Source organism: Hippopotamus amphibius, chromosome 15 (assembly GCF_030028045.1).
Source record: "Hippopotamus amphibius kiboko isolate mHipAmp2 chromosome 15, mHipAmp2.hap2, whole genome shotgun sequence".
In the NCBI taxonomy this organism is placed as follows: Eukaryota; Metazoa; Chordata; class Mammalia; order Artiodactyla; family Hippopotamidae; genus Hippopotamus; species Hippopotamus amphibius.
Genome location: NC_080200.1, coordinates 1,185,737 through 1,307,886, shown reverse-complemented (window position 1 = coordinate 1,307,886; position 122,150 = coordinate 1,185,737). Strand labels below are relative to the sequence as shown.

The 122,150-nt window shown below is 60.9% G+C and overlaps 5 protein-coding genes across 10 annotated transcripts; 2 read left to right on the top strand and 3 right to left on the bottom strand.

Annotated features, from left to right (window-relative positions):
• The first annotated feature begins 4,457 nt into the window (after positions 1–4,457).
• On the top strand, positions 4,458–25,032 carry BTBD2 (BTB domain containing 2). Of its 3 annotated transcripts, none has more exons than XM_057709300.1 (9): positions 4,458–4,891; positions 15,781–15,900; positions 19,060–19,216; positions 19,920–20,025; positions 20,137–20,334; positions 22,744–22,936; positions 23,093–23,180; positions 23,544–23,690; positions 23,947–25,026. In XM_057709300.1, the coding sequence occupies exons 1-9, from the start codon at positions 4,467–4,469 to the stop codon at positions 24,106–24,108; spliced, it is 1,596 nt and encodes a 531-aa protein (XP_057565283.1). In that variant the 5' UTR covers positions 4,458–4,466; the 3' UTR covers positions 24,109–25,026. The 3 variants fall into 3 exon arrangements, with proteins under 3 accessions (XP_057565283.1, XP_057565281.1, XP_057565282.1); XM_057709298.1 differs by having other exon boundaries at positions 4,467–4,891; positions 23,575–23,690; positions 23,947–25,032; XM_057709299.1 differs by lacking the exon at positions 4,458–4,891 and adding an exon at positions 6,765–7,149 and having other exon boundaries at positions 23,947–25,023.
• Positions 25,033–35,756: 10,724 nt separating this feature from the next.
• CSNK1G2 (casein kinase 1 gamma 2) lies at positions 35,757–60,833 on the bottom strand. Of its 3 annotated transcripts, XM_057708916.1 has the most exons (12): positions 60,569–60,828; positions 44,111–44,542; positions 38,544–38,584; positions 38,357–38,426; positions 38,124–38,272; positions 37,739–37,973; positions 37,590–37,675; positions 37,431–37,515; positions 37,183–37,331; positions 36,993–37,076; positions 36,791–36,897; positions 35,757–36,680 (listed from the first exon to the last, which is right to left on the bottom strand). In XM_057708916.1, exons 2-12 carry the CDS (start codon positions 44,292–44,294, stop codon positions 36,626–36,628), a joined length of 1,245 nt encoding a protein of 414 aa, XP_057564899.1. In that variant the 5' UTR covers positions 44,295–44,542; positions 60,569–60,828; the 3' UTR covers positions 35,757–36,625. The 3 variants fall into 3 exon arrangements, with proteins under 3 accessions (XP_057564899.1, XP_057564897.1, XP_057564898.1); XM_057708914.1 differs by having other exon boundaries at positions 38,124–38,426; positions 60,569–60,833; XM_057708915.1 differs by having other exon boundaries at positions 36,335–36,680; positions 37,590–37,973; positions 60,569–60,830.
• A 7,364-nt stretch (positions 60,834–68,197) lies between these two features.
• On the bottom strand, positions 68,198–88,992 carry SCAMP4 (secretory carrier membrane protein 4). The gene is made up of 9 exons (XM_057709990.1): positions 88,921–88,992; positions 88,662–88,823; positions 85,495–85,647; positions 78,947–78,995; positions 77,528–77,656; positions 77,147–77,303; positions 75,945–76,046; positions 71,461–71,578; positions 68,198–69,760 (listed from the first exon to the last, which is right to left on the bottom strand). Exons 1-9 carry the CDS (start codon positions 88,990–88,992, stop codon positions 69,581–69,583), a joined length of 1,122 nt encoding a protein of 373 aa, XP_057565973.1. The 3' UTR covers positions 68,198–69,580.
• On the bottom strand, positions 80,459–85,569 carry ADAT3 (adenosine deaminase tRNA specific 3). The gene is made up of 2 exons (XM_057710165.1): positions 85,495–85,569; positions 80,459–81,757 (listed from the first exon to the last, which is right to left on the bottom strand). The coding sequence occupies exon 2, from the start codon at positions 81,738–81,740 to the stop codon at positions 80,676–80,678; it is 1,065 nt and encodes a 354-aa protein (XP_057566148.1). The 5' UTR covers positions 81,741–81,757; positions 85,495–85,569; the 3' UTR covers positions 80,459–80,675.
• A 17,065-nt stretch (positions 88,993–106,057) lies between the features above and the next one.
• Positions 106,058–114,181, top strand: ABHD17A (abhydrolase domain containing 17A, depalmitoylase). Of its 2 annotated transcripts, XM_057708522.1 has the most exons (5): positions 106,058–106,209; positions 109,497–110,033; positions 111,117–111,311; positions 113,452–113,631; positions 113,726–114,181. In XM_057708522.1, the coding sequence occupies exons 2-5, from the start codon at positions 109,702–109,704 to the stop codon at positions 113,949–113,951; spliced, it is 933 nt and encodes a 310-aa protein (XP_057564505.1). In that variant the 5' UTR covers positions 106,058–106,209; positions 109,497–109,701; the 3' UTR covers positions 113,952–114,181. The 2 variants fall into 2 exon arrangements, with proteins under 2 accessions (XP_057564505.1, XP_057564506.1); XM_057708523.1 differs by lacking the exon at positions 106,058–106,209 and having other exon boundaries at positions 109,551–110,006.
• The last annotated feature ends 7,969 nt before the right edge of the window (positions 114,182–122,150 follow it).

Below are 122,150 nucleotides of genomic sequence, written 5' to 3'. Positions count from 1 at the left end.
AGGTTGTATGCAAATACTGTGCTATTTTACATAAGGGACTTAAGCGTCCTTGGATTTTAGTATGTGCAGGGGTCCTGGAACGACCCCCCCCCCCGCCCAGGATACTGTGGGACGCCTGTAAATAGCCCCACAGTGTCAGGGATTATTATAACAGATGCAAGAACAAAGTCACTTCCCTGCCGGTCATTAGTGGGAAGTGTTCCGAGGTGGCCACCAGGGCCAGTTGCACCAGTTACACGCCCGTAGCCACGACTCTCAGAGAACACGACTCTGCTTGCTTAACTCCACGAAGACATGTATTAGTTTGCAGCACAAAGAGCCTCCAACTACGGCAGCTTCCAGGCTGGGGATGCTCGGGACATCCCCGCCCCTGCCGGCTGTTCCTCTCATCTCATTGGCCAGGACTGGTCACATGCCCGGTCCCTGAACCAATCAGTGAGCGAGTCAATCAGTCATCCTGATAGCTTCTGTGATCTTAGATCTTAATTTCCAACCAGCAGTTATTTTAGATACTGTTGACTTTACTATCATGCCCTGGGTTTATATTTTATATTGACAGATAAAGCAAACAAGAAATTACACAAGTTATAATAGGATCCGCGGAGACTTGCATGGTTCACCAAACGATAAAAGAGTGAAATCAGGTTTTGGGTGAGGCATTTATAGAGCAGGAATCTGCAAATGTTTCCTGTAAAGGGCCAGAGAGTAAATATTTTTGGCCTTGCTGGCCACATCTCTGTGGCAACTACTCAAATCTGCCCCGGAAGCCGGGAAGCACCTGTACACAACATGTAAATAAGTGGGCGTGGCTGTGTACCCATAAAGCTTTATTTACAACCACAGGTGGTGGGCGGGGTCTGGGCTGCACGCAGGCCGAAGTCGCTGAGGACAGGTGTTAAGCGGTTTTGTTAGAACTAAACTAGAAAGAGCAACACAAACCCCCAATCTCTGCAATTTATTATTTCTATCTGACCACTGAAGTAGCCTTTAATCACTTTTCCACCACAAATTTGTGTGCAGTAATTAGAGAGGGGTCCCAACGTTTCCCCACCCCAAGGATTAAGGGCTCTTTGGAGAATAGCTGGGTTTATGTTTCAGGGCAGGGACGGTGCGATACGGGCCTAGTATATCCTGTTGCCGGGAAGAAGGGGTGCTTCTCCAAGTTCAAACTACTCGAGTCTGAATGCCATGAATTTATAATGACCCTCAAAAAACAAGAACCAGGATTTTTGTTCTGTATCAACCCCTAGTTCTGTATCCACAGCCTGATTTTATGTGGGTGAACCATTTTTTAGCATCCCTGCATGAGAAAGCTGACATCTCCTTACAGCTATTCAGGGTGATCCCAACTATGTGAAAAGATTCGACTCTTTGTAAAAAACAAACAAGGAAACAAGATCATAAATACAGTATTAACATTGGTTACTTTTGGATGGTAATACGATAGATCACATTCATGTTCTTTTCCTGAATTTTTTTCTGGCATTTCCAAGTTCCCACCTTTATTTTTTATATATTACTATTAGAGTGAAAAAAAGATCTTCGAAAAAAATGACCTCCGGGGACTTCCTGGGCAGTCCAGTGGTTAAGACTCTGCTTCCACTGCAGGGGACACAGGTTCCATTCCTGGTCTGGGAACTAAGATCCCTCGTGCCACGTGGCACAGCCAAAATAAAAAGGAAAGGGAGAAATTGTAAAAAAAAATTTTTTAAGTATTTTCTTGAAAAGAGAAGCAAATATTAAAAGCAAAACAAACAAAACCAAAAACCCCAAAAACCCACTTCTGGTTCAGGATGTCTTTTTCCATGGTTATAACGTTGTATGGTTTGGCCTTTGGGAAATTTCTCACCCCAAAGAGCAGAGGGTGGCAAGTGGGATTTTATAAAATCCGAAGCCCAAGGCTGAGGATCGGTGTACATCTTATGAGGTGGGGCTGGAAGGCGTTGAGCTAGGAGGGCAGGGCTGGTAAAATCTGCACAGCTGGGTCCTCTGCTCCTGGGGGCATGGCTGTCCCCATGTGAGGGGGTTCGGCTTTCAGTTGAGGGAAGTACCTGGGGGGCTTTAAGCACTGGCTCCCAGAGACCTGGCTTAAGTTGGGAGGAGCCTAGATTCTAGAAAGAGTAAGGGAGGTTAGGTGGTTGGGGCTGGGGGTTGTCAGGGGGGAGGGCTGGGCAGCCTCTGACAGCAGTGGAGGAGACTGGGGCCTGGACCGCCGTGCAAAATGAAAACATGCAGCCCCTCGTCGAAAAATTATTATGAATTTCAAGATGGTGCCAGCAGAGCACTGCATCAAGCTCTGGGGCTGTGTGCCCCTGAAGCCAGCCCTGCGGGGACCCAGGAAAGGGAGTCGACTCAAGGGAGTCAAACTGGCCAGGATTCGGCAGAGACTGGGAGCTGAGGCAGAATGTCTTGCCTGTGGCTCTCCTGGGTGTCCATGGGCCACAGTCCACACGCAGAAATCCCTTCTCCATGGGATGGACCAGGCCCGAGACCCCTGGGGGGGTCTCCTAAATGCTATTTATTTTTTATTTTTTTAATTAATTAGTTGCTTATTGGCTGCATTGGGTCTTTGTTGCGGTGAGCGGGGGCTACTCTTCATCGCGGTGCGAGGGCTTCTCATTGCGATGGCTTCTCTTGTTGCGGAGCACAGGCTCTAGGCACGCGGGCTTCAGTAGTTGTGGCACACAGGCTTAGTTGCTCTGCGGCATGTGGGATCTTCCCGGACCGGGGATCGAACCCATGTCCCCTGAATTGGCAGGCAGATTCTAAACCACTGTGCTACCAGAGAAGTCCCTCCCAGCCAGTTTAGATGCTAAATTATCACAGGTATTACTGAAATCCAGTGCTCAGGTGGGGGCCGGTGGAGGGTCCCCTCACTGCTCCTTCTCCACCCAGCCCCTGACTTTTTGGACTTTAAAGAGGCTACCCCTGTCACCACCTCCCCCATTCATCCTCCTGCCTCCAAGTCACTGGTCAGCATCCCTTCCTCCAGGAAGCCCTCCAGGCTGCCCCCTGCCCCCCAGAAGTTGTAGCCCCATTACACCCCCAAGGCTCCATCTCCAGGTTGCTCAGGGGACCTTGTTTTATGCCCTCCTAGCTCCCTGGGGCTCATCTTGGAGGCATTCAGACACTCTCACTCTGGGGGTGCAGTTAGCCATGCAGGGGGTTCCAGCTCTGCTGGCACTGGGCAGCCGGGACCTGGCCCAGAGGAGGGCCCCGCACATCTGTTGAGTCTGGGAGGTACAGAGTATCACCCCTGCATTCAGCAGCAGCCTCCCAGGGCCTCAGCGTGCCCACCCCCTCACAGTGGGGTCCTTGCCACTGGGCAGGCAGACAGCTGGGGCTGGGGGCTGGGATCCCAGGTCTGGAGTTTGGACCCTGGAGTCAGGTCTGGCTTTGGGATTGGGGGTCTTGGGTCAGAGACTGGGACCTGGATTTCAGGGACTGGAGCTGGGGTGTGATATTTGGGGTCTGGGGCCTGGGATCTGAATTCTGGTGTCCCAGGGCTGGAATCTGAGGTCTGGAGTTTGGGAACCAGAGTCCGGGGTCTGAGGTCTGGGTTGTGGGGACTGGGGTCTGAGGTCTGGGGCTGCTGGGACTGAGGATCTAGGATCTGGGGCTGGCAGACCTAACTCCCAGGTCAGGGTTTTGAGGTCTGAGGTCTGGGGTCACAGTTCCTGGGTCTGGGGCTTAGCGTCTGAAGTAGGCGGGTCTGGGCTCTAGTACATGGGTTCCGGGGTAAGGAGTCCAGAGTCTGAGGTAAGGGTCAGGGGTCCTGGATCCGAGGTTGGTGTCTGAGGTAATGGGTGTATAATCTGGGGTGCAGAGTCCGAGGTAAAGGATCTAGAATCCGAGGGTCAGCATCTGAGGTCCAGGATCTAGAATCTGGGGGTCTGAGGTAAAGGATTTAGAATGGGGGGGTCTGGGGTCTGAGGTCCAGGTTCTGGGGACCGGGACCTGGGGGTCAGGGTCTGAAGTGAAGGATCTAGAGTCCGGGGTCAGGTCCGGGGCCTGAAGTACGGGACCTAGCACGTGGGGTCCCCTGTCCGAGGTCTGGGGTTCGGGCCCAGGGTCTGAGGAACGAGATCGCCGTCAGCCCCGCCCCCTCCCTCCTCCTCCCTCTGCTCCCCTCGGCCCGCCCCTCCATCACCCCTCCTCGCCCCTCCCTCTTTTCCCTCCCCCTCTCCCTCCCCTCCCCCCTTTCTGCCTCCCCCTCCCCGCCATCATCCGTCCCCTCTCCCCTCCCCCGCGCCTCCCCCTCCCTTTCCCCTCCCCCTCCCCCTTTCCCCTCCCCTCCCCCTCCCCCTCTCCTCCCCCTCCCCCCTCTCCTCCCCCTCCCCTCTCCCCTCTCTCCTCCCCCTCCCCTCTCCCCGCTCCTCCCCTCCCCCCTCCCCTCCCCTCCCCTCCCCTCCCCCTCCGCGCCCCGCCCCGCCCCGCCCCGCCCCGCCGGGCGCCGCACCGACAAGATGGCGGCGGGTGGGAGCGGCGGGCGCGCGTCGTGCCCGCCGGGGGTCGGCCCGGGAGCGGGGGGCGGCCCGGGGCCCAGCGCCAACGCCGCCCCGGCCCCCGGCAACGCGGCCGCCGCCGCCGCCGCCGCCGCCGCCGCCGCCGCCGCCGCCGCCGCCCCGGCCCCCGCCGCCCCCGGGCCGCCCGCGCCGGGACCGGGGCCGGTGGCGGGGTCGGGGCCGGGCGCGCAGGCCGCGGCGGGCGGGGAGCGGGCGGCCGAGGAGCCGGGGGCGGCGGCGCTGCTGCGCGAGCCCGTCTACAACTGGCAGGCCACCAAGCCCACGGTGAAGGAGCGCTTCGCCTTCCTCTTCAACAACGAGGTGCTCTGCGACGTGCACTTCCTGGTGGGCAAGGGGCTCGGCGCGCAGCGCATCCCGGCGCACAGGTGGGCCGCCGCCCCGGGGCCCCGCCGCCCCTCCCCCCTCCGGACCCCCGCCGCCCCCGGGGCCCCGCTCCACACCGGGATCCCCGGCGTCCCCGGACCCGCCGTTCTGGGAACCCCTGCCCCCCCCCCCCCGCCCCCGGGACCCCGCCGTCCCAAGACGGGACCTCTTGTTCTTGGAACCCCTGCTGTTCTGGGGACCTGCCCTCCCGCTGGGACATCCGCTGTCCCCAGGACCCACCATCCCCCGGCCGCACCACGCCTGGGCCCTGTGACCCTGCCAGGCCCCATCCACCCTGGGCTTCCAGATGCTGGCCACGTCCCGGTCCTGCCACCCCTGCCCCTCCACCCTCATCAGCGTCTCCTGGCTCTGTGACCCCTGACCCTGCCCCCTTGGCCAGGATCTCCCAGGCCCAGGGACCTCTGCTACCCCCAGCATCCCTGCGATCCCTCAGCCCCTGCTGGGCTCCCCACACCCTGCAACTCCCAGCCTGGCCAGCCCGAGGACCCCCAAACACTGCCCTCTCCCTCCACGTCCTCTCTCCTCCCCCGAGTGCCCCATCCTCTGGGGCTGAGACCCCCAGAGCCCCACCAGACTCCCACCTCATGAACCCTGGACCCCCAGTGACCCCCCAGCTCTGTGATCTGCCAGCTCCCTGACGTCCTATCCCCCGGGCCTCCTCTCCAGTGGCTGGGGTGTTCTTGGTCCAGGCCCCATTCCCTCTGCCAGTCTCCAGGGCGCAGCCCGCAGACTCCTCTGTGGGACGGGGCTGATGTCCGACACCCCGCTGCCCACTGCTGGTTCCTCTGCCCCTGCTTGCTGGGGGGTGCTGGGGAGGGTTGCGTCAGGGGAGGAGGGCTGGGGGGTTCTTGGAGTGTCCTCCAACCCGCTGTGAGGGTCCTCCCCGCTTTTCTGTGGCCTTTATTTAACCCTTCAGGATTCTTCTTTCTGGGTTTGCTTGGTTATTTATGTACCACTGGGTCTGGGTTCCCGTCCGAGGAAGGTTCCAGGCCCGTGATGGGGTCCCCAGGGCCTTCCTGCCCTCTGTGTGTCGCAGCCCTCCCCCCCACAAGCTCGGAGTAGGGGGCCCGTTGGTGTGTCTCCTGTGAGCCCCCAGGCTGCACCATGCCTTTCTTGTCCCACGTTCCTGCTGTAGGGACCTCCCCGGTCGAAGGTTCTAGTTCTTTTCCTTCTCAGCCTTTGGGTTGTTATTTCATACGCATTGGTGACGTTTTACCTGCGCGATCAGGTAGATGACAGCTCCATGAGTGGCCCTGGGCTCTGCTGAGCCTCCGTTTCCCCATCACTGACCACTCAGACACCTCCTTCCCAGGGCCGCGGGGGCGGGGGAGGGGATGGGGATCCTGTGACCCAACCATCTCCTTATTGCCGTGGCTTGGGCTTGTCCTCCATACTGGCTGGCCTAAAATACAGGCACGTAAAAGAAACACCCCGCAGCCTCGCAGATGGAACAGACAGGAGTGGGGAGAATTCCTAATTCCACGCGCCGCGCTCCCGGGCTGGACCTGACTCCTGCCTCTGTCCCGGGTGGGCTGGGTTTGGGGACTTGCTTGTAAAGAGTAGATTGGAACCTGGCAGATGCCACCACAGCCAGGTGGTCAAGGTCGACCTCAGGGCGATGTCCTGGGGGTGTCAGCCCCCCCGCAGCAGGAATCAACCAGGAGGGCACCTCCCCTTGCTGTACTCCACCCCAGACTCTTAACCCCAGTGTAATGGGTTGAACGGTGGTGGCCCCCAACAAGGTGTGTCCGAGTCCCAACTCCCAGGACCTTGTTTGGAAAAAGGGTCTTTGCAGATGTGATTAAGAAGTTCGAGAAGAGATCACCCTGGATTATCTGAACCCTGAAAGAGCCTGAAATCCAACAACGAGGTCCTCGTGAGAGACGCGCAGAGGAGAGACTGAGGCAGAGACTGGAGGGGTGCCGCCAAGAGCCCAGGGAGGCCTGGGCCCCCAGAAGCTGGAAGAGGCAGGAAGGACCCTCCCCTGGAGCCTCCGGGGGCAGCATGGCCCCAGGACACACTGATCTTGGATATGCGGCCTCCAGAACATGAGAGAATAAATTCCTGTTCTTCCAAGTCACCCAATTTGCAGCAATTTGTTAGAGCAGCCTCCGTGAACCAGCACAGCCGGTCCTATCGGAGCAAACACCAGATAAACCCAGCTTGGGGACATGCTGCAGGACGCCAGCCCGGCCTGGGAGGAGCCGGAGGACACCAGTATTGCCACCTGGGGACCTGGGTGAGGGCCTGGGACGGAGAGGGTGTTAGCGTGGAGCTGGGGGCTGGGGAGCAGAGCCTCAGGGGACTTTGCAAAGCAGAGTTGGGGAGGGGCTCGTGGGACCCGGCCTCTGCATCTCCCAGGACCCAGGCTTGGGGTGGTCTCGGGCTGGGGCCCAGAGTGGCCGTGAACTCTGGGTGCAGGGTGACCAGGGGTGTGGGACACAGGAGGGCCTGGCATATGCGATGGCAGAAGGGGCCAGCTCAGGCCTCATTCAGCGTCGCCCCCCCCGACCCCCTGCTTAGCTTTGCGGCCCCCCCCCCGCGCTTGTTCACAGCTCCTTGTCCTCACCTTCTCTGTGGCTGCTGTCACTGGCTTGCTGTGAGCAGGGTTGGTTTTTGGTTTTTGAGGTTTTTTTTTTTTTTGGCCGAGTCACAGCTTGTGGGGTTTTAGTTCCCTCACCAGGGATCAAACCTGGGTAACCAGCAGTGGAAGCGGAGTCCTAACCACTGGACCGCCAGGGGACTCCTGCTGTGAGCTGGGTTTTGCTTCTTTCCCTCCCACCAGGCCCAGGAAAATGCCTGGCACGGTCAGTGATCAGGAAATCCGTGAGTCTGATGTCTGCACTCACAGGGCTCCCTCTGAGGAGATACCAAGTATCTGCAGGGTAGCACCATGCACAAGTCAGACGGCCCCACGTGAACATCTAAAATACCTTTATTCACCTATCCCAGAAAACTTAGCAGCGCAGAGAAGTCCTAGAAGTGGAGCGGTCTTTGTCCAGGGTCCCTTCTCTTTCATGGATCTGTGTGCACTTAGCCCAATAACATGTTTCTGTGGCTTTATGGTGGGTTTGGAGAACTGCTGTGGCTGTTCTTCCCAGTTTTACTGCTTGTCAAGACTTTTTTTCAGCTGGTCTCACACACTTCACTCTTCCAGAATCAATCACCCATCCATCCGTCCCTCCCTCCATCCAGCAGTCGTGGAAACCATGCCGACAGAAGACACCTCTTTCCCTGCGGAACTTGTGTTCTAGCGCAGCACCAGCAAAGTTTTGTAAAGAGCCAGATGGTACATAGTCTCAGCAGGCTGCAGGGTCTTGTCTCAACGGTTTAATCCTGCTGTGTTAGCAGAAACACCGTAAGACAGAAATGAACGGGCGTGGCTGTGTGCCAATAAAACTTTATTTACAAAAACAAGTGGTGGGCCGGATTGGGTCCCAGGGCGGTAGCTGACCAGCCCCTGGCTCCGTGGTTGATCTTTAGAATCAGTTTGTCAGATGCTGAAGGAATTGCCTGGAGGGATTGGTCTTTGCAAAGATACCTGGTGGGGAGAGCTGACAGCTTAGAATACAGAGTATACCTGGGAACATCTCTCCACTTATCCAGGGCATTTCTGTGTGTCCTTAGGGATCTTCAAATAGCTCTTGCACGTTCATTGCTAAGTTCTGATGAGTTTGTGTTTCCTCTGTTGTGAATCATTTCTCCATTGTAGTCTTTCTAGCTGGTCCTTGCTGGGAAGCTGTAGACGTTTTGCTTATTTATTTTTATCTGTTTGAACGGTTTCTTTCTGAACCCTCCTTAGTGTTAATAATTGTTCCGCTGATTCTGTGGTCTGGCGCTGACCAGTAGGCTTTTCTGTGATGATGAGAATGTTCTAGATCTATGCTCTCCAGTCCTAGCCACTAGTCACGTGGCGGCTGAGCACTTGAAATGCGGCTTTCACAACCGAGGAACTGAATCCACTCCGCGTGGCTTGTGGGATCTTAGTTCCCCAACCAGGGATTGAGCCCGAGCCCTCAGCAGTGAAAACACAGAGTCCTAACCACTGGACCAGCAGAGAATTCCCGAACTGAATCTTTTATTTACCTTCATCTTAATTTAGATTTAAATAAGCCCTGAATTTAGAGTTTTAAGTGAGAGAATCACGTTACGGGCGGTTGCTCTCTCATTCTCTTTCATATTTCTGCCTCACTTTTTTCCTGTTCTGATTGCATTTCTGACCACCAGGGCATCGTTCCATAACAGAGGTGTTTTTCACAGTGAAATGTGATCGTTGATACTGGTTTCTAACAAACCCTGTTTAATAAGGTAAGAAGTTTCTTTTTGTTGCTTGTTCACTAAGAGTTCCCACGAAGTGCGGGCATGGGATGTTGTCGAGCGCTTGTGATGGATTTTGGTTTGTTTGATCTGACAATCGGCCACGTAGGAAGCTCTGCGTTTTGGGGACAACCAGCAGAGCGCAGTTTGGGAGCACTTCTGTCACCCCCAAAAAGCCCCTCTCCCCCCTTACCCTCAGTCCCCGCTCCCACCCAGAGTCCCAGGCGATCACTGACCTGCCTTGTCTCTCTGGTTTCACTCTCTGTAGAAATTTCACAGAATGGTAGAATGTGTAGGCTCTGGTCTGGCTCCTTTCACTGAGTGTCCTGTTTTTGAGGTCCATCCACACCGTTGTCTCGGCAGTTCATTTCTTTCTTTCTTTCTTTTTTTTTTTTTTTAGGACCTTCATTGAGATGCAGTTAACATACAATAAACTGCATATATTTAGAGTGTACAATTTGGTATCCCAATCTCCCAACTCATTCCCCCCCAACCCTCCCCGCTTTCCCCACTTGGTGTCCACATGTTTGTTCTCTACATCTGCGGGCAGTTCATTTCTTTTTATTGCTGAAGTAGCTCATGGTACTGCTGAATTCCACTGCATGCGTGGGCCACGCTTTGTCCACTGACCAGTCGTCGATGGGCATACGGGTTATACGGGTCATTTCTAGCTTTTCACTGCGAGGAATGATACTGCCGTGAACATTCAGCATTTGTGTAGAAATACGCGTGTGGTCGTACTGCTCCTTTTCTCTTGGGTAAATACCTAGGGTCGCACGTTGGAATTACAGGGTAACACTCATATGTGACGTTTTAAGAAACTGCCAAGCTGCTTTCCAAAGTGGCCGCCCCATTCCCCACCCCGCAGTGGTGTCCAAGGGTCCCGGAGTGCATTCCTTCCTCCTCTCTTTCCTGGAAGAGTTTGCATAGGGTTGGTATTATTACTTCTGGGAATGGGCTTTTCTCTGTGGGAAGATTTTTAATGACTAGTTCTCTCACATGTGTGTTTGTGTAGATTTTCTTTTTTCTTCAAGAGTGAGTGTTGTCCATTTGTGTCTTTCCAGGAAGTTGTTCATTTCCTCTAAGTTGTCTTAATTTGTTAAGGTGAAGTTGTTTCAGAGTTCATTTACAACTTGTGGGGTCTGTAGTGATGCTCCCGCTTTCATTCCTGATTTTGGTAACTTGTGTTTTTTTCCCTTTTTTTCTTGGTCGGCCTAGCTAAAGTTCTAGCGATTGTTGATTGTTTTAGCCCCCAAAAGTGACCTTTTGGTTTCATTGATTTGTTTCTGTTTTCCCCTTCCCAGTTTCATTAGTTCCTGCTCTCACTTTCATTATTTTCTTCATTCTTTGGGCTTGGGCTTGATTTGCTCTTCATTCCCCAGATTCTTGAGATGCAGGCTTTCCTTGCTGGTTTTATATTTTTGTTTGTTTTATTTTTAAGTAATTATTTTTTGGTCACGCGGAGCACAGCTTGCGGGACCTTAGTTCCTTGACCAGGGATCGAACCTGGGCCCTGGCAGCGAAAGCGCCAAGTCCTAACCCCTGGACCGGCAGGGAATTACTGGAAGCCTACCATGCTGATTTTAGATCTTTATTTAATACATACATAACGTTTACCTCTAAGCACTGTTTTCACTGCATCCCTTACACTTTGATGTGCCGTGTTTGCATTTTTGTTCCAGTTAAGATCTTTTCTAATTTCCCTTATGTTCCTTCTCTGACCCATGGGTTACTTAGAAGTGTTGTGTCATTTCCAAATATTTGGGGGTTTCTCAGAGGTCTTTCTGTTGTTAGTATATAGTTTAATTCCTCTCTTTGGAGATCATGCTTTGACTGCTCTCAGCGCCTTTGAGTGTGTCTGTCTGGCCTGGCGTATGTCTGCCCTGGAGAACGTTCCATTGCGCCCAAGAGTGTGCATCCTGCCATCGCTGGGCAGTGGGCTCTGCAGCGGCCGTTGTTCTGTCTCCTGTGACCTTGCTGATTTTGTCTGGCTGTTCTGTCAGTTGTGGAGAGTGAGGTGTTGGAACTTTCAACAATAACTGTTGCATCATCTCTATCTCCTTTTTTTTTAGAATAAATTTATTTATTTATTTTTGGCTGCGTTGGGTCTTTGTTGCTGCGCAGGCTTTCTCTAGTTGCGGCGAGCAGAGGCTACTCTTCCTTGCAGTACGTGGGCTTCTCAGTGCAGTGGCTTCTCTTGTTGTGGAGCACGGGCTCTAGGCATGTGGGCTTCAGTAGTTGTGGCATGCAGACTCAGCAGTTGTGGCACACAGGCTCTAGAGCGCAGGCTCAATAGTTGTGGTGCACAGGCTTAGGTGCTCTGCAGCATGTGGGATCTCCCCTGGACCAGGGATTGAACCCATGTCCCCTGCACTGGCAGGCGGATTCTTAACCACTGCGCCACCAGGGAAGTCCCTCTTTCTCCTTTTAACACTCAGTTTCTGCCTTGTGTGGTTTGTGACTCGGTTGTGTATCCATTTGTACTGTTACCTATTCCCGGGTACTGACCCTCTGTTCACAGGAAACATCCATTTTCCAGTAGTATTGCTTGTCCTCACGTCTATCTCGTCTGATGTCACTGCAGTCACTTCAGCTCTCTGACGGTTTCTGTCTGCAGGGTGTCGTTCCCCATCTTTTTTCTTCTGTCCCCTTTATGTGTTTGAATGTAAAACTTCTGAGCCCGTGACGTCCATCTGTCCCATCTCTGGTGACGTGAGCCTTGGCCATGGGGTAGGTTTCTCCCCTGGAGTGTCACCACCGTCCCTTGTAAATCACCCTTCCTGAGGGATACTTTGGGACTGGACAGATATCCCTTTTCCCCTCCTGCTTTGCCTGCTGGTGTAGCATCTGAGGATGGTGGTTCTTTTTTTTTGTTTTTCTTTTTTTTTTTTTGATTTATTTGGTTGCACTGGGTCTTAGTTGGGATAGGCAGGCTCCTTAGTTGCGGCATGCGAACCCTCAGTTGCGGCGTGCATGTGGGATCAGGGTCCCTGACCAGGGATGGGACCCGGGCGCCTGCATCGGGAGTGCGGAGTCACAGCCACTGGACCCGCAGGCACGCCCCAGGATGGTGGTTCTTGCTGGGAAGAGCTGGTTACTCCGGCGCCCGCCATGTGATGTCCTGTTTCTGTAGCTCTCTGCGTCTGTTGGCTGGGGTTCTAAAAGGAAGCTCTGTCCCTTCCCCCTTCCTCACCCACCCCTTTGGCTACGTATTTACTTTGTTGTAGACTCGCGGGTGTTCATTTTGTCCTGTGGGTCATCACCCAGTGTGGGCACTGTTTTGTTGTTCACCTCATCCCACATTTGGCCATCGGGAGCCTCCTACCGTCGGCTCCTGTGTCCCTTCAGTGTTTCCCCGTCGCGTGGGGAGCGTGTCTTCACTTTCTGGCCCCACAAGGTACTCCAAGCTCATCTTGTCCTCCTCCTCCCCCAGCCCAGGAATCAGCCATTTCTCCAAGGAGCCCTGGTTCCTCGTAGTGGAAAATGGTATTTAGAGACCAAGATTTGGGTGCTGGGTGTGCTAACGGCTGCAGGGGTATTGTTGTTTAGCGGCCTTCCTAGCAGGCAGGGCGAGGAAATGAGCCAGCACACGCACCTCTGTTTCTGTGTGTCTCTCTCCATCCGTCCGTCCATCTGTCCATCCATCTGGCATCCATCTACCCATGTAAAAGCCACGAGTTCATCTTGACCCTGTGATTCTGGGTCAGCCCTGCAGAATTCACTCCAGCCTCCCCTCCTCTTATCTGTAGCTGTTTTCTCGCACGAGGAGAACCCTGGCTCCCATTCTGCACACGTCCACTTGGTGCTGTAAACCTAGCTGTACACTTGCAGAGCTGCCAGCCCTCTCCTGTGAACAGTTCTCTGACTGAGTAAAGCACAGTATCTGTATGCAGTTCTTTGGGCCTTTAGCCTGTTTCCCAAAGCTGCTTAGCTGGTCTTCTCTTCCCTGCCCCTTCAGTGTAGTATGTGATTCTGCCTTTTCTTAATTTAATTTTTAAATTGTGGTAAAATACAGATACCATAAAATTCAGCTTCTTCATCATTTCTAAGGGCACAGCCTGGTGGCGTGAAGCACATTCACGTTGTTTGCAGCCATCCCCACCCTGCGTCTCCAGAACCTTCTCATCTCCCCAAACGGAACCTCTGTCCCCATGAAACACGGACGCCCCACCCCCTCCCCCTGCCCCCGGCCCCACCGTCTACTCCCTGCCTCTGTGGATCTGACTCCTCTAGGGACCTCCTGGGAGTGGAACCAGACAGTGTCTGTCCTGTGTCTGCTTCTCTCGCGGAGCATCACGTCCTCAAGGCCCATCCCTGGCGTAGCAGGTGTCAGGACCTCCTTTTTAAGGCAGTGTCCTAGTCCACTGTGTGGGGGGACCACGCTGTACTCACCCATCATCTGTCCGTGGACATTGGGTTGTGTCTGCCCTTGGCTGTCTGTGCATCGTGTCGCTGTGAACACTCCTGCACGGGTTTTGTGTGGACGTGTGTGTTCATTTCTCTTGGGCACACACCTAGGAGTGGAAGTGCTGGGTCAGATGGTAACGGCCACGTTTGACCGCCGGGGGACCCGCCGGCCTGTCGTCCACTGCGGCCGCGTGCCTTACATTCCCACCCGCCGTGCACGAGGGCTGTGATTCCTCCACATCCTCGGCAACTCTTGTCACCGTCCAGATCTTTTACTGTAGCTGGCGGTTCCTGCTGGGGGTGAGGTGGTGTCTCATGGTGGTTTTGATTTGCCAAGTTCATTGTCCTGGTTTTGAGGACAGACAGAGAAGGGAGGGCAGAAGACTCCTGGTGGCAGGCCTTGAGGGCCTGGCAGGCGGGGCCGTGGGTGGAGGACCCCTGGAGATGATCAGACCCCCTTGGGCCCGGTGGCCTTGCCAGGCCTGAGGTTTGTCACCGCGCCCGCCGAGGGCGCCGAGGATACCTACGGCTCTGTGTCCGGGGCTCTGCACAGAGGCGCCAGGCCCAACTGGGCTGCCTCTCGCTTCCTGCCAGTGAATCGCTGCGGAAGCTTTTCCCCGCAGGTCAAGATGCTTTGTTAAACCTGGAAAGAAAGGAGGAGCAGGGAGACACTGTATTAATGGAGCGTGTGCGGGACTGCGCCAGGGGCCGGCGCCGGCTGCCGCTGTGAGTGAGCGGGGCTCAGAGGACACGCGGGTGCTGGCAGCCGAGCAGGTGTGAGCGACCCGGGGCGGCCGAAACGGAGCACCGTGGACGGCTGGGCAGAGCCACACACGTTTATCCTCACTCTGTTCCAGAATCCAGAAGCCCATGCCTCCCTCTGGGGGATCCAGGGGAGGTCACTCCTGTCTCCTCCAGCTTCTGGGGCTCCAGGTGTCCTGGGCTTGTGGCTGCCACCTCCTGGGCTCTGCCTCCGTCATCACGTGGCCTCTCCCTGTGTGTCTGTGTCCACATTTCCCTGCTACAAGCCACTGGATTAGGTGGTCTCGTCTTAACAAATGACATCTGCAAAGACCCTATCTCCCAGCGGGGTCCCGTCCTGACGTTCCAGGTGGACGTGACTTTGGGGGACACGATTCACCCACCACACTCAGTTGCCTACGTGGCCCCCGTCTCTGGTCTGGCCCTGGGGGTGCCGTCGAGCCCCAGGCAGGATTGGGGACCGGACGAGGCCCTGGCAGGGCTGGGAGCACACGTCCACGATGCGGGAGGCGGGGGATCGGGGTTCTTCTCGTGGAGAGTGGGGGCGCCCAGGTGGGGTTCACTGGGAGCGGTGGGAAGGCCCCCCAGGCACTGGGCAGAGGCCGGGAAGTGGGCTGTGGCTGCTGGCTCTGCAGGTTTTGTGTGGGATGACTGCTCAGAGCCCTGCGTGTGTCACCGTGGGGACCCCGGGAGGGGTGTGGTGGGGGGGGGGCGCCTTGCAGACCCAGAGGACGGGGGCTCTGCAGGGGGCAGGTCTTGAGCTTGGCTCCCAGACCATCTCTGCCTCCCTGGGGAGGCTGTCGTGGGGCCGGCCGTGGGGACCGTGGGTTCACAGCACAGAGTGGGCTCATCTCGCTGGGCAGAACCCCCAGGCTGCCACGGCCGCTCACATCCCGATGCTCCCTTGGCCTCAACGCCCTTCCCTGCTGACTCGGCCCGACTGAGATGTCCCCGGCAGGCCTTCCCCGACCCTGCTCCCTCCTGGCCCTGCGTTCTCCTTCCTGCCCCGCTGTCAGGCTGTTTTTCTGTGCACTGGACCCAAGGCTGCCTTCCTCCAGCAAGGCCAGGGTCTCAGCGCCCCCAGCCCGGGCACCGGGGTTGTGTGCGTAGAGCAAGGGAGTGAGGGAATGAGTGAAGGAGTCAGTGAGTGAGTGGGGTGGAGCCTGCAGAGAGCGGGGAGCCCTTCAGCCCCTGGGGAGATGATTTTGCGTGTCTGGCCTCTGTCGCTGTCGATACCCAGGCGCGGCCTTCGCGGTCCTCGGCCTTCGGCCGGGAAGCGTCCAGGGCGGGATGCTCTGGAGTGCTAACCCGACAGCCGCCGGGCTCGGGTGGTGGGGACCGGTGGGCCTCGCGGAGGGTAACCGGGTCTTCTCTGACATGCCAGGTTCGTGCTGGCCGTGGGCAGCGCCGTCTTTGACGCCATGTTCAACGGGGGAATGGCCACCACGTCCACCGAGATCGAGCTGCCCGACGTGGAGCCCGCCGCCTTCCTGGCGCTGCTCAAGTAAGGCTTCCAGGTCCTTCACACCTCGGGGTGGGACAGACACGCCTGATGTTTCAGAACAAGAGAGCCCTGGTGATACTGCCTCAGAGCAGCCCCAGCTCCCTGGAGATTCCCAGAACTCACCTCCTCAGTGAGGGGTGGGCTCTGGATGTCCCCCCCGTTTTCATTTTTGTATTTTTAATATCAACATGTAATTTACCTACCGTACAGCTCACCCACTTAAAGGGTACAATTCAGTGGCATTTAGTATGTTTACAGAGTGTGCAGCCATCACCTCTATCTAGTTCCAGAACATTCTCTCACCCCCCCCAAAGGAACCCCATCCCCTCCTCCAGCCCCTGACAACCAGGAACCCACTCTCTGTGCCTGTGGAGCTGCCTCTTCTGGACATTTCCCATCCGTGGAGTCACATCCTGTGTGTCCTCCTGTGTCTGCGTCTCTCCCTGAGCATCACGGTTCTGGGTCCACCCGCGTTGCAGTGTGTGGGAGTCCCTAAGTTTTCATCCTTTGTAGTCAAGAGGTTTTGACTACAAAATAGCCTAATGTAAGAATTTTAAATTTCACCTATATTTTTTCTCCCTGAGTTTCAAAAAATTTTCTCAAGGACTTTAAAACAAGTACAGTGACTGTCGGCGGTGGGGGTGCTGCCCACAGATCGCGGCTCCACCGAGACGGAGGCGCCCACGCTCTGTGGCCTCCTTCCACCTCCCTGCCCCGCTGAGCACGGTCCTCCCCCGCCCGGAAACCCGGCGTGTAAATGGCCTGGGTCGCTTGAAAGCTTATCCCGACAGTCAAGACAGCTTTTCAAATGTGGAGCTTATTTTTTTTTCCCCTTCTGATTATAAAAATGGCATTGGCTCACAAAAAGAAAGAAAGAAAGAGAAGAAAAGAGAAGAGAAAAGAAAGCATGAGGAAGAAGATGGCGTGAGCATGTCTCCTGTCGCAGCAGCACGGGTGAGGCCTTGACTGGTCGCTCCCATTCACGTCTGGTTCCATTCATATCCTGTGCTCACCGCCCCCCACCAGCGCTGTCATCATCTCCTCTTCTCCTCGGGTGTCTGCAGTTCACCCTCGGGTGTAAATCAGTTCCCGTCCACACCATCTAATTGTGTTGAGTCCTGCGGGCAGATCACAAACAGCGCTGTGTGAAATAACCTCACGCCTCTGTCTTTAGGCAGCTTTTCAGGTGGTCCCTCGGACCAGGGGCCGCAGGCTGCCCGCGGGGGAGGGTGGAGGCTCCCTGCTCCCTGCTGTCGCTGCACAAGCAGCCTGGAAGGATTTGTAAACTGTGGGCAGGGCTGCGTGCCAAGAAAACTTTATTTACAAAACAGGTGAGAAAACCACAGTGAGATATCGCTTCATACCCACCAGGATGGCTGTCATTAAAAAACAAGCAAACGAAACAAGTTGTCTCGAGGATGTGGAGAAATTGGGACCCTCGCGCACTGCTGGTGGGAATGTGAGATGAGGCAGCCATGTGGACCCAGGCTGGAGCATCCTCATACTCTAAACAGAGAAGCACCACGTGCTCAAGCAGTCCCGCTCCTGGGAACACCCGCCAGAGAAGGGAGAGCAGGGACTGAAGAGATGCTTGCACACCCACGTCCACAGCGGCGCGATTCACAACAGCCGAAAGGTGGGGGCACCCCAAGTGTCCAGCAGCGGATGAGGGAGGAACGCGGTGTGGTCCATCCACACGCTGGAAGATTACGCAGCCTTAAAAAGGGTTCTGAAGTTCAGGAACACATTCAGAGGACCATACACCGTGATCAAGTGGGATTTATTCCAGGGATGCGAGGAGTTTTCAGTATCTGCAAATCAAACAGTGTGAAACACCACACCCACAGATTGAAGAATAAAAACCGTACGATCATCTCAATAGATGCAGAGAAAGCTTTTGACGAAATTCAACACCCATTTATGATAAAAAGGGTTCTGACCCCTGCTCCATCGTGGATGGACCCTGAGGATGGGATGCTCAGTAAGAGAAGCCAGACACAGAAGGACAGACACTGACTCCACTCCCAGGAGGTCCCTAGAGGAGTCAGACCCACAGAGACAGGGAGTAGATGGTGGGGCCAGGGGCTGGGGGAGGGGGTGGGGAGTCCGTGTGTCATGGGGACAGAGTTTCTGTCTGGGAAGCTAAGAAAGTTCTGGAGACGGAGGGTGGGGATGGTTTCACAGCGATGTGAAGGTACCTAATGCTACTGACAAAAATGGTAAATGTTATGTGTATTTTAGCATAATTAAAACAAATTAAAAAATGTAAAAGTCATATCTATAAAAAAAATCAAGACCAAAAACCAGTGCCGGCTTGCAGCTAGGCAAACCCTGCCTTAGTCCAAGTTGGATGAGACGTGGGGTGGAGGGCTGTTGTCTCCGTCTCCCTCCCCGTCTCTGGGTCTCTCCCGGTCTGTCCGGCTCTCTCAGGGCGCCCCTCGTTTGCTCTGTGTCTGGGCTTTGGTAGCCACGCCTCCCCCCCGAGCGGGTGGACCCTCGTCTCCACTGGTGTGTGGCGCTCCCCCATCTCCTCGCGCGCGTGCCGGCCTGGCCTGTCGCGAGGGCCCCCCCGGCACTGCTGAGACGGGTGGTCCTCCTGTCCCTGCCCCCCCGGCCGCCGCTGTGCGCGCTTGCGGCGCGTTCCCAGGGGGCCGAGTCCCAGGAGAGGGGGCCCCTCGCAGGAGCTTGCGCTCCGGGCTTCTGCCCCCCCACCCGCCCGTGGACAGGCCCCGGCTGGTCTCGCGCGGGCCGCAGGGGTGAGCTGCGCGCCCGGGGCCGCCGGCCTTCCGGTTTCTCACCCCTGCCGTGGCTCCGTACCCGACCCCGACTTGGGATCCACGCGCGGAGGCGGGCGGACGGCGGGTGGTCACCACGGCCCTGCTGGTCTGCGACTCCGGCCGGCGCTTCTGGTCCCGCCGGTGGGAGCGTGGCAGCCGGCCGTGGCCGGGGCAGGGCGCGCAGAAGCCCCTCGGCGTCCCGGGGCGCATCCCGTGCTGCCCGCGGAGGAGCCGGGCGGAGGCCCGCCCGCCGGGAGACGCGGTCGCGGGGTGGGCCTGCGAGCGCGCGCCCCCTCCCCCGGAGCCGCCTCTGCGGGGTCGTGTCCGCAGGCCAGAGGGCAGCCCAGGCCCGGCCTGTGCTCACGGCCGCGTCCGCCCCCAGGTTTCTCTACTCGGACGAGGTTCAGATCGGGCCGGAGACGGTCATGACCACGCTGTACACCGCCAAGAAGTACGCGGTGCCGGCGCTGGAGGCCCACTGCGTGGAGTTCCTGAAGAAGAACCTGCGCGCGGACAACGCCTTCATGCTGCTCACGCAGGTGCGGGGCGCGCGGGGCGGAGCGTGGGCGGGACTAAAGGGGGGCGGGGCTGGAGGGAGGGGCGCGGGGCGGAGCATGGGCGGGCTGGGGCGGGGCGGGGCTGAAGGGAGAGGCGGGGCAGGGGACGGGGCGGGGCTGGAGGGAGGGGCGCGGGGCGGAGCGTGGGCTGGGGGCGGGGCTGGAGGGGGCGGGACTGAAAGGAGGGGCTGGAGGGGGCGGGGCTGGAGGGCGGGGCGGGGCGGGGCTGGAGGGCGGGGCGAGGGCCCTGGGCGCAGCGCGGAATGTCTGGGTGTCAGGAAGTCTCGGGCCGCGGGTCTCCCTCACCCGCCCCGCCCCCAGTGTGCCTCTGCGCAGCTGCCTTTCCGGGGCTCAGGTGTGGGGAGAAAGGGCGCCCCGTTACTGGGTTTCTTAGAGGGTCCGACCGGCTGCGGTGGGGCTGGACCGCTGCGGGGGCCGCAAGGCCGGTGGGGGCAGGCCTCTCCCCGGGGCTCCTGCCCGACCCGCGGGGGGACTGGGCCCGCCTCCAGCCTGACCCCCACCCCAGGCAGTGGTTCCTGTGCGTCCGTGAACCGCGAGGAAGACGATCCCGCTGGCCCCTCGGCTGATCCCCGGGCCGGTCCTCGGCCTCTGCGACTTGAAACCCGTGCCCAGTCTGGAGGCGGGTCCGTCCGGCTGGGCGTTGACTCGCTCTCCCCCACCCCAGGCGAGACTCTTCGACGAACCGCAGCTCGCCAGCCTGTGCCTCGAAAACATCGACAAGAACACGGCCGACGCCATCACGGCAGAGGGTTTCACGGACATCGACCTGGGTAAGGGCGCGAGGCCGGGGCGGGCTCGGGGGCGCGGGGGCCTGCAGACGCCCCGAGGCGGTCAGCCCTGGTCTGCGCGGCCGGCGCCCGCTGAAGGCCCCTGCCCCGCAGACACGCTGGTGGCAGTGCTGGAGCGCGACACCCTGGGCATCCGCGAGGTGCGCCTGTTCAGCGCCGTGGTCCGCTGGTCCGAGGCCGAGTGCCAGCGGCAGCAGCTGCAGGTGACGCCCGAGAACAAGCGGAAGGTTCTGGGCAAGGCGCTGGCGCTCATCCGCTTCCCGCTGATGACCATCGAGGAGTTCGCTGCAGGTACCATGGGGCGGGGGGCCGAGGGAACGCGCGCGAGGAGCGTGACCTGCGGGGACCCTGCCTGTGACTCAGTCCCGTGACCCTCGGCTGGGCCACAACGGGTCGGGTGCTGGCCCTGTCCACGCAGGAGCCTGGACCCGCTCGGGAATGTGTGGAGCTGGAAGGAGCCCCAGCCGCCAGCCTTCCCGCACGTCTCTGCGTCCACACACGCGTGTCTGCATGTACTGGGCCCTGAGATCCCGTCCTGGGCACGGGACTCTGGGGCCCGCGTCCTTGACGAGCTCCATGAAAGGGTGGGGAGTGTCTGGAGCCACAGGGGCTGCAGCTGCAGGGCCTGGGGCTCCGGCCCGGTGGGGGTGGCCCTGACCCTGCCCCCTGCCCCATGGGGACCCTCCCGGCTCAGGGCAGGGAGGCAGCGGCAGTGCCGGTGAACTTGGCACCCCTTCCCCTGGGGCCGGGCCTCCCCTTCACATCATTCTCGTGGCTGATGCCCCCCGTCCCGTGTCTCCCAGGTCCATGCTGCCCCTGCTCGCACCCTGGGTTAGGGTGGCCGGATTTAGAAACAATAGCCAACAACTGTTTTTTAGCACGTGTGCCGTGCCGCAGCTGGGAGGTGCTTATGCTACAGATCAGCCCTCTTTGCTGAAATTCAGACTTGACCAGGTGCCCCACGTTTTATCTGGCGGTCCATGGTGTGCTGTCAGTGCCGGGGTGCCGCTCAGGGGCTGCCTCTGCGCCCTGGGGGTCCCCATCCATCAGATGCTTAGCGCCTCCTGGGAACTAGGCCCCACAGCCCAGGGGTGACTGAGGCAGCCTGGGGCACTGCCGCCACGGGGCTGGTCCTCCTCTGTGGGAGGCGCTGTGGGAGGTGGAGCAGCCTCTCTGGCCCCACCCACTCGATGCCAGGAGCACCCCTAGTCTTTTTTTCTTTTTAACTTTATTTTGCCTGCGCCGGATCTTTAGTTGTGACATGCGGGCTTCTTCGTTGTGACACGTATGCGGGACCTAGTTCCCCGACCAGGGATTCAAGCCAGGGCCCCCTGCATTGGGAGCAAGGAGTCTGACTCGCTGCACTACCAGGGAAGTCCCACACCCCCCATCTTGATCACCACAGGTGTCCCCAGACAGGGCTCAGTGTCCCCTGGGGAGCCGGGGATGCCCCGGGTGAGAGCCCCAGGCTGCAGTGTTGAGCTGTCCCGACCTGAGACGCTATGTGAACCTTGCTGGGTTGCGGAGTGTCTCTCTTCCCAGCCCTGTCTGCACCCCTGAAACCGTTCTCCTCACGGTCCCCCAGCCCACCTGGCCGCCAGAGCCCCTGGGGTCTCAGGTCTCCTGGAAGCGCCATCCCCTCACCCTTGGCCCCCTCTCCGCTCCTCCCATGAGGGCGCCCCAGGCTGGAACTGCCCGCCAGCCCCAGCTGGCAAGCGCCTGGGCTGTGAGCTGGGCCTCCCGCCTTGCTCCTCTGCGTCGGGACCCATGGTGCTTCAGCTCCTGGTCACTCAGTGTGCTGTGGAAAACCCCATGCCTCTTCTTTCCACTTGAAAACACAAGAAAGTAGAGAGATGTCTGAAAAAACTCCCCTGAAGACTCCCCTGGCTCAGTACATCATGACTGAGGTCTAAAGTATTTTTCTTTCTGCATCTTCTATGCAGAGATTTTAAAAAATGGTTAACGTCGGGTCTGCCTTCAGTTGTGTATCCTGCTTGCTCACGTGACCCGTGGAGCTCTCTTTCCCTGTTGCTAAGAGCTGCGTGCAGGCGGGGCTGCTGGGGCTGGGAGTTGGGCTGTGGCTGACCTGCGCCAGAAATGAGCTCAAAGCTGGTGAATGGGTAATTCTTGTAGAGCGAGGGTGGTGCTGTCGAGGTCTGTGTCGGGCGCCCTGCCCTGGCTGCAGGTGGCAAACGGGCGCATGTAGTCCTCCCGCCCCCAGTGGCCAGGCAGCCCCCCAGCACCACCTGTCCTCCCCACGCGCGGCCTCGCCTGTCGCCGTCTCAGGCTACATCTAGCCTCCCATCTCTGGACCCCTTTCCAGCTCCAGGCCTGTCTCGGGGGGCCAGCATCCCCTGGTCTGTGTAGGTGGACGGGCAGGGCGGTGAGTGCTCCGTGGGCCATTGGTGGTCCCCTGGGATGGTCCCAGTGGAGGTCAGGAAACCTGGGGTTGGCGAGGGGGATTTTGCCCAGTTAGCCAGAGAATCAAAGCGTCGGCCCCATATCTGCATCGGACCCCTCCTCAAATGCGGGCAGAAGGGGCGTTCCCCCGTTGGGGGTGCTTGGACCCATGACGTTTTGCAGAAAATCCGATGTCAGGTCTGAGAGATGCTGGAGTCGAGAGACGGTCCCGTGCTTTCCGAGGTCCTCTGCGCGCTTGGGGTTCATGCCAGCCTTCCCTACCCGCCCCTGTGCCCGCAGGGCCCGCGCAGTCAGGCATCCTCGTGGACCGCGAGGTGGTCAGCCTCTTCCTGCACTTCACCGTCAACCCCAAGCCGCGCGTGGACTTCATCGACCGGCCCCGCTGCTGCCTCCGAGGGAAGGAGTGCAGCATCAACCGCTTCCAGCAGGTGGAGAGCCGCTGGGGCTACAGCGGCACGAGCGACCGCATCAGGTGGGCGCGGGTGGTAGAGACGCAGGCAGAGAGCGCAGCTGCGGGGGAGGGGGGGCGGGGTGGGGGCCGTGGTCCCGGGAGGGGGCCTCTCCGTGGGGAGCGGCAGGGACTGGTGGGTCGAGGTAGATGAGTATCTGCCTCCTCTGACCGATCCAGGTTCTCGGTCAACAAGCGCATCTTCGTGGTCGGCTTCGGGCTCTATGGCTCCATCCACGGGCCCACGGATTACCAAGTGAACATCCAGGTACCGCCAGGCCCTGGCCCCGCCCCCGCAGGCCCCGCCCCGCAGGCCCCACCCCTGCAGATGCCGCCTCCCCCATCCCGCGCCATCGCTTCCCTCCTTCATGTCCCTTCTCATCCCTCCCGCGCCCTCCCAGCCGAGGGTCTGCTCGTGTTCCGCCCAAGGTGGGACAAGGGTTCTGGAGTCCGTGGGACCCAAGACGATGCCTCCCCACCCCCACCTTTGGCCTGCCGCTTGCGGGTCCCTGGCTGGACCCCATGCTGTCGGGCCTGCGGGGGGGGCTCCGCCCTCGGGGCCAGGCTCCCGGGTCCTGCGGGTGGGCGGGGCCCGGGGCGCGGGGTGAGCTGTGCCCGGCTCCTGCCCCAGATCATCCACACGGACAGCAACACGGTCCTAGGCCAGAACGACACGGGCTTCAGCTGCGACGGCTCCGCCAGCACCTTCCGAGTCATGTTCAAGGAGCCGGTGGAGGTGTTGCCCAATGTCAACTACACGGCCTGCGCCACGCTCAAGGTGTGCCCGACCCCAACCCCGGCCGGGCCCTCGGCTCCCCACCCCGACCCCACCCAGGGCCCAGCCCCCGGCCCTGATCCCAGACCCCTGCCCGGGACCCCGCCTCGCAGTCCACTGCCCGTCTCCAGTGACGCGGGGCTGGGAGGCCGCGAGCCCGCGTGGTGGCCGTGGAGGGCCTGCGCCCGCGCCGGGTCGGGGTCCGGCGCCCGGTCCTCCCGCCGCACAGGCTCCCTGACCCGCTGGGCCCACCCCGCAGGGCCCGGACTCCCACTACGGCACCAAGGGGCTGCGCAAGGTGACGCACGAGTCGCCCACGACGGGGGCCAAGACGTGCTTCACCTTCTGCTACGCGGCCGGGAACAACAATGGCACGTCCGTGGAGGACGGCCAGATCCCCGAGGTCATCTTCTACACCTAGGCCGCCCGGCCCGCACGTCCGCGGGGGTGGGGGCGCCTGGCCTGCGCAGCCCCCCGGCGCAAGTGGGCCGCCCCGTCCCGCGCCGCGCCCGCCGCCCGCCCCGCCTCTTCCCGGGCGCCAGGAGGACCCCTCTCTCCGCGCGGAGCTGGCTGCCCGTTCTGAGGGGGCGGGGGGCGGGCGGGGCGCGGAGGGCATCCCTCAGGACGTGGGGGCGGGGCCGGCCTGACCGCCCTGCAGCGCCGGTCGCCTGCCCAGCGGCCGCCCCCAGGACTCCTGTGGGGCCGCCCCGTGTTTGTTTCAGCTGCGCGTGGCGATGCGTCTTGGAGCCCGTTTCTCTGGTAGGAGACCACGTGCGGGGCCCCTGGTAGGTATGGGTGGGGGCCTTGGGTTCCTCTGTTCTGTTCACTGGGGACGCTCAGGCCACCCTGACCTGCCCCTAGGACACGGGCTCGAGCCCCCCCCAGAAGTCTTGCAGGCCGGCTTCCTGCCAGGCCCAGGCCCAGCTTGTGGGCCCAGTGAAGGACCATCCTTGTCCAGTCCCTCTGGACGCCCCCCCACCCCCCAGCCCCTGCAGCTGTGGACACCGGTGGCAGACCCTGTGTGCCTGGGAGGGGCGATGCTGTGGTCCAGCCAGGGGCCACATCCCACCAGCCCACCTGCACATCCTGTAGCCCCATCCCCAGCCCCCAGCCAGCGCTCTGCCCAGAAGTGCTGGCTGGAGGGCGCAGCCCCTCCCCAGCCCCCAGGTACGGCTCCCTCCCCACCCTCATGTTTCCACCTGGAGCCTGTGTCCTCCCCGAAGCCATGGAAGGTGTGTCCTCACACCACATCCCAAAATGTCTTTTTTTAAATAAAGGAAAGAAACATACCAGCCCTGACCCCACGTGCTGCTTCCCGTCAGAGCCGGCGGGATGGGACCCTGGCCGCTGGAGACCTGGCCCTTCTCGCTGCACTGTCTCCCCCACCATTAGCGGGGCCTGCTGGGCTGGGGGGCCCACAGGAGGGGCTGCCTCCCGACACAGATTTCTCCCCTTCGGGGCATCCCGATCACATGGGCTCCAGGTGGGAGACCCTCCCCAGACCCTCTGTCCTCCTCTGCAGGAAACCTCTGGGGCTCCCAGCGTGCCCCTGCTGTGCGGCACGGGAGGGCTCCGGGGGGCGGGGCAGCATGGGCACAGCAGCAGATGAGGGCCACGCGGTGGGGCTGTGCCCTGGTGGGGCCCTGGGGCCCTCCTGGCACTTTCTGAGGGTGTCCGCAGGGCCCCTGCTGCAATGGACCACGCTGGGATCGTGTCGGCTCTGCCCCAGGGGGAGGGTCCCCTGTCTCACACCCCACCCCTGGCCCCTACTTCTGTGCAGCGAGGACCCTTGGATACAAGTAACAGTTTACACCAGAGGTGGTCCAAGGCAGGATATGGCGTTTTACTGTCACAAGGCAGGGACGATCGGGATCCAGGGCTGGGCTGGCCGCTGAGACTGTGCCCCGGCATTCTGGCCCTCAGGCTCTGTGTCACCTCCCGAGACCAGCCACATGGCAGGCAGACCCCTGGTGGGGGGGGGGGGGGGAGACCCACTGTTGCCCCCAGAGCAGGCCATCCTGGGGGCCACTGCAGCTCAGGGCTGCCTCCTCAGGACGGGATGGCAGCTGGTGTCAGATGAGGGCACTGCTGGGGCCCCCGTGGGGGGGCGGGCCTGAGCAGGAGCAAACGCCTGGAAACAAGGTGATGGGAACAAGAATAGCCCCAGAGACACCTGCGCCCCACCCCCAGGACGTGTGGCTGTGTAGGGTCACAGTGACCTGCTGTGACTGTCTTCCTACCAGAAGGAACATGTGACCCACCCTCTGGAGAAAGACAACAGCAGTACGAGCCTCTACCCGCTGTCATGACAATGTCCTACAGCAACTCAGCGATCGCAAAGGAAGAGAGAAAAAACGGAAACAGAGCCGCACGTACTTCAGAGACTGGAGTCATCACACACGTCAACGTAATAAAGGCCACAGTTGACAAACCCACAGCTAATGTCGTAGGCCACGGGGAGAAGCTGGAAGGATTCCAAGATGAGGAACAAGACAAGGGTGCCCACTGCTGCCCACTCTTACTTTTATTCAGCGTGGTTTTGGAAGTCTTAGCCACAGCAGTCAGAGAAGAAGAAATGAAAGGGACCCAAACTGGAAGTGAAGTAAAACTGTCACTATTTGCAGATAACATGATACTATACATAGGAAATCCTAAAGACACCACCAGAAGAATACTGGAGCGCACTAATGAATGCAGTAAAGTTGCAGGATACAAAATTAATGTATGGAAATCTGTTGCATTTCTATACACTAACAACAAAATATCAGAAAGAAATTCAGGAAATAATCCCATTTATCATTGCATCAAAAAGAGCAAAATACCTAGGAATAAACCTAAAGAGGCAAAAGACCTGTATGCCAAAAACTATGAGATGCTGATGAAAGAAACTGAAGACACAAACATATGCAAAGATACACCGTGTTCTTGGATACAAAGAATCAATATCGTTAAAATGACCACACCACCCAAGGCAAGCTACTGATTCAATACAACCTCTATCAAGTTACCAATGGCATTTTTCACAGAACTAGAACAAAAAGTTTTAAAATTTGTATGGAAACACAACCCACAATAGTCAAAACAATCTTGAGAAAGAAGAAAAGAGCTGAAGTCAGAATATGCTCCCTGACTTCAGACTATACTACAAAGCTGCAGTCATCAAAACAGTATGGTACTGGCACTAAGACATATAGACCAAAGGAACAGGAGAGAAAGCCCAGAAATAAGCCCATGCACTTACTGTCAATCTATGAGGCAAAAGGACTTCCCTGGTGGTCCAGTAGTTAAGACTCTGGGCTTCCACTGCAGGGGGTGTGGGTTCAGTCCCTGGTTGGGGAACTAAGGTCCTGCAAGCCACATGAGGCAAGGATATAAAATGGAGAAAAGAGCCTCTTCACTAAGTGGTGCTGGGAAGACTGGACAGCTACATGTAAAAGAATTAAATTAGAACACTCCCTAACACCATACACAAAAATAAACTCAAAATGCATTAAAGACCTAAATGTAAGACCGGATACTATAAAACCCCTAGAGGAAAACACAGAACACCCTTTGACATAAGTCACAGCAACATCTTTTTGGATCCACCTCCTAGAGTGATGGAAACAGAAGCAAAAATAAACAAATGGGAACTAATTAAACTTAAAAGCTTTAGCACAGCAAAAGACACCATAAACAAAACGAAAAGACAGCCTATGGAGTGGAAGAAAACATTTCCAAATGACGTGACCTAGAAGGGATTAATTTCCAAAATATACAAACAGCTCATACAGCTCAGTATCAAAAAACAAACAACCCAATCAAAAAATGGGCAGAAGACCTAAACAGACATTTCTCCAAAGATACACAGGTGACCAAAGGGCACATGAAAAGCTGCTCAACATCACTGATTGTCAGAGGAATGCAAATCAAACCGCAATGAGGTCTCACCTCACACCAGTCAGAAGAGGCACCACCAGAAAGTCTACACACAGTAAGTGCTGGAGAGGCTGTGGGGAAAAGGGAGCCCTCCTGCACTGAGGGTGGGAATGTAAGTTGCAGCCACTATGAAAACAGTATGGAGGTTCTTCAGAAAAGTAAAAATAGCTACCATATGATCCAGCAGTCCTACTCTTGGGGCTATATTGGGACAAAACCATCATTCAAAAAGGTACATGGCACCCCTACATTCACAGCAGCACTGCTGACAACAGCCAAGACAGGGAAACAACCTAAGTGTCCACTGACAGAGGAATGGATAAAGAAGATGTGGTACAGATATACAGTGGAATATTACTCAGCCATAAAAAAGGAAGAAATGATACCATTTGCAGCAACATGGACAGAACTAGAGATTATTATACTAAGTGAAGTAAGTCAAACAGAGAAAGACAAACACCATATAATATCACTTAGAACTGGAATCTAGGAAATAATACAAATGAACATATTTACAAAGCAGAAACAGACTCACAGACACAGAAAACAAACTTATAGTTACCAAAGGGGAAAGGTGGGCGCCAGGGATAAATTGGGAGTATGGGATTAACATATACACACTACTATATCTAAAATAAACAAGGATCTACTTATAACACAGGAAACTATATTTAATACCTTGTAATAACCTATAATGAAAAAGAATCTGAAAAAGAAAATATATATATAGGTGTATAACTGAATCACTTTGATGTACACCCGAAACACAACAGTGTAAGTCAGCTATACTTTAAAAAACAAAAACAAAAATCACCCCAACTGAAAAATGGACAGAAGATCTAAACAGACATTTCTGTAAAGAAGACATACACATGGCCAAAAAAGCACATGAAAAGATGCTTAACATCACTGATTATTAGAGAAATGCAAATCAAAACTACAATGAGGTATCACCTCGCACCAGTCAGAATGGCCATCATCAAAATGTCTATAAACACTGGAGAGGGTGTGGAGAAAAGGTAACCCTCCTACACACTGTGGGTGGGAATGTAAATTGATGCAGCCACTACGGAGAACAGTATGGAGGTTCCTTTAAAAACTAAAGAGAGAGCTACCATACGTCCCAGCGATCCCACTACTGGGTATGTATCTGGACAAAATGCTAATTCAAAAAGATAGACGCACCCCAGTGTTCACAGCAGCACTGCTGACAACAGCCAAAACATGGAAACAACCTAAGTGTCCACTGACAGAGGAACGGATAAAGAAGGTGTGGTGCAGATATACAATGGAATATTACTCAGCCATAAAAAAAGAATGGAATAATGCCATTTGCAGCAACGTGGATGGATCTAGAGATTGTCACACTAAGTGAAGCAAGTCAGAAAGAGTAAGACAGACACCACGTGATATCACTTATATGTGGAATCTAAAAAAATAATACAAATGAACTTATTTACAAAACAGAAAAAGACTGACAGACTTAGAAAACAAACTTATGGTTACCAAAGGGGAAAGGTGGGGGAGAGGGATAAATTAGCAGTTTGGGATTAACATATACACACTACTACATATATAATAATCAACAAGGACCTACTGTATAGCACAGGGAACTCTACTCAGTATTCTGTAATAACCTAAATTGGAAAAGAGCCTGAAAGAGAATAGATATATGTATAACTGAATCACTTTGTTGTACACCTGAAACCAACACAACACTGTAAATCAACTATACTTTAATGCAAAATAAAAATTCAAATAAAATGAAAAAATTCAACATATCTATATTTGACATTCTGGCACTAAGAAATACAGTATCTGTAATGAAAAACTGGGTGGCTAGGAGCAACAGCAGACTGGATACAACAGAAGAAAGGGCAATAAGAAATGTCCAAGGTGAAGCAAAATAAAAAGTAAGAAGAATGGGAAAATGAAACAGACCATAAGGGATGTGGGACACAGTCAAAGGGCCTGATGTGTGTCAGCAGAGTCCCAGAGGAGAGGGAGAGGGAGAATGAGAGATGGTAGCAAAAGATCTTCCAAAATAAGTAAAGACATCAATCCACATATTTAAAAATCTCAGTGATCCAAAGTAGAATTGAAAAAAAAAATCGCATATAGTCAAACTGCTGAAAATCAAAGGAAAAAAATCTGAACAGTAGCCAGGAAGGGACTTCCTTGATGGCTCAGTGGTTAAGAATCCATCTGCCGGGTTTCCTAGGTGGCACAGTGGTTAAGAATCTGCCTGCCAACGCAGGGGACACGGGTTCGAGCCCTGGGCCAGGAAGATCCCACATTCCGCAGAGCAACTAAGCCTGTGCGCCACAACTATTGAGCCTGCGCTTTACAGCCTGTGAGCCACAACTATTGAGCCCATGTGCCACAACTACTGAAGCCCATGTGCCTAGAGCCTGTGCTCTGCAACAAGAGAAGCCACCACAACGAGGAGCCCGCACACCACAACAAAGAGTAGGCCCCACTCTGTGCAACTAGAGAAAGCCCACATGCAGCAATGAAGACCCAACACAGCCAATAAAAAAATAAATTTATTAAAAAAAAAAAGAATCCATCTGCCAATGCCAGGGACATGAGTTCGAGCCCTGGTCTGGGAAGATCCCACATGAGCTGTGGAGCAATTAAGCCCATGCGCCACAACTACTGAGCATGCACTCTAGAGCCCGTGAGACACAACTACTGAGCCCATGTGCTGCAACTACTGAAGCCCACATGCCTCGAGCCTGTGCTCCACAACAAGAGAAGCCATCTCAATGAGGAGCCCGCACACCACAATAAAGAGTAGCCCCTGCTCGCCGGAACTAGAGAAAGCCTGTGTGCAGCATCGAAGACCCAACACAGCCAATAAATAAATTAATTTTTAAAAAATGAGAAGGGGACACCAGTACAGATCCTACAGACATTCAAGGGATAATAAAAGGGGTTCAATTTCTGGTTAGGATATAGACTGTTGTGGCAGACCGTAGCTTGAGCTGGTTAAAAATAAAACTAACAAAAGATGCGCTACAGAAACCATACATGGGTGCAGCCAGAATGGAAAACAGCACAGAGGTTCCTCAAAAGCTTTAAAATAGAATCACCACATGATCCAGCAGTCCTGCTTCCGGGTATACAGCCAAAGGAAATAAAATGTTACCTTGAAGAGAGATCCACAGCCCCGTGGTCACTGCAGCATTCCTGACCACAGCCCAGATATGGAAACAACCTACGTGTCCCTTGATGGGTGAACAAAGAAAATATTTTTCTCGGTATATTATAATCGCAGTATCATTCAGTTCAGAATTGTTCCTAATGTGCATATGGGAATATATACACACATATATGTATATATAGTATAGACTATTATTTAGTCTTAAAAAACAAGGGAGTCTTCTTGCCATCTGCAATAGGAATGGATGAACCTGGAGGACACTATGCTAAGTGAAATTTAAGTGAAATAAACCAGACACAGAAAGCTACTGTCTGCTCTGGCTTGCACATGGACCTTCACAGAGGCGAGAGTAGAATGGTGGTTGGGGGGTGGGGTGGGAAAGGGGGAGATGCTGGCCAAAGGATACAAGCTTTCAGTTACAAGATGAGTAAGTTCTAGAGATCTAATGTACAGCAGGGTAACTGTAGTTGATGATACTGTATTTTATACTTGAAATTGGCCAAGACAGTAACTCAAGTCTTCTCATCACGTGTGTTAATGACCTTGACTGTGGTAATCATTTGACAACGTATACATATATTAGATCATCGTATCATATGCCCTAAGTTAAATAATCGTATATAATTTAAAATATATCAGTGAGATGTGGATGCTAAGACACCCAGAGGGACTAGATTCCAGGGAGGAAGGAGCCCCTCCCAGGTGAGCGGAGGCTGGCGAGTGTCACCCCAGCAACCTCCAAGGAGCTGGGCGCTGCTGTGGGGGGCAGGGCATCCTCCGGGGAAGAAGAAGCCACAGCCGAGAGGCTGGGGGCCATGTTGGCTGGCGGAACAGACCAGACCCTGGAGGAGCTGGAAGAGGTGGGTAGGTTGTCTCCTGCGGGACTCAGTGCTGGGTGGTGAGCAGGTGGGGGTGGAGAGGCAGAGGGAAATCGGGTCTTCTGTGCTTAGAAATCAGACACCTGCTAGAATGCGGGCCTCGCAGGTCAAGACATAGGTGAACTTCAAGACATTCAGTGGAAACCCAGCCTCAACAGCCAGCGCGATGCCCCGTTACAGACCCCGCCCCAGGCTCCCCGATAAAGGGAGGTGGTGCCCTTTCTGCCGTAACCCGTCTGGCTCATCCTCCTCTCACACAGTGTTCAGAATGCAATCAAAATTAGGAGACACGAGAAGGAGGAAAATGTCACCTGTAATCAAGCAGCGGAAAAGCAGCCCACAGAAGCGGACCTACAGAGGAGCTGGGTGTTGACGTCAGTTGTCCATGGTGAAAAACAACCCCCTGTGATGAGTCTGTTCAAGATGCGGCAGAGGGGCCAAAAGATGGAGGGTTTCAACAGAGAAGCGGAAACTCTACAAAGAAAGAAACAAACGGAAGCTCTGGAACTAAAAGATATCTGCACAGAATTTACTGGATGTGGGCAGCTTCCGGGCTGAGACGACAGAAGAGGGGCGGGCAGCTCCAAAGACAGGTCAAAATTATCCAAACGGAAGCCCAGAGGGAAAAACAGGGAAAAACGGGACGGAGTGTGAGACACCTGCAGGGTCACATCACAGTCCTACATAGAGGTAACGGGAGTCCTGGGGGAAGAAAGAGAAACGGGCAAAACAAGTACCTGAAGAGATAATAGGAAAATTTCCAAAACTGATGAAAATATCAACCCACAGATCTAAAAATACAAAGAAGATCTGCTTATATAACTCAGTAAGAAAAAACCCAACAACCCAAACAATGGGCAGACGACCTAAACAGGCATTTCTCTAAAGAAGACATACAGATGGCCGACAAGCACATGAAAAGCTGCTCAACATCCCTGATGATTAGAGAAATGCAAATCAAAACTACAGTGAGGCACCACCTCACACCAGTCCGAACAGCCATCATCAAAAAGTCTGCAAATAGCAGATGCTGGAGAGGGTGTGGAGAGGAGGGAGCCTCCTACACTGTGGGTGGGAAGGTAAGTTGGTGCAGCCACTACGGAGAACAGTTCCTTAAAAAACTAACAACAGAACTACCACAGGACCCAGCAATCCCACTCCTGGACATACATCTGGACAAAATTCGAATTTGAAAGGATATGTGCACCCCAGTGTTCACAGCAGCACTGTTCACAGTAGCCAAGACATGGAAACAACCTAAATGTCCATTGACAGATGAACGGATAAAGAAGATGTGGTGCAGATATACAAGGGAATATTACTCAGGCATAAAAAATGATGAAATGATACTATTTGCAGCAGCATGGATGGACCTTGAGATTGTCATACCGAGTGAAGTAAGCCAGACAAACACCACATCACATCACTCATATGTGGAATCTAAAATATAACACGAATGAGTTTATTTACCTAACAGAAACAGACTCATAGACACAGGAAACAAACTGACCGTTACCAAACAGGATGGGGGGGGGGATGAATTACGAGTTTGGGATTAACATCTACACACGACTATACATAAAATAGATAAACAACAAGGACCTACTGTACAGCACTGGGAACTACATTCAATACCTTGTAATAAACTATAATAGAAAAGAATCTGAAAAAGAACATATACATATATACATATATATAAAACCGAATCACTCTGCTGTACGCCTGAAACTAACACAACACTGTAAATCAACTATACTTTAGTAAAGAAAACAAAACAAAAAACCACACACACACACACACACATCAGAGTCAAAGAACTTCAAAAGAAAGACAAAAAGCAGCCAGACAAAAAAGACGCATTCTTTGGAGGGCTAACAGTGCCTGCTCACCTCTCGTCGGGACAGTGGGACGTCTTCAAAGTGCTGAGACGAGCAAGTCAAACCCAGACCACCTGCCCACCGAGGACCCCATTCCCACCGAGCATACCTTTCGGCTAACGCCCGGGAAATAAAGATATTTTCAGGCCACCAAAAGGTGGGAGAATTTGCTGCTATGTTAATAGAGGAAGCTTTTCAGGCCAAAAGGAAAGGATTTCAGATGGAGCCTCTGGTCAGGTGACAGGAAGACAGGAAGAGGAGCGGGACACCGGACCATGCAGATGGACATACGAAACTCTTTAAAAAACGTATTCGAAAGAACTGACCGTCTAAAGCAAGTATAACAACAGGGAATCGCAGGCTCATAACATACGTCATACGTCAAACAAATGGTAAAAACAGCACACGTGGGGGTGCGCGAGGCTAGGCCAGCTTGCGTGTGCAGGCCAGCAGCACCGGGCACCCCTCTGTTCTGCGCTTCTTCCCTGTGTTTACACCTCGGGCTCCGTCACCGCAGGGCGGGCCCAGCCTCCTCTCTGCCTGCTCTCCCAGCCGCGCCACGTCCACCTCCCCACGACACAGAGGTGGCCTCTCTCGCCCCGCAACCTGGGCTGGGCGGCGCTGCCCTCCCGAGGCCTCGGCGCTGGAGGGACACCCTGGCGGCACGTGGAAGCCTGGACCTGGGCCCGTCTCACCAGCTTCCAAAAAGCCTGCGCCGCCGCGTTCTTGGGCCTCGGTGCACGAGTCTACCTGACTGCAGGCCTGATGACGGCCGTCGCCTGGAAAACCCAATCGTCTTGCAACGATGTGCCTTGTGGGTGACTGTCCTCTGATGCACGGCCGAGACTCCGGGCTCTACCTGGACAGCTCCTTCAGCAGCAGCTTTATTTTTCACTTTTTGGCCACGATGGAACCCAGACCCCGGCAGTGACAGCCCGGAGTCCTAACCAATGGACCACCAGGGACGTCCCGGCAGCAGCTTTAAATACCTGCTCTGACCTCCTTCTTCAGAGGCTCTGAGGCCGGCTTGCACTTGGCCGCCGCCTCCCACGCTGCGTCCCCCGTCCACGCGCTCGCTCTGCTTCCCAGGCCTTTTCTCAGATCCTCCCTGCGGCCTCGGGTGCGTCGTTTCTAAAATCACTCGTTCTTACGTTTCCTTCCCGAGCTGGATCAGCTGTCTCTGGGTCTGGCGTTCGTCCGTGTCCACCTGGCGTTTCCGGATTTCTGACCCAAGATGGTCTCACACTCTCCCCCTTCGGCCGTTGTTGGGACGGTCCTGCCTCCTCCAGCCTCACCTTGTCTCCCGGGGAGGCAGGGCACACGTCCAGGCTGTGCTCCTTCGCGTCTGCTCCCGCTCGGCCCCGCAGCGGGCAGGGAGGCCGGGCTCCCACGGCTGACGTGGGGATGCGACTTGCTTTGGAGGTGTGGGCAGGACGCAGCGCGCACCGGGCTCTGTGCCGTTCAGGACACACGGTGGGCGACCGTCCTCTTCAACGGCCCGGCCTCCCCGTGAAGCTGCCTCAGCCAGCAGGGGCTGCCGTGACACAGGAACCGCACAGGCTGAAAGCACAGGCGGAGTTTCTCCCCGTCCTGGAGGCTGGAGCCCGAGAGCTGTGCGGCCGGTCCCTGTGAGGCCCGCGGCCCGGCCCGCAGACGAGCGCTCGCCTTCCCCTCCTCACGGGGACCCTGGTCCCACCACGGAGGCCCCGGCTCCTGCCACCGCCCCTCGCCGCGGGCTTGGCGGCCGCATCTGAGTGTCAGGGACGTAGCGGTCTGTCCCTAGCCCCCGTCGTCCTCCCTCGGCCGCAGTGACCGTGAGGCCGTCACAGGGCTGCTCACCTCGCGCTGTCCGGTCCACTCGGGACCCAGCCACCCACAGACGGAGGGTACCTCTTGCTGCTGGAAGCGAAGCCATCTGAGTGAGGGTTCTGAATGGCCTCCTGCAGGCTCAGGCAAGGAACCCCCGTCCTCCCTGTGGCGGCTCCGTCACCACCACGATTTAATTTAACGGCCGTCTTTCCCGCTCGCCCCAAATGGACCAAACTTGGTTCTTACATTCACTTCAGTTCCGTTACCTCGTTTCCAGAGGTGCCCGTCTCCCGAGCAAGGGCGCTCCCTTCCCAGGCTGTCCCGGCCCCTAGCCTGTCCCTTCCCTGGGACTCTGCGCTCGGAGCTGCCGGCCACCTCAGCCCAGCCCCTCAGAAGGACAGGACGCCGCGCTCGGAATTGGTTTCATTTTCCTTTATTTTTTTAAAAAAGCCCCTAAGTTCTATGGCTTCCAGGAAGCATCAGAGAAACGGAAGTGCCATTTCTGTACACTTGGTAAAGCAAGACCTAGACGCACACGCCGCGGGGCCGCCCCCCGCTGCTCTGCCCGCAGCACGCGGGCCCCAGGGCACCGCAGCGACGGGCCGCCCGCTCCGCACGCACCTGCGGGGCTCAGCACGGGCTTTAAGGCGCTTGTCTCCACGGCTCGGCCGGCAGCGCGGAGCCACACGAGGGGCCCCAAGCGCGCGCCGCCCCCGGGCCACGCGGTGGCCGCCCCGAGGTCCGGGCCCGCGGCTCCGCCAGCAGGGGCGCACGACCCCCGCGGGCCGCCCCGCCGGCCCAGGCTTTGGTGCAGCATTTTGGTTGGGGGCCGCCCCCTGCCCGCCTTCCCCTCCGGTCCTGGGAGGCCCAGGGCGGGCGCCCCCCCCCCCCCCCCGCGGCAGCAGCGCCCGGCAGCGCCCCCTCGAGAAAACGGCCTTTGGATCGAGGGAGACACGCTGCACTTCATGACACTCAGGGCGGGCTGGACGGCGCGGCCGCACGGCGCGGCCGCACGACTCACTCAGCAGACGCGGGTGGGGACGCAGGGCGGGCGGCCGCGGTGGGTTTTTCTTTTCCTTGTTTTAAATAGTTAACGCTCTCGGAGGGGAGGACTAGACACAGGTGTACACATCTCGGCCCAAGTCACGGGAAGGAAGGGGCCCCACGCGGGGCGGGGAGCGCCGCAGCTCTGCCGGGCCTGCAGTCTGCGTCCGGCGGTGGCCACGCGGCCGTGGACACGCTGGCCCCGAGGGGCTGCTGCGGGAGGATGCGAGGGCGACCGCCCCGGGGTCACTTGTGTCGCTGCAGCGATTTTCTCTTTCTCCTCTTGAAGAAACAGCAGCACCTGGAAGGGGCGGGCGCAGGCTGGGAGGCGGTGCAGGCTGGGGCGGGGGTGAGGGTGGAGAAGGCGGGGCGGGCGCCAGGGCCCCACCCACCGCTGCCGCGGGGCCTTACTTGGTGTCGTCAGCCACCTCCACCTCGGCAGGGGCCGTGATGGGGGCGTTGGAGTGACCGGCTGTGGGGTCGTCGGCATTCAGCTCCCCGTTCGTGGAGTTCAGTGCCTGCGGGGTGGCGGGGGAAAGGGCGGCAGGGGAGTCAGACGGGCCCCGCTCTGCCCCTCTCCCACGGTGCTGGGGTCCTCAGCCCGGCCCCTCACCTGGTTTTTGCTGTAGAGCAGGGCTTTTTCCCGAACCTGAGGCTGCGAGGGCAGGTCGGAGTGGACCGTGCCGATGGGCGTGGGCTGCAAGGGGGCAGGAGGCGGCTGAGGCCCCGCTGGCCCTGCGCACAGGGGCTTCCAGGCCCTCGCCAGCCAGCCCCACGTGCCAGGGCCCCCGCCCCCCACGTACCAGGGGCTTCCCGGCCCAGTCGTACTCGTAGTCGAACACGAAGCCGCTGCGGTCAAAGAGGTCGGTGAAGAGCTTGCGCAGGTAGTCGTAGTCCGGCTTCTCGAAGAAGTCCAGGCGCCGCACGTAGCGCAGGTACGTGGCCATCTCCTCTGCGGACAGCGACAGGGCTGGGGGGCGTGGCGGCGCGGGGCGCTGGGCAGGGGGTCTGCAGGGAGAGGGGGCCCGGGGGCCAGGGGGCAGCCGCTCACCTGGGAAGCTCTCGCAGAGCACCTCGATGGGCGTGGCCCGCTTGGTGTCCCCGATCTTCTGGTAACGCTCCTTGAGCGTGTCGGCCTGCGGGGGGGAGGCACGGTCAGCACCTCCGCGCCGCCCGCAGCAGACCCCGGCCCTGGGCCCGGCCCACCCACCTTGAGCCCCTGCCAGGGCAGGCTGCCGCGCAGGAAGTACATGAACATGTGGCCCAGCGCCTCCAGGTCGTCACGGCGGCTCTGCTCTGCGGGGGACAACAGGTCAGCGAGGCCCGCGCGCCCCCCCGCCCGGCCCGCGCGCCGCTCACCCTTGCCCAGGTGCGTGTTGACGCTCATGTAGCGCGCCGTGCCCGTCAGGCTCTTGTGCTCGCGGTACGGGATGTGCTTCTTGGTCTCGGGGTCGATGTACTCCTTGGCCAGGCCGAAGTCGATGATGTGGATGGCGTGCTGCCGCTTGGTGCCCGGCCGCCCCACCAGGAAGTTCTCGGGCTTCACGTCGCGGTAGATGAGGCTCTTGGTGTGCACGTACTCCATGCGCGTGATCTGCGGGCGGGGGGCCTCAGCCGGCTGCCCCGCCCCGCCCTCCGCCCCTCGTCGCCCCGCCCTCCGCCCCTCGTCGCCCCGCCCCAACCCTGCCCTCCGCCCCTCCCCCGTCGCCCCGCCCCCCTTGCCCCCACCCCGCCCCGCCCGCACCAGCTGGATGGCGATCATGAGCACCGTCTTGAGCGTGAAGGTGCGGTCGCACAGGTCGAACAGGTCCTCCAGGCTGGGCCCGAGCAGCTCCAGCACCATGGCGTTGTACTTCCCGCACGGGCCGAAGTAGTAGACCTGCGGGACGCCCTCTGCGGGCGCAGCACACACGGGCTCGCGCGGCGCCCGGGCCCCGCGCCCCCCGCCCCCGCGCCCCGCGCCCGGCCCCGCGGTACCTGCGGCGCTGAGCTGCTTGTAGAAGCGGTACTCCAGGTGCAGCTGCGGCGCCCGCGACTTGATGGGCTCCTGCGAGGGGCGAGCGCACGCAGGACGTCACGCGGGGCGCGGCCTGCCCCTCCCACCGGGGACCCGGCCCGTGGGGACGGCCGCCTGGGCTGGGGCGGGGGCGGGGCCCGGACTCACCAATTTGATAGCTACGTATTCATTTGTATAAAGATTCTTTCCTGCGGGAGGAGAGGCGCGTCAGGTCGGCAGGACCCCCAGCACGCGGGAGACGCGCACGACCCACCCCTCCCTCCGCGGGGTTCCCCGCAGCGCCCCTTGAGCCGCTCCGTCCCTCCCGGGCCTGGGAAGGAAAAGGACGCCCGCGAGGGACTCCCGGCCGCTGCGGGCGCCCCCATCCGCCCCAGCGCTCTGCTCTCCTGCCCCACCCCCCACCCCCTCCTGCCCTCTCCTCCGGCCCTGCCCCCCAGGCCAACCCTGCCTCCGCCCACTTGGGGCTGTTCCCAAGTCCTCTGCGGGATCCTTCCCGCCAGCACGCCAACGCGCTCCAATTTCTCCCATCTAAAAAAGGGAAAACAGAACAGAGAGTCCTGGTGACCCCCAGGCCTTTCCTCGGCTGCAGCCGCAGGGCAGCTGGAGGAGAGCTGCACACCCGCCCGCACGCCTTCCCTCTGTCCCCACCCGCCGCGAGCCCCCACCCGCCACGCAGCTTGACCCGCGCGCACCGCTCCAGCTCTAGGGCCCCACGACGGAAGTGTCCGCCGGACAAGCCCCGCCCCTCACTGCGGAGCAGAGGCCCCGGCCAGCAGCCCCCCGCCGGCCAGCAGCCCCCCGCCTGCGGCTACCCGCGCAAAGCCCATCAGGCGGAAGGGTCACCTGCGTCCTCGACTTAGAAACTGACAGGAGGTCTCCCTCGGCCCATCGCTGGCCCACCTGGACCTCCAGGTACCCAAGCAGAACGAGCCCCCGCGTTCAACCTCATGAAACTGCAAAACAGGAGCTCCAGAAGCCGGCGGAAGTCAGCTTTTCACCTGCTACAGTTTCTACCCCTGGCTGAGCCCCAGACAGCGCGGCCACCGCCCCGGGTGGCCCTGCGTGCACAGCAGCTGCCAGGCTCACAGCTCCACCATCTCTGCCCCTCCGCGCCCTGCCTTTCCTGAGCCGCAGCACGACCCCGCCCCCAGGGCACGGCTCCTTCAGGTGACCTCACACCCCGCTCACCGGCCGCTGCATCTACCTTCTGAGAGGACCCCTCGTGGGAAGAGGCCCCAGCTTCCTCTCCATCCCTCTGGGTGGGACAGTCTGGGTGACCGCTGTGCTGGGCCGTCCCGCCCGACCCACGGGGTGGCCGAGACACCCGTGTGTACGACCCCACAGGCCGAGGTCAGGGGCCCGTGTGCCTGGCAGCCCGTCCCCCAAGTCCTGCCGCGTCCCGGTGTCTCATCACTGAGTGGCCCGGCCTGGGCTCCTCCGGGGCCTTGGTTTCCACCACAGTCCAGAGTCAGCGGGTCAGCGTCCCCAGAAACCCGCAGGGACGGGCCCGAGTCTGCAGGAGACCACCCCGCCCGCGTCTCGGGAATTAACTTCTCTCAGCGATGTTTTCAGACCTCAGCGTAGAGAGTGTCATCTCTTCTGGAAGCACCTGATGGGTTTTGGTGCTCTTACACGATGGGTACCATCCTTACATTTTTATTCTCCAATCGTTGCTCCAGTAGAGAAATGTGGTTGGTCTGTGTTGGTATAACCAGCGGCCTCACTAAACTCACTCCTTCTAATCGTTCACTGAGAGACGACTCTGGCCTCCGCACGTGGACAATCGAGCCGTCCGGGACGGGGCACAGCTGTCTTTCCTCCTCTCCCACCTTCCTACCTCTGCTTCAGGCACCGCCACAGTGCGGAAGGGCTGCCCGCGGGGGCCCCTCCTGCAGAGTCCACTCCCTCGGTCACGACGCGTGAAAGGCACCCGTCGGCAGGGAAAGAAAGCGCCCGTCTAGTGCTGGTTCTCAGGTCCTGATTAAAAAAACAGGCGTGCCTCTTCTGTTCACCCCCCAACATTTTATTATGAAAGTTCCACAGGCTGAGAAAACCGGGACGCGCTGCGTGCGGTGAGCCCGGCACCCCCGCCGCCGGTCCTGCCACCCGCCCTCTGCTGCTCCGCGGCACAGCGCACACTGCCTCCCGTCCACCGCCTCTGCAGCTGCATCTGGAAGTTGCAGACCTCAGCACCGTGCCCCCAAGTACCCCAGCCTGAGGACCAACTGCAATTTGTACTCAGTTCTTGCTTTTCCCTTGGAGGGAGACCTCCACCTGTGACACGCGCGGCACTTGACAAGCTTCGGCAAACATGTGCTCCCGTGCCTCCCCGACCCCGTCCCCCCACCTGCCCTCCTGAGAGGGAGGCACCCCACACGTTCTCTGCTCTCTGGGGCTCCCTCCACATGCACCACGAGGCTCGCTCTGGCTTCCTGCCCGGGGGTGTCCACCCCGGCACGGACACGCCTGGCCCGTCTCCGGTGTCCGGCAGGGAGCACCGCGCACGGAGCAGAAGTCTCGCCAGCGCCTACCACGCCTCCCTGCCGCTGCCCAGCAGCTTCTGGGAGGCGTCGTCCCGAGCTCTGGCCCCGTCTGCACCGCCGCGCCGGTCTTTCCATTACTGACCGAGCGGTCGCCTTTCCCTGCGTCCTGGGTGCCCGCGCTCTGTCCAACGGCGCTCGGCAGATAGCGCCTCCCCGTCTGTGGCTCGCCTGTTCCTGCTCTTCACGGCGCTTCTGGATATTTAAACTCTGGTAACGTCTCACTGCTCCTTCCCAGTAACTGATAACCTTCTTCTGTGTCTTGTGGAAGAACCTCGTGTTCTGACCGCCTGTGTAATTCCGGGGAAGCCGAAGTCCTGGAGTCCCGCTGAGTCTAAGGGGTGTGCGTGTGTGCGCGCGTGCACACGTGTGTGTGCGCAGGCCTGACGGAGAACAACTCCTGTGAGCAGGAGGGAGACACCAGGGGCTGTACAGGCAGGAAGATGCTGGCTCCTCCGCCACCCAGAGCACGGAGGCCCCCCGAGCTCCCCTGACGTTCGGCTGAGAACCCAGAGGCCCACACGCCAGGAGCGGGCGGCTCCAGCCCTTGAGTAGCGTCTGGTCTGCTCGCCCGCCCACCCTATCAAAACGGAAAACCAGTCCCTGACGCGGTCAAGATGAGTCTCCAGGATGAAGCACAACCCAGACCGCACGTGTGGCACCCACACTATAAAACATCCCTAGGCGTGAAAAAAGGAACAGGACTGCAAGAAGGAAAAACAGCGTCAAAGGCGCCGCAGACACTGGCATTTAAAACAGCCACTGCCACAGGGAGCCTCCTGCGCGGCTGGTGGGGATGTAAGCCAGTGCAGTCGCGGTGGAGAACAGCGGGGAGGGTCCTCAGAAAACGAAACGCAGAGCTACCCTGTGATCCAGCCATCCCGCGCCTGGGCATATATCTGGAGAAAACTAATTTGAAGAGAGACGCGCACGCCTCTGTTGGGGTAGCAGGACGGGTAAACAACAAGGGCCAACTGCACAGCACAGGGAACTGTGCTCGGTATCCTGTGATAAACCCCAGTGGGCACTCACATCTACGGAAGAACATATACAGCATAACACCATCGCTTTGCTGTGCAGCAGAAGTTACCACAACACTCTAAGTCAACTATACTTGAACTCAAAAAAGCTACTGCAAGTTTGAGGACTTAAAGGAAACGATGGGCAAAGTGAACCAGCAGGTGGGGAATCTCAACAGGAAAAGAGGGGCTCAAATGGGCGTGAGAAACAGCGCCTGGACGCGCGGGAGGAACGCCATCCAGGCTGAAGAAAGAAAAAAGGCTGAGAGAAAACTGAAAGGCGCCTGAGGGGCCTGTGGGACAGCACAGCACTCCGCAGTGTGTGACTGGACTGTGAGAATGAGAAGACACGAAACAGGGGCAGAAAAAACACCCGAGGGAATAATGGCAAAGTTTTTCTAAACTTAATTTAACATGTGTTAACTTACAGATCTTAGAAGCTCAATGAACTCCAAGCAGCATAAACAGAAAGAAAACCAGACCTAGGGCTTCCCTGGTGGCACAGTGGTTGAGAATCCGCCTGTCAATGCAGGGGGACACGGGTTTGAGCCCTGGTCCGGGAAGATCCCACATGCCACGGAGCAACTAAGCCCGTGCACCACAACTGCTGAGCCTGTGTGCCACAACTACGGAGCCCACGTGCCACAACTACAGAGCCCATGTGCCACAACTACTGAAGCCCACGGGCCTGGAACGGTGCTCCGCAACAAGAGAAGCCACCGCAATGAGGAGCCCACGCACCACAATGAAGAGTAGCCCCTGCTCTCTACAATGAGAGAAAGCCCACGTGCAGCAACTTAGACCCAATGCAACCAATCAGTAAATAAATACATTTATTAAAATAAAAATTGAAACCACAGATCAAAACAAAACCTTTGAAACACCCACAAAGCAAGACATACGGTGCGCAGGGGACCAGGAGTCATCAGGGAAATGCGAATACAGCCCGCTGAGGCACACTCACACCCACTAACGCGTGCGACGTGGAAAGGCCTGGCAGCCCCCAGTGCTGCTGGCTGTGGAGACCCGGAGCCCTCACACGCCACCCGCACATCTGAGTTTCAAGCGGTGCGACTGCTCTGCACGCCAGTCTGGCGGTTTCTCACAAGCACGCGTGACCCAGCACGTTGATGAAAACACTCACACACGGACCCGAAGACGGGTGCTCAGGGCCGTTTCACTCACAACACCCCAAACCTGGGTACAGCCAAGTGCGCCTGAGCGCGAGGAGGCAGGGACACATGGGGTGCGGCCACACGGACAGAGTAACAGAGCGCCTGAGCCCGCCCGGCGAGCCCGCGCGCGAAGCAGCGGAGGCCAGGCAGGGGAGAGGGCGCCCCTCGGCCTCGGGGGACGCGCCCAGCAGGCCCCGCGGACACCCGGGCCTGCAGCTGCCCCAGCGCCTGACCTAGGGCCGCGCGGCACAACCGCACAGCGGCCCCCGTCCCTGCGGGCCTCGTGTCCCGGAGATGGAGAGACCGCCGTACCGCGCCCCCCGCAGCCCCCAACGCGCGCCCCACCACCCGCTCACCCAGACCTGTGCTGCGGAGGCTGCGGCTCCGACGTCGGGGGCGGGACCCAGGCCAGCGCCTGGGATCCTGAAGCCACAAGGGGCGCCCCAGGCTGCAGCACAGGCCTGGCCGGGTGTGCGCGTGTGTGTGTACCCGCACACGCTAACGGGGCGGCAGGCCCGGCCGGGCGTGTGGGGCCCTGCGCTCCGCTCCGGGGAGCAGGCCTCCTCCCCGCGCCCACCCCTCCCACCAGCAGCCTGGGCCCCGCCCTCGACGATACACGGGCGCAGGACCCCGGAGCCGGAGCCGGAGCCGGAGCCGGAGCCGGAGCCAGAGCCGGAGCCGAGGCTCCGCAGCTGGGCCCAGCCCGGCACCTGCGGACGGGCCTCACCACGGGCCCGCGGGGCCTCCGGGCACGCCAGGCACCGGCTGACAGGCAGACGCCGACCGCGGCTCCCGATCGCGACGTGCTGCGCCAGAGGTGCTCCTGCCCACCCCCCCCCCCCCCCCCCCGGCCCCTGCACGCGCAGGCGAGGGGGGCCCAGCCTCCGGGGCGGGGGGCGCAGAAACCCACCCACACGTACCTCCGTCCCCGTGCCCGCGGCCCGCCCCGCGTCCCAGAGAGCGTGCCCGAGGGGGCTCACCTAGCCGGAGCTCCCCGAAGTTGCCGCAGCCTATCTTCTTCCCGACCCGGAAGTTGGGGCCCACCATCAGGACCCCCGAGCTGGTCCCCGAGCTCCGGACGCCGTGGCTGGGCCGGCCGCCGGCCTTGGACATTCTCCGGCCCTCTTCCGACTCCCCTTTCCCTCCTTTCTTGTCAAAATCCATAAGTTTGTGGTACCCTGGCCTCTCCACGGTGACTCTGCTGCCGTGCAGATCCCGGCTCCACGGAGGCCTGCGGCGGCGGCGGCTCCTCGGGGCTAGCAGCCCATGGCGCCCGCGGGCTCCGCCTACTGAGACGCGGGCGCGCGCGAGGGCCCGGCCGCGGCGCTCATCTCGGTGGCCTCGGGGCCGCGCACGGGGGGAGGACACATGCTGCTGACAGGTCCCGGGGGCTCAAATCGTGTGGCTCTCGGCTGCGGGAGAAGCAGAGGCAGCGGTCAGAAGGCCGCGAGGCACCCGCCACGCGCCACGGGGCCCAAGGGGGGGGCGTTCCGTGGTGGTGGGACCGCGTACCGGAACGATCTCTGAGGTGCAGGTGCGACCTGCGACCTTCTGGGGGCAGAGGGCAGTGAGGCTCAGGCCCCCAAGAAGTCCACGTGCCGCCCACCTGTCCACCCCAGGCTCGAGGGCAGCTGTGCTGCGAGAGCAGACGCCCGGCTGAGTGACCGGGACCCCAGCTCCACTCCCAGGAAGATGAGAGACGCAGAGCAGAGGCGCCCGCGGCTGCGAGACGGGCCCCGGCCCCCGACCTGGGGGGCCTCTGAGCTGCCTCTCCCCCATCCCCTCCCGCCCCACTATCCAGGTGACCTCGAGGTCCCCGGGCCTCATTCTGGGAGCCCGCGACCCTGCGCTCAGGTGGGTGCCCGGCTGCTGCGGGGGAGTGAGCTGCCCCGAGGGGAGGTGGAGGGGCTCCACGCCTGATGGGCTGGCTGGCCGTGTGCTCCCAGGGCGAGTCCGGCCGGGCCTCTCCAGTACAAAGCTGGGGCTCTGGAGGGAACCGCGGGCACGCCAACACCCCCCAGGCTGCAGGGAGGGCCTGGCCGCCCAGGCTGGGGGGGGCACCCACGGGGCGGGTACCCTGAGACGCCACCCCGGGTCTGTCTGCGCGGCTGGGCCCTCCCTCCTCCCACCTCCGTGCGGACCCGTCACCCCGCGCACGGCTCAGCCGGACGGGGGCTCCCCCCCGCCAGCTGGCCTGGCCTCTCAAGCCACCCCATCCCCCACAGCACAGTGCCCCTACAGGTCCTCGCCGCCTCCCATCCCCTCTGGCCAGTTCTCACGCCAAAGCCACAGGAACCGCTTTAGAGAGAAAACACTAACCTGCTCCTATAGCGCCTCCTCACCCCCCTGCCTGCCCAAGCCCCCTCCGGCCCGGAGCGGCCACTGCAGGGCTCACACCTGTGCGCCGTCTCCACCAGGCACTCGAGGGCTGACACCTGGTGGAGGCCACACCCCCTCGAACGTCTGCGGGGGTGCGGGGAGGTAAGGGCAGGTGAGGCCCCTGCACGGGGCGGCTCTTCACGCCAGGTCGGGCCCGCCCCCTGAGGTCCATGAGGGCGGCCACGAGGCCCCGCCGCAGCTCATCCACAGCCCCTGAAGGCACCGGGGGCCACCAGCGGGCTGTGGCCGGGCCAGCACTGCAGCCCGGGGCCCTGGGCGGCGTGTGCGGACGATCCGTGGATGCCCGAGCCCCTGACTGGGCTGCCCACGTGGCCCCCAGCGTCCCTGCCTACCGCCAAGGGCCTGGCCAGCACAGATGGGCGGAGGGGTCGGGCACCCACCGTGTGTCACTGGCGGTACTGCTGCCGAGAACAGGCCAAGGACAGGCCCCAAAGAGGGGACCCCGGCCACACGCCCAGAGGAAGGACCACAAGCGGGCAGGACAGGGGTGTGTGTGTGGGGGGGACGGTGTGCCCACACACACGTGTGCCCACACACACGCGCGCCCCTCTCCGTGCCCGGCCCTCACACAGGTCACCGCTGCCCGGGGGCGTGCAGGCCTGCAGCGGCCAGAGCCCCGGAGATGCCCCGACGGGCAGGAGCCCAGACGGCAGGCCAGGCCTCGCTGCTGAAGGCCGACGGCTCCTCAGGCTTCCCACCCCCCTAGATGGCGCGTGCGGACAATCCAACCCCAACAAGCGCCGCACGCCCAGCTCCGGCGCCGCCAGGGCTCCCGGCGCCCGCAGCCATGCTGCCCCCAGCAAGGGGCCGGCCCGGGGCCGTGTGCACGCAGCTCCTACCGCCACCAGCGGGCCCCCCCACCGCCCCGAGACCAGCGCCCTCGCGCCCGACACACCGGTCGCTGGGTCCAGGGCCACTGGCCCGGCTGAGCAGTCTCCCCGCTCCAGGCGGCCACCAACCCATCTCCGTCTCCACCGGTCGTGCTCACGGGAGACCAACCAGAGCCCAGGCGACGCCACAGGGGCACCGCGGGGCCCGGCGCGATCCCCACCCCCGCCAGCCTCCAGCTCACGTCTCGGGGCTCCGCCGCCCCCCCGCCTGTGAGCAGCCGGCTCCCTGCCCTGCTGGGGGGGACGGCCGTTCGACCTCAGGAACGTGGGAGCCGACGGGGAACAGCTGTTAGAAACTCACAAGGACGTGATGACATGAGAAGCAGAGAAATACTCAGAACGCAGCCTTGCCTGTCGCTTTACTCCCGTAGCCTCTGTCCCTCCGTCCGCGGGGACACTGGGCGGCGCTGTGTCCCCACGTCCGTCCCCGCCGCCCGCACCACTGCCGCACATTAGACTTAAAGACCGGTTGTGGCTGCAGCACGGGACAGGACCCTCTCCAGAACGCGACACCAGCTCGACCCATTTTAGGTCTTCCTCCTTAGAGTGACATCGACCCACCAAGGGGCACGGTGACAGGAGCGTGCCCAGGACCGAGGGTGCAGTGTGGGTACTGCCAGCTCTGAACCCCCAGAGCACCCCACCCGCTCCTCCCGGGAGCCTGGGAGGTGGGCAGGGCCGCCCAGACCCATGGCCCCCAGCTGCTGGTGTCGCCAGAGCCACCCCAAGCTTTGCCCAGGAAGGGACGAGGTCCGGCCGCCTTCGGAAGCCATCTCTCGGGCGGACACGGGACCACGGGGTGCGGAGGTGTCCAACAGCAGCAGGGACCACGTACAGAGAGAGGTCTGCAGGGATCCCCACCTTCCCACGCCCCGGGCACTGCCTAGAACGCGCAGGGGCTCAGGGCCTCGGAGACAACCCACCCACAGGGGCACGCGCACGCCCGGGACCCCGGGGGCCGCCCTCTTTCCACCTGTGCACCGGAAACATGGCAGAAGTCCCTTCAAAGCACTCGGGCTTTAGCCTAACGATGGGCCTGTATTAACAGATTGTAATCTCAAGTTTTTTTTATCACAAACAAACCCTGCAGACTTCAACATGGCCTGCGTCCTGCCCCCGGGGCACATCCGGGGCAGAAGAAACTTCCCACAAGAAAAGCCAAGGTGGCAGGGATAACTTGGGAGCCTGCGACTGACATGTCACACTACTATGTGTAAAACAGATACCTCACTGTAAATCAACTGTACTCCAATAAAAATTAATTTTAAAAAACAGATAACTGGTGGTCCAATGGTTAAGACTCTGCGCTCCCAACGCAGGGGGTCCAGGTTGGCTCCCTGGTTAGGGAACCAGGTCCCACATGCTGCAGCTAAGATCCCGCCCACTTCAACTAACGACCAGGCGCAGACAAAATAAACAACTAATAAGAACCTACTGGGGCTTCCTAGGTGGTGCAGTGGTTAAGAATCCACCTGCCAATGCAAGGGACATGGGTTGGATCCCTGCTCCAGGAAGATCCCACATGCCGCGGAGCAACTAAGCCGGTACACCACAACTATTGACCCATGTGCTACAGCTACTGAAGCCCACGCGCCTAGAACCCGTGCTCCGCCACAAGAGAAGCCACGGCAATGAGGAGCCCGCGCACCGCAGCGAAGAGGAGCCCCCACTCACCGCAACTAAAAGAAAGCCCGTGCACAGCAAAAAAAAAAAAAGACCCAATGGAACCAATAAAATAAATAAATTTATTAAAAAAAAAAAAAAAAGAACCTACTGTACAACACAAGGAGAAAGTCTACTCACTACTCTGTAATGACCTAGATGGAAAAAGAACCTGAAAAAGAATGGAAAAGTAACTATAGTCCAGTAAAAATTAAAGAAAAAACAAAAAAAATTTAAAAAAGCCCAGCACGTCTCCAGTGGGGCGGGGGCTGCCTGCTGTGGTCTCTAAGCCTGTGGGCGCTGCCGTGCACGTCACGGAGACAAGGATCCCTGAGCACACCCTCCCTGAAGTGGACAGTCCAGGACTTTCCTGTGGTCCAGTGGCTAAGACTCCACGCGTCCACTGCAGGGGGCCCGGCTGTGACTGCTGGTCGCGGAACCAAGGTCCCACGTGGCGCTCGGCACGGCCAGAACACATTCAGCAAGCGCAGCTCAACGGGTCTTACTGAACCACGGCTTATGGTCGCGGTCATGCTACAACCAATCACTTCTAACTCCAGAACATCCCATCACCCCAAAAAGATGCCCGTCCCCATCAGCAGTCACCCCCCCAGCCCCTCCCCAGCCCCTGACGACCAGGAACCCCCTCTGTGTCTGTGCAGCTGCCTGTTCCGGACGCTTCCCATCAGTGGAGTCACACCCTGCGTGTCCTCCTGTGTCTGCTTCTCTCCCTGAGCCTCGTGTCCGCAGGGTCCCTCCACAAGTGTCAGGGCTTCTGTCCTTTTCGCGGCTGAGGGACGCCCCCGGGTGTGGAGGGACACATTCACCCACTGGAGGACACCTGGGCTGTGTCCACCTTTGGGCCGCAGTGAACCGTGCAGCTGCAGACGTCTGTGGACAAGTTTCTAGGAGGCCGCGTGCTGTCACCCCTCTGGGCACGTACCTTAGGGCTGGAGCTGCTGGGTCAGGTGGAAGCTCTGTTTTAACCTTGGAGGAGCTTCCAGGAGGCCTCCCCTTCAGCTGCCTCCTGGCTTTGGCACAGCCGCCCCGGGGGCGGGGGGGTCTCGCCGTGGTCGTGACTGCGTTTCCCTGACAAGCCCCACTCCACCTCCAGGCACGCGTCGCCCCTGCCCCCACGCCAGCGCTGCACACGCGGGAGGCGGCCAGGCACGCTCATCTAAACGAGCGCCCGTGGGAAAGGCACCAGCAGGGGCCGGAGCCAAGGGTCCTCGAGGGGGCAGGGCGGGGACCGGCCCGCCTCGGGAGGAGATGCAAACAGGGGCCAGGGTGCAGCCAGGCTCGCGGCGGCCGGACACCGGACCACCCAGGAGCCTGTGCACACAGCTCGGTTCTGGAGCCATCGAGAGGCCAGCTGGAGTGGGACCAGGCAGGAGGCAAACACGCCCTGAGACGGTGAACCCGCAGGCGTGGGGCTCCTGCACAAAGCTGACGCCACAGCCCCGGTGCCCAGCCCCACACACGCAGCGACCCTGTGCCCTGCACACTACGGGCACCTCCTGCTCCCGGACAACACACCTGGACACACTACCCTCCCTCCTCTGAAACTCTCCCGGATTCCACAGCAAGGGGACACCGACATCTACAGACGGCCCCGCTGACAGACACTCAGGGGCCGTTCCAGCCAGGCTTTCCTTCCCGTCAGGAAGTAATTAGAGACACACGCCTGCGCACACAGGACACGCACAAAGGCGCGTCAGAGGCAGCCGTGAAACCCAGGGGAACGTCACAGCCCGTAAGGTGACGCCTGCCTCCTCCCGGCTCCTGGCTCTCCGCCCGGCTCTCGGGCCCGCAAGCGGCAGAAGCAGAGGAAGCAGCCAGGGGGCAGGGCCGGTGGACGCCAGCAGCACGACGCCGCGGGGCCGTCCCCTCGGGGACACGCACAGACGCGGGAACGTTCGAGGCCGGGAGGACACACGCTGGCGGCGAATGGACACCCATCTGGCCCTTGCGGCGGGCCCGGCACGGAGCGTCCCCCGCGTCCTCCCCACCACACCTGAGCTGAGCTGATGGGTGCGGTGGTCCCTGGGAAGACCAAATGCAGGGACCGAGCGGGGGAGGGCGGGAGGTCTGGGCGCCATCTCCTGCCCCGTGAGACGTGCGCGCGCCCGCAGCGGTGCCGGGCGCGCGAGGGCCTCGCAGTCCTGCACCCGGCTCCGCGCAAACAGCTTTTACGGGGCGGGGGCCCCCACACCGCTCACCCCGCAGCCCCCGCAGGGGCCCCCGTCTCTCCGTGCTCCACCCCTCGCCCTCCCGGGAGCCCCTCCCCGGGCACTGGCACACGGTGCCCCGCAGGCCTCCGTTCTGGGGGGTGACCCCTGCTTCCGGTCCAGGCTGGACGTGCTCTGGGCCCCACCCTGAGATCCACAGGGCGTGGCCTTCGCCTCCACCCGGCATCGTGTCCCGGGGCGCAAACCCCTCTGAGCCCACGGAGCTGCCCCTGGCAGCCACAAAGCCACGAGACACGCACCCTGGAGCGGGTTCAGAGCCCCCGCTCCCCGCGCGCACACCCCCACGGCAACCCCTGCAGGACGCAAGGCCCAGGGCTGGCCACACGCCCCTCCACGGACCCCCTCCACGGCCACCTTCTGGGACCCCAATAAAACGGCGGCCGCGGCGGTGACACCTGGTGTTGAGTGAGTGTCTACTCCACGCCCGGGGCTCCGTCAGCAGTGGCTCGTGGCCACGCACGCCCCAGCAGGCCCACTCCCCGGCTCACAGCGCCCAGCCGGGTCCCTCCAGCCAGCAAGGACGCACGTTCACAAACGCTTCCAGCAGCTGGTGGGTGCGGGACCCGGCACGGGAGGGAACTGGCCCTGTGTGGCCCGTGGGCCTGGGCACAGCCCCGTCAGCACGGGGACACCGCACCGGGAGCACCGTGGCGGCCCCTCACCCAGATGTCCACTGGGGTCCCAGTGCGCGGGAGCAGAACTAGAGGCTCTGGCGCATCTACTGCCCCACCCCGGCCCCCAGGCCCTGCGGCAGCCAGCCTGGTTGACATCTGCCCCCATTAGCCTCCTGGCGGCAGGGCAGGCGTGTGGCCACCACGGGGTCGCCGCCCGCAGAGAGCGGTGGGCACCGGGGAGGCAGGTGAGGAGTCCTAGACCCCGACCTTCCAGGGACAGGACGCCAGCCCCTGCCCCCCCCAAGAACAAGAGCCGCCACCCCCAGTGCACGCCGGGGGCCGCCTCGCCACCCACACGGGGGTCACTCGGGGTCCTCCCCAGGGACCCGAGGGGGACAGCGAGAGCGAGTCACCCGCTGGCCTGGGGGAGCACGGACAACGCAGAGTGGACACAGGGCTAAAACCAGAGCCTGCAAGTCGGCAGGTACCCCCAGCACACCTGGTCGACCGGGAAGCAGGGTGTCTGCCGCCAGTCCTGGCGCAGGTGCCAGAGCTAAACCTCGTCATGGGGGAGGGGAACCCAGTCCCGGACCCAGCCCTGAAACAAAGCCACTCTCAACCCAAGCAACCACCAACGTGGCCCCCAGGTCCTCCCAGGGGCACCCGGACGCTCCCCCCACGCGGGGAAGGCCTCCAGGGGCAGGGGCTCTGCTCAGGCCTTGGGGGTCAACTTAAATTCCACGGACGGGGGGTTCCCGGCCCACCGGCCCCCCTGAGACCCAGCCCACCCCCCTCACCGCCCCAGGCCAGTCCCAGGCGGCCCCTGGCCTGTCTTCCAGCTCAGGTGAGTTACCTGCCGCGTTCTCCTGGGCGTCCTGCATCTTGTCAGGGCGGGGCCAGGCCCCCCGCTGGAGGCCCCAGGAGCCCCCTCCTCGGACTGCCACCGCCCAGTGATGTCACAGTCCCGGCTGACCTCACGGGCACAGCCCCGGCCCAGAGCCAGGGTGAGTCTGCGGCAGAGACGGGCAGCCTCCCTCCTGGGGGTGGCCCCCTGGAGGCTGCCCGGCCTCACCGTGCACAGCGGGCCCCGCGTGGGTGCCGCCTGGGCAGCGCCAGGACTCTGGTGCGGTCACGGCTGTGGGTCCCTCCCGCAGGCGGAGCCCGCCTCCGTCCCTCGGTGACATGTGGGGGCAGGGCCTCCCCCTAGGGTCACCCAGACGGGTGCCCCAGCAGCTGCGAGCACACCAAGGGCCAGACCCTGGCGTCTACGCGCTGCTCCCCAAGAGCGGCCTGGACCCTGGAGACATGCCGGCCCTGGCGTCGCGGCCCAGAAGCTTGAGGTCACCGCGATGCGGCGTTACAGCGGACGACAGAAGCGGCCCTAAAACAGCGACCGGCCCCTGGGACGAGGTTGACGTCAAAACGAATTAGGCAGAAACGGGTCACGACACGTGCCTTTACAGACAACGGAACCCAGCCCTGAGTGGACGGGAGACGAGGGGCCCCCACCTCGCGGAGGCCACGGGTAACTGCCACTGCAACGCCCGAGCACACCGAGGCGGTGGCCCAGGGTCACTTCTTAGGGACCACGAGGAAGAGGCCATGCGCGGCACAAGCCGACCAGCGGCCGAGAGGACGTGCAGGGTTCCTGCCGGGACCCCGAGGCCCACGGAGAAGGGCGCGGGAGGTGGCCAGACGCCACCCTCAGGGGCAGCTGCAGACTCGGGGTCGTGAAGGGCAGGTGTGGACAGACGCGCAGGTGTGGCCCAGCGACAGGAAAGCCCAGGAGGACCAGGGACCTCAGAGCGCTTTCCTTGCCATCTGTCCACAGCCTTGACACATTCTCACGACAAAGCCCACAGCCTCAGCCCCGCAGCCAGGGGTGCTTCCACCCAGGGGGATGCAAGAGCCTCCGGGCATGCGCTCAACAGGGACCCCTGGACACGGCACCTGGGACGCGCCAAAGCACACGTCGTTTGCAATGCTGGGAACAGGTGGGCCCGGGCCACAGGGTCACGGGCTCGCTGGACTGCTCAAAAATCCCCACGACAGGGACAAGGAGGGGGGCGGGGAGGGACCGAAGGTGTCCAATCACGGGATGCCAGGTGAGACACGGGACAACCGGAGGCGCAGAGACGGGCCGGGCCGCACGGGCAAAAGGACCACCTGCGCCAGCACGCGGCCACGCGTCAACAGAAGGCAAACGCACAGAAGCGCACGCGGGGGCCCCAGGCGCCTGCCAGGAGCTCAGAGCCGCCGGGGCTGCCACTCACTGTCCTGATGGAGCAGACCTGGAACCTTCCATCACCGCGCGGGCTGGCCTCTCCCCGCAGCCGCCTGCCAAGGCCTCATCCACACCTTCGCGGTGAGCGAGCCGCCCGCGGAGGGGCAGCAGTCCCCGGGTGACCCCTCGCCCTGGGTGCTCAGGCCAGGCGTGCCTGCACTGCAGCCACGTGCCGCCCTGAGACGGGGCTGAGCTGTGCCCCAAAGACACATCCCACCCCTGGAGTCTGGGGCTGTGATCTTACTTGCAAATGAGGGTGGGCCCAACCTGTGACATGTGTCCCTGTGAGAGGATGAGACAGAGACAGGGACACACAGGGAGATGGCCGTGCCTCCCCACCCCCCCCACCCCCAGAAGAGCTGGTGAGAACTGCACGGGCCTGGGGGGCCTGGGGCAGAGAGGACGTGGGGAGGCACGGACTCCGGTTGAGGACAATGTACCAACACGGCCCGTCAGCTGGGACACATGCGGTGCTGAGGTGAGGGGTGACCGGCAGGGAACCTCTAAACTATTTCACAGCCGCTCTGTAACTAAAACTGTTCTAAAACTAAGTCTATTTTAAAAATAATGGAGGACTTCCCTGGTGGTGTAGTGGTTAAGAATCCGCCTGCCAACGCAGGGGACATGGGTTCGATCCCGGGTGCGGGAAGATCCCACATGCCACAGAGCCACTAAGCCCGTGCGCCACAACTACTGAGCCTGTGCATCTAGAGCCCGTGCTCTGCAGCAAGAGAAGCCACCGCAATGAGAAGCCCGCGCACCACGGTGAAGACGAGCCCCCGCTCCCCACAACTAGAGAAAGCCCGTGTGCAGCAACGAAGACCAACGCAGCCAAAAATAAGCAGGTAAACAGTTTAAATAAAGGGCTCCCGGAGCACCTGCAAACCGGCTACAAAACCACACTGCCCGTCTCCCCGGTCTTACAGGGGCCAACGGAGCGTCACCCGCCTGCCCTGCCCAGCCAGCTCCCCTGCTGGGTTCGATGACCCCTTCAGTCTGGATACGTCCCCAGGGCCGGGCACATCCCTGGACAAGGACCGGCCCCTCCCCTCGGGGCCAGCGCTCAGCGTGAGGCAGCCGCCTCCGGGAGGGAGGACCAGTGCCTGCCTGACAGGCCAGGCTCCCGCAGGAGGACAGCCAGGCCTTGGGGACACAGGCACAACTGCCCGGGGGGGGTGGCTCCGATCCCCGGGGGATGGTCTCTCCCCAGCCACCTCCGAGGGGGCCGTCCACAGTGTGTGGCCAGACCCCGCTCACAGCACCCCCGTGCTGTTCAGGGGTCTGCAGGGACTTGGCTGACGCGTGAGTGGGGCCCACCTCCTAGATCCTGAGAGCACGTTTTCAGAACGTTCCCATGCTTTGCTGTGATGTTTGTGTTCAACGCGCGTGTGTCTTCTGCCACTGAAAAATACCAACGGGAGGACAGTGGTTCTGCGGTACCACGACGGGCGGGGGGAGGCTGGCCCTGTGCGGCCTGCCGGTCACTCAGGCACTGGACGCATCTGCTAGAGGAGAGCAGGCGAGGGCGGCCGAGGGCGCCACGACCAAAGGCCGCGGGCTGCCTGTGAGTCTATGACATCAAAGGGCAGGACCAGCCCCAGCGCCCACGCGCTCTGAAGGCCTGGCGCTCTATAAAGTGCAGGGCAGCAGGATGATGGTCTTCCAGAAACCAGCCAGGGTTCCCACGCTCTGAGGAGGAAGAGACACCACCACAAAGGGTCAGACCCCACCTCAGGACACTAGAGACGCTGAGGGAGGCCAGCGGACGGGGAGGGGAGTGGGCGGCGACATGGACACACAGGACCCTCGTCCCCGGCGGGTGGAAAGGAAGACGGCACAGCGCCACGGAAAACAGGCAGCTGTTCCTCAGAAGCCCAACGGGGCTTCCCTGGTGGCGCAGTGGCTGAGAACCTGCCAGCTAACGCAGGAGACACGGGCTCCATCCCTGGACCCGGAAGGTCCCACATGCCGCGGGGCAACCAAGCTGAGCGCCACAACTACTGAGCCCACGTGCCGCAACTACAGCAGCCCACGCGCCTAGAGCCCATGCTCCTCAACAAGAGAAGCCAGCACAGTGAGAAGCCCGCGCACCACAATGAAGAGTAGCCCCCACTCGCCACAACTAGGGAAAGCCCAGCACAGCAACGAAGACCCAAAAAGAGCCAAAAAATTTTTTTTCTTAAATATATAAATATACACACGCACTTAACAACATAGTTTTTTTAAAAAAGTGAAATACAGTCACCACTCCACCTACTCGGTGTCCACCCGGGGGGACCTGAGACACGGCCACGGCAGCACAACCCATGACGAGCCAGAGGCACACGCAACCCACGTGACACCACCTGAGGGAACGAGCCACGCGGCTTCCCCTCCCAGCGCGTCCCCCAGCCACGAAATGGGGTGAAGCCCCCACACGCGGCACCACGTGGACGGACCCTGAGGACACGAGGCTCAGGGAGAGACGCAGACACAGGAGGACACGCCGGGTGTGACTCCACGGATGGGAAACGTCTAGAACATGCAGCTCCCCAGACACAGAGAGTGGGCTGTCAGGGGCTGCGGCTGGGAGTGACTGCTCACGGGGACGGGGTTCTTTTGGGGGTGAAGGAACGTCCTGGAGCGGGTTTTGGTGAAAGATGCACAACTTGTGAAGACACTGAAACTGAAAGCGCCGAGGTGTGCTCTCCAGCCACCTTCACGGCCTGCGAGTCGTATCTCTGCTAAAACCAGCAGCGCCTGTGACGTCCCCTCACGGCTGTCTGCAGGGATGCAGGGCGGGGGGCTGGGCGGGCGGCCCCGGGAACAGGGCTGGTCCAGCGCAGGTCCGCGTGCGCCCCAGAGCCCCGCCTCCCGCTGCCACGCCGGAGCAGCTCCGGGGACAGACGCGTGAATGCTTCAGAGCACGCGAGGGGTGTGCCCGCAGAAAGTGAGAGACCCGCAGGTGGCGGGGGAGCACCGACTCAAGCCTCCAGAGCTCGCTCCTTCCCAGAGGGGGCCCCGAGGTGCCCCACGGCCACCCGGGACAGGCGCCCTCGCCCGCGCACACTGGGGGGCGGCCCTCCCCGCCCCGGAGCCGCCCAGCTCTGGTCCCCCGCTCGGCCGAGAGCTGGGGCAGCCGCGCCACCCAGGGGCTGCCCCCGAGCCCCCAGATGCCCGCCGGCCTGCCCCCGGGTGCCCAGGCCTGCAGCCGGCCGCGAGCACCACCGCTCATCGCGAAGGTTCCACTCCACACCTCCCAGGCCGGCCGCTCGCCCGAACCCACGGGAGCCAGCGGGTCCCGAGCCCCAGACGGTCGGCGGACGCCAGCTGGGGGGGGGGCCAGACGCGGATAACACCGGGCAACCGGCTGACAGCAGCGGTAGCTCTCACTACGGGTGTGCCCCAGGCATCACTGCGCGCACGCTGACACTCTGCGGTTTTCGGTGGTTCCCCTGAAACGACCCCGCGCCGGGCGCCCTGCGCGCTCCTCAGCTACAGCGGCCGCGCCTGACAGCAGCGCGACCGCCTCCGGCAGGACTCGGCGTCCCAGGGGCACTGACGGTCTCTACTCAAGTCTGTGTGTTTGTTACAATCAAGCATTTGCAGGGAAAACTCAGCTTCCAAACGGTGAACGGCCACAAGTGTGGGAAACACACCCAAATACGAAGAACCCAAACCGTCTCCACAGCGACCTCTCACACCAACCACACGTCTGCACGCCCGTGTCTCACACACACCACGCGCAAGGACACACAGGGAGCATCACCTGTGGCTTTCTGCTTTCTAAGCAGGTACCGGCACGTCGCCCGCGACCCGCCCGGCTCGTGTCCTGCCTGTCAGGGGCCGGGCTGGGGGCCCTGACAGATACCTGTGCCGCTGAAAGATGTGGCACCGCCCGCAAGCTGAGGACGGGGGGGACCCCTTCAGACGCGAACGCCAAGGCCAGGGTGTGGGCGGTGCCAGGCGCGCCCTGCGGCTGCTGCGCAAGGGGCACCGGCTGGGGCGTGCGCGTGGGGACCGGCCAGGCTGGAGCCCCGGCTGCAGGGGGAAGGGCAGTGGAGCGTCCAGGGGAGCCGGTCTCCTAACTGGCCCTGCCCCCTCCGCCTGACCACAGAGGCGGCCCAGCTCCCTGGGCAGCAGCCTGGAGGCGAAACCAGGACGAAGCGTGAGGGCGAGGCCTTCCTGCGGAGTCCCGCCAGGGCTCGGGCACAGGGACACCTGCACAAGCTGGGATCTCCCGCCCCCGCCCCCAAGACGCTCTGCGGGCTGGGGAGGGAGGGGAGGGAGGGCAGGGAGAGGCCCGCCCTCTGGGGTCTGCCGCTCACTGCAAGGGACTCCGCAGGAAGGACTGCGTGACAGAGGGCAGGCCCAGATTCGTGGGCTGAGCTGGGTGCCGGGGGACGCGGGGGCTTCTGCCACCAGCCACCCTCCCGGAGAGTCCTGCTGACCCTCTGTGTGGACCCCTGCACCGCAAGGGCGGGCGCGGGGCGTTGGTCCTCCTGCCACCAGCCTCCTGCTCAGGCCACGTCCGGAGGGCACAGAGGTTCCCGCGGAGCCCAGGTCCTCCTGCTGGAGGTCCCTCGGCCTCACTTCCTCAGCTGTAGCACGGGGACTTGGGGAGTCACCCAGCAAAGCCCCCTGAGGCTCCCGAATGGGGAGGGGCAGAGGTGAAACTGCCTGAGGCGGGGCCTTCCACCTCTCTTCCACCTACCTCTCCCCGACCGCCCCATCCTCGATGGCACAAAGATTCGGGACCCGGTGACCAAAGCTCTCCCGGGTGCACCCCGAGACCTAGGTCATGACGGCAAGGCCCCCACAGGGCCTGACAGCCGCAGACAGACACCTGACACTGGCTGTGACCCCAACCTGCACGCAATGGCGGCTCCTTCATCGTCTGCCCCTTCAGGGGAAAACAAAGGGGGCCACCCACCCACGCGGCCTGCCCAACGCCCCCGGCCGCGACACCCCGCGGCCAGCTCCCTCCCCGGCCTGCAGCCTGGGAAGGCCTCCCAGGAAGGCCTCTGTGGACCTGGGGGGGAGGGAGGCAGGCCCAGAAACTTTCTGCTGAGACACCCAAACCCACAACCGTGAGGAGGCACCCTGCGGCTCTGAGGTGGCCGGGGCAGCTCTGTGGGACGAGTGTCCCAGGACGTGCCCTGCACGTGCCACTGTCCCCAGGTCCTGCCCTGCGGGGACTGAGCGCTCACTGAGACCCACCAGTAAGTCCCCGAGGACACAGGTGGCCCCGCAGCTGTCCGGAACGCCTCTCGGCTGGCTGGCTGGCTTCCCCGGAGCTGGGATGAGCAGATAGAAGGCTTTCAGTTTAACAAAACAAAACCAAACCTCACCTACTTCCTCTTGCAACCCAGAGGTAATTACTATGTAGCTGAAAGGAGGAGGCGGGTGCAGAGGGAACCAGAAGCAGCAGTTTAGACGAGTCTGCGTGCACAAAGCCCTGCTGTCACAGCTCGCAGCCGGGGACCAGCCGCCCGTCCCCAACCCGCTTCCGGGAAATTAGAGGGACTCGAACCCAGACCGGGAGGCCCGATTGCCAACTGCACACAGCAGAGCCAGAGCCAGGACCAGAGACCACCGCAGAGTCCGGGGTCTGGCCCACGGCTCCTTCCTGACCTCCCTGCCTCCACTGCCAAATGCAGCAGACACAACTGGCCCCCTAGCCTGGGAGCTGCTCCCCACCCGCTGGACCCCAGCCCACAGCCACCTGCAAGCGCCCTCCCGTCCCCTTAGAGGCAGGGCGCAGACTCCACCGCAGGGAGGAAGCTCAACACGCGGGGCCCTGGAGACAGTGAGCGGGGCCACACAGGCCTGTGTGCACTCCTGGGGGGTGTTACAGTCCCCCCCACCAGCCCGGCCATCCGCCTGCAGAGCCCCAATCCGGTGGAGACACAGCAGATAAAAACAGACTCCTGGCAACAGCCACAAACTTCCCCCTTTCAAACCCGCGGCCCAGCTCAGTCTGTTCTTCGCGGTGGCCACCGCCTTCCCGTCAGAGCGCCCCCGGGTGCCAGTCTTGCCCCCACACCAGAGCCTCTGTGCTTTCCCACGGATCTCTCACATCCCGGAGCCACAGGAGCCCCTGGGGGCCCGAAACGCCAACCGAGCCTATCCGTGTCCCCCGGGGCAGGGACAGGGAGCCCCTGGACGTGGATGTGCAGACAATCCCGGAGTCCCACATGCTGGCCAGGCCTGGGTCCCCCTGTGCAGGCAGCTGGGGAGAGAATGCTGGACTCCACCTACGTGCACGGAGCCCTCCAGGCCGCTTCCTGCAAACAATGCCATCCGGAGACCAAGGCACTAACCCAGCTGCCCGCAGCCGGGCCACGGCGCCGCCCCGGACGTCACCGCACGGCCTCCTCGCAGGCCCCCCGCCCGCGGCCGGGAGCGCTTCCCCTGAGAAAACTGGGGCAGAGGGAGCAGGGGAAGCGCGGGGCAGGGAGGGGATGAGTGCGGCTGTCGGGCACGCAGACGTCGCACCCCCTCCCCGATCTGATGTGTTTCCGGAAAACAAAGCCGGTGGCGAGGGCGGAAGGGGGAGGCGCAGCCGGGCGAGAGCCGGGAGTTCCTGAGCGGCCCACAACAGGTCCCCCAGACCAGGTCCCCCAGACCAGGCCCCCCTGCGGCTCCCCTGCCCTGCCCCCAGCTCCCCCCGGAACCTGCAGGGCCACAGAGGGCCGAGTGTGTGCGCCAGCGTGGGGAGGAGGGATGGGCCCAGCGGACGGAGCTGGGGGGGGCGGGAGCACGCGGGGGGTGGAGAGCGGGCTCGGGCGCTGGGGGCGGTGAAGGGGGGGTGGGGCTGAGGGACGGGGGGGACACTGAGGCCCGCAGTGAGGGCACAGCAGAGCCTGGCGTGACGGGACACTGACGGACGCTGAAATCTAGAATGAGCGCACCGTAGGCTCTGGAGTGCGGAGTTGGGGAGGGACAGGGAGGTCTGCAGCGTGGGGGTCGGTGCGGGAGAGAGGTGGCAGGGCCTGAGTCTGGGGGTCGCTGGCGGCGGCAAGCGGTGGAGTGCAGGGGGCAGGGATGAGGGGTTGGCGTCTAGAGTGCGGGGGTCGGTGGACCGTGGGGGCGGCGAGGTCGGGGTCAGTGGGGGAGCAGGGTCGGGATGCGTTGCAGGGGTCCACAGGAGCGGGTCCGGACTGCGCGGCGCGCGGGGGGCGGGAGGCGGGGTGCGGCGGTCTGCGAGCTGCGGGGGTCCGAAGCGCCTGGGTAGGGGCTGAGGGTCTAGGAGGGTCCCAGGGACACAGGGGCGGAGGGCTCGGGGGCTGCGCGGGGGTGGGGCCGCAGGGCCGGGGCGCGTGGCCGCGGCCGCCGGCGAGGGCGCGCGCGTCGTTACCTGACGGCAGCCGCCGTGGCCGTGGCCGTGGCCGTGGCCCCGCGGCCGGGCGGCCGGGCTGGGCGGCCCGGGCTCCCTCAGCAGCGCGGCGCGGGCCCCCGCTCCGGACCCCGTTCGCGCTCCGGCTCCGGCTCCGGCACCCGCTCGGGCCCCCGCTCCCGCGCCGCCGCCGCCGCCGCTGGCCTCCGCATGTTGGGCGCGGGCTGTCCCCGCCGCGCGGGCGCCCGACTCGCCCCGGTCTCGCAGCGTCGCCCGCGGCCCGCGCTTACGCCGCCAGCGTCGCGGGGGAGGGGCCCGGCGCCCACTGCGCAGCCGCCGGCGGCCGTGGGGCGCGCGCGTGACGTCACCGCGCGGGGCGGGGCCCGGCGGCGCGCCCGCCGCTTTGCGGCCGCGGGGGACGCCGCGCGACGACCGCCGCGCTTTGCGGCAGCTACGGGGCGGCCAGGCCGCAGCCTGCGGGGCCAGAGGAGGCGCGAGGGTGCGCACGGGCGGGGAAGGAACCGGGCCCCGTCCACCTACCCGGGGCGGGGTGGGGGGGGGCGGGCGAGGCTTCCGCCGCCGGCCCCGGCCCGCCCTGCCGTTGCCATGGAGACGCGTGGCCGGTCGCCCCCGACACCGCCCCACCGCGCTTCTGTGACGTCAAGGTCTCGCCACTTGACGTCACGGCCGGGCGGCGCCGCGGGGCGTGGTCAGCGCGGGGATGGCTGACTTCCGGGGCGGGGGGCGGGAGGCCGGCTGGGTGGGGCCGGGAGGGGAGAGGGCTCCAGGCCGCGGCGCTGGCGGAGGGGCCGCGCCTGTCCGCGCGCGGGGGCGGTGACGTAGCGAGGGGCCGAGGAGGGGAGGCCCCAGCACCCCCGGCACCGGTCCTGACGGGCGCCGGCCCTGGCGCGCAGCTGGCGCCCCGCGAGTGTGGCCTGCCGAGCGCGGGCTCACGCGCTGTTCCTCCACGCGGACCCAGAGGAGGCTCGGGGCGGGGGCTCCCGGCAAGGGCCCCGCAGGGAGGCCCCGCTGCCCCCGGGACAGGGCCTCCTGCGAGGCATCTTCACCGTGGAGGGAGCCTCTCCCACTCTCGTCTGTATTAAGTGCCTGCCAGCGGCTCTGAGAACAGAGCGGTGAGCTGGACACTTGGCCTGGACTCCCGGCGAGTCCTCAGTGCTGCGCCGCCGGGTGGACAGGACCGCGAATAAATGGACACGACGGTTCCAGATGGTGCCATAAGGTGGCTTGGGGCTGAGTACCCGAGGGCCAGACCCCAAAGGCTAAAAGCTGTATGTGGCAGATGGGAAGATTTCCTGGTCTCTGATTATCGTCCTGCTGTCCCGCGGCCAAAAACGGGGAGAAGAATGCAAGGGGAGGGGGACAGCGGAACGGCAGCGGTTCTGCCCCAGCCCTCCTCCTTCAGCCCCACTTGCAATATCACCGCCTCCGGGAAGCCCAAGCCGCGTTCCCATTGTTCGCATCCTCACGCTCTCCAACCTGAGCCTTACCTTTGTTTGTTTCAAATCAGTCTCCCCCACCAGCCTTGCAAGAACAGGGACCGTGGGCTTCCTTGGTGGCGCAGTGGTTAAGAATCTGCCTGCCAGTGCAGGGGAGGTGGGTTCGAACCCTAGTCCGGGAAGATCCCACATGCCATGGAGCAACCAAGCCCATGCGCCACAACTACTGAGCCCGCACACTGCAATGAAGAGTAGCCCCCACTCACCCCAACTAGGGAAAGCCCACATGCAGCAATGAAGACCCAACTCAGCCAATAAATAGATAAATAAAATTATACATATAAAAAAAAAAACAAGGACCACATCTCTTTTGCTCACTGCTGTGCCTGTACACCCTCCGCACCTACCCTTGACGTTTAAAAACATCTGCTCAACTCCCAGGGGATCAGGAGGCACAGTGGCCTCACCCCCAGGCGTACGGGAGCCTTAAACCCGAGCTCCAGCCTTGCCCCTGTAAAAGGCAGGCCAGCTCGTGCAAAGGAAAGAATGCAGAAAGGCCATGGCTGGGGTTGTGCCAGCCGAAGGCTCTGGGGCCATGAGTACGTCCCTGACCCCCTCTGTTCCTCTGCATCTTTGTTTGTAAGTTGTTGAGTAATGATAGCCCTCTCCTCGGGTACATCATGAGAATCCGTGAATTACTGAACAAAGAACTGCCAGCCTAGGACCTTCTGCCTCAAATGGACATATTTCTCTCTAATCACTTGGGATCTTTGAAAAAGCAAACAGCCTTTCATGCTTCCTCTTTTTAAACCCACTTCAAATGTGGTCCACATGTTCCTGCTTCCTTTTGGCTTTGATCTTGGGGACACCATTTGGGAAAGCTGGGATGGGAAACAACCCCTTTGGGGCTCTTGATAAAATAATAAGAACATTGTAAAGAAGATAAGCTGGTTTCCCCATTGCCTGCCCCCACCTCAGCCCCCCACCCCAGCCCGGGAAAGTCAGACAACATCCCACCCTCCCAATAAATCCCAAACATCTGTGGATTTCGGGGAAGAGACAAGCAGGAAGCACCCCCTTCTGTTCCTTTACCCTTGTAAGAGGCAGGTCCGTGGAAAGACCACAGGACAGGATCAGGGCTGCGTCCTGGTGTCCAGTGCCAGCCCACAGACACAAGCTGGTGCCCCAGCTCACTTTTGCCGAATTGATTGGAATTAGCCCTCCCTGCAGCCAGGCCTCTCCCCTAGTGGGGCAAGAACTTGAACACGCACATTCCCATTTTCGAGACATGGAAACTGAGGCTTACAGAGGCCAAGCGACATGCCCAGTGTTTCCAGGCTTTGAGCCTCCAGTGCTGCTGCCCTCCACCAGTGGGTAGAGGGTGAGCCCAGCACTCCCACCCCAGTCCCAGTGGCTGCAGGCAAGGCCTGGCGCTGTAAGCTCAGCAGTGATTGGGACCAGTCAGAGTTCCCTCTTTGGTCATTGTGAGCTGCAGAGGGGAAACTGAGACCAGAAGACACAAAAAGGGCAGTGGAGGGGCGGCCTTGAGGGTGCAGAAGCTCCTGGGGGGAACTGTCCACTGCAGGGCTCTATCCATCCTCTGGAAACAGCCCCCGGCAACCAGGTCTGTACCATGTGACTGCCCGGCCACCTCTGATTGGCCCAGCATGAGCCAATCAGTTCCTCCTCTAGGACTTCTCAGAAGATGGAGGTCCAGGTACCTGACTTGTGTGAAATGTGACCCAGATGGTGGGCTTCTGCCATTGTGTGGTTTCTCTGGCACCCCCCCCCCATTGTTGAGATACAGTGTAGGTGACCAAGCACCCCAGTTTACCCGGGTCTCCGGGGACCTGGACCTTTCATTGATAAAACCCCGAAAATCCCACCAAACCAGGAAGGCTTAGTCCCCCAAGCGTGGGGCATATAATGTCCCACCTGTCCTCAAGAAGCCCCCATGAGGAACTCCTTCACCTCACTCCTGGGGTCCAAGGCCTGGGCAAGGTAGAGGGCTGGAGAGCATCCCCCCAAATTCACGTCCACCTGGAACCTCAGAATGTGACCTTTCTTGGAAATAAGGTCTTTGCTGATGTAATTAGTTAACATGAGTTCAGGCTGGATTAGGGTCACCCTAAATCCAATGACTTGTGTCCTTGTAAGAAGAGAGACACAGAGAGAAAACAGCCATGTGAAGACGGAGGCGGAGACTGGAAGGGTGTGGCCACAAGCCAAGGACACCTAGAGCCCCCAGAAGCGGGAAGAGGCAGGAAGGACCCTCACAGGATAAACGGCTGCTCTGAGCCACCCGGTTGGTGGTACTTTGTTACGGCCACCCCAGAAAACGCAGACAGATGTGCACCTGGATTTGGCTACTGTTATAAATTGTGGTCCCCCAAAGATATGCTGAAGTCCTGAACCCTGGTACCTGGGATGCAACCTTATTTGGAAGTAGGGTCTTTGTGGGCGTGATCAAATTAAGATGACGTTGCACTGAATTAGGGCGGCCATGATGCAATGGCTGGTGTGCTTTTAAGAAGGACGTTTGGACACAGGGAGAGGCCACATGACCACAGAGGCAGAGATTGGAGTGGTGTGTCTACAAAACCAAGGAATGACAAGGATTTCCGGAGCCACCAGAAGCCGGGAGAGGCATGGAACATGTTCTCCCTGAAGGCTTCAGAAGGAACAAGACCAGCTGACACCCTGATTTCAGACTTCCAGCCTCCAAAAACAGAAGGAAATAAATGTCTGCTTTTTTCTCTCTTTTTTTTTTTTTGGCCGCACCACACGGCTTGCGGGATCTTATTTGCCCGACCAGGGATCGAACCCAGGCCCCCAGCACTGGAAGCACAGAGTCCTAACCACTGGACCACCAGGGAAGTCTCAAATTTCTACTTTTTTTTTTTTTTTTTTTTAAATTTATTGGCTGCACTGGGTCTTCGTCGCTGTATGGGCTTTCTCTAGTTGCAGCAAGCCGGGGGCTACTCTTCATTGCGGTGCATGGGTTTCTCACTGCGGTGGCTTCTCTTGTTATGAAGCACGGGCTCTAGGTGCACGGCCTTCAATAGTTGTGGCATGTGGGCTCAATAGTTGTGGCTTGCGGGTTGTAGAGCACAGGCTCACTAGTTGTGGCGCACAGGCTTAGTTGCTCTGCGGCATGTGGGATCTTCCCGGATCAGGGATGGAACCTGTGTCCCCTGCATTGGCAGGCGGATTCTTAACCACTGAGCCACGAGGGAGGTCCCTCTGTTTGAGTTAATTTCTTACAGCAGCCCCAGGAGACTAATACAGCCAGTGAACGGTCTGTTGGGGATTTAGAGTCTGGAGACAGCTCACACCCGCTTGCTCCCGGGGCGAGACCACGGTCCTGCCTTCTCACCACGCAGGATGCTTTACCAGATGATGCTCTACTAGCAGCTCTTGGTCCTCACAGCCACCTTTGCCCCTGGTTGGGGTCTGATTTAGGGTCCCCAGCCACCCACCAATTCTGTGGGCATCTGCTAAGTTCCCATAAGTCGACTTACTCTGAAAAATCAATTCCAGTGAATTCCTGACCGCCTGAGACAGCCAGATTTGGTTTCTGGCGTTCAAGGCACCCGGCTGAGCTGACAGGTGAACAGAAGCCACCAGGCAGTGGGGAGGCACTCTGGGTGTGGGCGAAGGGCCTGGTTGGTGGCGGCGGGGGTCGCAGGAGCAGAGGTGAAGATGGGCCGGGCGACAGGACCCCCCGTCTGTGTGCCTGTCGTGGGGCAGCCTCGGCAACAGAGATCTATTCTCTCCTGGCTCTGGAGGCCGGAAGTCCAAGGTTGGGGTGTCCCTCTGAAGGCACGAGGAAGGGCCCTTCTCTGAGCTTCTGCTGGTTCCTTGGCTGTGACAGCATCTCCCTGGGTGTTCTCTCCCCCTGCTGGTGTGTCTGGGTCCAAACTCCCCCTTGGCTGAGGACACCAGCCGTACTGCCTTAGAGCCGCCCCATTCCAATATCATCTCAACTAATCCCACATGCAGTGACCCTGTTTTCAAATGTGCTCCCTTTAAGGTCCTAGGGTTTAGGACTTAAACATATAAATTTTTCTGGTGGCGGGGGGGAATGGGGAGAGACAACTCAACTCAACAAAACACACACACATTCCCACACACACACACACACACAGACCAGCAGCCTCCACTCTCCACCTGAGGGCAGAGTCAAGGGCCCCCCTGGCCCCCAGCCCGGGTGCGTAAGAGCTGAAGGACGATCCCCCAGCGCCCCCACCCGTGGGCAGACAACCTGAGGCAGGGTCCCGGGGGACTGAGCCCCCACTGCCCGAGGCTCACCTCCGCCTTCCGCCTCCGAGGTAAACCTCTAACCCTCAATCTGTGTCTCGGGTCCAAAATATCCTGCTGCAAAGGAGTGGATGCAGCAGCCGATGGGAGAACCCAGGCATCCTTCTCTCTGTAGCCACGCATCAGAGATTCGAAAAATGAAAGCAATGCCATCCATCTTTTTTTTAAGAAAACTTGGATTTTACTTCTCATTAGAAACAACTTTTATTGTATCTTATTTTGTTTATCTATTCTACTCTATTCTATTCTATTAATTCTATTCTAGTCTAGTCTAGTCTAGTCTATTCTATTCTATTCTATTCTATTCTATTCTATTCTATTCTATTCTATTCTAAATTCTTCTACTCTACCCTATTCTAGGCTGCACCACAAGGCATGCAGGATCTTAGTTCCCTGCCCCAGGATCGAACCCATGCCCCCTGCAGCAGAAGCTCTGCTCCATCCCGGGGACCCGTCCCCCACGGCCAGGCCCCTCAGTGCAGCCTCGGCTCTTTCTGCTCCGAGGGCCGCGGTTTCCCTGGGCGGGCTGAGCAATGGCCCCACATCCTGGAACCCGTGACCTTACTTGGGAAACAGGGTCTTTTCAGATGTATCAATCATAAAAGTGAAGATGCAGCAGAGCCCAGGCTGGGTGTGGGGTGCACCCCAAATCCAAGCATGGTGTCCTCATAAGAGACGGAAGAGGAGGCTGTGGGCACAGAGGCGGAGCCCGGAGCCCCGAGGCGGGGCGAGGCGGGAAGGGCCCTCCCCAGGGACTGGAGGGAGTGCGGTCCGGCCCCACCTGGCTCCAGAACCAGGAGGGATACATCCTTCTTTCAGGCCCCAGGTCAGTGGTCCCATCACGGCTGCCCCCGCAGACGGCCCCCTTCTCGAGCTGGCCTCGGTCCCCTCACCTCCACCCCGTCCTGCGTCCTCCGCGTCACCTCTGAGCCGAGGACACGGGTGCCCTTCCCTAGACCGCGCCCACCGTCCAGCATGCACTGACCCGTGTCTCCCACGCTGACGGGCGAGCCCTGCTGTGCGGCGCCCGTGACCCAGCACCTCAGACCGCATGGCTCACACACGTGTACCCCCTCCCAGCTCAGCAGGGCAGGGTCCGAGAGCGCGGTCCCAGGCTGGCTCCTGCCGAGAGGCCACCTGCCCCCTACCGCCCTCTCCTGGCTTCCAGGGGGCACGGCCCTTTCTCCTGTGTCTGTGCCCAAACGTCCCCCTCATAAGGACACCATTCCCGCTGTGTCAGGACCACCTGCTCCCATGAGACCTCCCCTTAACTAATTACTCCGGCAAAGACCCCACGCAGGTCCCACTCGAGGTGCGGGGTCGGGACGTCACGTGAACCTGGGGGGACACGGGGCAACCCTCGTCGCTTGCTCTGGGTTCCATCTGCTTTGTCTCTGCGGACGTAGTTCCCTTTCCCCGGTGTCCGTGGAGTCACGGCCCCGCCGCTCCCCTCCTGTGACCACGCGGGGTGCCCACTCTGCCACCAGGGCCCCTGTGAGCAGGCTGGGGCCCCCGCAAACCCCAGCAGCTCCTGCTCGAGCCACTGCTACCCTCGCGTCTCAGCAAGTGGCGCTGCTGTCTCACTCTGCGAATTTCCCTTCTCAGATGAAAGCGGGTCAGCATGAAGAAAACATGCCTGGAAGTGAAAGCACGATGGGACACGCTTGTGGGGGAGGCCGCCGGCTCCTCCGCGGCGGGCGGGGCGGGGTCCCCGGGCAAAGGCAGCCCACCCGCGAGCCCCACTGCCCGGTGGCTGGCAGTCCTGGTTTATCCTGCCAGCGGCCACAGCCGCTGGGATCCGCGGGAGGAAGGCCCTGCGGGGGGGGGGAACACGTGGCGCCACAGACAGCCCCCGTGGGGGCTCCTCTGATGCAGAAAGGACGTCTTTATTTCCTGGACACTTTCACGTAACAAAAACCACAATGCGCAGCGAGGAGCAGGGTGGGGGTGGGTGCTGGGGGCGCATCCCAGGCTGGCGACGCCTGCCCGTCTGCTCCGCGCCCGTCACCGGCGGCGCCGGGTCACAGGAGACGCGGCCCCACGGGGCACGCGCACCTCGGTCTCCGGAGGCAGCCTTGGGGAGGCGACAGGACTCGGGTTTCCCTTCCCAGGAGCCCATCAGGGACCCAGACCTGGGCGCTTTCTCGCGGCCGTGGCCACCTTCAGGCACCATGGGGCGTTCAGAGCGGCCAAGCAAGCGGGCGTGGGGGGAGGGGGCTCTGTGACAGGGCGTCCTGTCCCGAGGGCCGGACGGCCGGGGGCCGAGGGGCAGCGTCAGGGGTGCGCGAGGGCCTGGCTGGCAAGGGCGAGGCTACTGGGAGCCGTCCCCGGCCCGTCCACTCGGCCAGGTGCGGGCTGCACGTCTGGGAAGGAGCGGAAGGACCAGAGGGCAAGGGGAAGGGCGGGCTGAGACCCCTGGTAAGGCACAGACTTGTCGCGTCTCCCGCACTCTATGGCGACTCTGGCTCCTGTCCCCGTGGCACTTCAAGCAGATGCAGGTGCGTGTCTTCCCGCCTGCTTCCAGCAGGGACCGGCCGCTGGCTCCCCTCCCCACCAGAGGGAGTTGGTCCCGGATTTCGGATCTAGTGAGGTCCCACCTGAGGGTCCCAGCTCTGAGACCCCTTCGTGGGGGAAGAGAGCATCTCAGGATGAGCGTGGCCACGGGCAGGGAGGCTGGAGGCAAGCTGCCGACGGACAGACAGACAGACGCGGAGAAAGAAGCACAGAGCGTGGCACTGAGACGGTGAATCCTCTGGAGGACGAGCACACGGAGGACCCGGCCTCACAAGGCCCTCCGTCTCCCAGCAGCGACGGGAACCTGGGGTCGGGAAGGCTCCCTCCTGGACGCCGGGCCGAAGGTGACCGCCCCGGGCAGAGGCCGGGAGAGGCGGGCACGGGGCCTCATCGGCCCTGGAAGGGGGCAGCCAGCCCGCCTCCGACCCGGGAGGCCCGGTCAGCCCCCGAGACCCCGAGGGAGGAGGGGGCGGCTGTGGTACAGCGGACCTCATGGGGACCGCACGCGCTCGGGACCGCGGGGGGCATCCTGCTGGACGCTGGCGGCTGGACAGCTTCTGGGCAGAGCTCGAGGGGAGCCCTGCTCTCGGCAGCGAGGCGCACAGGGGCTCGGGCCCCCGAGAGCCCTGGGGTCTGCCATCCCGGCCGGCGGGGGGGCCTCACCAAACCCAGGGCCGTGGGAGTGGACGGCGAGGGGCAGCTGGGCCGGCGGCGGGCGGGCAGCAGGGGCGCCGGGCTCCCCCTAAGGCCACTGGCTGCCGCTGGCCGGGTAGCTGGGCACGGTGGGGTACTCGGGCAGGCTGTTTCCCGAGAAGTTGTTGTACTGGGCCTCCCGGGACGGCGGGTTCCGCCACGTGCCCGTGCTCCACTCCGTGTGTGCCTTCTGGAAGCTCCCGCCGGACCCCCGGTAGATGCTGTGCACCTGCGGGCGTGGAGGGAAGGGCCGTGGAGAGACCCGCTCGGGTTCCAGGAGGGGCGTTCCCTAAACAGATGGCGACGGCCAGCACGCTGTGGGCGCCGTAGAAAATGCGCAGAAGCCGCGACGGGGGCTCTGGGGCTGCACCTGCGCTGTGACCACCGCCTGCCCGTCCCTGAGAGCCTCCACTGCCCCAGCAGAAAGGGCCACATCCCGGGCAGGTCTGGGGCCTGGCGACTGTCCGGCGACTCACCCTCAGGGCACCTCAGGCCCTGGGCCCCCGCGGCGCCTACAGCATCTCTGCAACGACTTCCTCCGCAGAGACCCCCAGGGACAGACCACCGCCCCCTCACCGTCCAGGAAGGCTGGGCCCCTCGGACACAAGGCTGGGCTATTTCTGGAAGTCCTGGCAAACCCACTAACTGAGAAGACGGCATTTATATTAACTAGAGATTCTTAACCAGTGAAGCGGATGCTTTCCTTTCTCCTCTGCAACTGTCGCCCGGCGAACCGCCAAACCCAGGGGGGTGCGGGGGACCCTGACGGGGCAGCTCTGCTCTGGGGGACTCGCTCGGCTGGGGACCCCTCCCATCCGCTGCCGAGACGTCACAAGTGGAACCGCAGCCGCCCCTGCGCGGGCTTCATCCCGCACCCCCCCCCGAGCCTCCCAGGCTCTGCTTTCCGAGGGTTCCTCCTGCCGCCCCCTCAGGTCGTCTACTGCCAGGGGAGCTCAAGGACAAACACGGGGAGGGGGCGGGCACCCCCCTGTCCTCCCCGACGGCCCAGGGCACCGGCTGAACAGCCCAGGCCTCGAAACCTGCCGAAGCGGCTGGGATCCCCGCAGCAAGGAGGCTGCGAGGGACTCGAGGCCCAGCTTTCAGGGACTCCCCTGGGGGTCCAGGGGTCAGGACTCGGCACGTTCACCGCTCAGGGAACTAGGATCCCACGAGCCGTGTGGCACGGGGGTTAAAGGAACTCTCTGGCAAGGCTGTAGCCCAGGGCAGGGCTGGCTGCCCCCCACCCTCCCCCAGCAGGGCCACCGGGCGCACGGGAGGTGCACGGCCAAGAGGGTCACCTCCGGGAAGGCCGGGCGGACGTGCCATCAGCCTCGTCACCCATCAGTTTCCACGTGGCCCCAAGACGCCCCTCGTGTCTCCGATGCCCCCCCAGACGACAGGACACACGTTCCCACTGGAAGCCTCCCAACGCCTGGAGCGGGGCCGTCCGGGGAGCGCCGGGGGCGGTGGAGCGGTCAGCGCCAGGCCCTCGCGGCCTGAGTGTTCTCGATGAGGTGGGTGCGATGTTTAGTTTTAGCTCATTTTACTTCATTTGGATTTCACCGTAAAGGGCCACACGCGGCTGCTGGCGGCTGAACGGGCAGCGTGGACGGCTCCCTGGGACATGTGAGCTGGGGGCTGTGGCGGGCAACGCCCCTGGCACGGCGGAGGTCACCGTCGGCTGCCCTGCGCTGTCTCCCCAAGCCCCCCTCCCGGGCAGGCCGCGTGGGCAGGAAGGCAGGGCTCTGGCCTGAGCAGTCGGGGGTCCGCACCACGAAGGGTCCGCCCCGCTGTCAGCGTCCACTCCCCTCCCCGGATGCTCGGGCTCCGGCTCCTGAACTGGGATGGCCCGGGCCCCCGGGGCTGGGATGTCGTGGCGCAAGACGTGCAGGAGGAGGAAGCGGTATGTCACGGGACCAGGGGACTCACCTTCATGATCATGATGGCCATCGCGGCGGCCGACATGGAGAACATGATGGCCGGAAGCAGCATGACCACGGCGGCCCCGACGCTCGTCTGGAAGAACCCGATCGCGGCCAGCCACCCGCTGCAAGGGGCGAGAGAGCGCATGGGGGCCAGCACGGCCACCAGACAAGGGCCCACCGGCCCTCATATGTAAAGAGCTCCAGGAAACCAACAAGGAAAAGGTGAACAACCGGCAGGGAAGCAGGCAACTGGCAAGGAGCCAGTGAACTTGGGCGGCGATGCTCACGCCCACCGAGGAAGACGTGCGAGTTGGGAAAGCTCCTGTTCTCTCACCACTGTCCCAGCAAACGCCGTGCGAGGAAACGGGACACGAACCCTGCCACGTGAGCGCGCGCTGTACCCTCCTGGAGGATGACGGCCTTAACAAGACACACATTCTCTCCTTTCCCCCCACTCTTTCACTTCTAGGAGTTTAGCCGCAGCCACTGTTCACAAGAGAAAGCTAAAGGTCGGTAGCTACATCCTGAGTCCACGTGTGGAAGCACACGCATCTGGTCTCTGCACTTGCCTCTGGGAGGGGGAAGCAGGAAACAGGGTATTTTTGAGAATATTTTGTCTTAGCCAGTAATGAAACCACACGGTTCAAGATTCAGGAAACTTAAACACACAAAAGACGTCTCTCTCCTGCCGACAGCCCCCCCCCACACCAGAGCGGGCCGGTGTAGCTCATCTGCAACGTGTCCTTCCGGCGAGAGTTTATGAAGCACGTGCACAGGTCAGCAACCCGCTCCACATGGTGCGCACACGCCTCGCCCCCTGTGAAACCGGGAGCGACGTTCTCGTGGACACACACTCACTGCTTTGCACTCTGAGGGCTGTGAGCACAGCTGGGGGGCTGGGGGACTCAGGCAGGTGGACAGGGAGCTGGGGCGGGGCCGGGCTGGCTGAACGCTGTCCTGTGGGCTCTCGGGAGGAGAGGCGAGGCCGGCTTTGCTGGGGGAGGGGTCACTCTGGGAACGCATGACCTTGCACTGGATCTGGGGCCCTGACCGGGTGGGGGGGAGGGGCGGCTCCGAGGATCCCGGCCACTGGGGAGGGCGGGGCTGTAGGGCTCGGACCTGCTCCACCGCCCAGCCTCCCAGACACACCCAGGAGGGATCGGCAGCCAGAGCTTCCAAAGAACCACCTCAGTAACGGCCCAGGGTCACCCACTCAGGACAGCAGGTGACACACCTGCCTCCGTCAGCTATGGATGGAGCCTGCCGCACCCACCAGGCACGGCCAGGGGAGCGGCAGTGGGGGGAGGGCAGGGAGGTTGACAGGCCTGGGGACGGGCTGGGGGGACGAGGATACCGGGGGCTGCCCCAGGGCCGCGTGGGCAGGAGCTCGAGGGCCAGAGCCCGGGAGATGGGGACAGCACGTGTGAGAGGACAGCACAGCGACGCAGCCTGCAAAAGCTGTGGGGGGACGGGCAGCTCCCCACGTGGTCACCCAACAATTCCACAACCAGGCGTGCAGCAGAGAGAGACGAGAACACATGTCCACACGGACGCCTGTCGAGACCGCACAGCAGAACGACTAGCGACACCAGGAACTGACACACAACTCAAGTGTCCATCCACGGTGAGTGGACACACACGTGGCCCTCCAAACCCGGGAGCATCCCTCGACCACACAAAGAGGTGAAACCCCCACACGCACTACCACGTGGAGGGACCCTGAGGACACGAGGCTCAGGAAGAGGAGCAGACACAGGAGGACACACAGGGTGTGACTCCACTGAAGAAAGGTCCACAACAGGCAGATCCACAGACACAGAGAGTGGATTCCTGGCTGTCAGGGGCTGGGGAGGGGACGGCGGGGGGACTGCTGATGGGGATGGGGCTCCTGTTGGAGCGACAGGACGTTCTGGAATTGGATAGAGGTGATGAACCTCTGTCCTTATAAACACACGGGAACCCGCTGAATCACGCACTAAAAGGCTGCCTTCTGACTGTGAAGGCACCTCACTAAAGCCCCGACCACGGAGGCTACAGAGGGCTGAGCCCCCAGATCGGGGGAGCAAGCACAGCTCACCTGGGGTCTGGCGGGAACCCACCGTGAAGGCCAGTCGCCCACCAGCCACGGGGACCCTGGGTGGGGGAGGGGCGGGGGGCAGGCCGGCGGCGGGAGCCCTAGCCACGCCTGCCGGCGGGTGAGAGCGCTGCACCCGCCGCGTCCGGTGCAGGCGAGGGGCAGCGGAGGGGCGGGCGGCGGGTTCTGTCCCGGCTCCGCAAACCTCTAAGGAGCCCCGCGTGGAAAGGTCACGCGTGGGCAGGACGCACCCGTCTGAGCGTCTGAGGTGCTGGGGTCACGGCTGCTTTCCTGGGGCAAAGCAGGATGGTGGCCTTTTACGTGTAAGACGCCTCGGAGGTTTTAAAAGTCCCCCCGCAGAGACTTACAGGGACGTGTCTGGGGCGGGCAGGGAGGGGCAGACCCGCGGCCGGGACGGGCTGGGCGCCGGCGCTCCGGACGGCACCCCCACGCGGACCCCGACGTGGGCCACGCGCCCCTGGAGGTGACCTGCGGGGCTGCGGCCACCGGGGCGGGAGGGAGGGTGAGACCCCAGGCGGGGGACGCCCAGTGCAGACGGGCAGAGCTGCGGCCCCTGGGGCCCCAGGCAGGCGCCGAGCCCCGAGGGGGCCACAGGCCAGGCGCCGTCTGCTCCCCCAACCGTCTGTGGCGCCCAGGGGTCCTCGTACAGGAGCAGAGCCAGGACGGCTGCCCACACGGGCGGGAAGCGAAGGGCCTCGGGTCCGGAGCGCCCACGCCCGCCCCCCCGTCTGCAGGTGCGGGTCAGGGGGCCCCTCCAGGGGAGCAGACGGTCCGCCCTCAGCGGGGTGCTCAGACCCGCCTGCAAACCGGGAGCCGCTACCATGTCCGCCGCTGTTACGACGACCCTCCCCGGCCCCCAACTTCAGACGAGGAAAGCACCTCGGGGCGGCCCCCGCCCGGGCTCCCCAGCCGGGGGGCCCCCACGGGAGGCGGGAAGGTGCGCGCCCCGCCCGCGCGGACACCGGGGTGGCGGGGGCCAGGCAGGAGGGGGCCGGCGGCCTGCGTGAGGCCGCGTCTGGAACCGGACCTTGGGGGCTCCCTGTCCGCACACCGTCTGTGCAAACGTGGGGCCCACGCGGCACCAGCTCCCCTCCTGGACCTGGGGTCTCGGCCACGCCCAGGGCGCGCCCGGTGAATCCCCGCACCTGGGGTGGTCCCGGGGACCCCAGGCCCGCATCCGGGAGGGCGTCCGCCGAGAGGAGGGCCAGCACGCGGGGTCCGCTCAGCACGCGGGGTCCGTTCACCACGCGGGGAGGAAGCAACTTCAGGAGCCCGGGGAGACGCGCCCCGGAAACACCCCCGGGGTGACAGGCTCCACGCCGGGGAGGGTGAAGGCCCGGCAGCCAGCGGACACCGAGAGGCCGTGGAAGCCCCCGGGGCCTCAGGAACAGGAGGAGCACGGACAGCTCACACAGTCGAGGGCGCGAGGCGGTGTCCCCGTGGACACCCCGTGGCACAGTGACGGGGACAGAGACAGTGAAGGCGACGGCCGCAGGCGCCCCCACCCGGGGGGAGAGAGCCTGGGGACGTGAGCGAGAGCTCCCCGCCGCTCACACGGGCGAGCTCCCAACACCCCAAGAAATTCGACCCAGAGACGTGGGGACACAGCCGGCAGCACGCGAGGCAGGAAGAGAAACCGCCGGGCACGACCTGCCCCAGACAGGCCCGCCGCCCCGACAGCACGCCGTCCCGCTCCAGGGCCCCGAGAACGTGTCACCCCACACGGCAGAGGAGACTCTGCAGGTGGGATGAAGGTGAGGCCCCTGAGACGGGGAGGACCCCGGATTCCCTGGAGGGGCCCAGCGTCATCCCAGGGTCCTTACAAGAGGGAGGCGGGAGGGTCCGAGGCAGAGAGAGACGGGAGAGGCTGTGCTGCTGGCTGTGAGGAGGGAGGAAGGGGCCACGAGCCAGGGATGCGGGGCCTCTAGACGCTGGAAAAGGTGGGAGCCGATGCTCCCCTGGAGCCTCCGGAGGGACCAGCCCTGCCCACGTGTGGGTTTAATGAGTTCTGACCACCAGAACGTGAGAGACGTTTCTTTCAAGTCACAAGTGTGTCATGTGTCACAGCAGCCACAGAAGCCTCACGAAATCCCCCAAAAGCAAACAAATGGAAGACGGCTCAGCCTCTAGACGGTGGAGGGACAGGCGGCCGCGCCGGGGCAGGCGCTCCAGCTGCCCTCCCGCGGCCCCGGGGGACACGCCACGGACCACGCCTTCCAGGCTGAGCCGCCGCACACGGCCCCCGACCCGGCGCCTGCCTGGAGGGCCGACAAGAGAAGGAGCGGACGGCAGCCCTCTCCCAGCCGCCGGGCCCCCCACCAGCGGCACGCGCGTGTGACTTGTGGCCCGCACCTGACCCCGCTCTTCAGGGGCTCTGGGGGGCCCCCGCTTACCACGCGCCCCATCCCGAGAGGCCGACGGCTTGGATGACGGTCAGGACAAACTGGGCTCCGAAGATGAAGAAAAACGCCATGAAGTTGAAGGAGCTGTCAGAGCTGGAGGGAAGGAGAACCCGGTCACCTGGGCCGGGGGGAGGGGGGAGGGGAGGGGGAGGGGGCCCCGGGAGGTGCATCGCGGATTCGAGGGGCTCTGCTCCCCAGACCCGCGCCAGCTGCCCTGGATGAGGGAGGCTGCAGGGGCCTCGCCCGGCTCACGAAGGGAGGGCAGGCGCCGGGGGACCCGCAGCAGGGGAAGGGCGGGGGAGACGGGGACGCCCGTGTAGCACGGGGCTCCTCCCAGGCCGTGCCTGAAGCCCTCGGGGGTCCCTGTTCCTGCACAGGGTCGCCCCCGCCAGCCTGGGCCTCAAGCATCAGATCCCTTTCTCTTCAGCACGTATGAGCAGGTTCCTGGTTCTTGTCTCCAAAGGGCACCAGGGGCCCCGTGAGACTCCCACTCAGAGTCCGGGAGTCAGGGGCAGCCTGGGGGCGCACGTCCACAGACCAAGAACCACAGCAGCCAAAGGCGGCAACCGCCCGGACGTCCACCCACACACGACGGATAAACGCACACGGCCCTCCACACCCGGGAGCATCACGCGGCCACGCAAAGGAGAGCAGCCCCCACACGCGCCGCCACGCGGAGGGACCCCGAGGACACGAGGCTCAGGGAGAGACGCAGACACAGGAGGACACAGGATGACTCCACAGGTGGGAAACGTCCAGAACAGGCAGCTCCGCAGACACGGGGAGTGGGTTCCTGGCTGTCCGGGGCTCGGGAGGGGAGGGGAGTGACTGCTCACGGGGACGGGGCTTCTCTTTGGGGTGACAGAATGTTCTGGAACTAGAGGTGATGGTTGTGCACCCTTGTGAAGGTACTGGGAACACTGAACTGTTAAGCGAGTGAGCTGGGTAGTGACGCACTAACACATCTCACAGCAGTTATTAAAAGACAACAAAACAGACAACAGCTGGATCTGGCCCACGGACCCCAGGGTCAAGTGTCACCCCAGGTGGACGAGGGGGCGGGGTGGAGATCGCGCCTGGGCGCGGAGGGAGCGCGCGGGGAGGAGCCCCGCGCGCCTCAGTGTGGCGCCGCCCGCCGCCACCTGACACCCCCCGAGGGCCCCTCGAGGGTGCGCGCCGCCCGGCCGACTCACCGGAAGGCCTTGTACGCGGGCCGGAACCAGCACACGTAGCTGCAGGGCGAGAAGAGCAGCAGCCACACGAGGGCCAGGCCGAAGTTGGCTCCCTGGCCCCCCGCGATCCACCAGGCCAGGCAGGCGACCAGGTTGACGCCCAGGGTGGCGCAGTAGACTGCGGGAGGGGGAGGGCTGAGCCGGGACCCCCCCCCAACCCTGGGCCAGGGCTCTGCCCAGCCCCCGCCCGCTCCACCCGCACCGGCCGGGAGCGCCTCAGAAAGGAGCTTTATTACCAGACCTCTCGCCGCCCGGGCACGGGGCAGCTTCCCGGCCTGGCCCCGTCCCGGGCCCGGGTCTCTGGGTGGTGCAGGCGCTCCCACGCCCTCCCCGTGCACTCACACAGCCACAGGCGGTAGATCCTCTTCACCAGGACCTGGTGCTCGATGGGGATCTCGTCGGAGACGTTCTGGTAGAAGCAGGGCTTCAGGGGGATGAACTTGGGCAGTGGGGGGAAGTTGTTCTCCTTTCCTGCAAGGACAGAGGGGCCGGAACAAAACCCACGCGACGGTTAGCGCGTGGCGGCCCCGAAGATGCGCCCATCAGGTCCCGGGCCCTGCGGACCTGTCACCTCATGGGGCAGAGGGGACGTCACAGGTGGGATATTGAGGCCCCTGAGACGGGGAGGACCCCGGATTCCCCGGGGCGCCCAGTGTCATCCCAGGGTCCTTAGAAGAGAGAGACGGGAGGGTCCGAGGCAGAGAGAGACGGGAGAGGCTGCGCGGCTGGCTGGGAGGAGGCAGGAAGGGGCCGCGAGCCAGGGATGCGGGGCCTCTAGAAGCTGCAAAAGGCGGGAGCCGATGCTCCCCTGGAGCCTCCGGAGAGACCAGCCCTGCTCACGCCGGGGTTTAGCCCTGTGAGGCCCGAGCCAGACTGCTGGCCTCCAGGACTGTCAGAAGACAAATTTTATTTGTTTGTTTGTTTATTTGGGGGCATTTATTTATTTTTTGGCCATACCACATGGCACGCAGGATCTTAGTTCCCCAACCAGGGGCTGAACCCACATCCCTTGCAGTGGAAGCATGGAGTCCTAACCACCGGACTGCCAGGAAATTCACACAGCTACTTTTACTTAAATCACCACGTTTGCGGCGATTTCTCAGAACAGCCACGGGCTCACACACAGACTCGACAGCGGGTTCCGCCCTGGGACTCCAGGGAAGGCTCTCTCACTCGGGACACGTGAGCTTCCTGGGGCGGCCGTGAAAAACGACCCCTGACGGGGAGGCTGAACGCAACAGAGGTGAATCCCGTCTCCACTCTGGAGGCAGCCGTCTGAGATCCAGCTGAGGCAGGGCCGCGCTCCCTCCAGAGGCTCCAGGGGAGGGTCCTTCCTGCCCTTCCAGCTCCTGGGGCTCCAGGCGTCTGGACGTCTGCCCCCGCCTCGCCCAGCTTCTGTGCGTCTGGGCCCACAATTCCCCCTTCTCAGGACGCCTGCCAAACACGTCAGGGCCGCCCCACTCCACTGTGACCTCGTGTACAATCACACCTGCAGGGGGTCCTCTTCCCGGGTCCCGGATCCTGGGTCCCGGACCTTGTGGTTTTCAACACAGAGCGCCTCACGTCTCGCGGGTCACCCTGGCACAGGGGCCGCGCTCATCTCTGCACGGCTCCGTTTCAGCGCGTGTGCGCCACGGCAGGCACTACACGGGCCTCGAGGGGGAGGTGATTCCGCCCGCAGCACAGCATCCAGCTGCCCGGGCGCTTCCCGGAGGGACGTAGAAGCCAGAACCCGCACTGCGGGGCGCGGGCAGGACTCACCTGACATCTCCGCTGTGATGAGGAGGCAGGGGAGGAAGCCTGCAGCCACCTGGAGGGGAGACAGCCACGGTCAGGGGGTCCCCATGGCTGCTGGGTGACGCCACCTGTAGGCCCAGGGGTCACCGCGGGTACGGTCCTAACCACCAGACTGTCCGCAGGGGTGTCTGGGCTCTTGGCCCAGAGGCCAGCCCAGCCCCGAAGGTGCGACCCCAGGGAGCTCCTTGCCTCAGAGCCCCCCAGGCGGCCTGGCGCTGATGCGAGGGGAGGCCTCAGGCTGCAGGATCCCAGCAAGCCACCCTCACTGCCCTCCTGCCTCATCCTCCCCACCCCCAAAAACTTCCCCTTTATCCACGGTTGGCTCTGAGCACCTCCTGTGGCCACAAAGAGTCTCTGAGTCACCAAGAACTGGGTCTGTGCTCATTGCTATGTGACCTCAAGCAAATCACACAACCTCTCTGGTCTGTGGTTTTGCCCCTGTGAGCCCTGCAATGCCAAGGACCCCATTACAACGCACGCATAACACCAGGGGACGGGCCCGGCACCCAGCGGCCCTACCCAGAGGAGCCCAGGAGCCCGTGTCCCAGAGCAGCCCCTCACAGGAGGCACTGCCGGGGCGCGAAACTGAGCTGAGTTCACCAGCTCCACAAGGGCCCTGCGGGCGGACGCTGCCATCTTCAGGAAACGGCCAGGCAACGTGGCCGTGCCCAGCGCCCGCCCGGCCCTCACGGCACAGCGGGGCCTGACCTGCCCCCAGCACCCAGCACAGAGTGGGAGGCGGAGCCCTGCCTGGAGGTGGTCCAGGTGGGAAGGTTCCAGTGACCGAGCACTCAGCCGGGCCCCGTCCTCCTGCCCGCAGGCCCCAGCGTCTGTCCACGGCTCCAGCTCATGCAGAGGCCTCCCCTCTCCCCTGACCCCACGGGCCGGGAGCGTCCCCAAGCTGCAGGCTCCAGGATGGGCTCAAGGCAGGGAAGCCCACGGCCCTGCGGCCCGTGTGGTCAGTCAACGCACGTCTGCTGGATGGACAGACAGGCTGCTCCGAGGGCCGCACACACGCGGTTCTAGTGCAACCCTGCCTTGACAGAGCCCCCCAGACCCCTCAGGGACCCCCGAGCACCTGTGCAGGGTGGGAAACCGGATGGCTTGGAAGGAGCCTTGACGTCAGCTGAGTGCAGGCTGGCAGGGCTTCTCCCCAGAGTCCAGCCACAGCTTCCGGACTCCGGGGGGCCCCGCCCTGCCCACGCTCAGCTCAGAAGTTTGCCGCACCCCCCCCCCCAAACCCAGGTGTTGGCGGAAGCGGCCGCCCTGACCCAGGTACCCTCACGCCTCTGTCAACAGCGACCTGGGTTCTTTTTCTTGTTTCTGGCCACACCGCACGAAGTGTGGGGTCTTACGGGATCCGGAACCCGGGCCCCCTGCGTTGGAAGCGCACAGCCCTAACCACTGGATCGCGAGGGAAGTCCCGGACACCAACCTGATTTTCAACTGTTTATTTTCACGTCAGAGCTGTTTCCTGACACCTGAGAAAAGGGGAGACAGTCCTGACGCCCCCGGGAACCCAGGTCTGAAGCTGCCCGGCCACTTGAGCCAGCCAGAGCCCCGCTACGTCCAACTCCGGGGAAGAGCTGGTCCAGACGGGCACGAGCCCCACGTGCAGGCGGGAACGGCGTGAGTGTCGCTCAGGCGAGACGGGCGGCAGCGCCCTGGCCACATCGGAGAGGCCGGGCCGGGCCTACACGTCGGGGTCCAGCCGGCGGCACTGGGCCTCCAGCACGCCGCGGAAGGCCTGGAAGCGGTGGTTGAGGTCGGGCCTGGCGTGCAGGCGGAAGCGGGTGCCCAGCGCGCCGTCGGGCGAGGGTGCCCCATAGAAGACGCGCCGCACGCGGGAGTGCACCAGGGCCATGGCGCACATGGCGCAGGGCTCGCGGGTGACGTACAAGTCGTAGCCGGTGCACACGTAGGGCAGGCTGTCCGCGTTCTCCACCTCGGCCTCAGCCAGCTTGCGCACGCAGCCCGCACGGACGCCCGGGGGCGCGGCAGCTGGGACAAAGGAGCAGGCGGGGTGGGGCGCGAGGTCGTAGGCGCCGCGGCCCTGGCCCTGGGCCACCAGGTCGATGCACACCATGGCAGCGTGCAGCAGGGGCCCGGCCGCGCCGCTGCAGTCGTGGCCCGTGGCCAGCACACGGCCCGAGCCCGGGTCCACCACCACGGCGCCCACGGCCCTCAGGCCCCTGCCGGCCGCCTGCTGCGCGGCCCACACGGCTCGTTCCATGTGGCCCTGCATGGCCGCCCGCTCCTGTGCTGAGAAGAGCCGCCCGGCCAGGGCGCGGGTCACCTGTCTGTCCTCGTGGAAGCTCGTGGGCCAGTGGGCGCGCGCCTCCTCGAACTGGCCCCTGGTCAAGGGCGGCCGCGCGGGCACAGGCACCAGGAAGGGCTGCCCCAGGCCGCGGGGGTCCACGGCCGGCCGCGGGAGGAGCTCGGCCAGCGATCGCGTGCCCGCGGCCGGCCCCGCCAGGCACAGCAGCATCTCCAGCGCGTGTGGACGCCCGGGGTCGGGGCTGGGCCGCACCCTCTTGAGGTGAGGCTGTGCGGGCAGCGGGTGGACGGCCGACACCTCCTTGAGGAGGCGCGAGGTCTGGCGCTTGTCCAGGATGGGCGCGGCGTAGGCCAGCACCAGCTCCACGGCGCCGGACTGCTGCTCAGACAGGACGGGGAGGGCTTGCCACGCCGGCTCTCGCTCGGGGCCCCTGGCCTTCGCGGCTCCGCGCGGCTCCTCGACACCCAGGGTGGGGTCCATCCTCGGCGGGGCTCCGACTGTGGGAGACAGAGACCGGAGCAGGGCAGCATCCTCGGCTGCGGAGGCTGGAGGGCCGGAGGAGGGCTCGGTCCCGGGAGCGTGCCAGATCTGGAGGCTCGTCCAACCGAGCGCAACGCATCACGGTCGTGCTCTCACTCACGTCCTACTAACGCCTGCTTCGCACAAAGTTTAAACCGCCCTTGTCCGGGTGCCTTTCTTTCCCCCTCTATCCGTGAGATGTGCAGTGAGGAAAAATGCACACCGGATCTCAGAGACTTGATACCAAAGAAACAATGTAAACTGTCTCGCTAGATGGTTTCTGTATTCCGCAGACACAGCGGAGCCACCGGCACTACACCATTTTACACACCGGCCTTGCGCATCCTCGGATTTTGTTATCCTTGGGGGTCCTGGAACCAGGTCCCCACGGACACTGAGGGACGGCTTGTTGACCACCTGCCCACGTGGGAACACTCTGCGTGTTCCAGGTTACATAAACATATCATTAAGATTAAATTTATCTATTTATTCGTAGTTTTGAAACACGGCTTCTAAACACTTCCTGTCGTGCACGTGCCTCACGTTACACTCGCACTGGTCAGGGCTGCCTTGGATGACGTTAGAGATGACCTAGAGACGACCTTCAGCGACCCCAGAGCATCTCGGTGCCAGGACCACAGCGCCCTGGCGGCATCTTGGAGTGGACCAGCCCCCCCACCCCCGTCTCTCCCCCACGGACAAGGATTTTACTGCTGTGACGCACCCCGGCTCACTCCTCAGCCCACAGGCCCCCCCAGAGGGCACGGGAGGCCCTTGTCCACCACCACCTGTCCAAAGCTCACGATACAAGCTTGGTAAACGCACGGGACCGGGGTGTAGGCGGAAGCTCTGAGACGAGGCCAGCGTGGACGGGCCCCAGGGGCACCCATGGCCCCCGTGCCAGGCGGGGCTCTGAGGAGGGCCCAGGGCGCTGGCTCTGAATGCACTCCAGGCACATACCATGCCCAGGAGGCCAGGCCCCGCGCAGCCTGCCCCGGACCACAAAAGCTCCCACTGTCTCCGGGGCAAGACACACACAGTCCTGTTTGTGCCTCCAAGAGTGCAACCTCTGTCTGATCAAAACAAAACAAGCGACAAATACAGGAGGCTGCCAGCTCCCAGGGAGGATGCGTAAAAACCACAGGAGGCCACCGTCCAGCCCAGCGACCCCACTCCACTCCTAGGTGTGTGCCCAGGAGACCCGAGGCAGGCGTCCCAGGGGCACCTGCACACACGTGCTCACAGCAGCACGCGTCACAACAGCAAAAGCCGACACAACCCAAACGTCCACAGAAAGATGATGGACAAACATACATGTCCCTCCATGCCCGGGAGCATCCCTCAGCCACGCAAAGGAAAGAAGCCCCCACACGTGCTACCACGTGGATGGACCCTGAGGACACGATGCTCAGGGAGAGAAGCAGACACAGGAGGTGACTCCACGGATGGGAAACGTCCAGAACAGGCAGCTCCAGACACAGAGAGGGGGTTCCTGGCTGGGCAGGGGAGGGGGGTGACTGCTGATGGCGACAGGGCTCCTGTTGGGGTGATGGAATGTTCTAGAGTTAGACAGAGGTGATGGTCGCACAACATAGTAAATACACCAAAAAACACTAAAACGTACACTTTAAGCGGGTGAACCGCACACTGTCTAAACTGTATCTCAGTAAAGCTCCTGCTCCTCCGGGAGGGGGCAGGCAGGAACACCTGGTGGTCGCCAGGGCAGCAGACCCCAAACGAGGCCCAGCACCTCGTGACCGCTGCTGGGTCTGGAACCACGGCACGTCCTCACACCACCGCCAACGGTCTCCCCGACTCCCCCCCTGGACCCGGGACCGAGACTGCGGGGCTGTCCCCTTTCTAGAGGCCGAGGGACTTGCCCAGGGCCACGTGGCTGGGGAGGCAGAACCCGGACCTGACCCCAAGGCCAGGTGGCCAACAGCTCCCCGACTCTGCCTCCTGAGCCCCGCACGACAGGGGTCCTGAGCCCCTTCTAAAGAAACAGTTTCTGCAGAGGGTGACCTGCCCGGACAGGGCAGCAGCCCACCGGGGAACGGGGCCCACACCCAGCGATTTGCTTAAACGCCCCCAGGGGCCTAGGCGGGCTGTTCCTCTTTTGGTCCTCAGAGCCCCACACCCACCCCCCAGCCCTGGGCGCCGCACGGCCCCACACCCTCCCGGCTGTGCTCTGTGCGGCCCCCGCCCAGCTCAGGCCCTTCCCTGGGTGCGTCCACCTCCCTCCGCCCACACCTAGGGCACCTCCTAAAGCTGCCTGTGCTCCAATGGGGGGGGGGGCAGCCCCCTCCACAACTGTTTACATTTATGGCTGCAGCCTCGGTGGCTGCCAGGGCCAGGGAGGGCCGACTGTGTGGAGCAGGCCCTGCAGGGTTTGGGGGGACCAGGGAGCCGGGACCCCTGACAACCATTCCCCCCACTGGGTGCCCTGGCACTGCTGTGGCACTCGGGGGCTGTGGGCCTGGGGCCCCAGGAGGCGTCGGGAACAGGGGCCTATTCAGTGAGCTGAGGCAGGCTATGAAGGCGACACCCAACCAGAGGAAGTGGCCTTATCTCACCCCTGGGTGTGTCCTGGGCCGTAGCCCTCACCTGGAAGACCTGATCGTACCGTCCTAACCCCCACCTCCAGCTTCCCTCTCTTGAAATGGGACCCATCACCTCCAGGCACGGCTGCCTGGGGCTGAAAATGAGAAAAGCCGCCCCAGACCTGGCCCTGTCCTGGGGCACAGCTCCCTGTGACGGGCAGGCTCCAGGGGGGCTCCTCGGAGGGAGGCGGTGACCCACCGGTGGGCCTGAAAGGTGGGGAAGCTGGGTCGGGAGTCCTGAGCAGAAGGAACAGCCGGAGCCACTCGTTGGGTGGGCGTGGGCTCCAGATACAGTTTCCAGGACTCGGCCCCACAGGAGGGGGAGGCCCGAAATCTGCATTCCTGACCAGCTCCCCAGCAGAGAGGGGCCTCCGGGGAACACGCAGGACGCCTGGCTTAATATGAATTCCAGGTAAGCAGATAATTTCTCAGCATAGCTGCGGCCCCTGCAGGCTTTGGGATGCTCTCTTCCTAAAACACATGCACGTGTATCTGCTGTTTACACAAAATCCGAGCAGCAACCTGTGCGTTCAGTGGCAGAACCTGGCCACCTACAAGGGGCCTTCGTGCAAGAAAATTCGAGGACCTCGTCCACGGGGGAGAGACCCGAGGCTAAAATTTCAAAAGGCCTTGAAAACTCACGCTTTCTTTAAGTATCAGGAAGGATTATCAATGTTTACGACGTACAGGAAGATTGGGACCTTTCCCCCAAAGCGGACGGGGAGCTGGCAAGCGGACAACCCAGCGGACAGCCCGGAGGCAGAGGGCTGGCCACGATGACCCAAGGGCAGGGCGCACCGGAAGCAGCTGGGGCACGGGGTCTCCACCCCAGACGGCAGGGGCGCGCGCACGCGCATAAGGGCGGTGGGCGCGGAGAGCCGGGGGCGGGGTGGTCCCCCCGGCCCGGCCGCCCCGCGCGCACGCGCACACGCGCCGCTCCCGCGCCCGCTGGAGGCGCGCACAAGCCCGACCCGGCTTGCCCCCTCGCTCCCCGCGCGGCCGGCCCCCCGCCCCCACCGCAGCCGCGGACCCCCCCCCCCCCCGGCCCCGCCTCCGCTCGCCCTTCGCGGGAGCCTGGGCCGCAAGAGCCCGAGGCCCCGAGGCCGTGCGCTTACCTGAGGAGACGGGCGGAAGCGCAGCGCTGCCCCACGTCTTAGCAACCGGCCCGCCTCCGCCGCCGCCGCCGCCGCCGCCGCCTGGCGCCGCGGAGCACGACGGGAGCGTAGTTCCAGGGGCGGGGTCGGCGCGAGGCGGAGGCGGGGTCGGGACTACAATCCCCACAAGGCCGCGCGCGCCGCTGCCTGCCTCCGCCTGTTTCTAGAGCGCCGCTCCCGTGACCCGCAGGAGTGCGAGGCGAGCGCTGTATTGAGGGTTCGAGACCCATCAGGGCGGCCGGCAAAGTCCCGAACCCCCCGGGGACCCTTTGGGAAATCAGCAGAGTGAAGAGGACTGAGGCAGACGGGGGTGGGGGGGGGGGGGGGGGGGGGGGGGGGGCACACGCCACCCGCAGCAGTCACCCCCGGAGTGCAGTTTGCTGCGGCCACGTGGCTCCAGGGAGCCTGTCCCCCGGGACCTGGATGAGGTCCGCTTCCAGTGCTGGTCTCCGGCCTCGCTTCCCCATCTCTGCAGCAGGCGAAGGGAGCCTCTTGCCTCTCCCAGGCAAAGCGTGCTGGTTTTCTGAGCAAATCCGGTTATTCATTCTAGTTAAACAGGTTTACCCCAGAGGGTCTCAGCCAGGGGCAGTTCTCCCCACCCACTCCCACGGGACACTGGGCCACGTCTGGGGACGTTTGTGGTTGCTAGGCCTGGGGGTGCTCCTGGCTTCAACGCCTGGAGGTCAGGGATGATGCGCAACGCCCTACAGTGGATAGGAGACCCCAAACAGCCTCCCCAGTGTCCGCAGTGCAGGGGTTGCAGGACCCTGGTTTCACCCCACGGCTAGGCAAGGAGAGTCAGGTCTGAAAGGACCCCGGAGGCGGGAAATTTTCCATCTTTCCATTTTCTCCCTGCTCCCCTCCTGCAAGAACCAAGGAATCCCCTGCCGAGATCCGTCCAGTGTCTGCCCTTGGAGGCGGGTGGCTGGAGGGGAGAACCCTCCTCCTGGAGTCCCCACCGCAGCCCAGCTCCTCAGCCCTGCAGGACCCTGAGAGTCCAGCCCCCTGGGTTTCTCCTCTTAATTTGCAAAGCGCTGCCTGGTGCCCCAATCTATTCCTGCGGGAAACAGCACTGCGGGAAACCATTCTGCTTGGAGATAGTCACTCTCTTTTTTCTTTTCTAAATAAAAACTCAGATGAATGTGTGTTTTAGTTTAGCCTTTTTAAAAATTTTTATTTATTTATATATTGGCTGCGTTGGGTCCTCTTTGCTGCACGGGGGCTTTCTCTAGTTGGGAAGGGGGAGTGGGGGCTACTCTTCATTGCAGTGCGCGGGCTTCTCATTGCGGTGGCTTCCCTTGTCGTGGAGCACGGGCTCTAGGCGCGTGGGCTTCAGTAGTTGTGGCACACGGGCTCAAAAGTTGTGGCTCACGGACTCTAGAGTGCAGGCTCAGTAGTTGTGGCACACTGGCTTAGTTGTTCCATGGCAAGTGGGATCTTCCCGGATGAGGGCTTGAACCTGTGTCCCCTTCATTGGCAGGCAGATTCTTAACCACTATGTCACCAGGGATGTACAGTTTAATCTTTTTTTTTTAAAGATATCTTTCCATCCCGGGATGTCCCACTCAAGCTAGCCAAGAGTGAGTTTTGCTAATTTTTTAATGCTCTTTAATTGGTATGTCATTAAAAGCAATGCCTAGATTTTTTGCCTCTTAAAAAATCTCGGGGAGGGGCTTCCTAGGTGGCGCAGTGGTTAAGAATCCGCCTGCCAATGCAGAGGTCACGGGTTCGATCCCAGCTCCAGGAAGATCCCACATGCCGCGGAGCAACTAAGCCCGTGTGCCTAAAAAAAAAAAAAAAAGCCCATGTGCCAAAAAAAAAAAAAAAGTCAATGACAAAAATCTCAGGGAATTCCTTGGTGGTCCAGTGCTTAGGATTCTATGCTTCCACTGCTGAGGGGCTGGGGTCAACCCCTGGTCAGGGAACTAAGATCCCACGAGCCACACGGTGAGGCCAGAAAAAAATCCAAAACAACAACAAAAATCTCTTAAACGTATTTTTTTCCCTTATTTCAATTTTTCAAAATGCAAAAACACATACAGGTAGGGATGTAAAATGGTGCAGCTGTCGTGCAAAACATCGTGGTGGTTCTTCAAAATGTTAAACGTAGAATTACCCCCAAATCAGCCATTCCACTTCTGGATACATACTGAAAAGAGCGGAAAGCAGGGACTTGAATGGATACTTTATCCCCACGTTCACAGCAGCGTTACCCACAATAGACAAAGGGTAGAAGCAACTCAAACATCCATCGTCAGATGAATACACGAACACAGTGTGGTCCATCCACACCGTGGAACGTGACTCAGCCACGAAAAGGATGGAGAGTCCGACACCTGCTACCAGATGGATGGAACGTGAGGACGTGAGGCTCAGTGAGAGGAGCCAGACACAGAAGGACACACAGTACATGATCCCACTCCCAGGAGGTCCCTGGAGGAGTCAGATCCACAGAGACAGGAAGTCGGTGGTGGGGCCGGGGCTGGGGGAGGAGCTGGGGGGGTGCCTGCTAATGGGCACGGAGTGTCCTCTGGGTGGTCAAGGTGCTCACAGTTAGACAGAACTGCTGCTTACACAACGTCTTGGGTGTCCTCTCTCTCCCACCAAACTGAACTCTCGAAACAGTTGCTTTTATGTTGCGTGAAATTCTCCTGAAAACGAGAACGACATAAAAGAGAGAAGAGAAGTGACCCCTGTCTCCCTCCCTCGTGTTCACGTGCTACCTTCATCTCCTCGCAGGACAGGGACAGACAGGATTTCTGCAGTCCTCTCTCTGCAACCTGACAGCTGCTGGCTGGCCTCCAACCCACCCGTCTACCAGTGGTGTCCCCCTGTCCAGGGACGCTGCTGTCAGGCTGTCCATGCAGACAAATGTCCGCCTACAACATGCATCTTCTGTGGCAACAGAAAGACCTCCCCTTTGGGCAGGGAAACCAACAAAGGCCCACCCAGTCTTTCTTTTTAGTTTCTTTTCTTTCTTCCTTTTTTTTTAACCCCTGGCAGTGCCACACAGATTGTTCCTTGACCAGGGATTGAACCCAGGCCCCGGCAGTGAAAGCGCAGAGTCCTAACCACTGCACCACCAGGGAATTCCCCCCCACTGAATCCTTCTAATGGACGTCACGCACCACGTCTGTGCATCCAAAGGGCAGCGTGGAGTCGGGGAAGGGGCGGCGGTGCAGTGGGGTGGACGGAGCAGGGCGCACAACACAGAACAGCTTGGTCCGGAAGCGTCTCTTCTGCTCTGGTGCCACGTGGCCATCGGCACAGATACAGCAGAGGCGGCGAGACTGGAGTCAGGGCGTTGGCTCCCAGGTAAACACCACCCAGAATTTTAAAAAGGGAATCAAACACTTGTACATGATTGCTCATTGGAGCTCTACTCACCACAGCCCAGACCTGGAAGCAACCCAAGTGACCACCAAGGGACGAGGGGATAAACAGAACAGGGGCCTCCATGCACGAGCATAGTATTTGGCACTGGTCCCAGATCGGTAAGATGGGGGGCTGCCTCTGCTCATGTTTCCAAGACTGGGGTTGGGGTGGGAATGGAAGTGGGTTGGCATCTCCTTACTGGAAGCCCCACAAAGGCCGGGGACGTGTAAGTGGTGTCTGTGTTCTAGCCACTTGGAACCCAGCATACCCTTCTGGACACGGTACCCCAGTGTCTGTGGGGGACTGTCCCTCTCACACGGTCATGTGGCTCTAGGGATCCACGATCAGCTCAGATCCATCAGTCAGAGAATTTCCGTCCCCCTGGCCACACAGACCGGTTCGGGAATGAACACGTGACTCAAACGGGACCAATGAGAGTCAGCCTGGGGACTTTGAACTATAAGCAGTCTTCATGGTGCCATGAGATGGAAGCCTGGAGCTGCCAGGAGTCATTTTTTGGCACCCAACAGTTGAACTTGTCTGAGAATGAAGCCAAAACAGAAGAGGGCAGATCCTGGAGAGAAAGAGAAGTCCATACCTTCACAACATTGTTTAAGCACCTTGATCCAGCCATACCTGAATCAGATGACCTTTGGCCTTTCCTGGGTATTTTGTTTTGGTTTTTTGGTTTAAGCTAATTTGAGTCACGACTTCTGTCTTTCGTAAACCAAGAGTTTCGACAGATAGTGGCCCTTTTGTTCATCAGCCAGCACCTCTCACAAGTAACGTGACCCTCAAAACTCACCATGGCAGGTTACTGTCTGGCACCAAAAGGTGGCAAAACCATGGAATCAGTTCCCTAACTGTAAGCTTAACAGCAGCAGAAAGTGCCCTGGAGTCCGTCAGAAGCCTGGGTCAGCTGCCAGCTGTAAGCCTTCCACCTCTGCAGGGCAGCCAGTCAACAAATGAATCCGGAGGGGAAGAGAGGCTTCCCTCCAAGCCACCCCTATCTCCATGGGGCTGGGGCCAAAGTCAGCATTTCTTACGCAAAGTTGTGTGCCTTGTGTTTCTCTGGTTCTTCATCCTGTTGACTTTCTGAGGTTGCTATGGGCAGCTGTATGGGCCCCAGGTGTTTCCCGCCTCTGTGGGGATCTTCCTGGAAAGGGGTGGAGGGGGGGCTTCCTTCAGCTGCCCAGGGAAGGCAGATGAAAGGCTGCAAGAGCCTGACAAGGAGGGAAAAGTTGCCATCTCCTGCTTCCCGGAGGTTACAGGACACTTTCCATAAGTGAATCCCTGCCTGTTTACCCAGGCTCGAAGAGGGCTCCTGACTCTCTCTCTCTCTCCCTCTCTCTCTCTCTCTCACACACACACACACACACACACACACACACACACAGACGCACACAAAGAACAGCCACCAACCATCTGTCATCCGGCAATACCCCCAGGCCAGAAAGCAATAGTTTCCAAAAAGCAAACTCAAGCATCACAAAATTCTAAAATGCAACCTCCTTTCTCACAGCCCTTTAACGCTTAGTTTACACACAATGATAACCTACCTCGTTCTCTGCGTTCCAAGGTCTTGGATGCTGAGATTCATGATAACAACTAATGGTGGTTAATATTTATTAAGTGCCTATTTGGAATGAGACACCACTCTCAACACTATACCATCTCATTTAGTCTTTTCTTGTTTCTTTCTTTTTTTTGGCCGCTGTGCCTTGCAGCATGCAGGATCTTAATTTCCCGACCAGGGATCGAACTCGCATCCCCTGCAGTGGAAGCGTGGTGTCTTAACCACTGGACCACCAGGGAAGTCCCTCATGTAGTCTTTCTAACAGCTCTGTAAGACAGCACTGCTAGGAACACATTTTAAAGATGAGGAAACAGAGGTGCGGTCTCCTAACCACCCAGCTCTCTTTCACTGCATCTGTGTCCTTTTGATTATTTTACATGTATGCTTACGTTTCTGTGTGCACCTCCCCCACTAACACCCCAAGGTCTGCCTAGCTGTCCACTGTGGCTCGAGCGTAGCCAAAAACAGGGCCCAGCACAGCTAGGGAGACCACAAACCTTTGTTCCTGAGTTTTGCAGCCGTGGGGCTGGATACACAAAGCACCAGGCACACATTCATCCCCAAACCCCTGGCCACGTGGGAGTAGAGTGTCAGAGAGGAACCCCCACCTCTAGTACTCGCTCTTCTTTCCTGGCCCACTCTTTATTTTGTATTTTTTTAAAATAAATGTTTATTTATTTATTTATGGGCTGTGTTGGTTCTTCGTTGCTGCACACGGGCTTTCTCTAGTTGCGGCGAGTGGGGGCTACTCTTCATTGCGGTGGGCGAGGCTCCTCATTTTGGTGGGTTCTCTTGCTGCGGAGCACAGGCTCCAGGCACATGGGCTTCAGTAGTTGTGGCTCACGGGCTCTAGAGCGCAGGCTCAGTAGTCGTGATGCACGGGCTTCGTTGCTCCGCGGCACGTGGGATCTTCCTGGAGCAAGGATCAAACCTGTGTCCCCTGCATTGGCAGGTGGATTCTTTACCACTGTGCCACCAGGGAAGTCCCTCGCTCTTTATTTTATTATCTTTCCAGCATTGATGTTAGCTGGTGATACCCTACTTATCTAGAATGTCTGCTCTGGGATGGCTGGAAACGTCTACTGCGGTACCCCACTGCCCAAAGTGAGAGCTCAATGCACGTGAACGGACGATGTTACCATTGTTATGTTAGCAAGTCAGTCGCTCACGCATCCCGCATCCCGCCTCCCCGACCCGGGAGCCCTGCGCCCCTTCCCCGACCCTCCAGGATCAAGCGGGCACTGTCGCCACCTACCGACGAAAGGCAGCACGGTCCGGCCCCCTGGCTTCACCTTCAGCACCTGGAGATTCAGTTCTTTGCGCGCTTCCCCCAAAAAACATCCGGACCCACCGCCCCTGGCTCCTCCCAGTCAGAAGGAGGCAGCACCCTCCTCCAGGTCGCTCTCAGCCAGGCAGGGGGTGTGTAACAGCAGCGGGTCTCCGCGCGAGACCCCCACCCCCAGCACTAACCGCACCACCTGAGGTCCTTTAGAAATGTAGATTCTTGGGATGTCCCTGGCAGTCCAGTGGTTAGGATTCCAAGCTCCCAGTGCAGGCACAGGTTCGATCCCTGGGGGGGGCACTAAGATCCCACTCGCTGCTATGCTGCACAGCGCGACCAAAAACAAAGCAAAAAAAAAGCAGATTCTTGGGCCCCACCTCAGACCTGCGGAATCAGAAACTTGGGGTGAGGGCTTGTGTGCTTCAGCGGGCCCCCCAGGGGATTGCGCTCCAGGCCCTGAGCAGCGATCCTCAACCACGTTTGCTCCCCAACATGTGCCACAACTGGGGCATCCTCCTTGCCTCCAGCAGGTGGGGACCAGGGATGCAGGTCAACACCCTACAGTACCCACAAGGGCCCCAACTCAGAGAACGATTTGGCCCTAAATACCAGCAGGGCTGAGGATAAAAAATCCCACATTAAAAACTATACTCCTTGGGCTTCCCTGGTGGCGTAGTGGTTAAGAATCCACCTGCCAATGCGGAGGACACGGGTTCGAGCCATGTTCTGGGAAGACCCCACATGCCGCGGAGCAATTAAGTCCGAGTTGCACAACTACTGAGCCTGCGCTCTAGAGTCCACGAGCCACAACTACTGAGCCTACAAGCCACAACTACTGAAGTGTGCTCTAGTGGCCCGAGTGCCACAACTACTGAAGCCCGGTGCACCTAGAGCCCATGCTCTGCAACAGGAGAAGCCACCGCAACTAGAAGGCTGCGGAGTAGCCCTTGCTTGCCACAACTAGAGAACGTCTATGTGCAATAACAAAGACCCAACACAGCATCCCCCCACCAAAATAAATAGAAAATAAAATAAGCGTGTGCAGCATCCCAGGACCTCAGAGGTGAGATGGTCACGAAACCCATTCTCTTAGGGTCAGTGGAATCCCTAACCCCAGGCGTCTCACCCAGGGTGATCCAGGCAGTCCCCCTAGGGGACACTGGGAGATGTTGGGGGATGTTTGTTGCTGTCATGACTAGGGAGGGGTCCTGGTATCCAGTGCTGCTCCCCGCCCCCAAGTGCCCAGGTCGGCCCCCACCACCAAGAATCATCCATCCCTAGTACCAGCATTGCCAAGGCTGAAACTCCTGCCCTAGAGCCAAGCAGGTATGCTAACCGTAGTGGGCGGCCTTGGGCAAGGGTCTCGGGCCTCTGAGCCTCAGTTTCCCCACCTGTAAGTTGGGAATGATGACAGGACCTATCTGCCTAAGGCTGTTGCAAAGGCAACGACAGCCATGAACAAGGAAGGACCCAGCCCCTAGGTCTGGGACGAACCGATGGGGCGGCAGACCCCTCCCCGTTAAAACAGAGGCCCATCCCAGAGTTGGGGAGACCTCCTTAGGGAAATGAGGACTCTTCTGCACAAGCCCGTGCCGGTATGCCACGGACTGGGGAAGGTCCCTTGTCTTCCAGCCCCTTCGGTCCTCCAGATCCAAACTCCTGCCGAGTCTCGCCCACGTGGCTCTTAAACGCGGAGAGCTACTGGCGGCCCATCCCGCCCCCGCCCTGGGAGGCCGCTTTCTATTGGCCCTGGGGCAGCGGTGGTGAGGGCCGATTGGCCGAGAGGCGGGCCGTGGCGAATGATGGACGGGTCGGGGGCGGGGCCTCAGGCCCCGTGTGCTTTCCCGTCTGGCAGGCTCCGCTAGGCCCCTGGGGGAGGGGGCGGGGAGGGTGGGGGCGGACAGGGCGCCCTGCCCCCCCCAGAATTGCCCACGCCCGCGATTTGGGGTGCGGAACCGCAGCCGGCGGCGGGGGGATTGCCTGTCCTGTTCCCACCCTCTCTTTTCCTTTCTCAGCTGCGGAAACTAAGTGTTTATTCAAAATGTTGTTTCCTGCACCGTGGCTTTTTTTGCATTCACTCTTTTTTTTTTAATTAAAAAAATTTTATTGAAGTACGGTTGGTTTATGATGTTGTGTTAACTTCTGGTGTACAGCAAAGTGACTCAGTTATACACATATATACATATCCTTTTTCACATTTGTTTCCATTGTGCTTTATCACAGGATACTGAAGATTGCTGCCTGTGCTACACAGTAGAACCTTGTTTATTTTATATACAGTAGTTTGTATCTGCTAATCCCAAACTCCTAATTTATCCCTCCCCCCAGCCCATTTTCCCCTTTGGTAACCATAAGTTTGTTTTCTGCAGTAATTTTGATTTTTAAACATATTGCAATAAAAAGGTATTTACCTCTATGACTGTGTTTTCCTGGTGAAACCCAAGTCCAGCTCTGCGGAGAAGGATCCAGGCAAGTGAGGGGCTTCGCTGGGGCCAAATCGTCACTCCTAGATCTGACCCTGGCTGGGAGGGAGGGGCCCTGCCTCCCCTGGCCTTACATTTGAAATTGATTAATTCATTAGGTACAATGACCAAGTTTTGTAACGTGTATTGAGATATAATTTTCATGCCCTATAATTCACTCCTTTAAATGGTACGATTCGGTGGTTTTCACGAGGTTGTGCAAGCAGCACCACAATCTATTTTAGAGATTTTCGTCACCCCCAAAAGGCAACCCCCGTCCTCATGAGTGGTCCCTCTGCAATCCCCTCCCCAGCCCCCGGCAACCACTGATCCACTTTCTGTCTCCGTGGTTTGGCCTGTTTGGGAAATTTTATGTAAATAGATGATACAGCATTTGTCCTTTGGTGACTGGCTTCCCTCCCGGAGCACCACGCTTTCAAGGTTCATCCACGGTCTAGTGTCAGTGCTGCATTACTTTTTGCAGCTGAGCAATATTCCAGTGTGCGGACAGACCACACTGGTTTATGCCTTCTTCCAGTTGTGGACATCTGGGTTGTTTCCACTTCTCGCTGATATGAGTGAGGCTGCTGTGAGCAAGTGTACAGCCATTTGTACGTGGGCATAGGTGCTTGTTTCTCGTGGGCACGTACCTCGGAGAGGAATTGCTCGCTCACATGGCAATTCTGCATTCACCCTCTTGAGTAGCTGCCAGCGCACTGCCCACAGCGGCCTCCCCATCTTACATTCCCACCTGCCGTGTGTGAGGTTCTGGTTTCTCAGCCTCACCAACACTTGTTATTATCTACCTTTTCAAAAGTGAATTAATTACTTACTTTATTTATTTTTGACTGCCTCGGGTCTTTGTTGGGGCACGCGGGCTTCTCACTAGTTGCGGCGTGTGGGTTTTTTCTCTTCTCTAGTTGTGGCACACGGGCTCCAGGGCGCGTGGGCTCAGTAGTTGTGGCGCATGGGCTTAGTTGTTCCACGGCACATGGGATCTCAGTTCTCTGACCAGGGACTGAACCCTCATCCCCTGCATTGCAGGACGGATTCTTTACCGCTGGGCCACCAGGGACGTCCCTATCATCTCCCTTTGTGAATGCGGCTGTGCTAGTGGGCGTGAGGTACCATCTGACTGTGGTTCGGGCTTGCATCGCCCTGATGGGTAACGATGTGGGAGTGCCTGCTATGTGCTCAGTTCTTTCCTGGCCCTGGACATAGAGCGTGGACGGCAGATTTGGTCCCTGCTCCAGGAGCACTTGTAAACAGTGGAAGGAGACAGGTAGTGACCAAGTAAGATAAAAGTGGGATTTCCCTGGCAGTCCAGTGGTTAGGACTCTGTGCTTCCACTGCTGGGGGCCCAGGTTCGATCCCTGGTCAGGGAACTAAGATCCCGCAAGCTGCGTGGCAAGGAAAAGAAGGAAAGAAAGAGAGAAAGAGGGAAAGGAAGAGAGAAAGAGAAAAGGAGAGAGAGAGAAAAAGAGAAAAAGAGAAAGAGAAAAAGAAAGACACAAAGAGAGAGAGAAAGAGAAAAGAAAGAAAGAAAGAGAAAAAGACAGTAAAAATGAGGTCACAGGAAGTGCTCTACAGAGACTGCAACATGGTGCTGCCTTCAGGGTGACCACGTGACCGTGGCGACTGGCGTGGTCAGGAAGGCATGTCCACAGAGTGACCCTTTCCCTGACCCCTGCTTGATGAGACGTTTTCTGTGGGAAAAGTGTTCCAGGCAGGAGCTGGCTCTGCATGTTGAAACCAGGAAGATTCCCTGGGATTTGAGTTTGGGGGAAAAGAGGGGAAGGTGAAGATGAAGCCGGGGAACCAGGGAGCCTGCCTACTTTGGAAAACCATTTGGCAGTTTGGACAACATCTCAACTCATGGGTATTCCGAGAGGCAGCAAATCAGCTCCTGAACGCACAGGGGTCTGTTACGGGCTAAACTGTGTTCCCCTAGATGCTTACACGGAAGCCCTAATTGCCTGGACCTCAGAATGTAGCCGTATTTGGTTTTGTTGTTGTTGTTGTTTAGTATTTTATATATGTATTTATTTATGTATTTCTTTTTGGCTGTGTTGGGTCTTAGCTGCAGCATGTGGGATCTTCGTTGCAGTGCACCGGCTTCCCTGGCATCTCTCTAGTTGTGGTGGGTGTGGGCTCCGTGGTTTGCAGCATGTGGGCTTAGTTGCCGAGGGGCATGTGGGATCTTAGCTCCCTGACCAGGGATGGAACCCGTGTCCCCTGCATTGCGCAATGGATTCTTTACCACTGGACCACCAGGGAAGCCCCAGTGACTGTGTTTGGAGACAGGGTCTTTACAGAGTTAATTAGGAGAAAACGGAGTCTGGACCCTAATCCCAGCTGACTGGTGCCCTTATAAAAAGAGGAGATTAGGACACAGGCATGAACAGAGAGAGGGATGACCACGAGAGGACACAGGGAGAAGGCGGCCGTCTACACATCAAGGAGAGAGGCCTCAGAGGGAGGCAGCCCTGCCCACGCCTCAATCTTTGGAGCCTCCAGAACTCGGAGAGGATCAATGTCTGGTGTTTAAGCTCCCAGACTGTGGTACCGTGTTACGGTGGCCCAAGCGAACAAATACAGTGCCCGATAAAATACAGTAATCAGGAGAAGCCTTGTAGCAGCTGTGCTCATAACAGCCCCGCAGTGGGAGCCACTCAAGTGCCCGTCTGCGAGAGATGGGCCAAGAAATGGTGGTATGGGGGCTTCCCTGGTGGCACAGTGGTTAAGCATCCACCCGCCAACACAGGTGACACGGGTTCAAGCCCTGGTCCCACATGCTGTGGAGCAACTAAGCCTGTGAGCCACAACTACTGAGCCCATGTGGCACAACTGCTGAAGCCCACGTGCCTAGAGCCTGTGCTCCACAACAAGAGAAGCCACCGCATTAAGAAGCCTGCACACCACAACGAAGAGTGGCCCTGCTTGCTGCAACTAGAGAAAGCCCCCGTGCAGCAACGAAGACCCAACACAGCCAATCAATCAATCAATCAATCAATCAATCAATAAAGTTGGACGGTTTTTAACATGTTTTAGGAAAAGGAAGTGGTGGTGTGTTTACACAATGGAAGGCTATGCAACAGAGAAAAGGGTGAGAGCCTGCCGCAGGCGACCTTGTCCTGCGTCTCAGGGGCACGGCCTGGAGTGGATGAAGCTGGCCCGGAGAAGACAAGCTTTGGGACTCCGTTTACAGAAAATGCAAAATTGGGCAAAACGTGTCAGTGGTGATGAAGTCAACGGGTGGTGACCTCTGAGAGGGGAGGGGAGGGGACAGGGCAGAAGGGAGCTTCTGGGGAAGGGGGCCAAGGATGCGGCTGGTGGTGGGTTGCCTGCACGGGCTTGTAGATATTTGTGTGCCGTTGTCCGTGTGTGTAGTTTTTAAAGACCATCTCTCAGAGCAGTTTTAGGTTCTCAGCAAAACTGAGCAGAAGGTACAGAGATTTCCCATGACCCCTCCCCTCCCCGCACAGCCTCCCCCACCAGCAACATCCCCCACCAGGTGGGACATTTGCGACAGGGATGAACCTACCCCGACCCGTCGTTGCCAGCCAGCGTCTGTAGCTGACACGCAGATGCGCTTTTCCTGGTGAACACTCTACGGGTTTGGACAAATGCCTGATGAGAGGCCTTTACCATGATGGCCTCGCACGGAGTATTTCCACCGCCCTGAAACCCCTCTGGGCTCCACTTAGTCATCCCTTGCCTCTCCTGACCCCCAGCCACCACGCCTCTTTTTACCATGTGTGCCATTTCATTGTCGAGCAACATCACGGTCCGTAAATTACATCTTTTGTTTGTTTGTTTGTGTTGGCCTCACCAAGCAGCTTGCAGAATCTTAGTTCCCCAACCGGGGATTGAACCCATGCCGCCTGCAGTGGAAGCGCAGGGTCCCAACCACTGGACCGCCAGGGAATTCCCAATATATCTTCATTTTTTAAACATGATATCTGGACACCAAAGGGGAAGGGGGGGATGGGGTGGGATGGACACCAAAGGGGAAGGGGGGGATGGGGTGGGATGAATTGGGAGATTGGGATTACCATACATACGTTACTAATAAGAGCAAAATATCAAACTGTACACTTTAAATAGATGCAGTTTAGTATGTGTCAATTATATCTCAATAAAAGTTCTTAAAAAAACCAAAACAGGGCTTCCTAGGTGGCGCAGTGGTTAAGAATCCGCCTGCCATTGCAGAGGTCACGGGTTTGATCCCAGCTCCAGGAAGATCCCACATGCCGCGGAGCAACTAAGCCCGTGTTCCAAAAAAAAAAAAAAAAAAAAAAAAACCAAAACATGATTTCTGGGTGTGTCTGCATGGGGGTGTCCGGATGACCCTTGCCGAAGTGGGCATCAACTGGCGCATTGTGGACCTGGACACCAAGCAAGGCAAAGGAAGGGCGAATCTGTCCCCTCTGCCTGACGGCTCACAGGACCATCATCGCCTCCCGCCCCTGGCCTTACAGCACCAGCTCTGCTGGCTGTCGAGTCTGTAGACAACAGATCCGGATGCAGGGACGTCTCAGCCTCTGTAATCTTGATTGTACATTTCTTTCTGGGTCGCAATCTCTCTCCATATATGTGTTTGCTTTTAAGATAAATGTATTTATTTATTTATTTATTTATTGGCTGTGTTGGGTCTTCGTTGCTGCACACGGGCTTTCTCTAGTTGCCGCGAGCAGGGGGCTACTCTTCATTGTGGTGCCCAGGCTCCTCATTGCCGTGGCTTCTCTTGTTGTGGAGCACGGGCTCTAGGTGCATGGGCTGCAGTAGTTGCGGCACATGGGCTCAATAGCTGTGGCTCATGGGCTCAATAGTTGTGGCTCATGGGCTCTGAAGCGCAGGCTCAGTAGTTGTAGCGCACGGGCTTAGTTGCTCCGCAGCATGCGGGATCTTCCTGGAGCAGGGATCGAACCCGTGTCTCCTGCATTGGCAGGCGGATTCTTAACCACTGCACCACCTAGGAAGCCCTCTACATATGTTTTTAAAATTTTATTTATTTATTTGTTGGCCACACGGCATGTGGGATCTCAGTTCCCCGACCAGGGATGGACCCCTCGCCCCCTGCATTGGAAGCTCGGAGTCTTAACCACTGCACCACCAGGCAAGTCCCCGCAATATATCTGTATTTATATCCTTATATATTCTATTAGTTCTGTTTCTCTGGAGAGTCCTCGTCCCAGCTCCCAGCCAGGGGGCTCCTCCTGCAACCTCTTTGCTCTGAAACCCAACTCCTGAGGCAGGGCTGGTAGGGCCGTGGGTGCAGGGTCTGGCTGTGTCCAGGGAAGGAGGGGGGCTGGGTGCCAGGGAGGGGGCTTCCTCAGAAAAGTCCCACCCAGGCTCCCCTCCCCGCCCCCACCCACAATCAGCTGGGTGAGCAGTGCTATTTTCAGATGCCTCCCCCCCCCCAACTTCCTTCCTTACCGTGTCAGAAGCCCACTTCCTGACCCGGTCCCATTCTCTCCCCTCAGGGTGGGGCGAAGACAAACTTGCATATTGGGGTGTTTCTCCACTGACTCCGGGGGCCCAGACCCCGACCTTGGGTCCTTTGCCTGAATATTATGGCTACATAACGTTCAGATTCCCCGCGCAGAATCAAAATGAAGATGCCCTTGTTCAAATACTATGGGGAATTTCAAGACACAAGCCACAGAGCAGTAAATCACGGGTGGGGCCGTCTGAGCATGAGACCCTGGGTGACTACACGCCTCTCAGCCCAGGACGCTGGCACTGCCCCAACCACCTGCAGCCCTCCCCTCACTTCCTGGTTTCATAAAGTTTTATTTATTTATTTTATTGTGGTAAGAGACACATATTGTAAATGTACCGTCTTCCCCATTTTTAAGCACACAGCTCGGTGGCGTTAAGCACGGTCATCCTGTCATGCAGCCATCCCCACCCTCCGTCTCCAGAACCTTCTCATCTCCCCAAACTGAAACTTTGTCCCCACGAAACACAGACTCCTCACCCCCTCCCCCAGCCCCTGGCCCCCACCATCTACTTCCTGTCTCTGTGGATCTACTCCTCTAGGGCCGTCCTGGGAGTGGAGTCAGACAGTGTCTGTCCTTCTGTGTCTGGCTTCTCTCACTGAGCATCACGTCCTCAGGGTTGATCCCTGGTGTAGCGAGTGTCAGAATTTCCTTGCTTTTAAGGCGGGGTCATATTGGAGTGTGTGGAGGGACCACAGCGTGTTCATCCTTCATCTACTCGTCTTGCTTCTGTCTTTGGCTGCTGAGAATCAAGCCACTGTGAACATTCCTGTACAGGTATCTGTTGGAGTCCCTGCTTTCAATTCTTCGGGGGTCTGTACCCAGAAGCACACACCTTAATTTTTTTTTTTTTTGTAAGTTTTTTTTTTTTTTTGGGCACACGGGCTTAGCTGCTCCGCCGCATGTGGGATCTTCCTGGAGCTGGGATCGAACCCGTGACCTCTGCATTGGCAGGCGGACTCTCAACCACTGCGCCACCTAGGAAGCCCCATACACACCTTAATTTTTAATAGGCAGTCTTCATTCAGTTTTATCGAGTTTTAGTTCAGCTTCTGGCTGATCCTAACATGAGACACATCCTTTGCAGAGCAAAACCGACAAAAACTCGGAAGACACGTCAAAGTGTGAATCAGAGAAAAAAAAAATCTCCGGGAACTTCATCCCCCAGCGTGCTCCCGTTCCCACTGCTGCGCGTGTTGCTCCGAGGGGGCGCCTACGGTTGCGCTGTTTCCCGGACACAGCGTGAACTATCTCATCAGGATCCTCTGTTTCCAGGAATCTTCCCCGCACGTCCCGCCCGCAAATGGGAAGTGCCCCCACGTGCTGTTTTTGTCCCGCCCACAGTGGAAACAACCTACGTGTCCAGCAAGAGGGGACTGAGTACGCAAGTGGTGGGCCAGCCCTGGGGCGGTGCGTGGGGGCCAGCCAGTGCTGCGTTGCTGAAAGCGACTATGCGTGTTGCCGCTGCAAGTACTGGCTGCTTGGAGATGGGGCCGTCTGTTTCCTGGGGAACAGGATTGGGGGAGAGATGTTTTCTGCATTGCCTTTTAGACCCTTTGAATTGTGAACCATGTAAATATATGTCCCATAAAAATGTAAATCAAAGTAAAACTGCTTTTTAAAAAAAAGACTGACAGCCTTGTATTGGTCTGCATACCTCAGGGTTGCAGGTTTTTTTCACCAAGGATAGACCATAATCTTTTTACTTAATTTCCTCTCTTCACTTTGAGGATGTTTTTCTGTTTTCTTTTTCTTTTTCTTTTCTTTTCTTTTTTATAAAATATATTTTATTGGAGTATAGTTGCTTTGCAATGCTGTGTTAGTTTCTGCTGTGCAGCAAAGTGAATCAGTTATATGTATACATAAATCCCCTCTTTTTTAGATTTCCTTCCCATTTAGGTCACCACAGGGCACTGAGTAGGGTTCCCTGTGCTATACAGTAGGTTCTCATTAGTTATCTATTTTATACATAGTATTAATAGTGTCAATTCCAATCTCCCAATTCGTCCCACCCACCCTACCCACCTTGGTAACCGTAAGCTTGTTCCCTACATCTGTGACTCTATTTCTGCTTTGCCAGTAAGTTCATCCGTACCACTTTTCTAGATTCCACATATAAGCAATATTATACGATATTTGTTTTTCTCTTTCTGACTTACTTCATTCTGTGTGACTATCTCTAGACCCAGGTGTCTGCAAATGGCATTATTTTATTCTTTATTATGGCTGAGTAATATTCCATTGTGTATATCAGGGGTCCCCAACCCCCAGGATCTAATGCCTGATGATCTGAGGTGAAGCTGATGTAATAATAATAGAGGGACTTCCCCAGTGGCACAGTGGTTAAGAATCCACCTGCCAATGCAGGGGACACGGGTTTGATCCCTGGTCTGGGAAGATCACACATGCTATGGAGCAACTAAGCCCATGAGCCACAACTACTGAAGCCCCCGCACCTAGGGCCTGAGCTCCGCAACAAGAGAAGCCACCACAGTGAGAAGCCCCCGCACCACAATGAAGAGTAGCCCCAACTTGCAGCAACTAGAGAAAAACCTCATGCAGCAATGAAGATACAACACAGCCATGAAATAAATAAATAAATAAATTTATTTTAAAAAATGTCATGCGCTTGAATCATCCCGAAACCATCCCCTCTGCCCATGGAAAAATTGTCTTCCAGGAAACTGGTCCCTGGTACCCAAAATGTTGGGGACTGCCGGTATATGTGTACCACATCTCCTTTATCCATTCATCTGTCGATGGACGCTCTTTTCACTATTGTAAATAATGCAGGGATCGACATCTGTGGACAGAACTTGCTGTCTTCATTAGATGATTTACTTTGATTCCTAGAAGGAGAATTCCATCTTTCTTCCCTTCCTCCTCCTCTGTTTCCTTCAAGCATTTATCGAGCGCCGACTGAATGCTAAGCCCCAAGCTGGGCACCGGAGACACAACAGGAAACCGAAAGCACACTGACGAAGATGCCTTTCCTCTTGGAGCTCAGTGGTTAGACCGGTGCTTCTAGAACTTTCCATGTGATGAACTTGTTCTCCATCCGTGCCATCCAAAATGGGAGCCCCCAGTGCCACGTGGCTCTTGAGCACTCGAAGATGAGCCCATTGCAACTGGAGAAGTGAAATTTAAATTTTATTTCCTTTTTATCAATTCATCTCCATTTAAATAGCAGCTCGGGGCTGAGTCTGTATTGGGTAGTGCGGGGGCTGGACATCACTTCCAGGTGGGAGTGACCTCAGAGAGACAGCACTGAGCCGTGGTTTAAAGAAGGATCTTAGTTTCCTGCCCAGGAATTGAACCTGGGAAGCCTGGATGAAAACCGGGAGTCCTAGCCACCAGACCGGCAAGGGCCAGAGGCTAGAAGCGCGTTTTCCCTGGCTCTTGCCCCCAGCGAACAATGCATTTCTCACGGAGGCTAAAATGGTAAAAGCAGGTACAAAGTTTATTATTAGAGACATAGCATAACAACAAGTGGAAGAGCACACAGAGAAACAGTTTGTTTAGCGAAGACAGAAGCAAGGCAGCGATGCACAACCACAGAGAAAGGGTGTGGGCATCTCCCCTAATGAGGAGGAGGCAGTAAAGAGCCGGTTAGGTCATTTAGGTAGGGCAGTTCTTCCGGGCCTTTGTTTACCTTTCGCCAATGATCTGGTTTCTTTCTTCACACCTGACCTGTCCCAGGACCCTCCCCATCATGCGTGTGCAACTTTCCCCAAGATGGATTTCAGCCCAGAGGCCTATGGGGGACCTTGACACCACCTATGATGGGGTGGCGCCCCCTCCTTTTTGACCCCCAAGGAGCCTTTCTGTGCATGTGCAGTGTCTCCCTTGCCCCAAGGATGGGAAATACGTGACCTCTTGATCTTTTACCCAAACAGGATTGCTTTTAAGACCATGGAGTCCAGTGGTCCTGTGACAGGTTGAGTATCTCAGGAGACAAAGAAAAAGCACAGCATCCCACCGGCCTGAGGTCTGTGCCCGTGGTGCCCAAAAGCTCATGCAGCCTCCCTCCACCCTCCCGAAAGCCTTCCTCCGGGTTGGGAATTACCCTCCTCTCGTGCATCCACGGATTTATCGGACAGCATGGGGGACAGCTGGGAACCTGGTGGACCAGAGCCTGGGTCCCTGTCCCGGGGAGCTCATAGAATACGGAGGAATCAGATGACAGACAAGGAAACAACTCAATAAAATGATGGCAGTTTCTATGATGGAAATAAGTAGGGTGTGGTAGGGACTTTGGGCAGAGGGTGGTCAGGGAGGGCTTTCTGAGGAGGTGACATTTGAGCAGGTGCCTGAAGAGGAGGAGGAGCTGGCTCTGTGTCTATCTGGGGGCACTCCAGGCAGGAGGCACCACTTGTGCAAAGGCCCTGAGGTAGGAATTAACTTGGCAAGGGAAGCTTGGCTGGGGCAGAGAGAGCAGGGGCCAAAGAGGTGGGGAAGGGACTTCCCAGGCTTCCCAGGGGTTAAGACTCCACACTTCCAATGCAGGGGGCACGGGTTCATTCCCCTCTTGGGGAACTAGGATTCCATATGCCTCAAGGTGCAGTAAAAAAAAAAAAAGAGGTGGGGAAAATGGGCCAGCAGCTGCATGGCAACACCAAGCAGGGGCTTTGGGGAGGGGAGGAGAGGGGGCGACTGACCTTCTGAGCCCTTGGAGCACTCACAGCAGGGCCTTCGTTCTTGTAGAGGATCCTCTGGTCGGTGGGGGAACTCCATGGGAGCGGGACAGGCCGCGTTTGGGTGGGGACTGAGCTTATCTCCACCTCCTGCCCCCCCCCCCCCATGTGTTCCTCTTGAGGCATTTCAGTCCTGGTGGAGCTGGGCTTTCTGGTGCTGCCACAGCTCTGGCCCTTTCTAGCCCAGGGGAAGGGGGGCTGGAGGTGAAGAAGGGGCTGGGGAAGGAGGCTGTGGGACAGGCCTCTCCCTGCTCTGGCACAAGGAGATAAGACGGAGCCTGGCCCAGGTGTGACCTTTGGACCTCAGGAGAACAGCTGACGCTGGGAGCCTTCATGGGGGCAGCCGAGGCAGGGGGACTCCCGGGCACCCCTTGACAGCTCCCTGGCCCATGGCTGTGGGAGGTGGCAGCTGAGCCCTGGGCAGGGGGCCAGAGGAAACTGGCTGGAAGCCACCTCTGAACAGTGTCCACTCCTGAGTTCTCTCCCGGCAGCTGACCCCAGGAATGGGGCCCTGGGGGAGGGCTGGCTGGGGAGGTTTACCTCTGCAAATGAAGCGGAAGATTAGACCCCCGCCTGCCCCAGGGGGAGAGGGCTGGGGCTGCCTGCAGGCAGGTGGTGGGATGGATTTTGAGCTGGAATAGTGTCTTGCAAAGGGCTTTTGAGCTGGAATAGTCTTGCAAAGGGATTTGGAGCTGGAATAGTCTTGCAAAGGGATTTGATGCTGGAATAGTCTTGCCAAGTGCAGAGACCTGGAAGGGCAAGGCTGTCCCACTAACTCACCCCCCGGCCTCAGGCTGGACCCTGATGGCCTCTGCAGCCTTCCTGCCTCTGTCCCTGTCACTCCTCAGAAAGGCCTGCCCTGCCCAGCCTCGGCGAGGTTCCCTGGTCACCTTCAGCCACACTGCCACTTTGCTCCCAACCGTCATCCTCTCCGTCTCCCGTACCTTCAGGTGTGTAGCCGTCAGCCTCCCTGCCCGCAGGCTGAGCTGAGCGGGAGGGCCTCGCGATCCTTAGTATTTTATGTTATTGTTTTATTTATTTGGCCGCCCCGCGTGGCACGCGGGATCTTAGTTCCCTGACCAGGTATCGAACCCGCGCCCCTGCAAGCGGAGTCTTAAGCACTGGACCGCCAGGCAGCTCCCGATGTATGATATTTTGTATAATATTTTAATGCGCTAGTGAACAAGCCGAGACCGATGCAAAGGAATCCATGAGGAACAAACTATCAGGGTTTTTTACATAAAGGCAGTATCGCTCGTTTCATCCTAGTCAGGGGCCTGATTCCAACAAAACTTTGTGGGTTTTTAGTGGCGCATTATTTTTTTTTATCTCGACTCCTGAGTTTTTTTGGCCCCCTGTAAACTTTGATTCCAGGCGAGCGCCTCACTTGTCTCACCTGAGTCAGGGCCCTGGTCTCCATTCTCGGAAACCTGCGCTGGACGCCGATGCCCGGGCCCCGCCCACCCAGCTCGCCCCGCCCACCCGACGGCCCCGCCCCTCCAGCGGACCAGCCCCGCCCCCAAGGCCGGCCCCGCCCCCCGGGCGCGCGCCTCGCCCCTGCCCGGCGCCTGGCCCTCGGCCCCTCGGGCCCCTGCGCACACCTGCGCGTCACTTCCGGGGCGGCGGCGGGAGGGAGGCTCACTTCCGCCCGCGGGGGAGCGGCGGTGGCGGCGGCGGCGGCTCAGGAGACCGGGCCGGGGCGCCAAGGCATCGACGGACGCACGGGCGGGCGGCCGGGAGTCATGGAGCGCGGCCCCGGGGCCGGGGCGCGCGGGCCGCGGCGGTGAGTGTCGGGCAGGGGCGGGCGCGGCGGCGCGGAGCGGTCTCAGTGCCTCCCGCGGCCGTTTGGAGAGCCCGGCCGGGCCGCGAGGCCGGGGCAGTCCGGCCGGACGCCCCCGAGACCCCGCGCTCCCGGGGCGGCCGCGCTCCCGGCCGGAGGATCCCCCCCGATCGGGGCCGGGGCCGGCGTCTCCGACTCCCGCGGAGCCCCGTCCGACGTGGGGTGTGTTCCCACCTTTCTGGGGGTGCGGCCCCGCCTTCCGCGAGTGCGCTGTCCGAGCCGCGGGCTCTGCCCCCGGCCCCGAACCCGTGCCCCGGCCAGACACCCGGGCCCGCCGCAGCAGCCGGAGCCCCGCTCCCTGAACGTCTCCGAGACACCTCTGCCCTTTCGCGGGCGTCCTCTGACCGGCTGGGACACCTGGGCAGGCTTCCCGGCCTCCGCTCCAGCCCCACCTCCAGGCTGCAGCTGGGATACATCCCCAGCCCCCAGCCCAGGGGCTCCATTCCCGGCCAGGACTCCTCCAGGGGTCCCCCAAGAAGAAGTCCCGACTGCAGCAGGGCTCGCGGGCGCGGCCCGACCCAGCCCTGGCTCTCTCCAGGACCCCTCTGCTCTCCTCTTCCTCCCAGTGTCGCTCTAGCCCAGGACCCGCAGTTCCCGGAACCCCCTGTCACCTGTGGGGTTTGCCTGTTCTCTCCCCTCCGCCCTGCTCCCTGTCGCCCGGCACTTTGCCTGCGCCTTTCAGACTGACTGGCTGGGTGAGGTGCGGTCACAGTCGTTCCTATTTAGGTCGTCCTGGAGTATTGCCATTGCATGGTTCCTCATTGGTCCTCACGGCACCGCCCGGCCGCACCGGGCCCGGCAGCGTGGAGCCCGATATGTGCTTGCGGGTGGAATCGCTGGGCTCTGGGTGCCAGGGCTGCCTGCCCGATGAGAGAGGCACCTGGGTGTGCTCTGTCTAGCCCGAGGCCCGGCACTCAGGGCCCACTGAGTGACATCCAGGAGACAGCCGGAGGTCCCAGGTCTGCGCGGCTGGAGAGAGACCTTCCCCCTTCTCTGCAGACCTGGTGGACTGTAGCGTCCCCCTTTCCCCTCTGCCCCGGTCCTTTTTCCATTTGTTCAGCCAGTGTTTACTGAATGAGAGCAGGTAGCGGTCCTGCCCTCATGGAGTTTCTCTTTGGTTCGGGGGGGGGGGGGGGTATGGTTGAACACGCAGCTACAAGCTGCAGAGACAGGTCTGAACCGTGAGAGTGTGTGGGGGGCTAACCCTGTCTGGAAGGGCATGTGGGACGGGGGCACAGGCTGTCTAGTGAGATTAGGGGAACGGCTGGGGTGGCGGCTCTGGGGCAGGAGGGGCAGGAGGGGCAGTGGGCCCCACCTGGGGAGAGTGGTTGCGAGGTGACTGAGGCTGGAGTGGTCAGCCCCATGCCTGTTGCCCACACAGCAGATCGTGGTGAGGGATTTGATCTCTATCCTGAAAATAGTGGAGCTGCTGGAGCACCCCAGAAGGGAGGCAGCGTGATTAGATTTGTGTTGTGAAAGATCTCTTGGCTGCTGGGGGGAGAGCGGCCTGGAGTGGGGTGATGGTGGCCATGGCGCGAGACCAGCGAGGAAGGAGACTGCATGTGCCCCAGGCGGCGGTGGGAGGGCGAGAGGCAGACTCAGCAGCAGGCCCGGCGATGGGCGGATCTGGGAGTGCAGGGAGGTGTCAAGGACAGCATCCTTGGTCAGCAGGGCCTTGCCCACCTCGGTGTGCCTGTTCATCCTTGGGTTACCGGGGGCCTCCTACCTGCCCACCGGCTCTCAGCCAGGCCTTCCTCAAAACCAGCCTTCCCTGTGCCGCCCACACTGCGGACCCGCCGAGCCACCAGAGCGCCCGTGGAGGGTCACCTGTTGGGGCCTGGGCCTCTCTGAGGACATGCTGGAGCACCCTTGGTCTGGGTGACACTCTGGAGGGGGAGGGAGGATGTCCTGGGCACTGTGGGGGCTGGAACAGCATCCCTGTCCCCCCGCCCCTGAGTCTTGACCACCAAGATGTTGGTGAGTGTCCCCCAGGGGCAAACTTGCCTTCTTCTGAGAACAGAGTGATGGACTGTCCCCTCTGAAAACACCTGCACATAAAGCGAGCGTCCCACCTGGGAGTCTGGGGCCTGCTGGAGGTGGTCTGCCTCCCCGCCTCGGCTTTTGCCGCCCTCTCCCACACCCCTCCGTGTGCCCTGAACCGAGTGACTGTGGGAGGTGGCCTGTGCAGCCCCTGCTCTCACATCGCAGGTCTGGAGGGAGCGGGTGTGTCTCTGGGCCTCAGGCTGCGCCGACCCTGCATCTGCGTGCCCCTGGCCCAGCGGCTTTCAGATGCTGCAGCCCTGAACCGACCAGCTCAGGTGCTCTGCTGCCGACACTGAGCGGGTGTCCCTCCCTCGCTCCAGGCTGTAGGGAACACGTAGTGAGTGAGTAGGCTCTTCTCAAACCTCTGTTTTCTTCCAGCCTCTCTGTTGGCAGCTCCTATACGCTTGTAGCTGCTCTAGCAGTTTCGCGGCAGTCTACCCGGGAGTGCGTCTCACACCACGTTCTGTGCTTCTCCTCTGGGCCGGGCGTTCCACCACTGTCCCCTCATCTCATTCACTCCCTCTGTGGCCTCAGTGGCGTCTGCATTGATAGATGAGGAAACTGAGGCCCAGGGAGGTTGTGACTGGCCCAAGGCCACGACCCCTAAGCTGGCAGAGCTGGGGAAGGAGCCTCAGGTGCCTGTGGTCTGCCCCCCAGCCACCCCTCCCCAGCAGGCCGACCCCCCAGGCCTGGCCCCAAGCACAAGAGAGAGCCATTGTCTCAGCTCTGCAGGCCCTCCCAGCCTGGAGATGTATCCTGCTTTTGTTTCCAGAGCCATTGTTTGTTGTGTTTCCTCTGCCTGGGCTCCTGTCTCCGCGCATCTCAGGCCCTGGGAGCAGGCCCCTGGGGCCCCGTGGTCAGCAGTCTGTCCTCGCTCCCCTTGGCGGCGCTGTGGCAGCCGGGGAAGGGCCCGGTCTGGGCCCGCCGTGTGGACAGGGGCTGGGGTGGGGGGTGATGGTTTCTGGACCCTGAGCCGGGGCTGTGTTGGGAGAGCTGGCTGGGCCTGGGCTCTGGTCACCCCGCACAGCCTGCCGGCTGAGGCTGGGCTGGCGGGGGGGCTTAAGAGGCAGGAGCTCGTGCCTGCCAGCAGAGGAGGGGTGGTGGCAGGCGGGGGCCTGGCAGGCTTGGGTCCCACCAGGGTCACTCGGGAGCCCCGGGGGACCCTACATCTTGCTGTCCCCCTGCAGGGTTTCCCTCTGCGCGACATGGACACGCGAGGCTGCGAGGCTCCCGAGGGCTCGGCTTGGACCGCGATGGGGCTCGGCCGCAGCCTCCTAACGGGGCTCTCGTCTGGGGCGGTGGCCGGGGGTGGCCCTCCCCCCTGCCCGCGTCTCCGAGCACCCCCACCCCTGCCCTGCCGGGCGAGGCCCGCCCCGGGGCCCGGTGCCCGCCATGAACGGCCTGTCAGTGACCGAGCTCTGCTGCCTCTTCTGCTGCCCTCCCTGCCCCGGCCGCATCGCCGCCAAGCTCGCCTTCCTGCCTCCGGAGCCCACCTACTCGCTGGTGCCTGAGCCCGAGCCCGGGCCCGGTGGGGCCACGGCCGCCCCCTCGGGGACCCTGCGGGCCTCCGCCGGCTCCCCCGGGCCCTGGAAGCTCCACCTGACGGAGCGCGCCGACTTCCAGTACAGCCAGCGCGAGCTGGACACCATTGAGGTCTTCCTGACCAAGAGCAGCCGGGGCAACCGCGTCTCCTGCATGTACGTGCGCTGCGTGCCCGGCGCCAGGTGAGCCGGGGGGACGCAACCCCCGGGGTGGAGGGACAAGTGGGGTTGGGGGCCCAGGACGTGCGTCGTCCTCGGGGCTCTCGTTTCGGCCGGTGGTGGACCCCAGAGGGCCGGAGCCTGGCGAAAGCTCGTCGGGCGGAGCGGGTGCCCCGGGTGGCAGATGAGGTCTGCCCATGGCCTCCAAGGACGCGCTGGGGCCCTTCCACGTGCAGGCCTCTGGGGGGCCCTCTCGGCACCCTGTCTTGTGGATGACAAGGACCCTGAGGCTCGGGGGTGGCTCTGGGTGGCCGTGTCACACCCACCACCTGCTGGATGCAGAGCCGCCCGTTTCCGGGTCTCAGTGTTCACCTGCCCAGGGCCCTGGGTGCCTCGTGAGGCCCCGGCACCCGCTCTGGGCCTGGCTGGCGGCTTGGGCCACGTCTGACTCCCTGAGCTCCATGGTGGCGCAGAGGTGGGGCCTTCTAGCTGCTTCTGCCCTCTGACCAGGCCAGGTCCAAAGGGCACGCTCTTATCTTCGGCGGGGCTGGGGCCCATTGGTGTTGGAGGAAGAAGACTCTGGGAGTCCATCGGCCAGCATCCAGCCTGGTCACCTGCCCTCGCAGGGCCGCCTGGCAGGGCCGCCATGGGACATGGGGCAGAGATGAGGGCCCTGGTCCTTCCCTGGGAGCGTGGGAAGCGCTGCACCGTGGCGCACACGGGTTGGCTCTTTTCACCTTTGGTCGGAGAAGCCGCCGTTTCCTTCTCCGGGAAGGTTCCGAGCGGTGGGCAGATGTGCCTGCCGTCCTCAGGGGCTGTCAGAGTCCCTGCAACAGGAGCGATTCCAGGGGAGAGGCAGCTGCTGCCCGGGGCCGTCAGCATGGTGATCACTGCGGCCTCCCGGGCTCGCGTGGGGTCCCCCTGCGCCGAGGACGTGACCAGTGGGCCCAGCGGCCCCCTCTGACGAGGGCAGGCCTGAGGCTCTGCTGCCTGGCCTGGCCTGAGTCGCCCCGGGCGGGGCCGGGCGCTGTTCCCCTCGGCAGGGCTGCTCCTGCCCCGTGCCTCCCCTCGCCCTCTGACCTGTGCTTCCCCACCTCCTGCCCCAAGGTACACGGTCCTCTTCTCGCACGGCAACGCGGTGGACCTGGGCCAGATGAGCAGCTTCTACATTGGCCTGGGCACACGTATCAACTGTAACATCTTCTCCTACGACTACTCCGGCTACGGCGTGAGCTCCGGCAGGCCCTCTGAGAAGAACCTCTACGCCGACATTGACGCCGCCTGGCAGGCCCTGCGCACCAGGTGAGCTTGGGCTGTGGGGAGGGCAGGCCGTGAGACCGGGCGGGGGGGAGCCTGACCCGCGTTCCCTCTGCCGGCTGACAGGTGCGCGGGTGTGTAGGGGCGGGGGGCGGGGTGGGCAGTCCTCCAGCTTCCCTCCTGGGAGCCCCAGGCCTGGGAGGGGCGGGGACGGGGCCTGCAGCTGTCCCCATGGGAAGGGAGGCTCTGCCTGGAGGGAAGGGGTGGGCAGAGGCGGCCTGTGAGGGGGAGCCCCGAGGCTGAAAGATCTCGGGTGCAGGGCGGGGCCGGGCCTCTGTGTCACGGCTCTGGTTGTGGAGCAAGGCCTCATCCTGAGGAGGGTCTCCCCTGGGCCTGGAAGGTTCTGTTGGGCAGCTTGGTACGCAGCAGAGCCCTGGTGGCTGGTGGGAGGTCAGCTCACAGAGGCTGGGTCCTCCCCGGGCCTGGTGCCCAGCACTCAGCTGCCTGCTCAACTCAGACGGGGCCCCCTGCGGTCTGGTCTGTGTCCCCACCCCTGGACCCTCACCCAGGTCCGGCAGCCCCCTTCCCCCGTGCTCGCTCACTAAAGCACACAGCTCAGTCTCTAAGCCAGCGTGGGCAGCGTAGGACGCGGCGCCCCGCCCCGTGGTGCTCTAGAGGGAGGCCCACCCGACCCCCGCCCTCCCGGGGGCAGTGTCTGACTGGCGCAGCCAGCTCCCGCAGGGACCACAGCCAGGCTGCCCGGGGAGGCGGGGCCCTGGTTGCTGTAGTGATGCACCAGGCAGTCGCGGATGCTGGCCCTGGGAGCCGGTCCCCTGGCACCACCGTGGCACTGGGGACCCCTGCTGGGTGGCGTGGCGCAGGTCCATGTCCACGCTCGGCTGCGGCAGCCTGTCCCCGCTGGCTGGGGGTCGCTGGCAGCATCATACCCCGCTGAGGGGTGAGGGGTCTGAGCTCTGTCCTTGGTGCATCTGCCCTACTGCCAGCGTTGACCTCCAGAGACCTGGTCCCTCCCTCAGCCCCAACAGCTGAGAGTCCGCAGGAGGGCGGGAGGCTTGGGCAGAGCAGTGGCCCGGGGCAGGGAGGCCTGGAAAGAAGAGCCGTGTCATCCTGCACCTGTCGCGTTTGTCCAGGTGGAGCTGGCCAGGTGGCAGCTGGGGGTCCCTGCCTGGAGCTGGGTGACAGGACGGGGCTGGTGCTCAGCGCAGAGGTGCTCGTGCGAACCAGGCAGCAGGTGGGGAGGAGTGGCCAGGGTGGCGGGCACGCGGCCAGGCAGCGTCCCCGAGGCTGGGGGCTGGGGCCAGAGGACAGGCACAGCTACAGATGGGCCTTGGGTGCCCAGGTCGGTTGCCCAGGCGACACACAGACCTTCCCTGGCAGAGAGGGCCATCCCCTTTGAGATCATGGTTGTGGGTGTGTGAAGGGAAGGCTTTGGAGGCCTCCTGCACTGGGAGGGTGGTGAGTGGGTCCTCGTGGCGTCAGGAAGGGACTGTGCTGTGGCCGTGCTGGAGGAGGCCTGGGGGGCGGGGGCCCAGGACCTGGCCACGATGTAGGAAAGGTGCCCAAAGAAGGAGGTGGTGGCCACCCACCTCCCCTCAAGAGCCGGGATTCCTGCTCACGCGGGTGGGGCTAAGCACCCGAGGGGCCGCAAACTGGCTCAGACAGCAGAGGACCAGGCCGCTTCCATTCCCTGAGGCTTAGGTGAGGCTGAGGCGGGCTGGGAGGAAGACGCCCCCTTGCAGGGCCACAGGGAAGGGCTGGCGAATTCCGAACAGCGGGGACAGGAAGGCGCCAAGCAAGTTCTGCAAGTGGCCCTGGTCAAGTGTGTGTAGGGGTGGGGGTGGCCGGGTGACCAGGAGGAGCAGGAGAGGCCCCAGGGACCCGCCCCCAGGAACCACAGTGCAGGCAGGGCCCTCACAGGTGCACTGCCCAGGTGTGACCAGGTAGATACTGTCCAAACAGGGCCTGGGGGGCAGGGGAGGGACACCTGTGGGTCCCGCCTCCCCTACTGAGAGGACCGCCTCGGTGCTGGGGCTTGGGGGAGGGTCCCTGGACTCCACCCCTATAGCCTGGAGCCTCCGCGGAGCATGGGGGCGTGCACCAGGAGGGCGGCCCTGGGAGCGGTGTGCGTGTGGCGTCGCGGCTGATCCGCCCCCACCGCCGCCAGGTACGGCATCAGCCCGGACAGCATCGTCCTGTACGGGCAGAGCATCGGCACGGTGCCCACCGTAGACCTGGCCTCGCGCTACGAGTGCGCCGCGGTGGTGCTGCACTCCCCGCTCACCTCGGGCATGCGCGTCGCCTTCCCCGACACCAAGAAGACCTACTGCTTTGACGCGTTCCCCAAGTGAGCGCGGGGCGGGGCCTCGGCGGGGGCGGGGCGGGGACCCGGGGGCGGGGCCGGGGCGGGGCGCGGGGGCCTAACGTGCCCCGCCCCGCAGCATCGAGAAGGTGTCCAAGATCACGTCGCCGGTGCTCATCATCCACGGCACGGAGGACGAGGTGATCGACTTCTCGCACGGGCTGGCGCTCTACGAGCGCTGCCCCAAGGCCGTGGAGCCTCTGTGGGTGGAGGGCGCCGGGCACAACGACATCGAGCTCTACAGCCAGTACCTGGAGCGCCTGCGCCGCTTCATCTCCCAGGAGCTGCCCAGCCAGCGCGTCTAGCCTAGCGGCCGGCCCGAGCCGCGCCGGGACCTCAGCAATAAGGCGGCGCCCGGACCCCGCCCCGGCCCCGGGGACTGCATGTGAACCCCCGGGCGCCCCACGCCCTCCAGGCAGCCGGCCGGCAGGGGGCCGTGGACCCTGTACAGGCGACGGAGCTATGCTCTCCTTTCCTTTTGGAAGCAAAACGAAGGAAAAACGTGAGAACAGAAAGTAAAGATTTAAAATTTTAAGGTTCCTCTCGCTTTCTTGTCTCATGCGTGCTTTCCCTGGGGCTCAGCAAGCCTGAAATGGGGGCCGGGCTTTGCCCCAGCCCCCCAGGAGAGTTCACAACTGCGGATGTCAGGTCACTCTCCCAGGAGAAGAAGGGTCCAGTTCGGGTCCTTGGGGCTGCCGGTTGCCCGGGTGGTGATGGAGGGGCGGCAGCATTAGAACCCAGGACCCCGCGCGCTCGGAGGGCGCCCCTGGGGAGAGTGGGGGGCTTCCTGTCTCCGAGACAACCCTGGGGGTGGAAGTGGCCGCCGCGGGTTTAGGCTGGGCCTGCTCTGGGCCCCCGGCGAGGCAGGCACCCTTCCGTACCCGTGTGGTAGACATCGTAGGGTTGCTCTTCCCATCCCAGCCCGTCCCCGGCTCCCCCTGCACAGAGGGCCAAGAGAGTCTTGCAGACGGGGACGCTTGGGTCCAGTGAAGGGCAGCACGCCTCCGGACCTTGGTCTGAGACGTGTCCTCCACCTGGAGTGCCCTTGAAGACAGGGACGGCCAGCGTCACCCTGGAGCCTGGCCGGACGCCTGGCTCACCACCGGTCCCTGGAGTGCCCCCAGCGACTTCCAAGGCCGGCGCTCTAGAGCGCGGAAGGCCTCCGAGGCGGGTGGCCTGTCGGGCGGCGGCTCGGCGCGTGTGGCGACTCTAGGCAGTGGCGAGGTTGGGCGCCGGCCTTACTTCCGCCTTGGCCCCTTGGGGTCCGCGGCCCCTTTAAGCGGGGGCGGTGCTTCGTCCTGGGGGCGGGGAAGAGGCCCGGGGCGCGGCCGGGCGGAAGTGGAAGTGGTCTGGCGCGCGCGCGCGCGCGCGCGCGGCGGCGGCGGCGGCGGCGGCGGCAGGCGGTGCGCCCCGAGGAGGCCGCGGCCAGGCTGGTAAGTGGCGGCGGCTCGGGTCCCGGCCGGCCCTGCCCTGCCCTTGCCGCCGTGCCGGCCTTGGGGGCGCGCCCGGAGGGTGTGTGTCGGCGCTTTCCGTGGCCGGCAGCTGGGCCTGAAGAGCCGGGAGCGGCCCCGGGCACGCGGTCCCCGAGCCAGGATGGTGCCTGGCCTCGGCCCTCCCGAGCCCAGGGCCGCTGCCGCCGGGAGTCTGGGGCCGCGTTGGATCGCCCAGGAGCAAAACTGAACGAGCGCTGTGCTCTGGCGGGAGCGGAGGGCATCGGGTCCTCCCCGCCGCGGGGCTTGGCGCCGGCTGGCCCCCGTGACCGACGTGCCCGGCCCGCGGCCCGCTGTCCGCCGCCGCCTCTGCAGCGTCTCTTCCCCGAAGCCCCCCACCGCGCCCCCCGCCCTGTGCCCCCCGTCCCCGCTGTGCCGCCTCTTCACCCCATCAGCACGTAAGTGCCCTGAGCGCCGGGGCTCCGCCGCGCGCCGAGGCCACAGCGACGGCTTACGGTCGAACAGAAATGTCTTCAGCCACACAGAGTGAAAAATTCAGAGTATAAAAGAGCGCTGGGTGACAACTCCGTGTTCCCGTTTCTGGGGGCAGGGAGAAAGCAGTTTCTGCTGTGTCCACAAAGAAAGTGCGTGTGTAGCTAATGAGGTTGTACGCAAGGGCGATCCTCTTACCCGACGTGGCCTGGACGTGTTTAGTTTCCCCCACGTAGCCTGGCTTCAGCCCTTCTAGTGGCCGCACCGCAGTTTCTTAGCACTATAAATCATTCATCCTGTTTCTTGTTGAAGTTTAGGTTTTTTTCCAGTCTTCTGTAACAGGCAGCGCTAGGTCCAGTATCCTCGTGCAAATGTCTTCCTACCCAAGTATGAGTATCTCTGTAGGCTGGATTCCTTCGTGCGGGTGGAAGGGCTTTCCACAGGTCTCTAAATGGGTGTGTGGTCTCTTAAAAATAGTATTTCGTTGTAGCTTCATCTGTGTTTCTTAGAAGTGTCATCAAACAACTCAGTGCTTCTGTTAGGTTAATTTTTATGTGGATTGTTTCTACCACTAATATAATCACCTTGAAACTGGAAACGTCTACTATAAACGCGTATATATTTAAAAGCCATTTGTATTTCACATTCTTTGTCCATTTTTCTGCTGGGTTCTTGGTGTTACTGTCTTCTAGGAACACTTTACAGATTAAGAAAATACACACACATTTCCAGCTTGTCATTTGTGTTTGGCTTGTGTGTGGGGTTCTGTTTGTTTGTTAGTTTGCTGATTTTGTGTATTTTTGCTAGGCATTTAAAATAGTCATCATTTCATGAATTACGGCTTCTGCATTTGGTGTCACGCTCGGAGATATCTCTCCACGATTATAAAACAGTTGCTGTTTTCTTCTGTAAACGTAATGGTTTGTTTCTTAAATATGCATGTACATTTTTGGCCTAACTTTAGAAGGGGCCTCTGGGAAGGAGTGAGGTAGGAACCCAAACGGCTTTTTCCCAAACCGTTCGCCCCAACTCCATTTCCCAATAAAGCCTCTCTTTCCCCGGCTGAAGCGCTGCCTTTACCGGGCGAGGAGCTCTCGGTGCTCAAGGGTCTATTTCTAGACCCCGTCACCCCAGGCAGCCTGCACCCCGCTGACTTCTTTACTGGATGTCCGGAGGCCCCATCTACCCTCATGAAAATCAAGAGAAAACCTGTGGTAATAAACAGTGGATGGCTTGAACGTGTTCCGTGTAACGTTAGTTCTCTCCGATGGAAAGGATTTTGAAAGCTTAAGCCTCTGGGGCCTCCGCCTCACCCGCGTGCACGGTCACAGGGCGCGGTGCCCGCCCATTGCGCGGAAGGGATACGCTGAGGCCGGGCTCCCCAGGCTGGCTGGCCCGCGGGCTCTGCGCTTCTTCGGGGACTCGCCTGTCCCACGGGGGGTGCCTCTGAGGGCTCAGCCTCTGGCCTCCGGGGAGCCACGCGGGGGCGGTGATGGGGGGAAGCCAGTGGTACCTTCCGGGACGCGCCCCCCTTCCTTTCCACTTGGTATGGCCCGTGAGCCCGGCGGCCTGGGACGAGGGCCAACTTTCGGTTCTCCATTTTGTGGATTTCCCAGGACACATGTGTTCACAGCCGGCAGCGTGCTCCCGCCGCCCAGCAGGCGCCCCCGGCCCGCCGGAACCTCCGGGCCTCCGCACACCTGGCCCGGCGCCTCACCTGACACCCGGCCCCCGGCTCCCAGCAGCGGGTTCCGGGCTCTCTGTGGCGCGGCCTAGGCCCGCCCTGGCACCCAGAGACCCCAGGGGACACGGCCTGCCGCGGCTGTGGCGGCCTCAGCCGGGCGCGGGCCCTCCCCGAGGGTGGGGTCCGGGTTGTGAGCCTGCCCCGCGCCCTGAGGCGCCCCGACTGGCCTTCCTGTGGGGCCCAGTCCCCGAGGGCCGTCCATCCATCCTCCCCTCCCTTCCTCTGGCGACCCTGCTTCCCTGACCACCCGTCAGCTGACCCGGCCCTCTGGTTCTGTGGTCTCCGTGTGAACTGGGGGGGCCCCAGAGGTCCCAGAAGAGGGGGGGGGGTCCAGTGTCCTCCCCGACCCGTGGTGGCCGTGGTGTGTGAGGAGCAGCGGGCCCCGCAGGGCCCAGATCTGAGATGGGGCCTCGGGGTGGGTGCTACCCCCAGGGCCCCCGGCACCCCGCTCCACGGCCTGGGCGCTCCCCCAGGGCAGGCTCCTCACGGTCAGGGCGCGGGGCCAACTGTGAGATTCCGGCTGGTGGGGGTGCCCGCCCAGCGTCGGGTTCCTCTTCTTTAAGTCTTGAAGCTGCTGCCGTGTGCCAGGTGGATCGTCACGACGACAACCCTGGGCTGCTGGGGTTGCGGTCCCCACAGTCCCCACTCCAGGGGAGATGGCTTGGGCCAAGCTGGTCAGAGCCACGTGTATGTCCACAGCAGATGCAGGTGAGGTGGAGGGGACGGGCCTGGTGCGGTCACGGTCACAGCTGGGTGGATGCCCTCGGAAGCCCAGCCGCGCACCGCCCGACCCGCGTGAGAGGAGAGGACCTTGAAGAGGGCTTGTCGTCTCCTTCCACAGGGCCCACGGGTGACCCCCATTGCAGCCGGCCATCTGAAAGGTGCCTCCGGGAGCCGCTGCTTTCCAGGGGTCGGTCCTGGGCCAGCGGAGTGGAGGATGAGAAGGAGCCCTGGGGAGGGGATTCACTGGGCTCAGGCCAGATCCTGCCCCCTCCTGCTTCCTAGAGAAGGGATGGGGGCCCTGGGTCTCTCCCCAGCAGCTGGGAGCAGGGCCTCCCGAGGAGGAAGACAGCCACATGCCCACTGCCTGGCGAGGCCCGGCCTGGGGCGCACTGCACCTCCTACGTGTGCCTGACCCCTCAGGTCACGGTGAGAAATCTGACGCAGTTAGAAATAAACACGGACGGGTGACGGAAGGCAAAGCGTGCGTGAATCTTAAAAAATGCAGGACCCGCACGGAGGGGCTGGGCGTCATCCCCACAGATGCCTGATGCCAGGCAGGTGGCAGCAACGGGGGCACCTGCCTGCCCCCCTGACCGCCCGCCCCGAGCCCCCCGCCCCACGCCCCCTTGCTCTTCCTGCGTCTTCAGGCCCCTGCAGAGGTGGCCGCTGTGTAGGAACAGGCTGCAGAGACAGGTGGAAACACCGAGAGGTGACAGTGTGAGGGGCGCGCGGCTCCCGGTGAGCTGGAGCTCGTGGCCGGCCCTGGCCCTCCCACGGCCACGTGCCCCGTGACACAGTGACCCACACAGGCTGGTCCACCTTTCTCCTTTTTCCCTATTACAATAGTGCAGCTGTACACAGACGGATCTGTTTCCTTAAGGATATTTGGGGGGGGGGGGGTACTTCCCTGGCTGTCCAGTGGTTAAGACTCCACACTTCCAACGCAGGGGCTGCGGGTTCGAGCCCCGGTGGGGGAACTAAGATCCCACATGCCGCACAGGCCCCGCCGCGCCCCCACCAAAAAAAAAAAGGAATATTTTTTGGGTACCTTTCTTTTTTTAACAGTTTATTTTTGTTTTAAAGTTGTGATCTTTTTAACACATAATGTTGAATATATGTGTCTTGGAGTTTTTTCAGAATCTTTTCCTCCCTTCACACTGTCTTTTAATAAATCACTTTAACAGTCAATTCAAAGGGTACCTTTGTAGGAGAGGAACTGCCAGGTCAAAGGGTATAGACTGCACCATACAAAGGGGTGAGAACGTAGACCTCCTCGTGGTGCCTCCGTCCTGCACTGCTGGCATCCTACGTGCGGTTATTCCTAAATGGTGCCTACATCCACTCTTTGTTTGATTTCAGATGTTCATCTTGGACTGGTCTGGGGTTGAGAGAAAAGCTGTGGTGTCTCCCCTTCCCCCAGCGCCCCTCATGGGAGCGTCTCGTGAAAACCAAGGACTGACTTGTGTATCCGCCCATCCACACGGTGCAGACAGCGTTCCCATCTCCGCGGCTTTCCCACCAGTGTCCTTTTCTGCTCCGGGGTCCGCCCCGGCAGCCCACACAGCATTTAGTCATCGCATCTCCTTAGTCTCTTAAAATCTGGGATGCTCCTTCCGTCTTTCCTGGTTTTTTGTGACCTTGACAGTGTTGGGGACTGGTTAAGAATTTTTGTATCATGTCCCCTAACCTGGGCCTGTCTGAGGTTTTCTCGTGATCAGATCACAGATGTGGGTTTTAGGGAAGAACACCCAGAAGTGAGGTGCCCTTCACATCACATCCCACCAGGGGCGCCTGGCACCCTGAGGACGACCTTGATCTCCTGGCTCAGGTGGGGTCCCCAGCTTTCCCCACAGGCAGGTTACTGTCCTCAGCCCACCCGACACCAAAGCAGGGTATGATTTAGAAAATAACTTTTCATACAGAAATGTGTAAATGGCCCATAATTGCACTGCCTACATACCTACTGAGATTTAAAGAAAATAGAAGTGGGGCTTCCCTGGCAGTCCAGTGGTTAAGATGCCACCTTCCAACACAGGGGGTGCCGGTTCCATCCCTGGTGGGAGAACTAAGAGCCCACATGGCTGCTCGTCGCACCCAAAAATAGAAACAAATAAAAAAAATAAAGGAAACAAGTAATAAATGCACACGGCTTAAAAAAGGCTGAACCACACAGAAAGTGCTATTAAAAGGAAAAGTAAAGACTTCACTGTCTTAAAAAAAAAAAAAAAAGTATGGCCCTTCCAGCATGTCTACTCATAGACACACGTACACGTGTGTATACGAGCCCTGATTCCGACCCTGGCCTGTGGGGGCCCTAGGGCAGCCGTGTTTCTGATGCACCCCACTTCGTGCCGCCGCCTCCCTGGGAGGCTTGGCCTCTGAGCCCCTTCCCCTTCCACGCTTCCCTGTGCCTGGCGGGAGCCAGCTTGGCCCGGTGGGCCATGTGGTCCGGTGACAGACCCCCTGAGCCCCTTGGTGCCGGAAGGGAAGGCTGGAGAGGGGCCCCCATTTACAGGTGAGGAAACTGAGGCCTGGAGAAAGAAGGGACTGACTGCCGCCTGGGTGCCCAGCCAGGACAGAAGCTCAGGCCCCCCAAACCCTCTGCCGCCTCTCAGCTCTGCACGTGGGCCCGCTGCGTCAGGCTGCTTCTGGGGCCTCTCCCAGCCTTGATGTCTTCATCTGTGACACGGGGTGACAACTCCTGGAGGGTCGTAGTGAGGACAGGGTGACGAAACAGAAAGCGAAGATGACCACAGGGTCAGGGTGCGGTAGGGGGTCATCAGATGTCCCTGGGGCCCAGGGTGTGAACAGAAGCACTTGGGTGGGGTGTAGGGCCCCTCATGGGGTCTCCTGCCCGCACGGTGGCCCGTGGATGAAAACCACAGGCCCAAGACCCCGACTATCCTTGGGGTGCGTGCACACCTGGAGCCCTGAGGCCTGGTAGGCACAGCCAGGATGGAGTCCTGCCCTCTGCCAAGGTCCACCACCCCACGTGCCTGTGGGAAGACCCCGCCCCAAGGTACTGCCCCGTTTTCCTGCAGCCGCCCCCCCTGAACTGCAGGCCCGGGGGGGGGGGGGGGGCACCATCTCTGGGATGCTACCTCCACTTCCTCCACCTGCCAGGTCTGTGCCCATCCCCCAGTCTGCATCCCAGCTGCCTTGCGCCAGACTGTGAGCCCCTGAGGGGCAAGGCCACGGGGGGGGGGGGGGGGGGGTTCTTGCTCTGGGCCCTATAAACAGTGGAAGGAAGGAACAAAGGGTTTCAGCCTCCTTGCCCTGCTTCTTCCCCACAGGCTGGGGGGAACTGGAACCTGCAAAGCACTTCCTGCCTTGTCTGGACGTGAGAGGCCAGGCACAGGAACTGGGGAAGACCTGCGGGTGGGGGTGCTGAGATGGTGGAGGATGGGGGCTGCCCAGGTGGGCCACCCTCCTAGACTTTCAAAGGCACAGGAAGCCCCAGCCAACAGGAATGTCGACTGCCAATGCCCGCCAAGTGCTCCCCTGGCTGGAAGCTGTCCGGAGTGGGCTCATCTGCTCAAGGAAGCAGCGGTCTCTCCGCAGTCTGAGGTCAATGCTCCAGGGCCCCTCTCCCTCCCTCTGTCCAGCCTTGTGCAAGGGCAGGCCTCCAGAGGGGCTGGCACAGGCTGGCACCGCCGAGGGTGGGCGGGCCTAGACCAGAGGGACCCACGGGACAGTGGCCAGCCTGGGGACAGAGGAGCCAAGCCAGGCCATGTCAGCCAGCGGGCGGCGGGAGGTGGGGGCTGCAGGTGGGGAGGGTGAGTATTCAGCCCCGGAATGGGGTCTGGGCCAGAGTCCCCGGCCTCCGTCCACATCCAGCCCAGGGCGGGTCCCTGAGAAGACTGGAACCCGTGCAGGAAGGACCCCTGGAGGCCGCTCCGGCCACTGCACGGCCCCCGTGGCCTGCCCAGGAAAGGGCGGGGGCGCGGTCGCAATGAAGGGGACCACCCCATCTCCCCACTTCCGCGCGCCCGTTGCTTCAGACCTGCGGGTTAGGCGGACCCCGGGCATCTGCGTTCCCGGCGTCATCGATGACATTAGACAACTTGCCTGGACGTCCTCGGGCGCTTGCCGAGCCCCCACGTTCCCCGTCTGCG

Excerpts from the sequence above, each read along its gene's own strand:
- ABHD17A (XM_057708522.1), top strand. The coding sequence starts at position 109,702 with ATGAACGGCCTGTCAGTGACCGAGCTCTGCTGCCTCTTCTGCTGCCCT. Across the intron at positions 110,034-111,116 it reads CGCTGCGTGCCCGGCGCCAG|GTACACGGTCCTCTTCTCGC; the intron begins GTGAGCCGGGGG and ends TCCTGCCCCAAG. Across the intron at positions 111,312-113,451 it reads TGGCAGGCCCTGCGCACCAG|GTACGGCATCAGCCCGGACA; the intron begins GTGAGCTTGGGC and ends CACCGCCGCCAG.
- BTBD2 (XM_057709300.1), top strand. The coding sequence starts at position 4,467 with ATGGCGGCGGGTGGGAGCGGCGGGCGCGCGTCGTGCCCGCCGGGGGTC. Across the intron at positions 22,937-23,092 it reads GGCACGAGCGACCGCATCAG|GTTCTCGGTCAACAAGCGCA; the intron begins GTGGGCGCGGGT and ends TGACCGATCCAG. Across the intron at positions 23,691-23,946 it reads CGGCCTGCGCCACGCTCAAG|GGCCCGGACTCCCACTACGG; the intron begins GTGTGCCCGACC and ends CCCACCCCGCAG.
- SCAMP4 (XM_057709990.1), bottom strand. The coding sequence starts at position 88,992 with ATGGAGGCCCCTGTTCTGTTTATCCCCTCGTCCCTTGGTGGTCACTTG. Across the intron at positions 77,304-77,527 it reads GATCTACCGCCTGTGGCTGT|TCTACTGCGCCACCCTGGGC; the intron begins GTGAGTGCACGG and ends CCCCTCCCGCAG. Across the intron at positions 69,761-71,460 it reads TGGCCATCATGATCATGAAG|GTGCACAGCATCTACCGGGG; the intron begins GTGAGTCCCCTG and ends CCACGCCCGCAG.
- ADAT3 (XM_057710165.1), bottom strand. The coding sequence starts at position 81,740 with ATGGACCCCACCCTGGGTGTCGAGGAGCCGCGCGGAGCCGCGAAGGCC.
- CSNK1G2 (XM_057708914.1), bottom strand. The coding sequence starts at position 44,294 with ATGGATTTTGACAAGAAAGGAGGGAAAGGGGAGTCGGAAGAGGGCCGG. Across the intron at positions 37,332-37,430 it reads GCTCTGCGAGAGCTTCCCAG|AGGAGATGGCCACGTACCTG; the intron begins GTGAGCGGCTGC and ends CGCTGTCCGCAG. Across the intron at positions 37,077-37,182 it reads ACTGGGCCGGGAAGCCCCTG|CCCACGCCCATCGGCACGGT; the intron begins GTACGTGGGGGG and ends GCCCCCTTGCAG.